The following is a 144,179-nucleotide window of genomic DNA, read 5'->3' as shown; positions in this document are numbered from 1 at the left end:
ATCATCATGGGATCTAGTGTGGATTACGTCGTACCTGAAAGGGTGTTTTATGGTTAATAAAGGAGTGAAAGAGGGTGTTTTTTGTATTTTAATCCAAATAAAGGATTATTTTTGATGTTTGTGTTTATTTACTTACACTTACAGACTAGTGAAAACAAGTAGTCATCATTGACTATTGGAAGAAATAATTGGTTGCAGTCATACAGAGTCAATAGGCTCTGTTTGGGATTCAAACCCACGACCTATCGCAAACCAATTGAGATCTCTAACAACTAGACCAAGTAGAATAACAAGCCTCCAGAACTTCACTTAATCCTATAGGCTTCAGACACCACAGGCAAAAAAGAAAAACAAAAAAGTCACCTGGGCTCCTCTTCCTACTCCAAAGAAAACAGGTATCCATCATAGACAACTGGAATAGACAATTGGCTACAGGTGTAGAGGGTCAATGGGCTCTATTAGGGATTCAAACCCACTACCTCTCGCAGCCCCAAGCGAGAAGCCTAACTACTAGAACAATGAGGGCAAATGGAAAATCTATCCTCCGGAACTTCACTTAATCCTATAGGCTTCAGACACAACAGACAAAAAAGAAAAACAAGAAAACGTTCACCTGGGCTCCTCCTCCAATGAAAACAGGTAGCCATCATAGACAACTGGAATAAAAAATTGGCCTTAGCTAAACAGGGTCGATGGCCTCTATCAGGGATTTGAACCCACTACCTCTCGCAACCCCAAGCAAGATGCCTAGAAAACTAGCACAATGAGGGCAAATGGAAGACCTAGCCTCCGGAACCTCACTTAATACTATTGGCTTTGAACATAACAGTCTAAAAATAAAAAGACATCACCTGGGCTCCTCCTCCTCCAATGAAAAGAAATAGCCATCATTGACGATAGGAAGAAACAATTGGCTACAGCTATAGAGAGTCAATGGGCTCTGTCAGGGATTCAAACCCACGACCTCTCAGACCCCAAACAAAAAGCCTAAGCACTAGACCAATGGGAAAACTAACGCTTTGAAGCTTGACTTAATTCTATAGGCAAAAAAGAAAAACAAAAAGATATCACCTGGGCCCCTCCTCCTCCAATGAAAACAGGTAGCCATCATCGACAACTGGTCACAGGGATACCATGTAAATGGGCTCTGTCCAGGATTCGATCATGACACGACATCTCACATCCCTACCAAGATGCCTAACCACTAGACCAATAACAACAAATGGATCACCAAGCCTCTGGAACTTCACTTAATCCTATAGGCTTCTGACACAACCGGGTAAAAAGAAAAACAACAAGACGTCACCTGGGCTCCTCCTCTAATAAAAACAGGTAGCCATCATAGACAATTGGCCACAGCTATAAAGGGTCAATGAGCTCTATCAGGGTTTTGAACCTACTACCTCTTGCAGTCCCAAGCAAGAAGCCTAACCACTAGAACAATGAGGGTAAATGGACAGCCTACCCTCCAGAACATCTCTTAATACTATAGGTTTTGGACATAACAAGCAAAAAAGAAAAACAAAAAATACATCACCTGGGCTCCTTCTCTAATGAAAAGAGACAGCCATCATAGACGATTGGAAGAAACAATTGGCCACAGTTATAGAGGGTTAACAGGCTCTGTCTGGGATTTGACCCCTCACACCCCAAGTATAAAGCCTAACCACTAGACCAATTAGAGAAAGTGGAATCCCAGGCTTTCAGAACTTCACTTTATACTATACGCTTAGAACATAACAGGCAAAAAAATAAAAGCAAAAAGATGTCACCTGGGCTCCTTCTATGAAAACAGAGAGCAATCATCGACTATTGGAACAAACAATTGACCACAGGCATACAGGTCATGAGTCAACAGGCTCTGTCCAGGATTTGAACCCACAATGTCTCCAATCCCAAGTGAGAAACCTAACCACTAGACCAACGAGAGAAGGTAGAAAAGTTAGCCTCCGGAACTTCACTTAATAATATAGGCTTTGGACATACGCAAAAAATAAAAACAAAAAGACGTCACCTTGGTTGCTCCTCCTCCTGTGAAAACAGAGATACATCATCGACTATTGGAACAAACAGTTAGCCACAGACATGCAGAGTCCATAGGTTCTATGTGGGAATCAAACCCACAACATCTCACACCACAAGCAAGAAGGCTAACCACTAGACCAATGAGGGCAAACAAAAATCCAATCTTCCGGAACTTTACTTAATACTATAGGCTTCGGACACAACAGGCAAAACAGAAAAACAAAAAAGACGTCACCTCCTCCAATGAAAAAAGGTAGCCATTATAGACGATTGGAAGAAACAATTAGCCACAGCTATATATGGTCAATGGACTCTATTAGGGATGCTAACCAACTCCATCTTGCAGCCCCAAATGAGAAGCCAAACCAGTAAAACAATGATGGCAAGTGGAAAACCAATTGGACACAGACATACAGAGTCTATAGGCTCTGTTTTGGATTCAAACCCTCAAACTCACATTCCCAAAGCAAGAAGCCTAACCACTAGACCGACGAGAGAAAATATAAAATCAATCCTCTGGAACTTCACTTAATTCTATAGGCTTTGGACATAAGCAAAAAATAAAAATAAAAAGATGTCACCTGGGTTCCTCATTCAATGAAAACAGGTAGCTACCATAGACAATTGGAAGAAAGAATTGGCCACAGCTATAGAGAGTCAATGGGCTCTGACAGGGATTTAAACCCACGACCTCTCGCACCCTAAGCAAAAAGCCTAACCACTAAACCAATGAGAACAAATGGGAAACAGAGGCTCAGGAACTTGACTTATAGGCTTCAGACACAATATGCAAAAAAGAAAAACAAAAAGATGTCAACTGGGCTCTTCCTCCTTCAATAAAAATAGGTAGCCATCATCGACGTTTGGAAAAAACAATTAGCTGCAGCTATAGAGAGTCAATGGGCTCTGTTTGGGGTTCAACCACGAGCCCTCCCTCTCCCCAAGCAAGAACCCTAACCACTTGACCAATAAGAGAATGTGGAAAACCAAGTCTCTGGAACTTCAATTAATCCTATAGACTTTGCACAGATCAGGCAAAAAAGAAAAATGAAACAACGTCACCTGGGCTTCTCTTCCAGTGAAAACAGGTAGCCATCATCAACGATAGGAAAAAAACAATTGGCCATAGCCATACAAAGTCAAAAGGCTCTGTTTGGGATTTGAACCCATAACCTCTCCTATACCCAAGCAAAAAACCTAAGCACTAGACCAATGAGAGAAAGTGGAAAACTTATCCCCCCGGAACTTCACTTAATACTATAGGGCGGCACGGTGGCTCAGTGGTTAGCACTGCAGTCTTGCAGCGCTGGGGTCCTGGGTTCAAATCCCACCAAGGACACCATCTGCAAAGAGTTTGTATGTTCTCCCCGTATTTGCGTGGGTTTCCTCCAGGTTCTCTGGTTTCCTCCCACACTCCAAAAACATACAGATAGGGACTCTAGATTGTGAGCCCCAATGGGGACAGTATTGCCAATGTATGTAAAGCGCTGTGGAATTAATAGCGCTATATAAATGAATAAAATTATTAAATTATTATTATTAGGCTTCGGACATAGGCAAAAAATAAAAACAAAAATACATCACCTTGGAGCCTGCTCCTTCTCCAATGAGAACAGGAAGCAAGGAAGCCATCATTGACAGTGGGAACAAACAATTGGCCACAGCCATACAGAGTCAATAGGCTCTGTCTGGGATTACGAACCCACATCCTCTCTTACACCAAACTAGAAGCCTACCACTTGACCAATGAGAGAAAATGGAAAGCCAACGCTCCGGAACTTCACTTAATCCTATAGACTTCAAACACAAAAGGAAAAAAGAAAAACAAAAAGATGTCACCTGAACTCGTCCTCCTCCAATGAAAACAGGTAGCCATCATCAACAATTGAAACAAAGAATAGGCTGTAGCCATACAGAGTAAATTGGTCTGTCTGGGATTTAAACCCCTACATCTTGCACCCCAAGCAAGAAGATGGCTAACCACTAGAATGATGAGGGGAAATTGAATACCTAGCCTCCGGAACTTCACTTAATCATATAGGCTTCGGACACAACGGGCAAAAAAGAAAAATAAAAAGATGTCACCTGGGCTCCTACTCCTCCAATAAAAACAGGGAGCCATTACAGACAATTGGAAGAAACAATTAGCCGCAGCTGTGGAGGGTTAATCAGGGATGTAAACCCACTACCTCTTGCAGCCTTAAAGGGAAGGTGTCGTCCAAAAAAAAAATTTCAATAACTGAAAAAATGTAAAGTTTAAATCTTATTATATGTTTTTAATTGAGCAAAATATAAAAAAAATTAAAATGTTTGATATTTTCCACTCAAACACTAGGGAGAGCAGCTGCTGAAATCCTGCTGCAGAGCTACTGTATAACTAGTTCACATTACAGCTGCAGTAAAAGTGGGCAGAATCTGCTCTCCTGTGTGTGATGTCACAGCTCCCGTTCCCAATCTGGGTGTTTCCAAAAGGATAAAGGAAGATGAAGTTTAGGATCACAGTGCGGAGCCATTTTGTTGGTGACCACAAATGTCTAAAGTGTCACCAAGGACAGCTGCATAGTGCTCCCCACATAGCGCTCTGCAAGCCCCGGTCCAGCAATGCTCTGCCGCATGCATGCCCTCCCGCAATGTTCTGCCACATAGACGCCTGCAATGCTCTGCCCCACGCACGCCCGTACGCAATGCTCTGCATGCACGCACGCCTGCACGCAATGCTCTGCCACATACACTCCCGCAATGATCTGCCACACACACGCACGCCTGCAATATTCTGCCACACACACGCACAGACGCCTGCCCGCAATGCTCTGCATGCATGCACACCCATACGTCATGTTCGGCATGCATGCACGCCCGCCCGCATGCAATGTTCTGTATGCATGGACGCCCGCATGCAATGCTCTGCATCCATGCACGCCCGCACGCAATGCTCTGCATGCACACATGCAGCGGCTGCAGCAAGGAGAGCGGGGGGAGGGTAGCGACGGCTCGGGGGAGGGGAGCGGGGGTGTCATCGGAGATGGTAGCGGCGGCGAGGGGAAGGGCACCGGTACTCACACAGGCTGAATGGGTGATAGGGGGAAATGGTGACAGGGAGACGGTACTGCGGCAAGGAGATTGGGGGGAGGGTAGTGGTGGCGCAGGTGGGAGAGCGGGGGGTGTCATTGGACATGGTAGCGGCAGGGGGAGGGGCGCTGGTACTCACACAGGCTAAAAAGCTGACTAGGAGAAAGTGCAACACACAGCATACGCTGTGAGCTGCACAACAATGGCGCCGATCTTCTCCCTCTGCTGTGATTTGGACAGCCCACGGGGTGCATCCAGGTCACAGCAGGGAGCTGTCCTGTATTAAGTATAGGGTCACAGTCCGACTATCAGAATGAATGCACAGAGGACTGCCATAAAGGAGGTGGGTAACTGTTGTTACACACAGCAAATCCAAGATGGCAGCCCCCAGTGCTTCAGTAAAACTAGAATTAAATAAACAGTAAATTTAATTTTGTATTAAAAATACTTGATTTCATAATCACTATTATTAATACAAAAATAAAAAGCACGACACCTTCCCTTTAAGCAAGAAGCCTAACCACTAGAACAATTGGGGTAAGTGGAAAACCAGTTAAATACAGCATCTGTCTGGGATTCAAACCCACAAACTCTCTTTCCCCAATCAAGATGTCTAACCACTAGACCATTGACAGCAAGTAGCCAATTACTCCTCTGGAACTTCTCTTAATCCTATAGACTTCAAACATAACGGACAAAAAAACAAAAAATAAAAAGACGTCTTCTGGGCTCCTCCTCCTCCTCCTATGAAAAGAGAGAGCCATCATAGACGATTGAAAGAAACAATTGGCCACAGATATAGAAAGTCAATGGGCTCTGACAGGGATTCAAACCCACGACCTCTCGCACCCAAAGCGAAAAGCTTAACCACTAGACCAATGAGAACAAAAGTAAAACTGAGGTTCAGGAACTTGACTTAATCCTATAGGCTTTGGATAAAGCAGGCAAAAAAGAAAAACAAAAAGTTTTCACCTAGACTCATCCTTCTCCAATGAAACAAGGCAGCCATCATCGACAATTGGATGTAGCTATAGAGAGTGAATGGGCTCTGTTCAAGATTTGAATCCACAACATCTCACATGCCTAGTGAACAGCTAACCACTAGACCAATGAGGGAAAGTGGAATTTGAAGTCTCTGGGACTTCACTTAATCCTATTGGCTTTGGATACAACAGGCAAGAAAACCAAAAAGACATCTCCTGAGCTCCTCCTCTTAATCCAATGAAAACAGGAAGCCATTGTAGACAATTGGAAGAAACAATTGATCGCAGCTACCCACTACCTCTCATAGCTCCAAGCAAGAAGCCAAACCACTAGAATAATGAAGAAAATAGAAAACCTAGCCTCTGGAATTTCACTTAATACTATATGCTTTGGACATAACAGGCAAAAAATGAAAACAAAAAGATGTCACTTGGGCTCCTCCTTCTGCAATGAAAAGAGAAAGCTATCATAGGTGATTAGAAGAAACACTTGGCCACAAATATAGAGATTCAACGAGCCCTGTCTGGGATTCAAGCCCACAACCTCTTGCACAGAAAGCAAAAAGCCTAATTACTAGACCAATGAGAACAAGTAGAAAGCCAACTCTTGGGAACTTCAATTAATCCTATAGGCTTTGGACACAACCGGCAAAAAGGAAAAACAAAAGACATCACTTGGGCTCGTCCTCCACCAATAGAGAGCTGTCATTGACGATGGGAACAAACAATTGACCACAGCTATACAGAATCACGGACTCTATCAGAGATGCGAACCCACTACCTCTCACAGCCCCAAGCAAGAAGCCTAGACACTAGAACATTAAGAGCAAATGGAAAAACAATTGGACACAGTTATACAGAGTCAATAAGCTCTGTCCAGGATTCAAACCCTCAACCTTTCTTACCTACAGCTAGAAGCCTAACAACTAGACCAGTGAGGGGAAATGGTTAATTATGACTCTGGATCTTCACTTAATCTTATAGGCTTCAGAACACAACAGGCAAAAAAAACAAAACAAAAAGACGTCACCTGAGCTCCTCCTCCAATGAAAACAGGTGGCCATGATCGACAATTGGAACAAATAATTGGCCATAGCCATACAGAGAAAATGGGCTCTGTGTGGGATACAAACCCGTGACCTCTCTCACCTCACATGAGAAGCCTAACCCCAAAACCAATGAGAGACAGTGGAAAGGCAGGCGTCTGGAATTTCACTGAATCCTATAGGCTTCAGACACAACAGGCAAAAAAGAAAAACAAAAATATGTCAACTGGGCTTCAATAACAGCAGGTAGCCATCATCAACATTTGGAACAAACAATTATCCGCAGGCATTGAGAGACAATGGGCTCTGCTTGGGATTCAAACTCTCGACCGCCCACGCCCCAAGCAATAACCCAAACCACTTGACCAATGAGAGAATATGGAAAACTAACTCTCCGGAACCTCAATTAATCCTATAGGCTTCGGACACAGGCAAAAAAGAAAAATGAAACAACGTCACCTGGGCTTCTCCTCCAATGAAAACAGGTAGCCATCATCAACGATTGGAAAAAACAATTGTCCACAACCATATAGAGTCAATGAGCTCTATTTGGGATTCGAACGCACTACCTCTCCCACCCCAAGCAGAAAGCCTAACCACTAAAATGAGGAACTGCATTTAATCCTATAGGCTTTGAACACAACGGGTAAAAAAGAAAAACAAAAAGACGTCACCTGAGCTCCTCCCCTCCTCCTTCAATGAATAAAGGTAGCCAACATCAACATTTTGAACATTGCCATAAAGAATCAAAGTGCTTTGTTCAGGATTCAAACAAACAACCTCTTGTACCACAAATGAGACACCTAACCACTAGACCAATGAGGGAAAACATAAACCATTCTCTCCAGAACTTCAGTTAATCCAATAGACTTCGGACACAACAGGCAAAAAAAAAACCCCAAAAAAAACCATGACACCTGGGCTCCTCCTCCTCCAATGAAAAGAGGTTGCTATCATCAACAATTTGAACAAACTGCTAGCTGCAGCCATACAGAGGGAATTGGCTCTGTTTGGGATTCACACCCACTACCTCCCACAGTCCAAGCAAAAAGCCTAACCACTAGACCAATGAGAGCAAGTGAAGAACCAAGCCTCCGGAACTTCACTTAATTTTATAGGCTTCAAACACAACAGGCAAAAAAGAAACATAAGAACACGTCACCTGGGCTCCTCCTCCAATGAAAACAGATAGCCATCATCGACGTTTGGAACAAATAAGAGGCCAATGATAGCAAGTGGAAAACCAAGCCTCTTGAACTTCACTTAATCCTATAGGAGTTAGATACAACAGGCAAAAAGAAAAACAAAAGGACGTAACCTGAGCTCCTCCTCAATGAAAACAGATAGCTATCATTGACAATTGGAACAAAGAATTGGCTACAGCCATATAAAGTCAAGGAGTTCTATCTGGGATTCAACATCACGACATTTCATACCCCAAGCGAGAAGTCACTAAACCAATGACAGTAAGGGGAAAAGCAAGGCTCGGGAATGTCACTTAATCCTATAGGCTTTGGACACAACAGGCAAAAAAGAAAAACAAGAAGACGTCACCTGGGCTCCTACAATAAAAACAGATAGCCATCATTGACGATTGGAACAAATAATTGGCTACAGCCATACAGAGTCAATGGGCTCTGTCTGTGATTCAAATCCACAACTTGTGGTACTCTAAGTGAGAACCAAACCACAAGAACAATGAGAGCAAGTAGAAGAACAAATCTTCCGGAGCTTCAGTTAATCCTGTAGGCTTTGGACACAACAGACAAAAAAGATAAACTAAAAGATGTCAGTTGGACCCCTCCTCCTCCAATAAAAACAGGTAGCCATCATCAACAATTGGAACAAACAATTTCCCGCAGCCATAGAGATTCAACAGGTCCTGTCCAGAATTTGATTTCACAATGTCTCACAACCCAATCTGGAAGCCAGAAGCCTAACCACTAGACCAATGAGAGAAAGTAGAAAACAAAACCTCCGGAACTTTACTTAATCTTATAGGCTTCGGACACAACAGGGAAATAGAAAAACAAAAAGACATCACCTGGGCTCCTCCTATGAAAACTGATAGCCATCATCGATGATTGGAACAAACAATTGGCCGCAGCCATACAGAGTGAAAGGGCTCTATCCATGACCTCTCACACGCGAAGCAAGAAGCCTAAACACTACAACAATGGGAAAACTATCACTCCAGAACTTCTTCTCGCACCGCAAGCAACAATCATACCACTTGACCTTTGCAAACAAGTGGAGAACCGAGTGACCGACGCTTCACTTAACCCTACAGAGCTCGGCCACAAAAAGAACAAAATACAAAACGATAACACCTGGGCTCCACCTGCAAAGAAGCGCATGTAGGCATCTTACAGCATTGGAACAAAACATTCGTCACTGCCCAACAGCTTGTCAGAGGCTATGAGTTCTGCCTGGGACTGAAACCCAGTACCTCTCGCACCCCACACAAAAAGCATCCCACTTGACTAATGAGGGCAAGAGGAAGATGGGGTGTCTGACGCTTCACTTAACCCTACAGGGCTCGGTCACAAGAAGAATAAAATACAAAAAGATGACACCTGGGCTCTGCCTTCAAAGAAATACAGGTAGGCATCTCCTAGCATTGGATCAAACCATTAGTCTCTGTCCAACCACCTGTCAAAGGTCATGAGCTCTACCTAGAATTTAAGCAGAGGACCTCTCACACCCCAAATAACAATCATACCACTAGACCAAGGAGGGGTAGTGGAAAACAAATGGTTCTGCACTTCACTTAATCGTAGAGGGCTCGGCCAAAGAGGGCATTTCAGGATCATCTGGGATCCGAACTGCACTTGCATTCACGTGAATTTGAGAAACCCCACATATAGACTCCAGAGGTAAGGCAGAATTTTCTTTGACTACACTTAAAGCCCAAAGGGCCTATAGAGCATGGTTTTTGCACCATCAGTTGATTTGACATTGTTTCCATTTTCCATATGAAAGTGCTTAAACAAGTGAATCTTACGTCTAAGCTTTGAAAAGGTTGACTCTAAAATTAGAAAAGTCAAATGTTTCGGGGACACAAAGACTGAGTCCTGTTACGCTCACCGAGGAGCGGCGAACGTCCGGAGGTGGACTCACTGGACCGTGCCTCGGACTCCCCTGAGAAGGCGACCAGCAGCGAACCCCTTTACAGGGACTGTGCCTCCCCAGAAGGATTAGAGACATGGCAGCCAGGAACCGGTGGTAAGAGTCTCTGTACGGCCAGGCGTAGCTCGGGTACGATGTCCGCAGCAGGCAGAACATGGGTGTGGCACCGGAGATGATCACAGCAGGTGGCACGGAGACGTTCACTGCGGGTAAGGCCGGTGACGTCCACTACGGGTATGACCGGTGACGTCCACTGCGGGTATGGCCGGTGACATCCACTGCGGGTATGACCGGTGACGTCCACTGCGGGTATGGCCGGTGACATCCACTGCGGGTATGGCCGGTGACGTCCACAGCCGGAAGGTACAGATGGCACTACGGTGAGATAGAGTATTAGTAAAGCGCAGGAACACACGCATAACAGTAGTACAAAGGGGCCTGAACACTAGCAGGGCTCTAGTAGAAGCGTTGCTCGGGCGCCTGCTGCCGGGGGAGGGGAACCTAAATAGTCTTTAGGTAACAGGTGGCCTCTGAGGTCATTTCCAGAAAATGAGGCACTGCTGCTTTAAGAAAGGGGGTGTGGCCTCGTGTGCAGCCTAGAGTTGCTCACTGCAGAATTGTGTGTGGATGGGAGACAGGAAAAGACTGCAGCAGCTCCAGGAAGAGGACGCCTGATCCGGGAGTGAGCAGAGCCACGGGACTGGTAAGAGGAAGCACGTCGCTGCCAGGGGCTGGGACCGGGAGTGCACGTGAGGGCCATGCTGGGGCTGGGCAGATGTGAGGGAGAGCGCCCCCCTCGGCATCTGGCGGGACCAGGCGCTACAAGTCCTTTAGATAACACCGACTACATATCTTTGTCCAAAACGTGATCTGTTCAATTGACAATGTTGTCAATTGGAGAGACCTCATTTCCTATTGGCACCATGATACTGTACTTGTTTTTGCTTGAACACTAGCAGGGCTCTAGTAGAAGCGTTGCTCGGGCGCCTGCTGCCGGGGGAGGGGAACCTAAATAGTCTTTAGGTAACAGGTGGCCTCTGAGGTCATTTCCAGAAAATGAGGCACTGCTGCTTTAAGAAAGGGGGTGTGGCCTCGTGTGCAGCCTAGAGTTGCTCACTGCAGAATTGTGTGTGGATGGGAGACAGGAAAAGACTGCAGCAGCTCCAGGAAGAGGACGCCTGATCCGGGAGTGAGCAGAGCCACGGGACTGGTAAGAGGAAGCACGTCGCTGCCAGGGGCTGGGACCGGGAGTGCACGTGAGGGCCATGCTGGGGCTGGGCAGATGTGAGGGAGAGCGCCCCCCTCGGCATCTGGCGGGACCAGGCGCTACAAGTCCTTTAGATAACACCGAGTACACATCTTTGTCCAAAACGTGATCTGTTCAATTGACAATGTTGTCAATTGGAGAGACCTCATTTCCTATTGGCACCATGATACTGTACTTGTTTTTGCTTCAACCTTACCATCTGGTTTGTGTTTCCTGCCTCCCCTCCTGATATGCTTTGTAAAGGAGTTGAATAGTCAGATTGTTTAGTCACAGGTTCTAGTCATTTGTTCATAATGAAAGTCTCAAATGCACTAGAGTCTCGTATTTCTATGATGATCTTTTATTTGGATTATAATTTTGATGTGTAGCGCCCCTGACTACATCAGGGTGCTACAGGGAACTACATCCTGTACCGCAGGGTGCAGGACCTATCCCCCATGGTTCCAGGTTCACATCAACAGTGTCACTGACATCCGCACTACAAATCCCAACCACACCTTACACCAGGGCTGGACGGATACACCAGTGGGTTGGTCAAGTTGGAGCACGGCCACTCACCTAGGGGTCTGGCAGACTGGTGGGAGGGGAGACAGACAGAAGAGAGTTAGCCCTCAGAGAGTGAGGAGCAGGGGAGTTGAAGCTCCCAGGGAGGCAACAGGTTGAGTCGCAAACGGTGATCCGGAACAACAGGAGTCGGAGACTGGTATTAGGAACACTGGACAGAAGTGTAACGGACGTAGTCTAGGAGGACTGTTCGCACCAGAAAGCCCAGCCACCTTACCGGCACCGAGCACGGCGGGGTACAGGACCCTAGATTAGGGAAGAGTTATAAGTGCTTTGGTAATTAACCTGTGGAGGATAGTCTCTTTATGAACTTTCCCCAAGAGCTCAGAGATTGGAGGCATCAGCACAACACGGGGGATAGGGTTCTCAAAAATACACAACCCACTACAATCAAAAGTGCCAGCCACCAAGAGCACAGCTGAAATACACACGAGTAGCGGGGCACCGAAAGCTTCAAGCCAAGGGGCCACAACTGTCAATCAATTTGTGCACAGAGGCAGGGCTCCGGACTTACCAAGTGACACTGGTGGGAGTGGGACCCGGACAGGCTTCCCCCGTAGAGACTGCGGTGCCTAGAGACTTTGGCTTACCATCTTACCATCTGTGTGAATGTCTGTGTCAGGTTTCCGGGTTTTCCAGTTCTCTTTTGAAAGAGCTTGCCCTCAGTTAACATGGAGTTTAATGTTCTGTTGCCCTACTTCCTGTCCAGCTGCTTAAAAGGCCGCCTCTAAGCCCAGTCCAGTGCCTGAGTATACTGCTTGCTGTGTGCTCCTGCTTTGCTGCTTCTACTTCCTGATTGCCTTTTGGATCTTCCTGAAAGACTACCGACCGACTCTGGACCATACCCGGTTTCTTCAAGCTGTGCCCGGACTCCGTCTGCCGTCTTTGATCAGCACGTCTGCCCGGTTCCTTCTGGTTCGTAACCACTCTGGACTATCATTCCGTACGGACACTCCTGGACTTTTACCACTTGCCCCTTGTGTCCCGGCTGCTGCGCATTTAGGCCTTCCGGGGTGATTGCCGGACAGTCCCTGTATAGGGGTTCGCTCTGGTGGTCTCCCTGGGGGAGTCCGGTGCGTGGCCCCGGGAATCCCCTTCGCTCCGTTTCGGGAAGGTATTTCGTGTGTGTGTTCTACTGTGTTTGTTCCGTTGTGTATCTACCGTGGTTACATGTTATAAACATCTTGTACCAAGAACTCGTCTCTGGTGGTCATTGCCCTAACGCTATCGAAATCCTCAGAACATACAATAGTATTACAGTCTGCTTACTCCACCTGATCCAGCACCACGACTACCGCAGTGAGTAATCTGACCCCTGCACCCTGCTTCCCAAGGCCAGGCCACCCATTCACCAAATACCAAGTATCCGGGGCCTTCCCTACCTGCGGAGGGACCAGCACCTGGCTGCCCCACACCATCTGCTCCGGTACTCCCATTGGCAGTGGCGGTACTTCCCCTTTATTGCAACCTGCAGGTGACGTCATGAACATTCATCCCCTGTAAATATCCCCTTACATTTGAAGTGGCCACAAGCCCCTGGGTCCGGAGACCCTCGAGCCACAGCAACCCCGGATCCGAGCAGTTTGACTGCTGCTGGGGCGGCACAGATGTGTGTGCATGTTTTTGTGTAGTGCCCCTAAATACATCAGGGTGCTACAGGGAACTGTATGCTGTTCCCTCAGGATGCAGGATCTACCCCCCATGGTTCCAAGTTCCCAGAAGCCGGTGTAACCTCCATCAGCACCACAAATCCCAATCAACATCTCACATCATGACCTGTCAGACACACCAGTGGGTTGGTCCAGCTAGAAAAGGGCCACCCACCTAGGGGTCAGGCAGACTGGTGGGAGGGAAGTAAGGAGACTCTAAGGAGAGTCCTCAGAGAGAGAGGAGCTGGGGAGTGTTAGCTCCCGGGGAGCTAGAAGGACCTGGGTCGCAGATGGTAGTCCGGGGCCGAAGGAGTCAGGGACCGGTGGCAGTGACATTGGAAAAGGGTGCGACAGACATAGTCTAGGAGGACTGTCGGCACCAGCAAGCCCAAAAGAACTGACCGGTACAGAGCACGATGTACAGTATGTTCGAGTACAGGAACCTAGGTCAGGAGTCAATTCAACATCCTGGCAATTATCCTGCAGAGGAAGGGGACCTTTAGGGACCTTCCCAGATAGCTCAGAGACTGCACATCGCGGGGGACAGGGTTTTCCAAAGAAAGCAACCCATTAAAGTCCCAAGTGCCAGCCCTTGGGAGCACATCTTCACCTAAAAACTGAAGAGCGGGACCTAATAGTTTCAGGCTAGAGGGACCCACACGGACACAAAACTGTGCACGGAGTCAGGCTCCGGATTATTATGTGACACCAGTGGGACTGGGTACTTGGACGGGCGTCCCACAGCGGCAGCGGCACACAGAGAACTGCAGAGTGTGTGTCTCTTTTATAATCCTCATCCAGAACCACGACTACCCACAGTGAGTAACCACCAATAAACCCCCTGAGCCCAGGGCCTTCCCTACCTGTGGAGGGACTAACATCAGGCTGCTTAACTCCATCTGCCCCAGTAGTCCTTACAGCAGCGGCGGTACTCCCATCACCGCAACCCACAGGTGGTGTCATGAACTTCTCCCCTGTAAATATCCCCTTTTACGGATCAAAGTGTCCGCCAAGTCGAGTCCGGACGACCCCCCTCGAGCCACAATCCCGGATCCGAGCAGCCCGACCAACACCAGGGCGGCACATTTGCCCTTAAATGTAAAGTTGGATTTTTGTCTACTCCAGTGAAAAATTTGTACCAACTCATAGCCCATTTTGTCCCGAATAACATTTTCCTTTTGTTTCATTTCTGTTTGAATCGGTGTTAATTTCTTGTACTTTTTAGTCAGGAAGGTGCACCACTGATCTGCTAATCGGGATTGGAGCTCTACTTTAGCCTGCGCTAAATCTGTGATTTTTGTCTGATAATCTTTCTTGTTACATTTCACAATTAATTTCAAGAATTGTAGGGAGCAATCCAATTGGATTTGCTCCTATTCATGGCCACATTCCAAATCCTTTTGATAGCAGTTATAGGTATTGTTACTTACTAGTGCCTGGCCTAAAAAAGTTGCTAGTGAAGTATCTAAAAAAGTGATTATTCGCAATTTTAATTGCCTGCTCAAAACTCTTCAAACACAATTATAGGTATTGTTACTTATTAGTCCCTGGCCTAAAAAACATGCTAGGGTGGCATCTAAAAACTGGTTCTTGGCATTTTTAATTGCCTGCTCAAAATTCTGCAAATACAGTTATATTTACTTCACTCAAGTTCGGGTTTTACAATAGGCTCATGTCCGGGGAAATACATTTAATCATGCAGAGCATAACAGGGTGTCTCACTTGGGATCCAGGTTGTTGGAGCCGCATGTGCTATGTGAGCTGGCTGTGTGGAGCAAACACAGGCCAGCACTTAGAAACTGGGACGTTATAAGCGGACTCCTGCACCCAGGATTCCAGAGTGGTACAGGAGTCAATCTGGACATTTATTGGACTGCATTTACATGAACTGGCTGCGTTCCAGGTTTCCAGGTTTGTAACCCTTTGTGGTGTGAATAAAGACTGTTGGTGTGAACAAGAACCTGGGTCACTGCCTCACTTGACTGGTTCTATGAAGTCGCTGCCTCACAGCTTCCTATATTTCGTGACTGCACTCTCTGCGCATGCACCGACGACATCAAGCTGTGTGCTCCACCATGCGTTCCAAGCAGTTAACACGATACCTCCCAGCATACGTGCTGTTCTCCAACCCGGAAGTGCGACCCAGGAGAAGGCGCGCCCACTATACCACCACACGCCCACTGGGGCTGGTTTAAATAATACGCAGGCATCCATCACACGTTGCCCTCCACCTGAGAGCCACCACATGGCATATGCTTTTCCTCATGTTTTATCTCCATGCTCCTTTTTTTCATGCTCTCCCTATGTGGCGCCTGTGCCACATACCCTGGCAAACCTGTCTTTGAATCTCCACATATGAATTCATATGTTTGCACCTGTCTTATCACCTGGTATTTCTTCCAGTTACCAATTGTGGTCATCAATTCTTATTTTATGTTTACTTCACTTTTGACTTCTAGCCTCCTCATTGGAACAGTTTCTATTTGATGTTATTTAAAGGAGTTATCCGACATACAGTCCAAAAAAAATTGTAAGCTAATCTGCGCTGTATTGTCATATAAATCACCCCTACATTGTTATTTCTTGTTTTCTAACTTTTGTTCCTCTTGAATTCACCCTTTATTCTCTGCAGCACCTTGTTTACATTCAGCTCCAACAAACATGACAATTTCCTGTATTCTTGGTTGCCAAACCTCAGTCAGAGCTGGCACCACCCAGCCTCAGTGTCCAGAAACGCCCCCTGCCCGGCCTCAGTGTCCAGAAACGCCCCCTGCCCGGCCTCAGTGTCCAGAAACGCCCCCTGCCCGGCCTCAGTGTCCAGAAACGCCCCCTGCCCGGCCTCAGTGTACAGGAACGCCCCCTGCCCTCCCTCTGCACATTCAATGGCTGTCAGTATTCTGCCCAGCACCTGACCTCTCAGCATGTGACAGAGCAGAGATCCAGCTTCTCTCATCTGTGACACAGCAATCAGCTCACATCCCATCCACAATGGTAACAGAAAGAGTTGTTACATGTTCCTCACCCCTTATAGATAAATGAATACTGTGTAAGGCTATGTGCGCACGTTGGGTACTAGCCCTGCAGACATTTCTGCAGCGATCTGAAGAGCACATGTGCGCTTCAAATCGCTGCAGAAAATGTCCGTAGAGAAAAAAAAAAAAGCCGATTCCATGCGCTCTGCCTGCAGCTCCTGCCATAGACAGAGCAGGGGCTGCCGGCAAAGCGCACGGAAGAAGTGACATGTCACTTCTTAGAACGCAGCGCTTCGGGCAGCAGCCAAAGCACTGCGCTCTAAGACGCCACGTGCGCACGGCCCCTGCACAATCTCCATAGACTGTGCAGGGGACGCAGGATGCATGCAGTTACGCTGCGCTACAAAGCGCAGCGTAACTGCATGTATTTACGCAACGTGCGCACATAGCCTAAGGCAGACTATATACAGCACCCAATGTGAGTCTATAGTAGATATATACGCCATGTATGTATGGTACATGTGTGTGTGTGCGTGGTTTGTGTCATATAGTTATGTGTATACATATATATATATATATATATATATATATATATATGCACATAGATTCTCCAGGCTTATCCCTCTATGTGTCACTATATGAATTGACACATTGGGCTCCGAATGTGGAGTGTGCAGATTGCATACGAGTGGTCACATGACCATTCATTCTGACTGTCGACAACTGTGTCTGCTGCATGTGATGTGAGGATTCACATATCTACACTGTGTAGCAGCAAGCAAGAAATAGTGTGATAATAATAATCATCATCTACAATAAAATATAGTTACTGCAGATTTTTGTGAAAAATCTTGACCACTATTTTTTCCTTGGGCTCCATGATATTTTGGTCATGCTGTCATACATCACAGCATGGCTATGTCACTACTAGCATGATGCAGGTCTGTGAGGTGGCTTTCATTTCCGCACTGTCTCGTTCACCGTCTGTCTCGTTCACCGTCTGTCTCTGTCTGTCTCTAGCTTTCCGTCTCTTTTCTTTCCCTGTCTGTCTCTCTCTATCCGTCTCCCCACTGACATCTTATTACCTCTTATACTAACACTGTCCTTTGTTACTATAGTAACCAATCACAGCTGAGATTAATAAACTGTAGTTCCAGGCTCCATTCACTTTAATGGAGTCATGTTTTTTGGAGAGTAACTGTAAAGCGCAGGGTTAAATTTTCCTGTGAAACCGTAGTCTACGACGTTCCCTGGGTCACATGGGTCATCTGTGCAAAAAAACGTTATTGTAAATGAGATAGTGCAGATTCCTTTAGCGGACATACACACACACACACACACACACACACACACACACTCCGCTTTATATATTAGATATATCTATATATATAATTGCCTTATTCTGTCTGTCTGTCTGTCTGTCTGTCTGTCATGCTCCAAAATTGTGTCCTTACGGTGACACAAAGCTGATTGGCCGCTGGGCTCGCCATGGCCCCGCCCCCCCACACCGATTGGCCGCTCGCCCAGGCTGCGCCCCCACACGGATTGGCCAGCCGCTCGCCCAGGCTCCGCCCCCCCACAGATTGGCCTCTCGCCCCGGCACCCTGCAGGCATTGGCAATTCGGCCACGCCACGCCCCGCCCCCCTCACGCAATGCACGCTAGCTCTGGCCCCGCCCCCTCCCTCCCCCCGCGCATTCCCCGAACTGACACGGCTGTCACGGAGGTGAGTACTGTACTCCCCCCCCCCCCTCGCATTCCCCGAACTGACACGGCTGTCACGGAGGTGAGTACTGTACTGTACTCCCCCCCCACACCCACCCCACCCCCCCGGCCCCCGCTCGCACGGGAGTGGTGTGGATACGTTGGTAACCATGCTCGCATGGTTACAAGCGCATCAAGGTCCTGCTGCGGCGGAAGATCCACACGCACACACATAACAGCACACACACAAACATACACACACATCAGATCACACTCACTCTCACACACACCTCACACACACCTCACACACACCTCACATCGCATCCACACACTCACAGCATCCGCCGATATTGCTTGCTTCTCGGCCTCAATACTGTGCTGTTGTGATCTTCCAGGACCTGACGGAGGATCACATGGCCAGAGGCATGTGATATCTCCGGATGTTGTGAGTATCAGCGCGTATGTGCGATATCGTCAGTGTCTGTGTGTGTGAGTGGATGCGATCGGGTGTGTGTGAGTGGATGCGATCGGGTGTGTGTGAGTGGATGCGATCGGGTGTGTGTGAGTGGATGCGATCGGGTGTGTGTGAGTGGATGCGATCGGGTGTGTGAGTGTCGGCAGAGGAGCATGGCGTGCTGGAGGAGGCTGGGAGCAGAGAGGCTGATCATGGGGAAGGCTGGGAGGAGAGAGGCTGATGCTGGGTGAGGCTGGGAGGGGGAGGCTGATGCTGGGGGAGGCTGGGACGAGGGAGGCTGATGCTGGTGGAGGCTGATGCTTGGGGAGGCTGATGCTGGGGGAGGATGGAAGGAGAGAGGCTAATGCTGGTGGAGGCTGATGTTTGGGGAGGCTGATGCTGGGGGAGACTGGGAGGGGAAGGCTGATGCTGAGGGAGGCTGGGAGGAAGGAGGCTGGGAGGAGAGAGGCTGATCTGGGGAAGGCTGGGAACGGGAGGCTGCTGAGGGAGGCTGGAAGGAGAGAGGCTGATGCTGGGGGAGGCTGGAAGGAGAGAGGCTGATGCTTGGGGAGGCTGATGCTGGGGGAGACTGGGAGCGGAAGGCTGATGCTGAGGGAGGCTGGGAGGGGGAGGCTGGGAGGAAGGAGGCTGGGAGGAGAGAGGCTGATCCTGGGGAAGGCTGGGAAGGGGAGGCTGATTCTGAGGGAGGCTGGAAGGAGAGAGGCTGATGCTAGGGGAGGCTGGAAGGAGAGAGGCTGAGGCTGGGAGGAGAGAGGCTGATGCTGGGGAAGGCTGATGCTGAGGGAGGCTGGGAGGGGAAAGCTGATGCTGGGGAAGGCTGGGAGGACGGAGGCTGGGAGGAGAGAGGCTGATCCTGGGGAAGGCTGGGAGAGGGAGGCTGATGCTGGAGGAGGCTGGAAGGAGAGAGGCTGATGCTGGCGGAGGCTGATGCTGGGGGAGGCTGGAAGGAGAGAGGCTGATGCTGGTGGAGGCTGATGCTTCGGGAGGCTGGGAGAGGGAGGCTGATGCTGAGGGAGGCTGGGAGGAGGGAGGCTGGGAGAGGTAGGCTGAGAGAAGAGAGGCTGATGCACACACACACACACACACACACGCGCGCGCGCGCACTGCACAACACACCACACACACACACTGGGAACCACAAACAACTGCCCTACACAGACACCCACACACACAGACAACGCTGGACACACACAACACCCAACACACAAACACCGCGGCACACACAAATATACGCACATACCGCACAACACACACATTGCACAAAACATACCTCCCCCCAAAACACACCACACACACACAAACCGCGCAACACACACACAACGCTACAGACACACAGCGCTCCACAAACAACGCAACACACGCAACACATGACAACACAAGGCCTACCCATTAAATTAAAGACACCACACTTGAATAAAGTAAATGGCATAAAATGGCCGTGACATTTATTAAGGGTTACATAATAAATAAATTAATTAATAAATAATTAAAACCAATATTTTATTAAAATTCTTCCATAACCATATACCATAAACAACCAGTCCGCCAGTAAAACTGGCGACTTTACCCAATACTTTCAAAAAGAAGTCCATAACCAACCAGTCCACCAGTAAAACTGGCGACTTTCCCACTAACAAATGTCACGACGAGAGCAGTTCATGAAGTAGTCTTTCTCCAGGGGGGGGGAGGGTGGGTGTTCTTCTTGATCTTCAATTCTTCTGACAGCCAGCTGACGGAAGCAGCTACTTTTATAGTTAAAATTACCCGCACTTTCTCCCAACTGATCCAATCAGCTGGCAGCAAAACGGGCGCGCAAAAACCAGACTAAACCTGTCAGAGCCAGAATACCTCAGAGCCACTGACTGAAAATTTGTTAACCCTTTCTGCACCTGAATAAAATGTTAACCAAATTCACAACCAAATAGTGAGGCCTGTGTTATCATGCGGTCGCTACGGCATACGAGATACCGTGCTCTGAACATGACAACACAAGGCCTACCCATTAAATTAAAGACACCACACTTGAATAAAGTAAATGGCATAAAATGGCCGTGACATTTATTAAGGGTTACATAATAAATAAATTAATTAATAAATAATTAAAACCAATATTTTATTAAAATTCTTCCATAACCATATACCATAAACAACCAGTCCGCCAGTAAAACTGGCGACTTTACCCAAACGCCAAGGACTAACAGTCCTTGGCCCACCCCCACTAACAAATATCACAGCCATTTCTCGATACAATTTTGGAGCACTAAATTGAATATGTCCAAACCCACGTCTGACAGATGGACTAAATCATCCCTGTAAAGGCCACTCAGGAAACCCTCCAAATCAAGATGTCTGTAGGTTGACCCATTTATAACTGGTAAAAACCTTTCCATGGCACGGTTTACCCTTTTCCGAATCCGCTCCCGGAACCTCAGCCTGTCACAATGCCACTGCAAACGGGGAACGATTTCGGAAAAAACCAAACCCGCATCAGGAAACCATGACCTAATGATTGAAAGGTCTCTTCGCATGGCAGCAATCAGATCAAGAGTTTTCAATTTTCCAATATCATTCCCGCCCAAGTGCAAAATGATTAAATTTGGAGAAGGCCACAATGTGTATAAACAGCTCATCTCCTTCATCAGTCCGTCCCAGCTCATACCTCTAACGCTGTACCACAAAATGTTAAAATGTTCAATATTAATGGCTAAATTCTCTCCATATGACCTTCCTGATGCTCTTCTCTTGGCCCAAAATATGTAAGAGTGTCCCACTATCCAAATGACAATGGGACCTACAAAAAAGAAAAAGAAATTTTATACTAACAACCTTGGACGGACATAAATTTTGTAACGCTTTGACTCCCATCTCCCAATCCCCATAATTTTACTAGCCGGTAACCCCCTTATGGCTGCTTCCGTAGCTGCCCCTATACGAAAAGAATGGGATGACAGTTTAAGATGCTCTAGATTCAGTTTAATCAAGGATTTTTTAAAAACTGAATTAAACTGAAACACTGTCACCGGACTCCCATCCTGATGGATAAGAAACGCCCCATCAAATGGAGGTCTAATTTGAAGCCAATTGTTAACATTGGAGACAGGACAAATAACTGAATTCTTTATCCGAAATAACCTGACGTTTGATCCCAAACCATCCTGGTCAGACTTAGACCTACCAATACAAATCCTCAACGACTTATCAGTAACAAAAACATCTGAAAACATCAATCCTGACAACCGACTCCTACTAACAGAAACTAACTCACTAATCCCAAAAGCTCCAAAATATGCTAAAACGAATGCCACCCTAAACACCATTGACTCAAAGTCATTAACGCAAATATATGGCAACACATTCCACAATGAGAGCAATAACTTAAGCGAAATAGGTCTACGATTATCCGGCTTCCACGTCCTTTTCCTATAACCTTTCAATGCCTGTTGAACTGGGAAAAAACTCTTCAATGACAACAGACCATGCAATCTCAAGAAAAAAGACACACCTGAAAAAATATTAGAAACTGACCCCACCGCTAAATTCTTTCTCATCAAAAAATCCAGAAATTCAAGCGCTAAACCCACATTACTCTGAAAACAATCCACTTTATGAAAAACACAAAAATTCTGCCATTCTAACCATGCGGCCGAATACCTGGCCCATGTTGAATCAGCAATAGACCTCTTAATAGCCGAAACAACTAAGCCATCACTACATTCCATAAAGCTTCTGGGCACGGGCTCCCGAGAGAAATTGCCATCGGTTCCATACAAAAAAGTTCTTCCCGATCCTGCAGAGACAGAGCATTGTCCAACTTATTAACCCTGTCTGATTCCTGCTATCTGATACCAACAGCATCCTTTGATTTGACCACAACTTACCCCAGACCTCAACCAACCGCAAAACTGGAAATAAAGACATTACCGTACTATTGCCCGTCACAACACTAACCTTCCAATAATTGCGCCAAAACTCAAATAAGAATTCACCTTGACAAAAAACACCAAAACCGTACTCACCCTGACCAAAAAACAACTACAAAACGTAAGAAAGTTCAAAACTCCCGCTGAAAAAGTACCGCCACATAAACTAATCTTCCTTAAGCTGATGTGCCAAACTAATATAAGAACCCGAAGATGATAATCCCTGAGTATCAGCCTTCTGTCTGTCTAGGAAGTGCCTTAACTAACCCAGCATGTTTTGTAACCTCACTAGAGTCGCCGCCTTTAAAAATGGACTCTTTACTGTTGTGTTGCTGCTGGTTACTCTGATTCTGTTTCTTAAAGCATTTGATGACGGCATGATTGCCCCCGCAGAAGGAGCACTCATGCCGAAATCTGCAGTTAGATGCAAACTTACAATTTGATTCATTATAAGCGAAACAAAATCCTTTACTAACAGTAGAATTATTAATACTCTGTCTACCAAACTGGCTTCTCTGAGGAAGCATCAGATTCAGCCAAAGACCGATGTCTTTTTGACCCCACAGCATACTGCGATGGATGGCTAACTTCTGACGAAAACTCTCATCATAAGTCAGCCATGCCTGACCGCCGAAGCTGCGATAAGCTTCCAGTATGCTGTCAAGGTGCTGAAATAACCCCGAACAAACAGAAGGGTTCCTTTCCCCTAAAACAGAGGAAAAGATGCAAAATGCCTGCAGCCAGTTATGAAAAGATCTAAGGGGACCTTTCTTCCTATCATCCAACTCCGTCTTATCCTCTTTATTAACATTTTCTCTGTTAGACGGAAGCAGAGAAAATAAATCAATAAATTCCCCCTTATAAATCTTTTCTTTAACTGGCTGCGGCAGATGAAAACCCAGGGGAGACAAGTCACATGTCAATGCCTCTTTAAATAATTAACCAGGCAATGACATGGACTCCTGACTACCAATAGGGGCTGCACTACCCCCCCTAGGCGTCCCTCCCCCTGCTAACAATTCACCTAACACCTTCCTAACTACAGACTCCATACTAACAGACAGAGGGTCGACACACGAGACAGACAGGGGAACATTGAACATCTCACCCCTCCTTCTGCTCTGCGATCCTCGGCCCTCCTCTGGAATTCCAGCTTCTGCAGCTGAGCCACGCTGACGATCCTGTTCTCTGGCTCCAGCTGGCAGATCATCTTCTTCAGACGGGGAGTCAGACCAGGGGGCCCCCGTCGCTCTTCCGGCCTCCGGCACGCTCACACTTGCTGGTGCAGCCCTGCTCCTGCTAGGATTTTCAAATCCCTGGGTCAGCGCCGCGCTTTTACGACGGCGCTGACTAGATGATCCACTCTTCCTCTTCCTGGACACATGACCGGGTGCAGGAGGATGACGTGCTGAAGTCCCGGCAGACAAGATGGGCGGTGATAACTCCGCTCCGGCATTCCCCTCTTCTCTGGACGATGACACCGGAGGGAGGAAGCTGCTGCGTCTCTGGGACCTCCTCCTTGCTGGGATTTCCTCAGTCAGCGCTGCCATCTCCTCAGGAGCGGTGAGTTGAATCACCGCAGCGTCGCAGTCCATCTCTTCCTCAGCTTCTGCTGGCCGCCTAGGCACCGCCAGGCATTGTTTAAGCCAGGCTTCTCCGCCGACCTCGCTCGCCCTCTTCATGAACTCCTGTAGCAGGCTCTCCATCAGCTGTTCTTCTTGATCTTCAATTCTTCTGACAGCCAGCTGACGGAAGCAGCTACTTTTATAGTTAAAATTACCCGCACTTTCTCCCAGCTGATCCAATCAGCTGGCAGCAAAACGGGCGCGCAAAAACCAGACTAAACCTGTCAGAGCCAGAATACCTCAGAGCCACTGACTGAAAATTTGTTAACCCTTTCTGCACCTGAATAAAATGTTAACCAAATTCACAACCAAATAGTGAGGCCTGTGTTATCATGCGGTCGCTACGGCATACGAGATACCGTGCTCTGAACACATACAACACCGCTCTCACCCCCCGTCACACCCAGACAACACCCAGAACATGTACAGCGCCTACACAAACACTTGGTAACTACACACAACAACATCTCTCTATATATATATATATATATATATATATATATATATATATATATATATATATATATATATAACAAAAATCATACATGAACTACACAATACGTAAATTCTAGAATACCCGATGCGTAGAATCGGGCCACCTTCTAGTATATATATATTTATCTAAAATTGAAAGATATATACAGTTGTGTACCGCTCATGGCGGCAGACCATGTTGCTACTAAGGGACCTGTGAGTCAGGGGGCCCAGTTCCAGGGCTGCACTGGACCCTCCTCCGTCCTGTATTGCACGTTCAACTGAACGATAAATGCCAATATAATTGGAAGCAATGGTCTGACGGCTCCCTCCTCCATTATTCTCCCTGTGCTTATGAGCTTTGATGTCTCAGTGCAGAGGGCACAATGATGTCACTTCAACGCACCCTCTGCAGACCAGTGCCGAACATTCAGGACACCTGCTGCGAAGATTGGAGCAGCGGGAGAATGGGGAGAGATGAGTAATTTTTTTAATCATTAGGTGGAGCAGCCATTATACTGTTTTGATCTGTGTAGGGGCCAAAATATAGTTTGCTGGGCTGTATGAGGGGGACATTATAGTATTTGGATGTCTATGTGAAGCGCATTATACTGTGTGTGAGCCATTATAAAATGTGGTGGGTTGTGTCGGGGCTATCATACTGTGTTGATGAAACTGTACTTTGTGGGTTGTTGAAAATGGAGGTTCACGAAACTTTGCGTCATCTTTTCAAAGTAGCTACTGAAAAAACTCGTTCTATCAGTCAGTGTAGGGGTAAACGTCCCTCTTTTCAGAGTATCAGAGGCTATTGTTGGGCAGAACCAGGCCCTGGAATCCGGATGTGTGATCAGGATCAGGCACTTGTGAAATTAAAAATTAATAGTAAAGTAAAAAAAAAAAAAGAAGAAAGCGCTTCATACTGACCGAGGCTCCGTTGCAGCTGTACACTGCTCCCGTGGCTTCTCCTTCACTTACTGGGCCGTTAATTACTGCTCATTCATATGCACTGCTTTCCCCGTCCTCCGGCTGTCCTGTCTCCTGTGATTGGTTGCAGTCAGACGCACCCTTAGCGTATGTGACAGCATCTGCCTACAACCAATAACGGGCGCCAAGACGGTTGATGAGCGGGAAAGCAATTCAACTCTGCGGATCATTATTGTGGTATAAAACGCATAAAATTTTTCACTGTGTTTTTCTCCCATATTATGACACCAAGAACAGAAAAATCATATGGCTACAGTATGCAGCCCCCAGCCGTGCGCTTATCTTGGCTGTGTATCCAAATAAGAGGAACTGCATGCGGCTTTTTTCTTGATTTACAAAAATAATTTAAAAATAAACGAAATTCAGTCCCCCCGAATTTTGGTACCCAGGCATGATAAACCACAAAAGCTGGGGGCTGGTATTGTCAGGCTGGGGAGACCCCTATGTATTGAGCCGCCCCGTGCCTAAAAATAGCAGCCTGCAGCCACTCAGGATTGTCACATCCATTAGATGTGACAATCCCAGCACTTTGCCACCGCCCCAGAGCAACCAGGAAGAGCCAGGTAATCAGGCTAATATGAAGTTAATCACAGCCCACAGCTGCCTCTAAGTCAGATATTAATCGTCAGGGTCTGAGACACACCCCCCCCCCTTAGTAATCTGTGACAGTAAATAAACACATACACCAAGAAAAAACAGTTTTTTGTAATTAAATACATCACCCTCATAAGCCTCTTGATTAGGCTACATTCACAGGACTGCCCCGTTTTTGCGGTCCGCAAAAAAATAGTCATGTTTTTTCACGGATGCAACTGTGTGGCATCCGTTCCGTTCCGTATATGGTCCGTGTGTCATCTGCATACCTTCCTATTTTTTTCATACTGCAAAAAAACGGAAGCAGCTAGATAGATAGAGGGATAGATAGAGACAGATAGCTAGAGGGATAAATAGAGGGATGGATGAATGAATCAAGGGATAGATAGAGGGATAGATAATAGATGAGAAAGACCAATATAATGTCCTACCCCCCCGCATATTCTAAGCTGGCACCCTTTAGTGCCTTTCATGTGGCACTAAAGGGTGCTTAGCCTTGTATTTAGCCAATAAATAAATAAATAATTAAAAAAAAAACGACGTGAGGTCCCCCCTATCTTTTGTAGCCAGCTAGGGTAAAGCAGACGGCTGCAGCCTGCAGACCACAGCTGGCAGCTTCACCTTGGCTGGTAATCCAAAACAGAGGGCACCCCACGCTGTTATTTAAAATTAAATAAATAATTTAAAATAAAAAACGTGGGGTCCCCCCCAAATTGCATCTCCAGCCAAGGTAAAGCGGACAGCTGTGGTCTGGTATTCTCAGACTAGGGAGGTCCACCGTTATTGGACACTCCCCAGCCTAAAAATAGCAGGCTACAGCTGCCCCAGAAGTGGCGCATCCATTGGATGTGCCAATCCTGGCGCTTTGCCCCAACTCATCCCGTTGCCCTGGTGCGTTGGCAAACGGGGTAATATATGGGGTTGATGTCAGATGTGTAATGTCACCTGGCATCAAGCCCTGGGGTTGGTGAGGTCAGGCGTCTATCAGATACCCGACATCACCAACCCAGTCAGTAAGAAATAAAAAATAGACAACAAAAAAAGTTTTATTTGAAAAAACACTCCCCACATTCCCTCTTTCAACAATTTATTGACAAGAACAATCAAATCCGGGTCCGGCGTAATCCAATAAGGGCGTCGCACGGCGATCCATACCATAGTCAGTGAGACTCCCAGTCAATGAAGAACAAAATGTTCCCCATTGGCTGGGAGAGCCGTGCAGTGACTTGAGCTAACATCAATAGGTCAGCCCAGGTCACTGCAGGGGATGCCGAGCGCTGCCGTCAGGAGGTTAGATGAGATCATTACCTGCAGTAACGATCTCCTGCTCTGCTGACGTCAGCGCTGTCACTGACTTCTATGCCCGCCGCGTTCTACGCAGTATCGCGAGAGCCCGTGACGTCACTGCTAGTGACAGTCTCGGGCCGCCCGCGAGACGGGCAGAGAAGGCAGTGACCGCGGTGACGTCAGGAGGCAGGAGATCGTCACAGCAGGTAATTATCTCATCTAATCTAACCTGCAGCTACATGTGCAGAGAGCAGGGAGCCGCGCACACTGGGCGCTGACTCCCTGCTCTCCTAGCTACAGTACACATCGGGTTAATTACACGATGTGTACTGCAGCTACATGTGCACAGAGCAGGAGCCGGCGCTGGCAGCAAGAGAGCGGCGGAGGCTGGTAACGAAGGTAAATATCAGGTAACCACCTTGGTTACCCGATGTTTACCTTGGTTACAGCTTACCGCAGGCTGCCAGAAGCCGGCTCCTGCTCCCTGCTCGCTTCATTTCGTCGCTCTCTCGCTGTCACACACAGCGATCTGTGCGTCACAGCGGGAGAGCGACGACCAAAAAATGAAGCTGGACATTCAGCAACGAGCGGCGACCTCACAGCAGGGGCCAGCTCGTTGCTGGATGTCACACACAGCGACAGCGACGGGACGTCGCTGCAACGTCACAGAAAATGGTGACGTAGCAGCGACGTCGTTGTCGTTGTCGCTGTGTGTGACACCACCTTTAGCAGTCAGTGTCCCGCTCCCTGCCATCCCCGCGGCGTGAGAAGCTGCTGATACTGCGGGCAGACACTGACATTGCAGTGCGGGCAGCTGCGGGGCTGGCAGGGAGCGGGACACAGACTGCACGGGCAGTGATGACAAGCAGCGCTCGTCATCCCCGCGGATGCACGCACTGCAGGGTGAGAAGCAGCTTATACTGCAGAGGGGGGCAAACACTGACATGCTGCAGTGCGGTCATCCGCGGGGCTGGCGCGGGACACAGAGTGATGCACATACACAGATGACCCATGATGACACAGACAGCGTGCACGGGGGGGAAGGGAGGGGAACAGTTCCCCGGGCGTCAGGCAGTAAACATGATAAAGTGCTGGGGACACAGCGCTGACAGTGTATCTGACAGCAAGTGTTCCTTGCCTTATTGAACTGGACACTGAATCGGCTGGAATTCAGGGCGCACGTAGCTGGGCACAGGAGGCGGGGGAGGGAGACTACGGAGTGTGTGGGAGGTTGCGGTGAGAGTACGGGGTGCGGGGGAATGTGTGGGAGGGTGCAGGGAACGGGGGCGGTTACTCCACGCACTGTACAGCCCAGCAGGGCGGTAACATGCTGTTCCAGATTTGCATGTCAACATGGTCCTGCCCATGTAGACATGAGATGACCGGAAGCAGCAAAATCGCGGCAGGAGCGGTCACATGACCACTCTGAGCCGGGGGAGAGGGGCTGACAGCAGGGCAGGTAAGTGGTCTCTATCTACTTACCTGCCCCAATGTAGCCCAATAGTGTAATAATGAAAAAAAGTCAAAAGAAGCCGGATAACCCCTTTAATGTATGTGCCTCTGTGATATGCCGCTGACTTTTTGCCACTGACTGCATTTTGTATCAGTGACAGCCACTTGATCATGCTATATTCATGACATTGATCATGTGTTTCCTATATAATACTATATTTTATATGTGTATATTGTATATATTGTGATTTATATATATATATATTTTTTTTTTTTTTTGTATCATTTTTTGTCCATTACCATACCAATGCATAAACACTTTTTTTTCTTTTGTGACTATAGCATTGCCTCGACAAGGGCTAAGAGAGCCAAAACGTTGGCAATTTGTGGGTTTCTGACCTTTGCAGAAATAAAAATATCAAAAAAACATATTTTAATATATTTACTAATACACATATCTATGCCCGACTATCAGGAGATCCCACTTTAAGGTTTAAAAATATCCTTAATCAGCTAGTGGAGGAGGGGGTTAATTTGGGCATTTTTCAGGTGAAAGAAAAAAAACCTGTTCTAGTCTTAGACCATCCTATAAACACCTATTTTTTACAGCCTTCCAAAGGTTCACAAAAAACAATTTCCCCCATCGCTACGTCCGATAGTTTCGGACATAAGAAGTGGAAAAAGCCAGCAACCATCTTTGAAAAACGCTGAATCTTTATTGTGAAAAATCCATAAAAAATGTACAATGGATAAAAAGCTCAGCGTGTAGACAAGGGTCTACGCGTTTCAGGCCTAACATAGAACTGGCCCTTAATCATGACAACCTTACAAAACAAACTGAACATCTTAAATACAAAAAAACAAGAAAAAAAGTAATACAATGAACATGCAGGATGATTGGAGGAGACTTGATGCCCATGCGTGGTTAATAGCTGTGGGCTGAACAATCAGGCTTGGAGAAAACATGACGCCTAATGCAAGAAAATATCAAGAGTTATATAAAAAATAAAAATAAGGAATAGGAAAAATAAATATAAATACAGAATTTAAATATGGCTTTAAAGCGTATACATGGGAAAATACAAAAAAATAAAAAATAATTCTTTGCATGATCATACATCAATTACATCAATCAGCTATATTAGTTTACATGGTGAAAATAAACAAGTGAGATGGGAATATATTTGGTTGCCTAATAATTCTGCACAGCAATAGTTACCTGCACAAACAGATATCCTCCTAAGATAGCCAAATCTAAAAAAACCCCACTCCAACTTCCAAAAATATTAAGCTTTGATATTTATGAGTCTTTTGGGTTGATTGAGAACATAGTTATTGATCAATAATAATAAAAAAATCCTCTAAAATACAACTTGCCTAATAATTCTGCACACAGTGTGTGTGTGTGTGTGTGTGTGTGTGTGTGTGTGTGTGTGTGTGTGTGTGTGTGTGCGTGCGTGCGTGCGTGCGTGCGTGTGTGTATATATATATATATATATATATATACACATACACAGTACAGACCAAAAGTTTGGACACACCTTCTCATTCAAAGATTTTTCTTTATTTTCATGACTCTAAAAATTGTAGATTCACATTGAAGACATCAAAACTATGAATGAAAACATGTGGAATTAAATACTTAAAAAAGTGTGAAACAACTGAAAATATGTCTTATATTCTAGGATCTTCAAAGTAGCCACCTTTTGCTTTGATTACTGCTTTGCACACTCTTGGCAGTCTCTTGATGAGCTTCAAGAGGTAGTCACCGGAAATGGTTTTCCAACAGTCTTGAAGGAGTTCCCAGAGATGCTTAGCACATGTTGGCCCTTTTGCCTTCACTCTGCGGTCCAGCTCACCCCAAACAATCTTGATTAGGTTCAGGTCTGGTGACTGTGGAGGCCAGGTCATCTGGCGTAGCACCCCATCACTCTCCTTCTTAGTCAAATAGCCCTTACACAGCCTGGAGGTGTGTTTGGGGTCATTGTCCTGTTGAAAATTAAATGATGGTCCAACTAAACGCAAACCGGATGGAATAGCACGCCGCTGCAAGATGATGTGGTAGCCATGCTGGTTCTGTATGCCTTCAATTTTGAATAAATCCCCAACAGTGTCACCAGCAAAGCACCCCCACACCGTCACACCTCCTCCTACATGCTTCATGGTGGGAACCAGGCATGTAGAGTCCATCCCTTCACCAAATTTTCTCCAAAGACATGGTGGTTGGATCCAAAGATCTCAAATTTGGACTCATCAGACCAAAGCACAGATTTCCACTGGTCTAATGCCCATTCCTCGTGTTCTTTAGCCCAAACAAGTCTCTTCTGCTTGTTGCCTGTCCTTAGCAGTGGTTTCCTAGCAGCTATTTTACCATGAAGGCCTGCTGCACAAAGTCTCCTCTTAATAGTTGTTCTAGAGATGAGAAGGTGTGTCCAAACCTTTGGTCTGTACTATATATATATATATATATATATATATATATATATATATATATATACACACTAGAAGGTGGCCCGATTCTAACGCATCGGGTATTCTAGAATTTACGTATTGTGTAGTTAATGTATGACTTTTGTTATATATATAGATGTTGTTGTGTGTAGTTGCCAAGTGTTTGTGTAGGGCACTGTAAATGTTCTGGGTGTTGTCTGGGTGGGGGGGCTGTGAGAGCGGTGTTGTTTGTGTGTTGCGTTGTGTGTGTTGCGTTGTCTGTGGAGCGCTGTGTGTCTGCAGTGTAGTCTGTGTGTGGTGCTGTGTGTTGCGCGGTTTGTGTGGGTGTGGCTGTGGGGTGCGTGTGTGTGTTTTGGGGGGAGGTATGTTTTGTGCCATGTGTGTGTGTTGCGCGGTATGTGCGTATATTTGTGTATGCCGCGGTGTTTGTGTGTTGGGTGTTGTGTGTGTGTGGCGTTGTCTGTGTGGGTGTGGGTGTCTGTGTAGGGCGGTGTTTGTGGTTCCCAGTGTGTGTGTGTGTGTGTGGTGTGTTGTGCGGTGAGCGTGTGGCGGTGTGTGTGTGTTTTGGGGGAAGGTGTGCACCCCATCGTGCTCCATCTCCCATGCTGCGCACCCCCCATCGTGCTCCATCCCCCATGCTGCGCACCCCCCCATCATGATCCATCCCCCATGCTGTGCACCCCTCATCGTGCTCCATCCCCCATGCTGCGCACCCCCCCATCGTGTTCCATCCCCCATGCTGTGCACCCCCCATCGTGCTCCATCCGCCATGCTGCACACCCCCATCGTGCTCCATCCCCCATGCTGCGCACCCCCATCGTGCTCCATCCCACATGCTGCGCACCCCCTATTGTGCTCCATCCCCCATGCTGCGCACCCCCCATCGTGCTCCATCCCCCATGCTGCGCACCCCCATCGTGCTCCATCCTCCATGCTGCGCACCCCCCATCGTGCTCCATCCTCCATGCTGCGCACCCCCCATCGTACTCCATCCCCCATGCTGCGCACCCCCCATCGTGCTCCATCTCCCATGCTGCGCACCCCCCATCGTGCTCCATCTCCCATGCTACGGACCCCCCATCGTGCTCCATCCTCCATGCTTCATACCCCCCATCGTGCTCCATCCCCCATGCTGCGCACCCCCCATCGTGCTCCATCCCCCATGCTGCGCACCCCCCATCATGCTCCATCCCCCATTGCCTGTTATTATAATGTAATTTTTGGCATCGCAGTTATAGATATAGGTCTCCTCCTGCATGTCCCGGCTCCTATTACCTCACACTGCTTGTGCGCGTGCGTGCTTGCTCCTCTTCCCCCGCCCTCCGTCTTCGGCGTCCTTTGGGCTTCTGCGCATGCGCGGGCGTCATGGCTGTTGCCGTGCCGCCCGCGCGTGCGCATTATGTCCGGACGGCTGGATCCGGTGGATGGGGAGGGGGGGACCTTGTGCGCACGCGCCGCCTCAGCAATGTCTCAGTAATATGCTCAGCTGCCCACTATTATGGTACTCAAAGGAGGGTTTAAAACAGGGCATACCGCACCCTGGGATCACTTTTCTTTCTCACCCTGATGAAGCTGGTGGTTACCTCACTCTTGTGAAACGTACGTAGGTGTTTTCTCTTGGATCCAGGACTTATGGTTTGCTGATCTTTTTTCATGATTTTCTGTGCCTTGTGAGACTGGTTTGGATTATTGAAGTGTGCACCTTATTTGGAGGCGCCGGATATACTATTAGCACTTTAGTTCCGGCACGCACATTCAGTCTATGTTTACATACTCTTAGGCACTTTATATTTATTATATTTGTTATTTATTTCAACGTGTGTCCGTCCTTATTTAATCTTGTACTTGGGCATTGTGCAATTTATTGTATTTATTGTAATCATTGTCCCTGTATTTGCCGGACATACCGTTACCCTTGATTGGCTTTTAAACCATTTTTCCTGGTCCTCTCTCTTTTTTCACTCTCTTTCTCATTTTCCCACCCCGCTTGGGGGGTTTTTAATTGCCACTGTTAACAATAAAATCATTTTTCAAGCATAATACTCGTGTTTCTCCTGTTTTTATTGCATTTGAGTATGCCTTATGCCCCTTGTTTTTAAGGGACGCACTATATGTAATCCCTATGGAATTTGTTATTTATATATATATATATATATATACACACTAGAAGGTGGCCCGATTCTAACGCATCGGGTATTCTAGAATTTACGTATTGTGTAGTTAATGTATGACTTTTGTTATATATATAGATGTTGTTGTGTGTAGTTGCCAAGTGTTTGTGTAGGGCACTGTAAATGTTCTGGGTGTTGTCTGGGTGGGGGGGCTGTGAGAGCGGTGTTGTTTGTGTGTTGCGTTGTGTGTGTTGCGTTGTCTGTGGAGCGCTGTGTGTCTGCAGTGTAGTCTGTGTGAGAGGGGAGCCAGCACGATCTGAAATTGGCATGCATCATATAAAAAGTGAAAATTCACAGATTTATTCCAACTGTACTACAATAAAAAAATGAGATTTTTAGCAAATAATTGATCAATTTTTTGAGCCACCCCTGCCAACGTCACGGCAAATCTCAATAGGGGGGTCCTACTCTACATTCTGTATTTCATGTGCCATGCGGCCTCCTAGATAAAGTTAAAAGCAGAACCATAATAGAGCACACATACCTGTAACCTGTATATAACCGCTTCTATGTTGCAAAAAAGGCACTTGTGGATAGAGACCAGCCCAGGTCCCAGCATGTGGAGCAAGCTCTGCACCATACCAGGACTATATCAGAACTGATCCTCCCAGTGCCAAACAGCAACCATTGATAAAGGCGGACCAGATCCAAGATGGTGCTTAATTAGCATTGCCTGTGGAAAGGGGTGAGGTAACTGAATCTGAACAGCTACCAACAGGAGGAATACAAAGAAAACCAAAATCAGGCGTGCATGGCATGGTGGTGACCGGCCACCAGAATTTGTAGCATAACTACGACCAAACAGAGAGAGAGGGGAGCCAGCACGATCTGAAATTGGCATGCATCATATAAAAAGTGAAAATTCACAGATTTATTCCAACTGTACTACAATAAAAAAATGAGATTTTTAGCAAATAATTGATCAATTTTTTGAGCCACCCCTGCCAACGTCACGGCAAATCTCAATAGGGGGGTCCTACTCTACATTCTGTATTTCATGTGCCATGCGGCCTCCTAGATAAAGTTAAAAGCAGAACCATAATAGAGCACACATACCTGTAACCTGAGGATCAGTTCTGATATAGTCTTGGTATGTGTAGGGCTTGCTCCACATGCTGGGACCTGGGCTGGTCTCTATCCACAAGTGCCTTTTTTGCAACATGGAAGCGGCTATATACAGGTTGCAGGTATGTGTGCTCCATTAGGGTTCTGCTTTTAACTTTATCTAGGAGGCCGCATGGCACATGAAATACAGAATGTAGAGTAGGACCCCCCTATTGAGATTTGCCGTGACGTTGGCAGGGGTGGCTCAAAAAATTGATCAATTATTTGCTAAAAATCTCATTTTTTTATTATAGTACAGTTGGAATAAATGTGTGAATTTTCACTTTTTATATGATGCATGCCAATTTCAGATCGTGCTGGTTCCCCCCTTTTTTCTCTGTTTTGACCGTAGTTATGCTACAAATCTGGTGTCTGACCAACACCATACCATGCACGCCTGATTTTGGTTTGCAATATATTCCTCCTGTTGGTAGCTGTTCAGACTCAGTTACCTCACCCCTTTCCACAGGCAATGCTAATTAAGCACCATTCTTGGATCTGGTCCGCCTTTATCAATGGTTGCTGTTTGACACTGGGAGGATCAGTTCTGATATAGTCTTGGTATGTGTAGGGCTTGCTCCACATGCTGGGACCTGGGCTGGTCTCTATCCACAAGTGCCTTTTTTGCAACATGGAAGCGGCTATATACAGGTTGCAGGTATGTGTGCTCCATTAGGGTTCTGCTTTTAACTTTATCTAGGAGGCCGCATGGCACATGAAATACAGAATGTAGAGTAGGACCCCCCTATTGAGATTTGCCGTGACGTTGGCAGGGGTGGCTCAAAAAATTGATCAATTATTTGCTAAAAATCTCATTTTTTTATTATAGTACAGTTGGAATAAATGTGTGAATTTTCACTTTTTATATGATGCATGCCAATTTCAGATCGTGCTGGTTCCCCCCCTTTTTTCAGTGTAGTCTGTGTGTGGTGCTGTGTGTTGCGCGGTTTGTGTGGGTGTGGCTATGGGGTGCGTGTGTGTGTTTTGGGGGGAGGTATGTTTTGTGCCATGTGTGTGTGTTGCGCGGTATGTGCGTATATTTGTGTATGCCGCGGTGTTTGTGTGTTGGGTGTTGTGTGACTTCCTGGGAGTCTTCGGGGAATGCGTGCGGGGCCTGGTCGAGCGTCCAATGCGTGAGGGGGGCGGTGCCAGGCCGAACGTTTAATTCATGCAGGGGGCGGGGTCTGGCTGAACGGCCAATGCGTGCAGGGGGCGGGTCCTGGCCGAGCGGCTAATCCGTGCGGGGGCGTGGCTCGGGTAACTATGCAAAGCGGTTTCCATAGTTATCCGATGTGTATCATGGTTACCAGCATACGCCGGCTCCGGCACAAGTGTGCTGGGAGCCGGGGTAAGCTAGTAACCATGTTACACATCGGGTAGCTAAGGAAAGCGGTTTCTATAGTTACCCAATGTGTAGTATGGTTACCAGCCTACGCCGGCTCTGGCACACGTGTGCTGGGAGCCGGGGTAAGCTAGTTACATCGGGTAACTAAGGAAAGTGGTTTCTATAGTTGCCCGATGTGTACTATAGTTACCAGCCTACGCCGGCTCTGGCACACGTGTGCTGGGAGCCAGGGTAAGCTAGTGGTTTAACACATCCGGCGCGCTCCCGTACACTGTGTACAGTACACTGGCAGCGCCGCAACTTCCTGGTCACATGACAACACGTGATCGGAGGTTGTTGCGCGGTCACTGTAGTGTACACAGTGCACGGGATTGCGCCGGATCTGACAAAGTGGAGAAAAGGTAAGTATTAAAAGCGACAGTGCTGACGTGTGCCGGGTGAGCTAGTTACATCAGGTATCTAAGGAAAGCGGTTTCTATAGTTACCTGATGTGTATTATAGTTACCAGCCTACGCCGGCTCTGGCACACGTGTGCCGGGAGCCGGGGTAAGCTAGTGGTTTAACACATTCGGCCTTTTTTCCACTTTGTCCTGCCGGTGTGGGCTTCCGGGACTGCAGCAGTCACCTGGGAGTCTGGGCTCTGTGTGGGTTCTAGGAAAGCGTGGGGGGGGCGGGGCCAGGGCGAGCGGCCAATCCGTGGGGGTGGGCGCAGGCCGAGCCCAGTGGCCAATCCGACAGTTGTCACTGTAACGACACTGTCACTGTAACGACACAATTTTGGAGCAAGACAGACAGACAGACAGACAGAACAGACAGACAGAATAAGGCAATTATATATATACTAGAAGGTGGCCCGATTCTAACGCATCGGGTATTCTAGAATTTACGTATTGTGTAGGTAATGTATGATTTTTATATATAGATATTTGTATGATTTATATATATAGATGTTGTGTGTAGTTGCCAAGTGTTTGTGTAGGGCGCTGTAAATGTTCTGGGTGTTGTCTGGGTGTGGGGGGGTGTGAGAGCGGTGTTGTTTGTGTGTTGCGTTGTGTGTGTTGCGTTGTTTGTGGAGCGCTGTGTGTCTGCAGTGTTGTCTGTGTGTTGTGCTGTGTGTGTTGCATGGTTTGTGTGGGTGTGGGTGTGGCTGTGGGGTGCGTGTGTGTGTTTTGGGGGAGGTATGTTTTGTGCAATGTGTGTGTGTTGCGCGGTATGTGCGTATATTTGTGTATGCCGCGGTGTTTGTGTGTTGGGTGTTGTGTGTGTGCGGCATTGTCTGTGTGTGTGTGTCTGTATAGGGCAGTGTTTGTGGTTCCCAGTATGTGTGTGTGTGTGTGTGTGTGGTGTGTTGTGCGGTGCGCGTGTGGCGGTGTGTGTGTTTTTGGGGGATGTGTGCACCCCCATCGTGCTCCATCCCCCATGTTGCACCCCCCCATCGTGCTCTTTCCCCCATGCTGCGCATCTCCATCGTGCTCCATCCCCCATGCTGCGCACCCCCCATCATGCTCCATCCCCCATGCTGCGCACCCCCCATCATGCTCAATACTCCATGCTGCACACCCCCATCGTGCTCCATCCTCCATGCTGCGCACCCCCTATCGTGCTCCATCTTCCATGCTGCACACCCCCCATCGTGCTCCATACTCCATGCTGCACACCCCCCATCGTGCTCCATCCTCCATGCTGCGCACCCCCTATCGTGCTCCATCCTCCATGCTGCACACCCTCCATCGTGCTCCATCTTCCATGCTGCACACCCCCCATCGTGCTCCATACTCCATGCTGCACACCCCCAATCATGCTCCATACTCCATGCTGCACACCGACCATCATGCTCCATCCTCCATGCTGCACACCCCCCATCGTGCTCCATCCTCCATGCTGAACACCCCCCATCGTGCTCCATCCCCCATGCTGCACACCCCTCATCGTGCTCCATCCTCCATGCTGCACACCCCCCATCGTGCTCCATCCTCCATGCTTCGGACCCCCATCGTGCTCCATCCCCCATGCTGCGCACCCCCCATCATGCTCCATCACCCATGCTGCGCCCCCCCATCGTGCTCAATACTCCATGCTGCACACCCCCCATCGTGCTCCATCCTCCATGCTGCGCACCCCCTATCGTGCTCCATCCTCCATGCTGCACACCCTCCATCGTGCTCCATCTTCCATGCTGCACACCCCCCATCGTGCTCCATACTCCATGCTGCACACCCCCCATCATGCTCCATACTCCATGCTGCACACCCCCCATCATGCTCCATCCTCCATGCTGCACACCCCCCATCGTGCTCCATCCTCCATGCTGAACACCCCCCATCGTGCTCCATCCCCCATGCTGCACACCCCTCATCGTGCTCCATCCTCCATGCTGCACACCCCCCATCGTGCTCCATCCTCCATGCTTCGGACCCCCATCGTGCTCCATCCCCCATGCTGCGCACCCCCCATCGTGCTCCATCCCCCATGCTGTGCACCCCCCATCGTGCTCCATCCCTCATGCTGCGCAGCCCCCATCGTGCTCCATCCTCTATGCTGCACACCCCCCTTCGTGCTCCATGCTGCACACCCCCCATCGTGCTCTATCCTCCATGCTGCACACCCCCCATCGTGCTCCATCCTCCATGCTGCACACCCCCCATCGTGCTCCATCCCTCATGCTGCGCACCCCCCATCCTGCTCCATCGTCCATGCTGCACACCCCCATTGTGCTCTATGCTGCACACCTCCCATCGTGCTCCATGCTGCACACCCCCCATCGTGCTCCATCCCCGATGCTGCACACCCCCCATCGTGCTCCATCCTCCATGCTGCACACCCCCCATCGTGCTCCATCCCCGATGCTGCACACCCCCCATCGTGCTCCATCCTCCATGCTGGGGCCGCCGGGGGCGGGGCCGAGCGTGCCAACGTGTGCCGGGGTCGGGGCCGAGTGGGCGAGGTGTCAGCGTATGCCGGCTCCCTCCCTGCACATGTGTACCGGGAGCCGGTGTACGCTGGTAACCATGCTACACATCGGGTAACTAAGGGAAGCACTTCCTATAGTTACGCGATGTGTGTCATGGTTACCAGCGTACACCGGCTCCGTCACGATCCCAGCATCGCAAAGTTATGTCCGCCGGGGGCGGGGCCGAGTGGGCGAGGCGTCAGCGTATGCCGGCTCCCTGCACATGTGTACCGGAAGCCAGTGTATGCTGGAGCGGGCGATGCGTGCGAAGGGCTGTTGCGAGCGGCCAATCCATGCGGGGGGCGGGGCCAGGCCAAGGCGAGCGGGAGTGAGCGATGCGTGCGGAGGGCCGTGGCGAGCGGCCAATCCATGGGGGGGGGCCAGGCCGAGACTAGCAGCCAATCCGCTGGTTGTCACTGTAGGGACACAATTTTGGAGCAAGACAGACAGACAGACAGACAGAATAAGGCAATTTTATATATATATATATATATATATATATATATATATATATAAATATACAGTTAGGTCCAGAAATATTTGGACAGTGACACAATTTTCGCGAGTTGGGCTCTGCATGCCACCACATTGGATTTGAAATGAAACCTCTACAACAGAATTCAAGTGCAGATTGTAACGTTTAATTTGAAGGTTTGAACAAAAATATCTGATAGAAATTGTAGGAATTGTACACATTTCTTTACAAACACTCCACATTTTAGGAGGTCAAAAGTAATTGGACAAATAAACCAAACCCAAAAAAATTTTTTTTATTTTCAATATTTTGTTGCGAATCCTTTGGAGGCAATCACTGCCTTAAGTCTGGAACCCATGGACATCACCAAACGCTGTGTTTCCTCCTTCTTAATGCTTTGCCAGGCCTTTACAGCCGCAGCCTTCAGGTCTTGCTTGTTTGTGGGTCTTTCCGTCTTAAGTCTGGATTTGAGCACGTGAAATGCATGCTCAATTGGGTTAAGATCTGGTGATTGACTTGGCCATTGCAGAATGTTCCACTTTTTTGCACTCATGAACTCCTGGGTAGCTTTGGCTGTATGCTTGGGGTCATTGTCCATCTATACTATGAAGCGCCGTCCGATCAACTTTGCGGCATTTGGCTGAATCTGGGCTGAAAGTATATCCCGGTACACTTCAGAATTCATCCGGCTACTCTTGTCTGCTGTTATGTCATCAATAAACACAAGTGACCCAGTGCCATTGAAAGCCATGCATGCCCATGCCATCACGTTGCCTCCACCATGTTTTACAAAGGATGTGGTGTGCCTTGGATCATGTGCCGTTCCCTTTCTTCTCCAAACTTTTTTCTTCCCATCATTCTGGTACAGGTTGATCTTTGTCTCATCTGTCCATAGAATACTTTTCCAGAACTGAGCTGGCTTCATGAGGTGTTTTTCAGCAAATTTAACTCTGGCCTGTCTATTTTTGGAATTGATGAATGGTTTGCATCTAGATGTGAACCCTTTGTATTTACTTTCATGGAGTCTTCTCTTTTTTTTTTTCTTTCTCTTTTCTTCTCAGATACACCTACTTCACTGAGAGTGTTCTGGACTTCAGTTGATGTTGTGAACGGGTTCTTCTTCACCAAAGAAAGTATGCGGCGATCATCCACCACTGTTGTCATCCGTGGACGCCCAGGCCTTTTTGAGTTCCCAAACTCACCAGTCAATTCCTTTTTTCTCAGAAGGTACCCGACTGTTGATTTTGCTACTCCAAGCATGTCTGCTATCTCTCTGATGGATTTTTTCAGCCTCAGGATGTTCTGCTTTACCTCAATTGAGAGTTCCTTAGACCGCATGTTGTCTGGTCACAGCAACAGCTTCCAAATGCAAAACCACACACCTGTAATCAACCCCAGAACTTTTAACTACTTCATTGATTACAGGTTAACGAGGGAGACGCCTTCAGAGTTAATTGCAGCCCTTAGAGTCCCTTGTCCAATTACTTTTGGTCCCTTTAAAAAGAGGAGGCTATGCATTACAGAGCTATGATTCCTAAACCCTTTCTCCGATTTGGATGTGAAAACTCTCATATTGCAGCTGGGAGTGTGCACTTTCAGCCCATATTATATATATAATTGTATTTCTGAACATGTTTTTGTAAACAGCTAAAATAACAAAACTTGTGTCACTGTCCAAATATTTCTGGACCTAACTGTACATATCCAAGATGTTAGATTAATGGGGATCCACCAGACAGGTCACATCTTAAAATAGAAAGAAGAAGGGAACAAAGAATTAAAATCAATTAAAAACAAAGAACAGAAGGAGTACCGAAGATACTCCCTCCCCAGAGATACAGATGTGAATATCACAGAAATGAAGGAAAACTCATTTTTTCATTTAGGCCAATAGGAGCCATAGTACCAAAGCGCACAATCCATGTGCACTCACGTTGGGAAAGGGTTTTGCCGTAGTCCCACCTCTCGTCCCCAAATGAACAACATCTATACCCCTTACTTTAAAGTTTTTAGGGTCACACCCATGTTCTAACTTGTGATGTCTGGGTAGACTTTTCATTTGGGGATCATCGAGGTCGATGTTTGCCGCCGCCAGAATGCCCCTCACATGTTCCCGTGTACGGAACCTCAATTCACGTGTAGTGAGACCAATATATATTTTGCCACACCCACATGTGGCATAATATATAGCGTTATCTGTGCGGCAGGTAATATGATGTTGTATCCGAAATTCGGATTTTCCATCTGCCGACACAAATGACGTTGCCCTAACCATATTGCGGCACGCAATGCAGGACCCACATGGGAAAAATCCTTTGGCGGGCTCACCCACACCAAAAATACGTGGCATTCTTGCCACGTAATGACTTTGGACCAATTTGTCACGCAAATTAGACGCACGTCGAGACGTCATTAAGGGACTCGGCGGTATTAATGCCCCAATGGATGGATCAGTTTTCAGAACCCCCCAATGATGTTTCAGTATTGAGCACATCTCCTGCCACTGATCATTAAAAGTGGAAATGAAACGAACAGGTGGATAGGATTCCTCTCTTTCTCTTTGTTTGGGTATCAAAAGGTCAGTTCTCACTGTACTCTGAGCATGTCCATACCCACGGCGCACACTCCTTCCACTATAACCCCTCACCAAGAATCTCTCCCGAAGGTCCTTGGCTTGTTGTTCAAAGAGGGTCTCAGTAGAGCATACTCTCCTAGCCCTCAAATATTGGCCAGTCGGGATTGCCGAGATTGTGGAAGGAGTGTGCGCCGATGAGGCGTGCAACAGACTGTTTACGGATGTCTCTTTACGAAAGATTGTTGTTTGGATCGAGCAGTCGGGATGCACCAAAATACGGATATCTAAAAAATCAATCGAACTCTTATCACACTTAAAAGTAAGCTTGATATTGAGATTATTAGAATTTAAATCATGAATAAAAGTAGAAAAATCAGAAAAAGTGCCCTTCCAAAAAATCAAAACACCATCAATAAAACGGAGCCAGCACTGCGCCTGGGACGCGGCGGGCATGCCCTCGCCGAAAACCTCTCTCTCCCAATACCCCAGAAAGAGGTTTGCGTACGAGGGCGCGCACGCCGCGCCCATCGCAGTGCCGCGCTCCTTTGAAAGTCTTTGAATAAATTTGAGTATGTATTTGAGCATATTATGTAATAGTCACATACAGTGGGGTCTATATTTACTTCTCCATCTATTTTTGAATAGGATTATCTTATCATCCTTTCTCACATTAGCAAGATATAATTGTTCATATCGGGCTCAGGTGTATGTGGGGGGGTTTTCCCTTGCAGCCCCCCATGGACGGGATGGTTGGATGGTTTTAGAACATCCTTCCATTAAATCTCTCTCCTTGGAATCTGTTTGGGGGCTTTTTCTGTACTTTTTGTAATTAGGGATATATCTAAAATTTGGACTGCAATTTGACTTTACCCCTTCATGATTCCAGGATCTAATATGTTCACATACTCCTCTATATCTACTTTGAAATCTATGGGTTCATATGTGCAAAATATTGTAATGGGAATCTATACATCTCGAGATATATATATATATATATATATATATATATATATATACATAATTTTTTTTTGACTTATCAAATCACTGTCTCAATCATTGTATGCATTCTTATGCCCCTTGGAGATGGACTATATATGAATTTCTATCCGGTGTGAGTGGTGAATTGATGTTCTGAACGCTTTTTATATTTGCCCATAAACTTACCCACATCCAAGATGGCCGCGCGTGCTCACGCATTCCCAGTGCTGTCCGCGATCTCGCGCGCACTAAGGAGCTCCGTTCCGATGAGAAGTGTAATCCCCCTTGTGGATGTCACTTCCGCCGGGGAGACCCGGAAGTGACACGCGGGCCGCGGACATTGCCACTGCGCATGCGGCGCTTAAACGGCGGTAATTATGAACATTATTTCTGTGACTATATAAAGTGAGGCTCACCATACAGGATCACACGGCCCCCCGAGGAAGCATTGCGAAACTCTCAATCAGCAACTGCATTTGCACCTTATTTATGGGTAAGCGTTGTCCCTTGTGATTCATAGGGTTGGGAAAATGTTCCCTTCTACATATGCCCCTTTGGGCTTCCCTAATGGAGATCTCTGTGCATGATTTTGGCCAATCATCAAATACATGGGGACATTATACATACCCTTATATTGTTACATGCTGCTGAGGTCCTAAGCAGGGAATACTCTGATTCCTTATCTCCATTCACTTTATGTGTGTTTTACTATTCTCCTATGTAATATGATAGTGCCTCTTGTTGTAACTTTGTAATTCTCAATAAATAATTTACATATACTATAGTTGCACCCTCTATTTACTTATTATGTGTGGCGATAAAAAGCTCAGCTCTTTTCCTCCTTTATGTAACCTTATTCTGAGTGGCCCTTTACATACCATTGAATATCCATCTTTTATCCTTTCTTTCTGCCTGTTCAGTAAAGTTGTTGAAGTTTTATCTGGTGGTAGACTCGTCTCTGATGACGCGGTGTGCAAAGCCGAATGTAGTGAATAGGATCCTGAGAAGCAGGATGTAGACCAAGATGTGCAGCTGCAGACAGGTACCACCTCCACACCGCTCTGCTCCCTGTGTCTGTACTGTATCAGGGTGGGTTGAGGACTGCAACCCTCACGCACGACTGCCCCTCCATGGCACTCTACATTTGGCATAGAAGAATCTGAGCCTGTGTGCGGAACACAGCGCCTGAAGCTGACCGGCCTAAAGCGATGCTGCAGGGGAGTGATGTGGAGAAAAGTGACCAAGATAGTCGCTTAAATGGCGGACAACCGCGTAGCTCCTAAGATGGCGGCAACATGTGGCCTGAGGGAAGGTAACCCTGCCCATCGTTGGAGATGACACCGGAGCGCGCAAAAATGTACCTGGCCTGAAGGTGTGTCAGCCATGATGAAGGGAGGCGCTGCAGAGAAGGTCCAGCCTGAGATAGGCGTTCAGTGGAAAATAAAAGTCCTGCCCAGCAGTGGAGGCATCTGCAGGAGGTGGGGTGCAGCAGCTTAAGACATGCTGGCTGGTGAGTACAGCTCAGTGTATGAAACTGTGGGCACGGCCAAAGAGATGGACAAGTGACACAACAGGGCTCTGGCGCCAGAAGAGGCAGGCCCTGGAACGCAGGAAGTTTGCATCATCGGTGCCATGTTGGAGGAAGCATTTGGTGGCATAGGACGTACAGAGTGGAGAACTCAGCAGAGCCGACCAAGTGGAGCAGATGGCGTACGGTGGGAGTGCAGTAGAGCTGGAGGAGATCCTGAAGCTGGGTGACCGCCGAGTGTCAGAGGACAACGAGAGCTCAATTTACCGCACCCAAAGCTGGGCCTCGTCTGCCGGGAGGTCCAAATCCAGACCTGGGACAAGATTAGGGAAAGCACGGCGGAACCAGGTCTGCAATTATGGAGCTTTCACCTGAAGAGGATGGCCTTGGTGAGGTAGACTACTCCAACACGCCACATTTGGAGATGGTGTACCCCGAATAGGAGTTAAGGGCTGCTGCACCTCAGCCGGTCATTCAGAGACGCCAGCCAGCCCCTGAGAGACCCCAGCTGGCTTCTCAGAGACCCTAGCTGGCTCCTGAAAGATACCAGCCCCAACCCCAGTGCGGCTGAAAATCCCTAAGATCGACTGGGTGCAGATGTGCTATGGCCCCCTCCCTGGGCTCCTGGCACTTTTTAAGACGGCAAAGCAGCTGGATGTGGTGGAGGAGAGGATACACGCGGACGCCCTGGTCTGGGATGGATGGCGGGGCCCTGGAGCTTTAGACTTCGATGAGAAGTGCTCCATGGGAACTGTAGTGGACTTAAAACCAAACAAAAGGGTTTGGCTGCAACGCGGAGAATCAGAGGGGATACGAGGTTTATGTGAACCGGGCAATGGTGAAGTGGGACACTTTGCCAGCCCTTCTGCAGACCCTGCAGGAAGGGGAGAGGGTATCCTTTATGAGATTATGGTGATTGACGCGATCAGCTACAGCAGCACAGCTAGAGAGCTGGGAGGAGGAGGCGGAGGAAAAACGGTGTAGCTGGCGATGTGCCGGGGCCCCATCAGCCATCCCTTCAGGAGACCCCCTGTCGAGATTCCCCCATAGAGAACGGGAAACCTGTCATTTCCCCAGGAGCCACAGGTGGTACGAATTCCCCTGAGACCAAAGAGCACCTCTGCCGCCTCTGTGCCCAGTTTAAACATAAGCATGGCAGGGAATCAGAAGACCCAAGACTTCTATACCAGCACCAACCTGCTGAGATATGACCCGGGGCACTGGGAATTCTCCAACAACCCCTGGAATTGGACCAGGCCTCCCTCTCCAAGATCCCGAGAGGCCTGGAAGAAAAAGGCAGCCTGAAAAGCTGGAGAAACCCCTATATTCCACTGTTGGCTGCAAGGCTGTGTTAAAAGGAAGGCTTGTTTAAAAGTCTGCACAGGATGAAGGGGATCCCAGGCTAGTCAGGCCTGATTGGCCCAGTTGGGCTAGAGTATGTTGCCCTGGAGTGTCCGGAAGAGGCTAGAAGTTTGTGTTTTGTTTATTTTGTGACATGGAGGGATAGAAGATGCCCTTTGTAGCCAGAAGAGACCAGAAGTTTGTTTTTATAGTGTGGTGGAGGAATGGGAGATGCCCCTCGTGGTTGGATGAGGCCGGAACCTTGTGTTCAAATTTGTTTTCCCCCTATGTCCAAGTTGCGCTGGTTGTGCTTTCCCCTGCTAGATTTGGGGAATCTTGCAAGCCCCTGGGGCTGGCGGAGGGCTGGACTCGCCCTGCAGCTCTCAGAAACTCTGCCCCGTTGCCCCATGTCCTGTACTTTGTTCCATCCTTTGTTCCATCCTTTGTCAAGCTGCCACCAGGGGGAGCTGGAGCTCTGCAGCAGAAGACACTAAACGGAGCAACGAGAACCAGGAAGTAAATACACAGTGTTCTCGTACACTGCCTCACAGCACAGCTTGGGAGCAGAGCTGCGGGGCGTGCGAGGAATAGTCAGGTGAGTCGAGTCAAGCACAGTACGGGCAGAAGGAGGACTAGAGAAAAGAGCAGAAGCGGAGTCAAGGTCAGGTCGAGGTCAGTACCAGAGGAAGCAACCGAGTGGGGAGGTAGGAGAGGGGACAGAGGACTGGAGGGACGACCAGGGGACGGAACACAGACAAGGGCATGGGGGCACAGGAACAGATAGATCAGGATATCACTCACAGGACCAGCAATCACAGGCAAAGCAGCGTTAAGCTTATAGCCGGCACTGGTTCACTGGAAATGTCAGCTTTTAAGGCATCCAGGCTCCGGAAGTGAGGCCCGGGAGAAGGCTCCGCCCCCTAGCCATGTGGATGGGGAGGCGAACCATGACATCCTTGTTATGGACATTGCCCTTCCCGCTTTGCCCCTGCACTCTCCCTTGTCCCCTTCATGGACTTTGCCCCCAACCCTGTGAGACTATGTCCAGCCAGAAATTAAACCGAATTGGGACATTTTGTTTTTAGCAAGTATTAGACCTCCAAGACTATTTGGAAGGCTTTTCCCCTTTGCTTTTAAGGATAGAACCCCCACCGCTTGGGTCCAGTGGGTGAAATGGACCAAACCACTTTGTGGTCCTCACCATGACTGGTGATGAAGAGACTGTACGTTTTAAGGTTTGTTTGGATAATTGAGTACTGTAATAGGGTGTCCAGAACCCTACCGCCCCTGGATATGTATGGTGGATTGGTTTATTGTAATGTACTGTGTATATACTGTGTGTGTGTGTATATATATATATATATATATATATATATATATATATTGTGTTTGTATATGCTTGTGTGTTACTGTATGGTATTTTCTCCTGTGTAACATGGCCGGCTGCCACCAGGTGTCACTGGGTCCATGGTCCCCTAGAGTGAGGGAGTGCAGAGGGAGTGACGGGATGGCAGGGGTTAAGTGGGGAGAGACAGTCCCCAGGTTAGGGGAGATATAGGACAGAGGTTTTCCAGGTACAGGCAGATAGGGAAAGAGTGAAACAGTGAGTAGGAAAAGAGAAAGGACCTGCAGGGTCGGATGAAGCAGAGTGGAGTGAGTGATGTGGAGGTGACAGACAAAAGACAGAGAATAGGAGAGGAGGATACAGTGGAGGGTGAGCTCATCCATAGCGAGGCGTAATTCCAGTAAAAAGGAGTAAAAGAGGAGGGCGTCCCTTGGCCAGCAGCTGTAAGTACCTCTGAGAACACTAGCAGAGCGGGATCACCATCAGAAGGAGTCCTATCGTTGCTAAAAAGCTGAGCCGTCAGACCAACCATCATGCTGAACGATTGAGTCAGGGAAGAGAACATAAGCGGCCCTTTGGTTGCCGTAACTGTAAAGCTAGGCTCGGTACGAAAAAGAATGCATGTAACTGTCACACCCACCTCTTACACCACTCTGCCCCCAGTGTCTGTACTGTGCCGGGGTGGGTTGAGGACTGCAACCCTCGCCTAGGACTGCTCCTCCCTGACACTTTACAGCATAACTTGCTATACATTTTGGCAGAGAGCTGATTAGGGCTCCTCTACCCGCCAGCACAAGCCTCCAGATCTACATCTTGTAGATGCAGATATATTTGAACCCAGAAAAGGGAAACCAGATGGGATTCTACAGCACCTCAAGTTCCCCAAACCAGCTGTAAATTTAACAACTGGTTCAGGAGAATCAGGGTGAACAGATTGAATCGAACCCAAGTCTAATATGTGAACAATCTACTGAATAGTTTCCCCCCCCCCCCTCTCATGTGGTATAAAGTGTATTTGCAGTATTAATACTTTCTCATGCATAAAAGGATTTTTCTAACTTCAAAAAACATTATGAAAAGGCAGGGTAGACTGTACACTGACCATCTGTAACTCCCGTTACTTCATCATATTCCACTCTGGTGTTCTCCACAGGAAGTGAACACATGGTGTCCTTCGGATGTATGATGTCTGATCACTAAGGTCTGTGATAGGCTGCAGCCGACAGCGACTGGAACAAGACATCATTGGATAAAGCAGCGAATCACAAGCCTCAGCAGTAACTCCTTTACCCTCGAGCCATTTTCGGTTTTTCATTTTAGTTTTTTCTTCTTCCGAGAGCCATATCTTTTTTATTTTTTTGTCAATATGAGGGCTTATTTTTTTGCAGGCCGAGTAGAACTTTTGAATTAAATTATTAATTTTACCATATAGTGTACTGGAAAACGGGAAAAAAATTCCATGTGCAGTGAAATTGCAAAAAAAAAGTGCAATTGCACAATTGTTTTTTTTTTTATTCACAGTGTTCACTATATATTAAAATAATGCGTCAGTATGATGCCTCATGTTGGTACAAGTTCATAGATACCAAACATGTATACTTTTATCTAAGGGGTGAAATTAAATTCAGAAGTATGACCAAAAAAAGAGTAGTGATTTTGTCGCCATTTTCCGAGACCCGAAGAGTTCTTATTTTTCGGGATCTGGGGCTCATTGATTACTTATTTTTTGCGTCTTGAACTGACGGTTTTAATTATACCATTTTTGTGCAGATGTTAAGCATTTATTGCCTGTTATTGCATAAAAAAAAAATAAATTCCATGACACATTGACCGTATCATAGGAATCATGAAATCAGAGAATTATCATGAAATTTTGGAGCTAAATATCCCACCCAGTGTTTAAGAAAACTTGAAGAAACTGCAAAGGAAGAATGAAGAAAATACCAGTGAGAAGTGCAAGAAGCGTATAGATGGCTACAAGAAACGTTTGGAGGCTGTCATCAAGGCCTAAGAGAGTATAACCAAGTATTAATTAGGGGGGCCTTTATTGCTGCACTGCTGTTTATTTTGTTTCTTCTTTGAAATTGCAACATGTAAGATGACAAACATTGTTTTATTGTTGTATTACTTTGGACCACTAAGAAAAAAAAATCATGAGACTATAACTTTGGCACATTTCCATTTATTTCTGAAGGTATTGTAGAATATATGAAAAAATTAAGAGGTGCCAAAAATGGTGAGCAGCACTGTATGCAGTTTAAAGAATGAACTTTTCTGCTGCTTTGTTGCACATGCTAATGGGGGCAATTATACTACTGGACTAGTTCTGGCTGAGATCCTCTAATCAAACCTCCTTTTATATGACTCACGTCCTGGAAAACGTGATTAGAGGGTTGCATACAACACCTTAACACATTAAAGAAATAATCTGCCATACTGCTATAACAGCAGTGGCAGACAACCAGGGAACCTGACAAGATTTTTCAACCAGCAGAAATTACCATACCATATTTTTCGGACTATAAGACGCACTTTTTCCCCCCAAAATGTTGGGGGAAAGTGGGGGGTGCGTCTTATAGTCAGAATGTAGGGCTGCGGGAATGAGGGTGCTGCAGTGGAGCGGGTCATCGGGGGCACGAGCAGGCTGCCGCAGCACCTGCCGTGACCACGTGGGCCCGCTCATTACATATGCACACCTATCCTCCCGCCCATCTCTCAGCGCTGAAGTCGACACTGACAGGTGGGCGGGATGATGAGCGGGGGATGCGCGCTTACTAAACAGCCGGCTGCATGATCACCCCAGGCAACTACAGTCTGGGGTGATCATGTGCGGCTGTATTCACTGCCCCTCATGCATCATCATCAGCGCGGGGCGCAGTGATCAGTATACTGTACTCACCGTTCCCCTGCAGCACCGCGATCTTCTCCAGTCTGTGCCGGCGCGGCTGTGTGGAGACTAGCGGTGCTCACAGCGATGACGTCATCGCTGTGCGCACGTGTCCACACAGCCGCGTCGGCACAGACTGGAGAAGATCGCGGTGCTGCAGGGATCGTGGCTGGCTCTACACAGCGCTGCCGGCACAGACGGGAGGAGGAGCAATTCTGCGTAGAGCGAGGAAAGGTGAGTATAAACGTTTATTTTATTTTTTTTTGTGTGCCACAGGATGCAGGACATATAGCAGGATGGGGGTATATGAGCAGGATGATGGCATATAGCAGGATGATGGCATATAGCAGAATGATGGCATATAGCAGGATGGGGGTATATAGCAGGATGGGGGTATATAGCAGGATGGGAGCATATACCAGGATGGGGGTATATAGCAGGATGCGGCCATATGCCAGGATGGGGTATATAGCAGGACAGGATGCGGCCATATGCCAGGATGAGGTATATAGCATGATGCGGCCATATGCCAGGATGGGGTATATAGCAGGATGCGGCCATATACCAGGATGAGGTATATAGCAGGATGGGAGCAAATACCAGGATGGCAGCATATATAGCAAGATGGGGTTATTCCAGGATGAGGGACATATATATATACACAAGGCAGGAGGATCATTACCAGTCTGGGGTACTGTAGTAGAGAATTTTGGGGACATTACCCCCATAACAGTGTCAGCAGCAGATCCTCGCCCCATAACAGTGTGTCATGACCACATTTTTTGCTTAAAATTTTAATTTTCCTATTTTCCTTCTCTAAAACCAGGGTGCATCTTATGGTACGGTGCGTCTTATAGTCCAAAAAATACGATATATAACGATGCCTCACTGTGTCTTATTTAAATGATGTAGTCCGCTTTGTTTGTATGGGTCTCCAGCCACAGCTTAGACTCCGAAGCTTCTCATAAAAAAGGATAAAGTGGCGAGTCCCATAATTAAAATCTTCATCTTTAGGCCTAAGCCACACAGCGAGAAAATCGGTGCGAGTGGAGTGTGATAAAACATCGCATGCCCCTCGGACCAATTCTAGCCTGTGTGTCAGCACACATTAGCGATTATTTTCTCAGCCCTAATCGGACCGAGAAAACAATTGCAGCATGCTGCGATTGTAAGTAAACTCTTTTCTCTTGCACCCATTCAAGTGAATGGGGCGAGAAAAAAATTGCACTGCTCTCGCGGTACACCGGTGTACTGCGCGTGCAGAGCGAGATTCACAATAGCCGGCTACGGAGGAGAGAGGGAGAGAAATCCCTCCCTCTTCTCCTCCGTGCCGGCCCGCCCCTCCGCAGTGCTGGTCCGGCTCGCAGGGTCGGACCTCAGACGCAGGCACACTCACATGACACTCGGCTCCTGCTGTGCTGCCAGCGTGAGCCGAGTCTCATGCGAGCATCGCAGTAGTGCCCCGTGTGGCCCCAGCCTTATTCAGCAAATTTTTAAAACCTCATGATGGTTGAATTATAGTCTCAACATGTTTCAGGCAAGCATGCCCTTAAAAGGGAACCTGTCATCATAAATTTTGCTTTAAACCTAAAAGTTTCCCCCTCTGCAGCTCCTGGGCTGCATTCTAGCAAGGTTCCTGTACTTTTTGTGGCCCCTTTTAAACCAAATTAAATACTGTATAAACTTGTACCTTTTGCTATGTAAATTTTGTAAATCGTCCATGGGGGTGGGCTCTCTGCTGACAGTTGCTGTTCCTCCAGCAGATTTACGCCGCCCCCCAACGCTGAATTTCATATCTCAGGACGCCGCCCCTGGGCGCTTGTGGTCCCACGCATGCGCTGTGCGACTGTAGCGGGACTGTGCACTGTGTGCACGTGTGACCGCTGGTGACGTTTTGCGCAGGCACGAGGTTATGGGCAGCGCTGTGAGTGTCATCAGCAAGTGCCGCCCATAACCTCGTGACCGCACTTTCCCCTCTTCCTCCAGCGTTCTGCGCAAGCGCTTGCTGGCCAGATGACCCGACGTCACCTCTTTCCCATCTTGCCCTGCTGCAGGGTAAGATGGGAAGGAGGTGACGTCGGGTCATTTGGCCGGCGAGCTATTGCGCAGAACACTGGAGGCAGTGGGGGAAAGTGCGTCCACGAGATTATGGGTGGGCACTTGCGATGCAATCACAGCGCCGCCCATAATCTCGTGCTTGTGACACACGTCACCAGCGATCCTGGCGTGTGCGGTACCTCGGGCACAGTGGGCGGTCTCCTGATGGATGAAATGGAGCGTGGGGGGACGGCGTCAATGTGCTGGAGGAACAGCAACGGTCAGCAGAGAGCCCGCCCCCATAGACGATTTACAAAATTTACATAGCAAAAGGTACAAGTTTATAAAGTATTTCATTTGGTTTAAAAGGGGCCACAAAAAGTACAGGAACCTTGCTAGAATGCAGCCCAGGAGCTGCAGAGGGGGAAACTTTTAGGTTTAAAGCAAAATTTCTGATGACAGGTTCCCTTTAATCACTGAGATACAGAATCACTATAGCCCAAGGTTTAAAAGCATTAATTCAACAACCATAAAATGTAAAGTTATGTAGCTCACCATTATGCTTCTCCACAAAATGTTTACATGCACCTAAATATCCAGAATTTTTATTTTTAATATTGGTAATGTCTATATGATCATTGGTTGTTGAATTAATGCTTTTAAACCTTAGGTTATAGTGATTCTGTATCTCAGTGACTAAGGGCATGCTTGATTGAAACATGTTGAGACTATAATTCAACCATCATGATGTTTTAAAAATGTGCTGAATAAAGATGAAGATTTTAATTATGGGACTCACCACTTTATCCTTTTTCAAAAGATTTTTCAACCTGTCTACATTGTCTCTACTTTGAGCATCTCTTTACACCAATTTGGGGGGACAAACATGTTATCTTCACTCTATGACAACTCTCCCTACAGTAATTTTCTTACATCTGCAAAATTCTACAAATAAAGGCTATACAGTGGAGCCTTGGATTAAGAGTAACTTGGTTTGAGAGCGTTTTGCAAGACAAGCAAAGCTTTCTAAAAATGTGGAACTTGGTTTAAGAGCACTGCTTTCCAAAAGAGCAAATACTCACCGTGCACACTTCCAGTTCCGTCCTTTCACTGCGCTCTGAGGGTAACTTTCTGTACATATGTACTGTATACAGTATACCACTGTACAGTACAGTATATACTATATAGCATGTCTATCAATTTGAATTTGCAGATACAGTACTGTACTTTCTTATTGATAACAGGTGCAGCACATTGTTGTATTGTACCTCTCGCACACCAACAATTTTATTGTATGCTAACGTACAGTTTAATTTGTTTTATATGCTTTTACTGTACAATATTTTGTATTAGTAGTTTGTAATTTTATATGAATACAGTAATTATTTTGTATTACTGTAATAAGTTTGCATAAATACAATAAATATTTTTGGGTTGTGGAACGAAATGTCTGCGTTTCAATTATTTCCTAAGGGAAAATTCGCTTTGATATAAGAGTCACTTGGTTTAAGAGCAGACACCCGGAACCAATTATGCTCGTAATCCAAGGTTCCACTGTATATCCTATACAGGAAGTCACTATACAGCTAAGGAAAGAGTGACATAGCATGGACTGAAACCACTGACGTTCTTAATAAATGATCTTTGGATTCTGAAGCCATCTCCACAAGCACAGGAACATTAAAAAAAAACAAAGCATAAATCAACCACCCTTTTTGTTCTGCCTAATAGGAAGGGAAATTTATAGCCAAGGGATGCATCCTTCGGTCTGCATTAAAAGGTGGATTGCATTTAACTGAAAACTAAATTTTTGTAATAGTTCTCATACAATGTCCAATACAAGGTAATATTGTGGAGAATGAAGTGGCAACTCGACCTCGTAGTTGACAAATTTTTAATCTGTATCTACAAATGACAACATAAATGGGGAGTGAACGGGGAGTGCGGCGACGGCAGAGAGCCGTTTCGCACTGTGGCTAGCGCTTTCACAAGCCCTGGACAAGTTTTGGACTTGTCAAAGTGCTAGCCACTGCGCGAAACGTCTGTCGTACGTCTGCCGTCCCCGCACTCCCCCTCCACTCCCCGTTTATGTTGTCATCTGTAGATACGGATTAAAAATATGTCAACTACCAGGTAGAGTTGCCGCTTCATTCTCCTTTTTGGACTATTTGGATTTGACCATGCTGTCAACAGACTATAGACACGAGTCCTGGAATAGCTGAGCATTGGATTCTGTGAGTACGGCACCGCCACACAGCATAGTGCAGCAGTGCCCAGCATTCCTTATATTGTTTTTCAAGCTAATATTGTGGTACCATGTTAGTATTTCAATTGATTTTTCTGGCTATGTCCCAAGAATGACAAAAGTATTTTAGGAGTGATGCCTGAAGAATGAGCCTTTGTGCTCTGAAAGCTTGCTAATATATTTTTTCTGGTTAGCCTATAAAGGTATCACTCCTTAAATACTTTTGTCATTCTTGGGACATAGTATTTCAATTTAATAGTTTTCCATATCAATGCAAAATGAAAGAAAATAAAAAATAATTGAGATTCTTAAAAAGAGATGGCGTACACACTTGTTGTATATTACAGTATAGGAACTTCATTGTGACCTCCTCAATAAATTCAAGGGAATTATTTCTGTGGGTGAACTTTTCGGTGCATAGCCAGATTTGCTCTCTGTGTAAAATGTTTCCCACATTCTGAACAGGTAAATGGCGTCTCTCCAGTGTGGACTCTTCTATGTCTATTAAGATCTGACTTGTGAGTGAAGCATTTTCTGCACTCCATGCACTGATGGGGCTTGACTCCTGCGTGGATCCTTTGATGATCAACAAGATAGGATTTATAAGCAAAACATTTACCACAATCAGAGCATGAGAATGGCTTCTCCCCTGTGTGGATTCTACGGTGATTGATGAGAATTGATTTATGCGCAAAGCACTTTCCACAGTCAAAACATAGAAAAGGTCTCTCCCCCGTGTGTATTCTCTTGTGGTAAACAAGAGCAGATTTCTGGGTAAAACATTTTCCACAATCAGTACATAAAAATGGCCTCTCGCCCGTGTGAACTCTGGAATGTCGGATGAGATCTGCATTCTGGGTGAATGATTTGTAACATTGAGCGCACTGGTAAGGTTTGCAATTTTTTCTAACCGCACTGGCTTTAGTGACCTCTGTTGTAGCTGAATGTTTCTCATTATTAATATCAGATGTTTGCTGATGGATTGGATGCAGAACCGGAGTGATGGGGCACTCTACTGAATCTGGTACAATATTGTCTTCTATTTTACAGGCCTGAGGTAAATCAAGACATGTGTCCCATGCATTAGTGCCGATGTACTGCCCATCCTTATTAATATAAGGAGTTTCTTCCTCCTTACATGGGTGATTGTTATTTTCATACTCCTCCTCTTCTAGTTTTCTTACTTCAACTTTAATATTAATCAAATCTTCATCCTGCGAGAATATCAATACAACATAATGCCATGTGTTAGGATTAAATAGTATAATTGTATCACTTGTCCAGTGTCAGGCAGCTGCTCCCAAGGCTTCTAATTATAATTATATTACTATGATTATTATTAATGGGCGTTAATAACTATTTGTATTTGGATTATTCGTAACAAATCCCAAAGTACTATTCATGTATTCAACACGAATAACAAACCTAAACAAGTCAGTGGGGAACCCGAGCATTTGTCTTGTCATGACGAATACTGGAATAGTATGCAGTATTTAGTAAGCATTATCCGAACACTAAAATGTATTATTCATCGATTACTAATTATTATATGATCTATATTATGATTATATAATTATATCATCTTATATAACTATTAAGGCTAATAATAACAGGATACATTAAAAAGGCATAGACGCTAATGGCGAGAACATAGTTTTACCTCTATACAAGTCACTAGTATGACCACACTTAGATAATTGTGTACAATTTTGGTCTCCGGTGTATAAGAAGGATATAGTTGAATTAGAGCGGGAGCAGAGAAGAGCAACCAAGGTTATTAAAGGCATGGGTGGCATGCAGTACTAAGATATGTTATTAAACTTGTGGTTATTCAGTTTGGAAAAAAGAAAGCTTAGTGGCCATCTTATTACAATGTAGAAATATATGAGGGGACAGTAGAACGCTCTTTCTAATTATATGTTTAGGCCTCCAACAGGCACAAGGGGGTATCCACTATGTCTAGAGGAAAGAAGGTTTAATCATAAACCCAGATGCAGATTCTCTACTGTAAGAGCAGTGAGGCTATGGAACTCTGCCACATAATTTTGTAATGGTTGATTCTTTACTAAAATTTAAGAAGGGCCTGGATGGCTTTCTGGAAAAATATAATATTACAGGTTACGAGCACTAAATTCGGTGTAATGTGAAAAAAATGTGGAAATAGAACCATAATATTTTCTTCTGTCTGAGAGCAGGAGGCATTGCGGGGGCATTGTTACTCCCCCTGTTCTCAGGATGTAGCTATTACCAGGAGGCTGGCTGTTAACATACCCCCTGTGATGTAAAGTCCCAGAAGGGAGGGGGGATGTTATGCGATGTACGGCTTTGCACACACCTGCTGGCACTCTGTCTTCAGACTTTGTTCACACCACAAAGTCTGACAAGCAACCTGAGGCTTCTGTATTGTTCATCCAGAGCCGGGCGTTGGCTGGTTCAGGTTCACTGGTCTTCAGCTCTGCAAGAGTTAATTCCTGCAGACTGGTGAGCAGGACCTAAGAGCTCAGCAGCAGTCTCCTCCCTAGTTAAAGCACGGCTTCCTTCCTGTAAGTGCTGATGATAGTGTCAGCTTTTGCTCCAGTGATCCCGGTCTCGGTGATTTTCCTGTTTATGGTGATCCGTACTGTGCTTCTGAATGGTGTGAGCATTCCCCTGTTGAGTGTTACTCCCCCCCCTTTTCAGTTGTTTCCCAGTACACATATTGTCTCTCCTGTGTGCTTGAGTGCTGTGTGTGCGAGTTTCAATTCTTCTTTGTCTGTGTCGTTTTGTAGGGTTTTGTCTTTGTGTTCTCTGGCCCGCCCCGAGGGTCTGAGGGGGGGGGGGGGGGGGAGTAAGATCAGGGCTCGAACAGGAGTTAGGGTCTCACTGGGGGCTCGGCCCTGGTTGCCATCAAACCTACCTCTGAGATAAGAGACAGCACAGGGACTCTAGTCTGAGGGCCAGCCTAGGGTCACCTGTGTCATACCCCTTGGCATCCTGTTACAGAAAAGAGCAGCTCCAGGGTCACACTGAATTACAAGTTGTGAGAGGATATGGAACAGCATTGTGCATTTCATCTTTATATTTATGAGGGCAGGGAGCATAGAACAATTTTTTTTTCTCCCTGGAGCACACCTTTAAGTCTACTTTAAACATTAAAAACTATGAAACTTCAGAAAACGTGGAGACCTCAGATTCCTGATGATCCTGTTGGACATGCTGAATATCCTCTGGGCAATCATGGGAATACAGAGGACTGAAACATCTCACTGCTGACGTCATACCGTTGGGTCCATCTGAAATAAGCAAAGTCATTGAAAATATTTCTTTATGTGTGATCACAGTATCAGATGAGATATGAATGTAAAAACATAATTATTGAAAGGCACTTCTAACCTGCTGATATGAGGGGCTGGTGATTCTCCATCATGATGTCTTTGTATGTATCTTTATGACCATCTAAATACTCCCACTCTTCCATGGAGAAATAGACAGTGACGTCCTGACACCTTATAGGAACCTGAGACACACAATGAATGATAGTCATCATTTAGACATGTACTTCTCAACCTCACCAATTCAAGTAACCCGCTAATAAGAAGATTCAACGAAGTACCCTTAAGGAAGCTGTTACAAATATGAACAAAAATGACTTAAAGGGGTTGTCTCGAGTTTTTCAATGGGTAAAATAGCAAAGTGCTTGTAAAAATCCTCTCTATTTTCAAAAGCTGAGTGATTTTTTATTTTATGGAGCTAGTAGTGTCAGAGTGGCTGAATAGAACACATGTCACTTGCAGGCTCTATGTTTTCCAGCCTGCATGTGCAGCTCTGAAATTGGCCGAATTGTTAGATACTAGCAATGCCAGTCCATCAGGGATTTTCCCATGATCCAGAGGGAAATCTGCCTCTACGATCAGCCTTGGAGAGCACTCTGTTTGGACAAGCATTTGACCATACCAGGTCTGAACTGTCATTTTTCCAGTGCACAACGGTCCCTGGCAAAGCAGAAATGGTGAGGCAGAATTGTGTGCACCTGAAGCAACAACATGGGAAAACCCCTTTAAAATCAATAATTACATTATCACTCAAAAAAAAAAAATGACTGGCACATCCAAGAAACACAGGTAAATGTAAACAGGTGCATACTGAAGGAACAAGTCATTACAATTAAAGCGAATATAGCTGCAGACTGAAATACTATACTAGGAAAATATTCAATATAAGAAATTTGAAACTGCATTACTGCTATAGAAACTAGGTACTACAAAGTACCTCATTTTTACCCTAGTTTCTAAGGTAGTAATGCAGTTCCAAATTTCGATCTGTAGGAAGATCGATCTTGTGCAAGCCTAGATAGGTCCACTAAGGTCTTCTCCGCCATTATCCTAATAGTATCAAGCCATCAGGTAGCTGGTCTTCGTCTTCGCCTTGTGCCTTTTCTTTATCCGGCCATGATGTCCTTCTCCTATGATTACTCTCTTCGTATGATATGTCCAAAGTAGGCAAGTCAAAGCTTGATTATCCTTGCTTCGAACGACATGTCTGGCTTGATTTCGAAAATTGCTTTGTTTGCTCTTTTTGCCATCCATGGTATTGATAACATCCTTCTCCAGCACTACATTTCAAAGATGTTACATTTTCTTCTCTCTTGTTTCTTTATCGTCCAGCTTTCACATCCATGTGTGACTACAGAAAAGACCAGACTATGTCCGAGTCATGTCTTCATCACCAGTGAAATGTTCCTTGGTTTGAAGACCTTGCTCAGTAACTTCATTGTTGATTTGCCCATAGATATTCTCCTATTGACTTCAGATGGTGTAGCTGCATGCTGACTGATCATTGATTCGAGTAGGTTGAAATCCTTTGCAACTTCCAGTTCGTCGCCGTCCATCTCAAATGTGTCCCGGGTATACCTGACAGTAGTTAATATCTTTGTCTTCTTTGTATTGAGTAGGAGTCCCTATGTTTGAGCTTTCCATCTTGACACTCCTTTATAGGTCCTTCATTCTAACTACGCTTGTTGCTATCAATGTTGTATTGTCTCTGTATTTACTATTGTTGATGATTTCTCCATCAATTTTGATACCTTATTCTTTTTCACCAATCCAGCCTTCCTGAAAATAGTTTCTGCATATAAATTGAAGAGAAATGGTGACAGGATGCCTATTTTGATAGTACTTTGGCTTTCAACATTCTCTGAATCCTTCTGGGCATATTCTCGATCAGATTCAAGCGTGTCACGACCTAAATCTGATCCCAAGTCTCTTTTACATGTTCCCAATGTTTGTGAATGTCGGTACTAAATTGACTAAATATCTGACTATTGGAGGCAATTGGTCACTCAGTATTTTATTTAGGTGTGTTAGACTACAGGGAGGTTTATACAAATGCACATCATAATTTGCAAAATTATATTACTTAAAATATTTAGAAAACCATGTATAATTTCCTTTATATTTGACAAATACTTGCTACTTTGTGTTGGAATATCACATAAAATCTCAATAAAATACATTTAAGTTTGTGGGTATAACATGAAAAAGTGTGGAAACGTTCACAGAATATAAATAATTTTTCAAGGCATTGTAAATACGCTGACGAGCAAAAGGGTGACAATGTTTTGAACTTTTGACTTTCAGGCTCCGCATTTCACCATCAACTACAGTTTTGAATGTGAGTAGAGATAAGTGAAGCTGAACAGTAAATAAGTTCATTGTTTGTACTGAACATGGACTTTACAAAAATAATCAGTGTATGAGTTTGGTACTTTACCAATGCTGTCCACTTGAACAGTGTGCTCAGGTACTCTCGGTGCTTGGCCCAGTTCGAGCCGCTTGCAGTGGTTGAATGGCTCACACTGGGGTAAAATCAGCGTTATCGGATGTAATGTACACAAAAAAAAAGGAAGATACCCCGCCTTCCCTGGAAGTGAGGTGTGTACGGCTGACAGTATATGGGCGTAGAGCCAAACTGGCCAGTGAGTTCCAATGAGGTTCAGGTCAGGTCTGAGTCCTGAAGTGAACTTTATTTAAAGTCCGGCTGAACCCGCCGAACCCAAACTTCAACGGGTCTAATCATCTCTAAATGTGAGACTACCTTCATTTTATAGACAATCATCTTGGCTATCTCACACATACAGTGCCTTGCGAAAGTATTTTTCAACCTTTTCCCACATTTCAGGCTTCAAACATAAAGATATAAATTTTAATGTTATGGTGAAGAATCAACAACAAGTGGGACACAATTGTGCAGTTGAACGAAATGTATTGCTTATTTTAAACTTTTTTAAAAAAGAATAAACTGAAAAAAGAGAATTTTGTTTACTTACCGTAAATTCTTTTTCTTATAGTTCCGACATGGGAGACCCAGACCATGGGTGTATAGCTTCTGCCTCCGGAGGACACACAAAGTACTACACTAAAAAGTGTAGCTCCTCCCTCCGAGCATATACACCCCCTGGATGACCACATCTAGCCAGTTTAGTGCAAAAGCTGAAGGAGGACATCCACCCACAAGTAGAGATAGAGTAAAACCCGGAATAACCGGAACCTCTGTCTACAACAGCCGGTGAAAACACATGGAACAAGAACTGCCAACAGGCAACAGGGAGGGTGCTGGGTCTCCCATGTCGGAACTATAAGAAAAAGAATTTACGGTAAGTAAACAAAATTCTCTTTTTCTTCATCGTTCCTTATGGGAGACCCAGACCATGGGATGTCTCAAAGCAGTCCATGGGTGGGAAATAAACAGAAAACTGAGAAGTAGGCAAAACCTAACTTCACAAATGGGCGACAGCCGCCTGAAGGATGCGTCTGCCCAAGCTTGCATCTGCCGAAGCATGAGCATGCACTTGGTAGTGCTTCGAAAAGGTGTGCAGACTAGACCAAGTGGCAGCCTGACAGACCTGCTGAGCCGTAGCCTGGTGCCTGAAAGCCCAAGAGGCACCGACAGCTCTGGTCGAGTGCGCCTTAATCCCCGGCGGGGGAGGCACCTGAGAACATTGGTAGGCATCGGATATGGCCGACCTAATCCAACGAGCTAGGGTCGGTTTAGAAGCCGAGAGACCCTTGCGCTGACCTGTGGTCAGCACAAAAAGAGAGGTGCACCGCCTAAGAGCAGCGGTGCGTGACACATAGATCCGGAGCGCCCGCACCAAATCTAAAGTATGCAACGCTTTCTCAAAGCGATGCACAGGGGCCGGACAAAGGGAAGGCAATGAAATGTCCTGATTAAGGTGGAAAGGAGACACCACCTTAGGGAGAAAGTCCGGAGTCGGACGGAGGACCACCTTGTCTTGGTGAAAAACCAAAAAGGGTGACTCCGAAGAGAGCGCAGCCAAATCAGAGACTCTCCTGAGAGAAGTTATGGCCACCAGAAAGACCACTTTCTGTGAAAGTCGAAACAAAGAAACCTCCCTAAGAGGCTCAAAGGGGGGTTTCTGTAAGTCCGTGAGGACCAGATTAAGGTCCCAGGGATCCAGAGGCCGCCGGTAAGGCGGAATGATGTGAGATGCGCCCTGCATGAAGGTGCACACCTGGGCCAGTCGGGCGATACGCCGCTGGAACAACACTGACAGAGCCGAGACCTGTCCCTTGAGGGAATTGAGAGATAGTCCTAGCTGCAGACCGGACTGTAGAAAGGACAGGATGGTCGGCAAGGAAAACGGCCAAGGAGCATGGCCGGAAGAGCGACACCAGGACAGGAAATTCTCCAAGTCCTGTGGTAAATCCTGGCCGAGGAAGACTTCCGAGCCTGAGTCATAGTGGAGATGACCTCGGAAGGAATGCCTGAAGCCATCAGGATCCAGGACTCAAGAGCCACGCCGTCAATCTGAGAGCCGCAGAATTCTGGCGGAAAAACGGACCTTGTGAGAGAAGGTCTGGGCGGTCCGGGAGATGCCACGGCACCTCTACGGACAGACGGAGCAGGTCTGGGTACCAAGCTCGCCTGGGCCAGTCCGGAGCAATGATTATGACCCGACGGCCCTCCATTCTGATCTTGCGCAGGACTCTGGGCAAGAGAGCTAGAGGGGGAAACACGTAGGCCAGACGGAACTGGGACCAATCCTGAACCAGCGCGTCCGCCGCCAAGGCCTGAGGATCGTGGGAGCGAGCCACGTAAACCGGGACCTTGTTGTTGTGCCGGGATGCCATTAGATCCACTTCCGGAGTGCCCCACTTGCGGCAGATTGACCGGAACACTGCCGGATGCAGGGCCCACTCGCCGCTGTCCACGGTTTGACGGCTGAGATAATCTGCCTCCCAGTTTTCTACGCCTGGGATGTGGACTGCGGATATGGTGGACTTGGAGTCCTCCATCCACTGAAGGATACGTTGAACTTCCAACATTGCTAGGCGGCTGCGAGTCCCGCCCTGGTGATTGATGTAGGCAACTGCTGTCACGTTGTCTGACTGGACTCGAATGTGCTTGCCCGCCAACAGGTGGTGAAAGGGTACGAGAGCTAGGAGCACAGCTCTGATTTCCAGCACATTGATCGAGAGGGCTGATTCGGACGGAGTCCAAGTGCCCTGTGCTTGGTGGTGGAGAAACACTGCTCCCCAGCCGGATAGACTGGCATCCGTGGTGAGAATCACCCAGGACGGGGCCAGAAAGGAGCGTCCCTGGGACAGAGAGAGGGGCCGAAGCCACCACTGAAGAGAGCTCCTGGTCTGTGGCGACAGAGCCACTAGCCTGTGCAAGGAAGAGGTCCGCTTGTCCCAACAGCGGAGAATGTCCAGCTGCAGGGGACGCAGATGGAACTGGGCAAAGGGAACCGCTTCCATTGACGCCACCATCTGACCCAGCACCTGCATGAGGTGCCTGATGGAATGACGGCGGGGCTTCAACAGAGAGCGCACCGCCAGATGAAGGGACTGCTGTTTGACTAAGGGCAGCTTCACAAGTGCCGGCAGAGTCTCGAATTGCATCCCTAGGTACGTAAGTTTCTGGGTCGGGGTCAGAGTGGACTTGGGCAGATTGACAAGCCACCCGAATTGAACAAGCGTGGCGAGAGTGAGCGAGACACTCCGCTGACAGTCTGCACTGGATGAAGCCTTGACTAGAAGGTCGTCCAGGTAAGGAATCACTGCCAACCCCTGGAGGTGCAGAACCGCAACCACTGCTGCCATGACCTTGGTGAATACATGAGGGGCCGTGGCTAACCCGAAGGGGAGAGCCACGAATTGGAAATGTTCCTCTCCGATTGCAAAACGTAGCCAACGCTGGTGTGAAACTGCAATTGGCACATGCAGATAGGCATCTCTGATGTCGATGGATGCTAGAAAATCTCCTTGGGTCATTGAGGCAATGACCGATCGCAGAGATTCCATGCGAAAATGCCGCACCTGAACATGCTTGTTGAGAAGCTTGAGATCCAGGATGGGCCGGAAGGAACCGTCCTTCTTGGGGACTAGGAAGAGGTTTGAGTAGAAACCTCTGAGCCGTTCCCGGGCGGGAACCGGTACAATTACTCCGTTGGCCTGCAAGGATGCCACGGCCTGAGAGAAGGCGGCGGCTTTGGAGCAGGGGGGAGTGGACAGAAAAAATCTGTTTGGCGGGCTGGAAGAAAATTCTATCCTGTAGTCGTGGGAGATGATATCCCGCACCCACTGATCGGAGACGTGTTGGAACCACACGTCGCCAAAGTGGGAGAGCCTGCCACCGACCAAGGACGTTGCTGGCGCAGCCAGATAGTCAAGAGGAGGCTGCCTTAGTGGCAGCGGCTCCTCCGCTCTTCTGAGGACGCGGCTTCGTGCGCCAGCTGGGTTTTCGATCCTTGGCTGAGTTAGTGGACGAGGCTGAGGGCTTAGAGGATGACCAGTTAGAGGAACGAAAGGAACGAAACCTCGACTGGTTCCTGCCCAGGACAGGTTTCCTGGTTTTAGTTTGTGGCAAGGAAGTACTCTTCCCGCCAGTAGCTTCCTTAATAATTTCATCCAGTTGTTCACCGAACAGCCGGGACCCAGCAAAGGGGAGCCCAGCAAGGTACTTCTTGGAAGAAGCGTCTGCTTTCCACTCTCGAAGCCACAAGATCCTGCGGATCGCGAGGGAATTAGCGGAAGCCACCACCGTGCGGTGAGAAGCCTCCAGAATGGCAGACATGGCATAGGATGAAAAGGCCGAAGCCTGGGAAGTTAAGGCAACCACTTCGGGCATAGAGTCCCTGGTGAGGGAATGCATCTCCTCCAGAGAAGCAGAGACGGCCTTAAGAGCCCACACTGCTGCAAAGGACGGGGAGAACGAGGCCCCTGCCGCCTCATATACAGATTTGGCCAGAAGGTCAACCTGGCGGTCAGTGGGATCCTTAAGTGAGGTGCCATCGGCCACAGATACAACTGTCCGGGCTGAGATTCTAGACACCGGAGGATCTACCTTTGGTGAATGAGCCCATTCCTTGACCACCTCTGGTGGAAAGGGAAAACGGTCATCAGAACTACGCTTTGGGAAGCGTTTGTCAGGACAGGCCCTGGGCTTGGTCACAGTGGCCTGAAAACTGGAGTGGTTAAAAAACATACTCCTTGCTCTGTTAGGTGAAGTAAACTGGTGTTTTTCTACCAGAGAGGCTTGTTCCTCTGACACTGGTGGATTGAGGTCCAGTACGGAATTAATGGACGCAATCAAGTCACTAACATCCGCATCACCTTCAGATAGATCAATGGGGTACATAGAGGTAGCGTCCGAGCCCACAGTAAAGGCATCCTCCTCGCCCTGCAATTCAGCTCGTGAATCAGAGCCGTGGGACGAGGAAGGAGAAGAGTCCCTGCGTCTCCGTTTAGGAGGACGGGGTCCGGGAACAGATGAAAAATCCTCTGTGAGCTCTGCAGAGCGAGTCGGAGCAGCAGAGGCGCCCTGAGAAGGGGGCTGATGCATGGTCAGCAGAGTCCGGGACAGCTGTCCCATGGAGTCGGCAAAGGACTGGGAGATAGCTTTAGAAAACGATGCTACCCAAGCCGGGGGTTCAGCCACCGGGGCTGGAGCAGCCGGAGGGACCCCTGGGGAGACTCCAGGCTGAGGCACCACCATGTTAGAGCAGGCATCACAATGTGGATATGTGCTCGGTTCAGCAGTATGAGCTTACATGCAGTGCATATAGAGTAAAGCCTTGCAGCCTTGCTCCTAGTGAGAGACATGCTGCTGAGGTGGAGGTTCTGCAGTAAAGAACACACTCCTTCAGAATGACTCCCAGAGAGTGTACAAGAAAGTCCACAACCAGCGGTTGTGGCTTACCAGACCGTTTTGTGTGCCCTCCGGATTCCACAGCTTGGACCCCCAGACAGATGCAGAGCTGCAGCAGCCAGCGCCGATCAGTGTGTAAACGCTGATAAAATGGCGCCGGAGTGAGGAGGGGGGCGGGGTTTAGTCCAAGAGCGGGAACCGGAGGGCCAAGGAGAAATACAGGGGAGGGAAACATCTCCTCAGAGAGGAGTGTCCTCCCCTGAGCTGAACGGCCGGTGGGCGGTGCCGCACTGTCCCCCTGCATGACTGACATGCAGGGGCAGTGAAAACGAAACTAGGCCGCAGCCGAAGCCGGGGCCTAAATTTTTTCATGCGGCCGAAGAGCAGGCACCCTCGGCGCGGTTCTCAGGAGAAAACCAGAGAACCGGCCGGAAATCACAGCACAGTGAAATAACACACTCTCCCCACAATAAATACACAAGGGACCCTTCAATAACGTCTCAATACTTAGCTTATGAGACGCAGGGCCAGGTCCCTGAGGGGTGAGCGCTCCGTCCGGCAGGGTCCTGAAAGGGCTGCGGATGGAGACCGGTCTCCTGCAAAGCAGAGAGAACCGTGATGGCTCCCACTTCAAGCCAGAGCCCGAGGGATGGTGAAGGAGCGCGGCATGTAAGGCTCCAGCCTTGTAAATCAACCTTAACAGCACCGCCGACACAGTGGGGTGAGAAGGGACATGCTGGGAGTCCAGGCTTGGACTCGCTTTTCTTCAAACTCTTTGAAATCAAAAATCAGATGAGAATGCATGTGTGTGTGACCTCCTGAACACAAAGCATTGAACTGGCTAGATGTGGTCATCCAGGGGGTGTATATACTCGGAGGGAGGAGCTACACTTTTTAGTGTAGTACTTTGTTTGTCCTCCGGAGGCAGAAGCTATACACCCATGGTCTGGGTCTCCCATAAGGAACGATGAAGAAATTGGGGCGTGCAATATTATTCGTCCCCTTTACTTTCAGTGCAGCAAACTCACTCCAGAGGTTCATTGAGGATCTCTGAATGATCCAATGTTGTTCTAAATGACTGATAATGATAAATATAAGCCACCTGTGTGTAATCTAGTCCCTGTATAAATGTACCTGCTCTGTGATAGTGTCAGTGTTCTGTTTAAAGCACAGAAAGCATCATGAAGACCAAGGAACACAACAGGCAGGTCCATGATACTGTTGTGGAGAAGTTTAAAGCCGGATTTAGTTGCAAAACGATTTCCACTACTTTAAACATTCCAAGAAGCACTGTGCAAGCGATCATATTGAAATGGAAGGAGTATCATACCACTGCAAATCTACCAAAACCCGGACGTTCATCCAAACTTTCATCTCAAACAAGGAGAAGAGTGATCAGAGATGCAGCCAAGAGGCCCATGATCACTCTGGATGAACTGCAGAGATCAACAGCTGATGTGGGAGTGTCTGTCCATAGGACAACAATTAGTCGTACACTGCACAAATCTGCCTTTATGGAAAAGTGGCAAGAAGAAAGACATTACTCAAAGATATCCATAAAAATGTTGTTTAAAGTTTGCCACAAGCCACCTGGGAGACACACCAAACATGTGGGAGAAAGTGCTCTGGTCAGATGAAACTAAAATCGAACTTTTTGGGTACAATGCCAAATGATATGTTTGGCGTAAAAGCAACACAGCTCATCACCCTGAACACACCATCCCCACTGTCAAACATGGTGGTGGCAGCATCATGGTTTGGGCCTGCTTTTCTTCAGCAGGGAAAGGGAAGATGGTTAAAATTGATGGGAAGATGGATGGAGCCAAATACAGGACCATTCTTGAAGAAAACCTGTTGGAGTCTGCAAAAGACAAGAGACTGGGACGGAGATTTGTCTTTCAACAAGACAATGATCTCAAATATAAAGCAAAATCTACAATGCAATGGCCAAGTCAAAGTCCAGACCTGAACCTAATCGAGAATCTGTGTAAAGAGCTGAAAACTGCTATTCACAAACGCTCTCCATCCAACCTCACTCAGCTCGAGCTATTTGCAAAGGAAGAATGGGCAAGAATTTCAGTCTCTCGATGTGCAAAACTGATAGAGACATACCCCAAGCGACTTGCAGCTGTAATCGCAGCAAAAGGTGGTGCTACAAAGTACTAACTTAAAGGGGATGAATAATATTGCACGCCCCACTTTTCAGTTCATTATTTTTTATAAAAGCTTAAAATAAGCAATAAATTTCATTCAACTTCACAATTGTTTGCCACTTGTAGTTGATTCTTCACCATAAAATTAATTTTTTTATCTTTATATTTGAAGCCTTAAATGTGGGAACAGGTTGAAAAATTCAAAGGGGCCGAATACTTTCGCAAGGCACTGTATTTAGCATATGATTAGTTATGCAGATTCTTGTCATGTCACTACATTGTTACTGTTTTGTTCCTGCTGGTGGAAAAATCTTTTTCTGTATATTACAAATTACAACCTGTTTTCCCATTCCCTAATAGCCCAGTAAGTTAAAGTAAGTTGAAAGGTCACTGGTTCAAATTGAGGAGCAGCCATGAAGAAGATTTCCCAAGAAAAGACAAACAGCAAAATCCAGCTCATCGATAGCGGTCTCTTGGCCAAGAAAATTGACAAACTGCAACATGTGAGTTTCATGACGGTTGGAAGATTGCTGAATGAAGTCTGTCCATCCATTCAAAAGGCAAGAGGAGAATGTCCAGGAAAAAAATTTCAGAGTCAACAAGTCTGCTCATCAAAAGGTCTGTAGCGGGTTTTACACGCTACGATGTTGTTAATGTTTTATCGTCGGGGTCACGGTGTTTGTGACGCACATCCGGCATCATTAACGAGATCGCATTGTGTTACACTTATTTGCGACCTCAAAAGATCGCAAAAGCGGTCAAAATCGTTTGCCGCGGAGAGGTCATCCTGAAACAAAAAATCGTTTTCTGCTTATTAGCGATGTTGTTCCTCGTTCCTGCGGCAGCACACATCCCTGATTGTGACATCACAGGAGCGACGAACATCTCCTTACCTGCCGCCACCGGCTATTCGGAAGGAAGGAGGTGGGCGGGATGTTACGTCCCGCTCATCTCCGCTTCTATTGGACGCCTGCCGTGTGACGTCACTGTGATGCCAAACGAACCGCCCCTGTCACGAACCACCGGGGGGGTCACTCAGAAATCCCCCGCGCTGGCTACCAGTACGTCACAATCGGGGGGTAACAAGTGGGGGTCACCCCTCCTTTATACCTCCCGACCGACAGACAGAGCACGTGACGCGCTCTCTAGCGCCCCTCTTATAGTCAGGCCAATTATGGAATTGCCCGACAATAAGCAAGGAGGCCGCTATACTACTTATGCCGATTATTGAAGGGTCCCCGGTGAGAGTAGGGTATATATTCCCCCGACCTCCGCGGGCGGAATATATAAAACCTCCCCGAATCTCACTGGCCTCCCCACAATAATCCTTGGCACAACTCGCTGCCACCAACCGCTTCACGGTAACTATTAGCCGAACACACAGACGTGGGATTCAAGATCGAGATAACAGAACAGCCCAAGATTAATTATATAATTTAATCAGCCTAAAGCACACTAGAAACTACAATATATACAATAGGGAATCTACAGAATATACATATGTCAGAGTACAGTTACAAGCAAAGCATGGGTTACAAACAGGCATACACAGTTCCAGCAGTTACCTTGTGCGTCTGGCCACAGGGGGGCGCCATAGACCAGGTTTCCAGGAACTCCCTCACAGGTCTTTCCCAACCAGGCCCCCGAGCAGAAGAACACTGGAAAATGGCCGAAGTAGGGTTATCAACCTGGGCAAATCCAGGTCCCCTCCTACCTTAGTGACCTCAGAGGGAGCACTGCTCCACCCCTGGCTGGAGTTATGGACAAAATCCACAACATGGAATATGGCCATAACTTGGCCTGGGAGCGTCGTAGGCGGACGCCGACGCTCTCATTGTGACAGCTATGAATTTAGCTACAGAACGAGAGGACTCATGACTTGTCTACTAGTTCCCCATTGGCTGATATCACGCCTGGGGTATTTCCCCAGGTCCTGCTCCCATAAAAAGGGTGTGCCAGCATCGTCCGCATGCGGAGACACCATTTTTATGGTTGCCATATTTATCGGAAATATGGCTTGCGAGATATGAACCATTTTTTTACTGGAGTCGTCCTGTCTGGATACTTCCAAGCTTGCTAACTAGATAGCAGCCCCTACTACAGGGTCACGGCAGGGAGTCATCCTGTGTCCATTGTTCCCACATCACCTAATCTCCATATCACAGGAGATGGCCATGGGATGTGTTGCTGGGATGTGACACCTTCACAGATGCTGGACATCTGAGAACAAGAAGGGAGGGGGCACTGCCATGGAGTGATGAGAGCGATTATGACTGGAAGTCATAATTCATCTTCATATCCCAGGGTTTGCCTCACACCTCCCCCCTTTTGAGGGCGCTAGGGGGCAGCACACTCCGGTGTTCCCCCGTGCGCCCGTCCGCGACCTCTCCTTGTCGGGACAGCCCGTCTGCGTTACCGTGGTCCCGGCCCCTTTTGTGTCGAATGGTGAAGTTGTATTGCTGGAGCGCAAGGCTCCATCGCAACAACCTGCCATTCGTCCCGGAGACAGTGTGTAACCAGCTGAGGGGATTGTGGTCCGTCTCCACGATGAAGTGGCGCCCGTATAGATAGGGTTGCAGACGCTGCAGAGCCCACACTATGGCTAGGCATTCCTTCTCCATTGTGGAATAGGCTACTTCCCTCGGTAACAGCTTCCTGCTCAGGTACAAGACTGGGTGCTCTTGGCTCGCAGAGTCCACCTGGCTGAGTACCGCACCGAGGCCGAAGTCACTGGCGTCGGTCTGTACTACAAACGGCCGCGTGAAGTCGGCTGCCTGTAGCACGGGCGGGCTGGACAGGGCGTCCTTTAGGGCCCGGAAGGCTGTCTCGCAGTCCACTGTCCAATCGACTGCAGAGGGCAGCTTCTTCTTGGTGAGGTCCGTCAAGGGCTTTGCCAGGCTACTATAGCATGGAACAAACCTCCTATAGTACCCAGCGGTCCCCAAGAAGGACATCACCTGCTTCTTGGTCCTGGGGGTGGGCCAGGATGCGATGGCTTCCACTTTCTCAGGCTCGGGCTTCAGTGTTTTCCCGCCTACCCGGTGACCGAGGTACTGGACCTCGCTCATGGCCAGCTGACACTTTCCCGGCTTGATGGTCAAACCTGCCTGGTGGATCCGCCTGAGCACCTGTGCTAGATGCTCTAGGTGATCTTCCCAGGTGGGACTGAAGACGGCAATGTCATCCAGGTACGCGGCCGCGTACCCTTCAAGTCCCTTGAGCAGGGTGTTGACCATCCGCTGGAAAGTGGCAGGGGCATTCCTCATCCCGAATGGCATCACCGTGGACTCGTACAGTCCAAATGGGGTAATAAAGGCAGAGCGTTCCCTGGCCTTGCGAGTCAGGGGGATCTGCCAATATCCCCGGCTCAGATCCATGATGGTCAGGTACTGAGCCCCGGCCAACTGATCGAGCAGGTCATCGATGCGTGGCATTGGGTACGCATCGGCGACCGTGACAGCATTGAGCCCCCTGTAGTCCACGCAGAACCGAGTGGTTCGGTCCTTCTTAGGGACGAGGACTACAGGCGAGGCCCAAGCGCTGTTGGATGCCTGGATCACCCCCAGCTTCAGCATCTCGTCAATCTCCTGGCGCATGTGTTGCTGCACCTCCAGGGAGACCCGATATGCTGAACGCCGGATCGGGGGATGATCCCCAGTGTCCACGTGATGGACAGCCAAGTTAGTCCTTCCAGGCTGGTTGGTAAACAACCCCCGGAAGGGGTGTAGGGTGGCCCACAGCTGGGACCGTTGGTCCTCCAAGAGCTGGTGGCCAACCTCCACATCCTCAATGGATCCGCCTGCCCTAACCTGGGCTAGCATATCCAAGAGGGTTTCCGCTTCTCCCTCCTCGGGCAGGTTGCACACGGGGAGCGCACATGCCTCCCGCTCATGATGTGCCTTCATCATGTTCACATGGAAGGGCTTCCGCCTTCCACGGGCAGGGTCCAGGGTGACCAGGTACGTCACAGGGTTGAGCTGCTGGTACACGAGGTATGGGCCTTCCCAGGCTGCCTGAAGCTTGTCCTGTGGTACGGGGACCAGTACCCACACCTTTTGACCCACTTGGTAGGTCCTCTCACAAGCGTTCTGGTCGTACCAACGCTTCTGATCGGCCTGGGCTTGAGCCATATTGTCGTGTACCAGTTGCGTCAAGGCCTGCATTTTGTCCCGGAAGCGCATGACATACTCGATAACCGACACTCCAGGGGTGGCCAAATCCCCTTCCCAAGCCTCTTTCACCAGAGCCAGGGGGCCCCGCACACGTCGCCCGTACAGGAGCTCAAACGGTGAGAATCCTGTTGAGGCCTGTGGAACCTCCCGGTAAGCAAATAACAGGTGTGGGAGATACCGCTCCCAGTCACGCCCATGGGAGTCGACCAACATCTTAAGCATCTGCTTTAAGGTGCCATTAAACCGCTCGCACAGGCCATTAGTCTGTGGATGGTACGGGCTGGCCACCAGATGTCGCACCTGGACTTGCTTACAGAGGGCCTCCATCAGCTGGGACATGAATTGGGTCCCCCGGTCAGTGAGCATTTCCTGGGGAAAACCCACTCGGGAGAAAATCTCCAGCAATGCGGTGGCCACCTTGTCAGCCCGAATGGACGACAAGGCCACTGCTTCTGGGTACCGGGTGGCATAGTCCACTACCGTCAGTATGAAGCGTTTCCCGGAGCTGCTGGGGATGGCCAGTGGGCCGACCAGATCCACAGCCACCCTCCTGAAAGGCTCATCGATGATTGGCAGAGATACTAGTGGGGCTTTGGGGTGTGGCCCCGCCTTCCCCACTCTCTGACAGGTTTCACACGAACGGCAGTAGGCAGCCACATCGGCCCCCATTTTTGGCCAGTAGAAATGCTGGTTTAACCTGGCCTTGGTCTTAGCGATCCCTAGGTGTCCGGCCATCGGAATCTCATGTGCGATCCGCAACAACTCCGTCCGGAACGGATAGGGTACCACCAACTGTCGGTCCCTGGGCCACGCCTCCGGTGAACCCTGCTGGACCGTGGCCCGGTACAGCCGTCCTTGGTCCCAGACCACTCGCTCCGGGTCCGAGTCCGAGGGAGGCTGTGCCGCCTGCTCCTTAAGAGCTTTCAGGCTGTCGTCAGCTTCTAACGCTGCCTGAAACCCCTGACTAGATGTGGCCAGAATCGACGAGACTGTCACATCTTCGGTCAGTACCCCGGGACCTGTGTCCTGGCCTCCGCCTGACTCGGCTGCCACTTGGTCAGAAGGGGAAGAGCTATCGGACCTCCGGGAGGCCCCTTGGCTTCCAGCACTCCCACTGCGGGTGACAGCGGCCACAGCCGCTGCGACCGTGGGTCGTGCCTGCTCCTCCTCCGTTCCTGACCAAGTCGCCGGTTCAGGCAGACCTACCTGGCTTCCTGACACCCCGGTTGTGGGGGAACCATGCACCGAGATCTTACCTGGGAGCACTTCCGCTCCTGGACCGGCCCCAATCTCACCTGCCTGTTCCCCTCCTGCAGCAACAGAACCCCGCTGTGAAATCTCTGGGGACCCCACATTTGCTGTGGTAGCCCCCACCCCACACACTGGTCCTCCCCCTGCAGCACCCTGCTCTCTGCTTATCCCTGCAGAGGGCAACAGATCCCAGCTCACTGGCTGGTTACTTGTAGAGGCATTGTCACACCTTTCTCTGACCCCCTCCCCTGTCACAGCTGCAGCTGAGTGTGTGTCTATGGTGTCTATGCAAGCAGAAATATCAGAGTTCACTCCCCCCTCTCTCACATCATTCATAGATAACACATTCACATTGTCCGGAGGCACGTCAGTACTGGCTGAAGGTTCAGCCCTTGGGGGGGGCCCAAACTGGGAGGTTATCTGCCCCAAATCTGTCCCAAGTAGCACGTTTGCAGGGATCCGATCAGTTACCCCCACCTCTCTCACCCCTCGCCCTGCGCCCCAGTCCACATAAATGTCAGCAACAGGCAGCGCCGGGTCAATGCCTCCAATCCCGGAGACAGCGAGGGTTTTTCCCGGGATCAAGTCTTGGGGGGACACCATGTCAGGCCGCACCAGAGTCACCTCCGAGGCGCTGTCTCGCAGTCCTATGGTCACAGACCGGCCGACGGTGACAGGTTGGAAGCTGTCCAGGGACCTACCACCACCCCCACCCACACAATACACCTTGGGCGGCCCTTGGGACGGGGACGGAGCCGGGGCCTTGGGACGCTGAGGGCACATGGCCTTGAAGTGTCCAGGTAGGTTGCACTGGTGGCACCGTCTTGGTTCTGCCACGGGCCTGGAGAGGGGAGTTGAGGGGGACACCCCCTGCAGTCTAGGGGCAGGTGGGCAGTCGTAGAATTCATCTTACCCCCTCTCCAGGTGCTGCTGGTGGCTGCTCTCCTGGCCTCAGGAGCCCGATTGTTGGTGTAGTCATCGGCCAGGGCAGCTGTAGCCGTGGATCCCTTTGGCTTCTGGTCTCGGATGAACTGGCGGAGATCCTCAGGGCAGTTCCACAAGAGTTGCTCCGTGATGAACAAGTCCAGGATCTCCGGTCCGGTGGAAAGCTGCAGGCCTTGGGTCCAGTGGTCGGCAGCTCGGGCAAGTGCCCGCCGGTGGTCAGCCCAGGAGTCCTTTGGTCCCTTCTGCAGGGTCCGGAACTTCTTGCGGTAGGACTCCGGAGTGAGGTTGTACTGTTGGATCAGGGCCCGCTTGATGGTGTCGTAGCCCTGATCTGCCTCAGTAGGCAAGTCCCCAAGGATATCCAGGGCCTTACCCCTTAGACGGGGGGTCAGGTATTTGGCCCACTGATCCTTGTCCAGATGGTGCTGCAAGCAAGTCCGTTCAAAAGCAGTCAGGAAAGAGTCCAAGTCTCCATCCTTCTCCAGCACTGGGAAGTCCTCAACACGGACCTTTGGAAGTTTGGTGTCTTGAAGGTCACGTGTGGCTGATGAGGGCCGGAGCTGAGCTAGCTGCAGCTGGTGGTCACGGTCTGCCTGTTGCCGTCGCTCCGCAGCCTCACGCTCTGCCTGGCGCTCTTCACGCGCTGCCTGCCGCTCTGCCCTGCGCTCTGCCAGGAGTTCCTTGTAGCCCTCCTGGTCTCCAGCCTGGAGAAGGGCCATAGCCATTTGAAGAAGGCTATCCGAGCCTCCCAGGCTCGGTGGAATGGCACGTGGTGATCTGCGGCCCGCTGCGGAGCCTGGTGATTCACTGTCCATTGCAGAGCGGAGGGCTGGCATCTGGCTCGTTGAGGACCCTTGGGTGAGCTGCTCCTCATCTTGTCCATAATTGCCAGGTTGTGCGCTGTCCTCTGCAGAACGGTTTTCTGGCGTCGAGCTCCTGGAGGACTCGTGGGCAACCTCCTCATTACTGTCCACAGCACCGTCCTCCCTCTCTTCGGCTCCTGCTTTAGCATTGGCCAGTTGCATAGCTCTGCTCCTGGTGCCATCAGCCATTCTTGCAGACTTTTGGTCACTGACACAGAACTGACACCTGATGCACCCACACACCTTACAGTATCTGCACTCTGACACTCTAGTGTTGAGCTAGTCTGAAGACCCCAGCAGCCACAGCTGCTGCAGGCAGTCTTTAGCGTCTGGGAGTATGGGTCTCACACTCACACACACTATTATCTCGATCCCACCGCTTGCCACCAATAAGTCACGAACCACCGGGGGGGTCACTCAGAAATCCCCCGCGCTGGCTACCAGTACGTCACAATCGGGGGGTAACAAGTGGGGGTCACCCCTCCTTTATACCTCCCGACCGACAGACAGAGCACGTGACGCGCTCTCTAGCGCCCCTCTTATAGTCAGGCCAATTATGGAATTGCCCGACAATAAGCAAGGAGGCCGCTATACTACTTATGCCGATTATTGAAGGGTCCCCGGTGAGAGTAGGGTATATATTCCCCCGACCTCCGCGGGCGGAATATATAAAACCTCCCCGAATCTCACTGGCCTCCCCACAATAATCCTTGGCACAACTCGCTGCCACCAACCGCTTCACGGTAACTATTAGCCGAACACACAGACGTGGGATTCAAGATCGAGATAACAGAACAGCCCAAGATTAATTATATAATTTAATCAGCCTAAAGCACACTAGAAACTACAATATATACAATAGGGAATCTACAGAATATACATATGTCAGAGTACAGTTACAAGCAAAGCATGGGTTACAAACAGGCATACACAGTTCCAGCAGTTACCTTGTGTGTCTGGCCACAGGGGGGCGCCATAGACCAGGTTTCCAGGAACTCCCTCACAGGTCTTTCCCAACCAGGCCCCCGAGCAGAAGAACACTGGAAAATGGCCGAAGTAGGGTTATCAACCTGGGCAAATCCAGGTCCCCTCCTACCTTAGTGACCTCAGAGGGAGCACTGCTCCACCCCTGGCTGGAGTTATGGACAAAATCCACAACATGGAATATGGCCATAACTTGGCCTGGGAGCGTCGTAGGCGGACGCCGACGCTCTCATTGTGACAGCTATGAATTTAGCTACAGAACGAGAGGACTCATGACTTGTCTACTAGTTCCCCATTGGCTGATATCACGCCTGGGGTATTTCCCCAGGTCCTGCTCCCATAAAAAGGGTGTGCCAGCATCGTCCGCATGCGGAGACACCATTTTTATGGTTGCCATATTTATCGGAAATATGGCTTGCGAGATATGAACCATTTTTTTACTGGAGTCGTCCTGTCTGGATACTTCCAAGCTTGCTAACTAGATAGCAGCCCCTACTACAGGGTCACGGCAGGGAGTCATCCTGTGTCCATTGTTCCCACATCACCTAATCTCCATATCACAGGAGATGGCCATGGGATGTGTTGCTGGGATGTGACACCTTCACAGATGCTGGACATCTGAGAACAAGAAGGGAGGGGGCACTGCCATGGAGTGATGAGAGCGATTATGACTGGAAGTCATAATTCATCTTCATATCCCAGGGTTTGCCTCACAGCCCCCTTAAAAAAAAAGATGGTTCGCCAGCCAGAGCGACGTCGCAGAGCAGGTATGTGCGTGTGATGCTGCCGTAGCGATAATGTTCACTACGGCAGTGATCACCACATATCGGTCGTACGATGGGGGTAGGTGCTATCGCGCTCGACATCGCCAGCAAATGCTAGCGATGTTGCAGCGTGTAAAGCCCTCTTATCAGCGGGACAGATGCTTTGTAATAGTGAGATCACAGACGTCCATGCAAACACCGTGCAACACAAGTTAGAAAAGTCTGTAATAGTGGCCTGAAAAAAGGTGAAGAAGTCTCAACTCCAATATCATCTTAGGAAGTTAGCTCGAGTTTGCAAAAAAATCTGAAAAGTGGACAGTAGAAGTTTGGAAATGGGTAATTTGGAGCAATGAGACAAAAGTCCATAGACAAGGCTCTCATGGCTACAAATGGGTCTGGAAGAAACAAGGGAAAAAGGGGCTAACAGACCGATATATTGAAAGAACTGTCAAATTCGGTGGAGGAAGCCTGATTATATGAGGTTGTTTCACAGCCAAAGTCGGTGGATACTTGACCAGATCGATGGTGGTCTCATTGCTGAGGTATATGTGATTATCCTTCAAGACAAGTTACTTCGTACACTTGAGTACTATGGGTATGAAAAGGACAACACAGTGGTCCAGCAAGACAACGACCCAAAGCATACGTCAAGATTGGAGAGGAAACAGTTCAATCACAATCAATCAATCAATCAATCAGACTTCAACCCAAGTAAACACTTGTGGGTGGAGTTGAAGAAAAAGCTGTATACATACCCAAATGAGCAGACCAGTATGCCCCAACATTGGGAACGTGTAGAAGAGACCTGTGATCAGATTTCAGTCTTTTGAATTTGATCAAGAGCATGCGCAGAACAATTCAGGAAGTGTTGAAAGAAAAATGTGTATTTACAAAATCGTAACAAAATAATAAAAATAAAAATTCTGATTTTTAGGCGCAAAGCATTAACAATGCAGTGACATAAAAAGAATCTGCATAGCTAATCATATGCTAAATAGTTGCAAGTCAAGTTATGTATGAGATAGCCAAGATGATTGTCTATAAAACGAATGCAGTCTCAGTTTTGAAGCTCTTAGGGACGGGAAGATATGGAGCTTGAAATTCAAAAGTTCAAAACATTGTTACCCTTTTGCTCGTCAGCGTAAAATCAGGGGTGGTGCTGATTCTAAATAAGTTGCAATTTTTTTCTTATCCTCGCTCCAAGCAATGAAAAACTGCTGAAAACCAGGACACTGCAAGATTTATTTTATCCTTTTTTAAATCCTGGTGTCAGGCTGTGTACTCCCTGAGGTATATGTATGCAAGGGGAGAAACACTATTTTAGATACCTCACTTGGTGGTATTGTACCAGCAGCGCTCACCTCTCCGGTCAGCAGCTCAATGATCTTCTTGGTGAGTTCTAAGATCTTCTGCTCATGGTCTTTAATGGGGCTCAGTGTCCTCCATCCTTGAAAAACGCAAGGTGTTTTTTTTTCTCTTAATGTCGTCTTCATGGCGGTGTTATCCTAAATTATAATTAAAAAAAAAATGAAATCGGCAAACTTAATAAATTACCTTATATTAGAAAAGAACTCTAGTCTAAACGAATTGTCACTTAATAGACTATCGCTCACCTCTCCGGTAAGAAGGTAGAGGATCTCTAGTGTAATGTTTAATATCCTCTCCGTCATGTGCCATTCGTCATTCTCCATCATGACTGATCAGGGTCAGTTCTTGGCAGTAATAAAAAAGTGGAATATGATCGCTGTAGGGAATAGAATGCATTATATGAGCACCATTATTAACGGGATTATCTACAAAATACCGTAGAACAACAAAAAAAAGCTTAATTTGTTTATGTAAAACATATTTGACAACCAGTTAATTAAAAAAGGAGAAATGGCAGCTTGCAAATATAAACTTCTATAAAGCCATAAAGCACACAGTGGATCTAGAAAAATAATACAAATTGTTGAACAAAACAAAAAACTTTGCACATTTTGTTACAAAAATGTGTTGATGTTTGATAAAGTGGCTAGAGAAAATTGAAAATGAGGACTTCCCGGTAGCCAAACCCTATAGCATCTCGTAGAGATCTGTAAAGGAGCGGTCATTGGTGGTTTCTGGTTCTAGCTCCCGGTAGGAGCGACCCCAGAGTGAGAACACTGCCAGACAGTGAGAAGACAGAGCATGCGGTCACAATGCAGCCAAGGGACGTGACCATGACAGCAGACACATGCTATTAGCAAACATTGACAAGACAAAAGGGATTCTCCAGGTCACAACAATACAGCAATACCATTAGTATGCTATTTTTTTATATTTTTGAGGTTAGAAATACTTTTAATTATATATATGATAATATATTTGTTTTGCCTTGCCATTTTTTGAAACCTATAACAATTTATTTTTTTGCTGATGAAGCTTTATGAGGACTAGTTTTTTGTGCACTGAAGTGTAGTTTTTTTTTATATTAAGGGGTTAAAGATGTGCTCCAGTCTCTGACTTCCTAGGAAGTATATCATAAACCTCTTGGCAAGGCTAATGCGGGCATCACACGGGACGATAAATTGTGCGATCGCATAAGCGATTGCACCTGCCCCCGTCGTTTGTGCGTCACGTAATTAGTTTCCCGTGGCGCACAAAGTCGTTAACCCCCGTCACACGTACTTATCTCCCGGGCGACGTGGGCGGCGAACATCCTCTTTCTGAAGGAGGTGGGACGTTCGGCGTCACAGCGACGTCACACAGCGTCCGCCCAATAGAAGCGGAGGGGCGGAGATGAGCGGGACGTAAACATCCCACCCACCTCCTTCTTCCGTATTGCCGGCGGGATGCAGGTAAGCTGCTGTTCATCGTTCCCAGGGTGTCACACGGAGCGATGTGTGCTGCCTCGGGAGCGACGAACAACCAGAGCACAGAAGGAGGAACGAGATTATGAAAAACACAAAAAGAATATGCAAAAACGGATGCGCCTGATCCTTTTTTTTATGGATCCGGTATACCTGATCCGTCAAACAGATCCGGCGCATCTGTTTTTTTTTTGCATCCATTTCGTCCGTTTTTTTGCTGGATCCGTTTTTTTTCAATAAATTGGAGCATGCTCAGTTTAAAAAAACGGATCCGGCGTCCGCATCCGATTTTTGCCGCATCGCGCCGGATCCGGCGTCCATAGGCTTCCATTGTAAACTACGCCGTATCAGGCCGCATCCGACGCGATACGTTTTTTTTCAGAGACAAAAAAGTTCAATGGAGACGTTCCATCTGGTTGCCACATTGAGTAATTACGCCGGATCCGTCAAAAGCCGGATGCAACGCAAGGCCATCAGGCACAATCCGGCGCTAATACAAATCAATGGGGATAAAACGGATCCGGCACCGGATCCGTTTTTTTCCGGATTGTGCCTGATGGAAAAAATACATACATAAATACATACATCACATAAGCTACACAGACAGCTGCCTATACATCACATAGGGTATACTAAGACTGCTGTATGTACACCACATAGGATACTTTTAGACTGCTGCATATGCATTACGTAGGAGACACCAAGACTGCTGCATATACATCATAGGATACACAGAAACTACTACATATAGAAATAGGGGACACTAAAGGCCCATTTATATCCGTCCCGGTCGTTTGTGCGTCACGGGCAAATCGCTGCCCGTGGCACACAATATCATTAGTCCTCGTCACACATACTTACCTGCCTAGCGACGTTGCTGTGGCCAGCGAACTGCCTCTTTTTTAAGGGGGTGGTTCGTGCGTCGTCACAGCGACGTCACACGGCAGGTAGCCAATAGAAGCGGAGGGGCTGAGCGCAGCCGAAGGAAAGACACGCCCACGTCGTTGCTGGAGGACGCAGGTCCGTTGTTGTTCGTCATTCCTGCGGTGTCACAGGGAGCGATGTGTGCTGCCGCAGGAACGACGAACAACCTGCGTCCAGAACGACCAACGATATTATGAAAATGAACGACGTGTCAACGATCAACGATTAGGTGAGTATTTTTGATCGTTAACACTCACTCGGAGCAGTTACACGCAACGACGTCAATAATGAGGCCGGATGTGCGTCACGAATTCCGTGAACCCAATGACATCTCGTTAGCAATGTCATTGCGTGTAAATGGGCTTTAAGACTGCTGAAGATACATAATATAGGATGAAATGAGACTGCAGTATTTACAACACATTGTGGCTGCTATGTGTAGATCACATAGGATACACTGGGGCTGCTGTATAAACATCCCATAGGATACACATACTGCTGTATATACCTCCCATAGGACATTAAGACTTGCATATGCATCACTCAGAATACACTAAGACTGCTGCATATACATCACATACAAGCAAAAGGGTAACAATGTTTTAAACTTTTAACTTTCAGTCCCCATATCTCTCCTTCAACTATAGCTTTGAATGCGAGACTACCTTCACTTTATAGACAATCATCTTGGCTATCTCATACATAAAATTGACTTGCAACTATTTACATATGATTATTTATGCTGATTATTGTCATGTTAATGCATGGTTACTATTTTGCTTCTTATCTAAATTTGTACTGTTGTGTTAGTATTTTGTAAATCTCCTTTGGCTTTCAACACTGCCTGATTCCTTCTGGGGATGCTCTCCATCAGATTTAAAGGGAATTTGTCACTACTTTGACCTTTTTAAACTGTACTATATGCATACAGGCTTTATGTCGCGTATCAGAAGCTTTGTGGAAAAATCATCTTTTATCACATTATGTAAATGAGCTGTTCCAGGCTATGGGGCGGATGCTGCCTGGAAGATCACAATAAGCTCTGTAGGCGGAGTTAATAAAAGAAGCGTTACCAGTGTGACACAAGTAACTGACACAGAACAGGAAAAGTGAAATTTGTCTTCTTTCAAACACATTTTTTGCAGCTCCCTGAGCTCTGCTGTATGGCAACAATGTTGCAACACCATCAAAGTACAAGCTGGAGGCTGAAGCGGAGAGTCACCTGCAGAAGTGTCACTTATAATCCCATACAGCTATGTAGTGAGAGCAGAGAGCGGCCATCACACTGGTAACGCCCCTCTATTTATAATAATCTCTGAAGGCGGAGTTATCGTCCAGGCAGCACCACCCCATATTTAAACATCAATTGTCCTCATTAAACACGCACTTCAGACTGATCACGAAACAACAACCTAAACACAATAATGGCTAGGTATGAAGTAGAAGCGTATATATACGTTTTTTTTTTTATAAAAGTACAAAACTTTATTAGTGTAAATTCAAAATAGTAAAAACAGGAAGAACCCACATAATGGAGCACAAAATCCCTAGATGTCAACCCTCTTATTAATGTGTGGTCACAATTTACACAAATTGATAAACTCTCAGACAAATATCCTATTATATAGAATCTGACAGCTGATAACAAGGATGATGTATATCTTATTTATGGGGTATATATAGATCAAAATATCCAATTGAAACACCATCCTTGTATCAACAGGCAGATAATGGCAGCTTCAGAACACTGACAAACCATGTTACAATAATCAGGGTCAGCCGTACAAGAAATTACTATATATCTATGATTTATTTTGAAGAAGCGAGGCGAAACGGCGTCAGGGGTGGTGGAGAGCATGGCCAGGTGACCCTCTTCTCAAGGTATTATGTCCTTTACTTTGTGCTATCCTCTTTTGGCATTCTAAAGCTGCAGTATAACCTTAATGTGCATGATTATTGGCTGCTGTGTTAGCTACTAAGCATTTGATTCAGATCTATAGCGTTTCTACACTGACTGACTCCAATTGCTTTATGCATGGATGTCAGCATATGAAGCTGCTACCATCTGCGTGCCAGTGCGGGGATCAATGTCATTATAAATTGATGTTTGTCATATGCCTCAGATAGATCCACATTGGCTCTGCCATTGACTGGTAGATGGTATATATGCTCTTTTTCTGTTATCATTTATTGTGGTTTCAAATCTGCAGCATTATGTTAATTTCTGGTATTATCATGGTATGTTGCACTACGTCTTAAACAGCAAATCATAGATATATAGTAATTTCTTGTACGGCTGACCCTGATTATTGTAACATGGTTTGTCAGTGTTCTGAAGCTGCCATTATCTGCCTGTTGATACAAGGATGGCGTTTCAATTGGATATTTTGATCTATATATACCCCGTAAATAAGATATACATCATCCTTGTTACCAGCTGTCAGATTCTATATAATAGGATATTTGTCTGAGAGTTTATCAATTTGTGTAAATTGTGACCACACATTAATAAGAGTGTTGACATCTATGGATTTTGTGCTCCATTATTTGGGTTCTTCCTGTGTTTTACTATTTTGAATTTACACTAATAAAGTTTTGTACTTTTATAAAAAAAAAACGTATATATATACACGCTTCTACTTCATACCTAGCCATTATTGTGTTTAGGTTGTTGTTTCGTCAGCACCACCCCATAGCCTGGAAGAGCTCATTTACATAAACTGATAAAAGATGATATTTCAACAAGACATCTGATATGAGACATATAGGTATGGAATTTTTCAGCATTCTATAATGCTCTATATGCCCATATTAACAGTTTAAAAAGGTCAAAGTGGTGACAAATTCCCTTTAACCCCATTATGACCGCGGACCGTAATTTTACATCCCTGTGGTTATAGTGTTAATCCACATCTGCTGCAGCGGGCTACAGACGGGATCCGTGCACATGTCAGCTGATTTGTTCAGCTAACATGTGTGCCTTGTACAGTAAGTACAAGTGGAATTGTTATCCACCTGTACCTGTTAACTCCTTAAATGGCACTGTCAAGATGTGACAGCGCCATTTTAACGGCGATCACGATAATCGCATACTGACAGGACACCACCGGAAGTTATGTGATGTGATAACATGGATCCGATGGTTGTCATGGTAGCACAGGGTCATGTGATGACTCCTGTAGCTCACATGACTCAGGTCCTTTAACCAGCAGCCGGTACTGCAGGTTACAAGACATGATCATTTCTCCCGATCTGAGCGATGCTGCTCTGATCGGTAGAAATAAATGAGTGATCAGATTGCTGATCCTAAAAAAAATAAAATAAAAAAAAAAAAAGTTTTGAAAAATTTATAAAAAATAAAAAAAACCTAAAAATTCAAATCACCCCCTTTCGCCCCATGGAAAATTAAAGGGTTAAAAAAATACATTTGGTATCGCCACGTTCAGAAATGCCCGATCTATCAAAATATAAAATCAATTAATGTGATCGGTAAACGGCGTAGTGTGAAAAAAATTCCAAATGCCAAAATTACGGGGTTTTTTTTTTGTCACTGCATATTTGCTTTAATTGCTTTTTCTTCAACTCTACCACAAGTGTTCGATTGGGTTGTAGTCTGGGGACCTCCTGTCATGAAAGAATCCCATCAGTAACATCTGCCGTCTCCTATCTCAGTAATGGAAAAGTCTTCACTGAATACAGACTTAAGCACAGAATTGAGAATTTTGATAAAGACTGATTCATTCTGGCAGAGAAAGAAGCAAATTTGTCTGATAAAATATATTCCAAAAATACTTATTTTCATGTGTACTATTGATTTATAATAGTTAATTTTTGAGTTTTAATTTTTTCCTCTCCTACATACAAGAGCTATAACTTTTCTATTTTTCTGTAGACATATCCATATGAGGACTTGTGTTGTACAGGATAAGTTGCAATTTTAAATTACACCAATGACTTCACCATATAAGGCTGGTTTCACACTACGTTTATTTAACATCCGTCCTGAACGTCTTTTTAACGCAGAAACGGATCCAGTGCAAATGCGTTTTCATTTCAATGCATTTGCAATGGACTCGCGTTAACATGCGTTCACCTGCGTTTGCGTGCGTTATAGTAAGGATCCAGCGACTTGCAGTTTTTTAACATCTTTCAAAAACGCTACTTGTAGCGTTTTTGAGCTGCGTCCAAATACTGCATGTCACCGGATCCTGACTAAACAGCACGCAAACGCAGGTGAACGCTGCATGCTGATAGGCAGGATCCTGCTTGGTCTACTGAGCATGCCCAGAACCAGTCTCGCGTGATCTGTCTCTCTCTCCTCCTTCCCCCCTCACCCTCTCTCTCTATCTCTGTCTTTCCCCCTTCCTCTCCTCCCTCTCTCTCCCACCTGAGAGCTGCGGACACTCGTAACCAAGGTAAATATCGGGTAACCACTTCTCTTAGTTACCCGATGTTTACGTTGGTTACGTGCAGACAGCCCTGCTCCTAGCAGCTGCAGACACTCGTAACCAAGATAAATATCGGGTATCCAAGCCCGATGTTTACCTTGGTTACCAGCGTCTGCAGCTGTCAGAAGCCGGCTCCCAGTCTAGTTCCCCTCACTCCCGATCACATGACTCCAATGCCCGCCCCTAAACATCCAGTGACAGGATCCTGCAAAATAACAGATGCGTTTGCATGCGTTTTTTGCTGTAAAAGCAGGATCCGCTTTTGCAGCAAAAAAACGTTCCTGACGCATGTTAAATAAACGTAGTGTGAAACCAGCCTAAGGCTGCTTTCACATCAGCGTTTTTATAAAAAACGCAAAACGCATATGACCGGATCCTTTACAAATGTGTTGTCATTTCAATGCATTTGCAATGGAATCGCGGCAATATGCGTCCACTTGCGGTTGCGTGCGTCATACACTGAATCCGGTGAGATGCAGTATTTTATCTTTTTTCAAAAATGCTACTTGTAAGCGTTTTTGACCTCTGACAAAATACTGCATGTCACCGGATCCTTCATATCGCGGCGGTACCAGCAATGCTTTTCAATGAGCTGGATCCTCCTCTACCGGAAGTCACCGCATTCTGGTAGGCAGGATCCTGTTTTCAGTACTGAGCATGCCCAGAAAGCAGATCCTCCCCTGTGCTTTCTAGTGCAGTTGCATCAGTTGAAGCAAGACAGAAGAAAGAAGACCATGATCGTGGAGGGGTGAGAGGGAGTAATAAAGATGGAGTCCCTAAGTGTGTCTGTGTATTTATTTCTAATAAAATATTTTTTCTCTGTGTGGTGTCTTTTTTTAACCCTTTATTGGAGATTTTTAATGGCTAGATAAAACTTGGCCTGACATTAAGAATCTCGGGCTTTATGTCAGCTGGGAAAACAAAGCTGGTATTATCCCCTTATTACCCAGCGTGCCACCCAGCACCAGGGCCACTGAAGAGTTGAATACAGCGCCAGAAGATGGTGCTTCTATGAAAGCGCCATTTTCTGGGGTGGCTGTGGACTGCAATTCTCAACTGGGGGGGCCAGAAAGCTTGGGCTACCCTGAGCTGCGGATTCCAATCCCCAGCTGCCTAGTTGTACCTGGCTGAACATAAAAATTGGGCGAAGCCCACTTAATTTTTTTTAATTATTTCATGAAATTCAAATAACTGAAATAATTAAAAAAAGGGCTTCCCTATATTTTTGGTTCCCAGCTGGGTCCATTGCCAGTGAAGGTAACACCAAGTAGTGGGTTTGCCAGCAGCTGCTTGAATTACCCTTAGCAATAGAAAATGCAGCGGGAGCCCACGCATTTTTTTTTACCCCTAACCCTATTTTTAAAAATAGGGTTAAAAAAAACCCAAAACAGACATGGGTTTCGCCCATCGAGTATTTTACTGCTCACTCACCCCTACTCCTGACCACACAGCCAGAAGAACAAGTAATCAGATCAGCTGACTCCAGTGTCAGCCGATTATTTTTTCTGTGTCCCCCTGCATCAATCGCAGCGTGTGCAGGCTGTGAGGTCAGCTGAGTTCGGCTGGCACTGGAGTCAGATGATCTGAACTCAGCTGACCTGAACTCAGTTGACCTCACAACCCGCACACGATGCAATGGATGCAGGGGACACAGAACAAGTAATCGGCCGACACTAGAGTCAGCTGACCTGATTACTTGTTCTGCTGGCTGAGTTCAGCTGAGTTCAGATCAGCTGACTCCAGTGCTGGCCGAACTCAGCTTTCCGCACACGCTGCGATTGATGCAGCGGGACACAGAACAAGTAATCGGTCGACATTGGGGTCCTCAGCTTATCTGAACTCAGTTGAACTCCAGACCAGAAACCCCGCACATGGTCATACGTGATTGGCAGTAGCCAGTGACTGCTGTTAACCTGTATCCATCGCAGCGTGTGTGGGCTGTGAGATCAGGAGTCAGCTGACTCCCGATCAGCTCTCTCTCGGCTGTCAGGTCGAGTTCCACTGACTCACGATCACATGACTCCAATGCCCGCCCATAAACTGCAAGTGAAAGGATCCTGTAAAATAACACTTGCGTTTGCATGCTTCAACACTGATTCAACAGGATCGATCCTGTCATCTGCGCTTTGCATTTTTTTTTGACGTTCGTCAAAAAAACGCTGATGTGAAAGCAGCACTGAAAAAAATGTGGAAAACAAATCCACATTGGGTGAATTGAAAAAAACAGCAATTCCACCATTGTTTCTTGGGGATTGTTTTTAGGGCATTAACTGTATAGTAAAAATGACCTGGGAACAAAAATGTGAATTCAGGTAAGTACGATAACGACGACTCCAAACTTGAATATTTTTTAAAAATTATTTTAGTGGCTTATAAAAATTCATAACATTCTTGGGGAAAAAAATGTGGTTTGTGTTGCCATTTCCCAAGATCCTCAACTTTTTCTATTTTGGGGGTCTCGGAAAACCAAATTTCTTTTTTCCGAATATTATTTTTTTTTAATCCAATAAAATAAGAACAATACATTTTCACATTTGGTTTTCCTATCATCGTACTTACAAATAAACTTTTGAAAATAAACAGTTGAAACCAGAAGTTTACATACTACATCTTAAAAGACATGTTTTTCTCACTATCTGACATGAAATCAGAATACAACTTACCTGTTTCAGGTCAATTAGGAACCAAAATTAATTATATTTGCAAAATGCCAGAATAATGAGAGAGAATGTTTTAAGGCATGTGTTTTAGTTTCTGAAAAGTCAAAAGTTTCCCTCCATGTCATTAGTATTTGGTACCATTTTCCTTAAACTGTATGACTTGGGTGAAGCGTTTTGGATATCCTTCCACAAGCTTTTCACAATAGTTGGTAGGAATTTGGGCCCATTCCTACTGACAGAACTGGTGTAACTGAGCCATGTTTGTAGATTGCTTTGCTCGCAGCGGCCTTTTCAGCTTTGCCAATAAATTTTCAATAGGATTGAGATCAGGGCTTTATGATGGCCACTCCAAAACATTGCTTTTGTTGTCCTTAAACCAGTTTGTAACCAGTTTGACAGTATGCTTCAGTTCATTGTTCATTTGGAACACCCATTTCCGCCCAAGCTTTAAGTTCGTGGCTTATGTCTTGAGATGTTCCTTCAGTATTGCCACATAATCTTTTTTCCTCATGATGCCATCTATTTTGTGAAGTGCACCAGTCCTTCATGCAGCAAAACAACCAAACCACATGCTGCTGCTACCCCCATGTTTTACAGTTGAGCTGGTGTTTTAGGCTTCAAAGCTTCTCCCTTTTTCCTCCAAATGTAACGATGGTCACTATGGCCAAACAGTTCAATTTTAGTTTCTTCAGACCACGGAACATGTCTCCAAAAATTAAGGTCTTTGTCCCGGTGTGCATTTGCAAACATTAATCTGGCTTTTTTATGCTTCTTTTGGAGTAATGACTCTTTCCTGGCAGAGTGGCCTTTCGGCCCATGTTGATACAGCACTCATTTCACTGTGGATAATGACACAATCTTACCAGCTTCTGCCAGCATCTTCACATGGTCTTTTGCTTTTGTTCTTGGGTTATGTACATCACTAGTACACAGAACCCGTCTCCTTCCTGAGTGGTATAATGGCTGGACATTTCCATCTTGTTTGTACTTGAGTATAATTGTTTATACTGATGAACAAGGCACATTTAAGTATCTGGAAATTGTACCCAAGGATGAACCAGACTTGTGGAAGTCCACAATTCTCTTCCTGAGATCTTGGCTGATTTCTTTTGACTTTCCTATGATGCTACACAAAGAAGCAGTGTGTTTCAGGTGTGCATTAAAATACATCCACAGGTGTGTCTCTAAGTAGTCATATGTTGTCAATAAACCTATCAGAAGCTTCCAAAGACATGACATAATCATATGGGCTGTCCCATACTGTAGAAAAGCATGGCACTCTTAGTGTATTTAAATTTTTAACTTTGTAGAAAGCAATAAAAATGCCTTAAAACATTCTCTCTCTCATTATTCTGGCATTTGGCAAATATAAATAATTTTGGTTCCTAATTGACCTAACGGGAAAGATTTATTCTGATTTCATGTCAGATAGTGAGAAAAACATGCAGATGTGTCAATTTAGATAGTGTATGTAAACCTCTGGTTTCAGCTGTATATACCATATATTGCATGTAGTTTTGACAGTTTATTTTTCTTTCTTTACCATAGACTTAAAACATTTTAAAGTTTAATAGATCAGATTTTTACAATCACAATGATACTCAATATTTCACTTTTAATTTGTAAATAGGAGGGAATTTGAGTTTTTATGTGATGTAACTTTCACCCTTTTTTTTCTATATTATTTAGTCCTTTTGTAGGACTTGAACCTGAAATTGTTTGATTGATTATTCCATATACTGCATGTTCAATATAGTGCATTCCTGAGAATTACAGTATAAAGTGAAAATAATGATCATCTGCACCATGTGATCACATCGAAGGTGGAGAGCAAAGGACAGGATCCCACACTTAACCCCATTACCCCCCCGGTGAGTTTCTGCTTTTTTCCTCCCATTCTTCCAAGAAACATAACTTTTTTATTTTTCTGTCAATGTTGCCATATGATGGCTTGTTTTTTTGCGGGATGAGTTGTACTTTTGAATAAAACCATTAGTTTTAACATTTAGTGTACTGGAAAAGGAGAAAAAAAATCAAAGTGCGGTGAAATTGGAAGAAAACGCAATTGCACGATTGTTTTGGGCGTCATTTATTCACCTTGTTCAATATATTGTAAAATTAATATGTCAGTGTGATGCCTCAGGTCGGTAGGAGATCATAGATACCAAACATGTATACTTTCACTTTTATTTAAGAGGTTAAAAAAATTCAGAAGTTTATTCAAGAAAAGAATTGCGCTATTTTCTAAGACTCTTAGCATTCTCATTAATCAGGATCTGCCGCTGAGTGATGGCTTATTTTTTGCAACTTGAGATAACATTTTTAAAGATACCATTTTTGTGCAGATTCTGAGGTGAAGTCTGTATTCAGTGAAGACTTTCCCATTACTGAGATAGGAGATGGCAGCTGTTACTGCTGAGATTCTATGGAGATAGAAGAGGGGGCGGAGCTGTCTCTAACTGCTCCCCCTGTAACTAGCTCCTCCCACTCCCGTCTACATGGAATTATATCCATAGCATCTATCTTAGCAATGGGAAAGTCTGCACTGAATACAGATTTTATCTGACAATTGAAAATTTTGATGACTGAATTATTTCCGGCAGAGAGAAATGCAAATGTGTCTGATAAGTTGTATTACAGAGTTGCTTATTTCATGTGTAGTATTGATTTATGAAATAACAATTAAAACAACGGTTATGCTTTAAGTGACTCCATACATCCACCCCTGCACCATGAAGTACTGCTACAAAATGGTGCCAGAAGTAAAGACTGTGATAGAAGTAAAATAAACATTACCAGAATTGCTATATTTGCTTTTCCCACAAAAAAGATATAAAAAAATGTATATATATATATATATATATATATATATATATATATATATATATATATATATATATATATATATATATATGCATCTCAAAAAAATAAAATATCCTCAAAAAGCAAATTTATTTCAGTAATTTAATACAAAAAGGCTCATATATTATATAGAGTCATTACAGAGTGTTCTATTTCAAGTGTTTATTTCTGTTAATGTTGATGATTATGGCTTACTGCCAATGAAAACCCAGAATTCATTATCTCAGAAAATTAGAACAATTACCACAAAACACCTGCAAAGGCTTCCTAAGCATTTAAAATGGTACCTTAGTCTGGTTCAGTAGGCTACACAATCATGGGGAAAAACTGCTAACTTGACAGATGCCCAGAAGGCAGTTATTGACACACTCCACAAGGAGGGTAAGCCACAAAAGATCATTGCTAAAGAAGCTGGCTGTTCACAGAGTGCTGTATCCAAGCATATTAATGGAAAGTTGAGTGGAAGGAAAAAGTCTGGTAGAAAAAGGTGCACAAGCAACCGGGATAACCGCAGTCTTGAAAGGATTGTTAAGAAAAGGCCATTCAAAAATTTACCTTTACCTTACACCTTTTTTGACCACACTTTTTCTTCCACTCAACTTTCCATTAATATGCTTGGATACAGCGCTCTGTGAACAGACAGCTTCTTTAGCAATGACCTTTTGTAGCTTACCCTCCTTGTGGACTGTATCAATGACTGCCTTCTGGACATCTGTCAAGTCAGCAGTCTTCCCCATGATTGTGTAGCCTAGTAACCCAAACTGTCACGCTTGCCGGGTAAGACAAGCGTGGTGGGGGCATTCAGACCTACGTGAGTATGACACGCATATACGGTAACTAAAAAAGGGGACAACAGTGAACACAAAAAGAGCGTGAGGCCCTGGAACTAGTGAGAGGGAACAGAGCTGACCCTACTCTCCTAGCCAGTCCCTATACAGTCTCCGCAACTGCTACCGAACAGAAACCTGAGACCCTGAGAAGACCCTAAAGGTACCATGACTAGTGGAGGGCAGGTGAGGTAGACTAGACCTCACCGCTGCACTAACAAGACACAGGGTATGGTAAGACAAACAGGGGGGAAAAAGTAACAAAAAGATAACGCCTAAGAGCAGGAATCTTCCTCAGCCAAACCTTCGTCCAAGACGGCCAGAGACCAAATGACTTTGTATATTCAACAGGGATTGCTGGGAAACCCTACCATTTAAATCTGCTGGGTAAACGTAGCTGATCGCTCAGCTAGGAACTGCTTGGAAAAGCTGCAAGAGAAAAACTGACATTTAACCATTTTAGAATCAAAAGAAACAAAACCAATTTAAATGTAGAGATCCAGATGAGAGGCTCCAGTCCAAAGACTGTCACTGGTCTCTAAAAACAGGGAGACGAACGTGACACAGACTATGGGATCATGTTAAATGCTTAGGAAGCCTCTAAAGGTGTTTTGTGGTCATTTTTCTAATTTTCTGAGATAATGACTTTTGGGTTTTCATTGGTTGTAAGCCATAATCATCAACATTAACAGAAATAAACACTAGAAATAGATCCCTCTGTGTGTAATGACTCTATATAATATGTTTCCTTTTTGTACTGAATTACTATAAATAAATTACATTTTTGATATTTTAATTTATTGAGATGCACATGTATACGGTATATATATATATATATGTATGTATAATTGTTATTGTGCAAAATTAGCAAAAACAAATATAAGTCTTATATAATCGGAAGTACCGTATTTTTCGGATTATAAGACGCACTTTTCCTCTAAAAAAATTGGGAGGAAAATGAGGGGTGAGTCTTAAAATCCAAATATAGCTTTACCGGGGGAACCAGTCTTTGCGGCGACCGGGTGCGTTCAGGCGGTTGGGTGCCTGTGGCTGCGTGCGGGCGACAGCCAGGTGCCTGTGTTCGGGCGGCAGCCAGGTGCCTGTGCCTGCGTGCAGCAGCCAGGTGCCTGTGCCTCTGTGCGGCAGCCAAGTGCCTGTGTGTGGGCGGCAGCCAAGTGCCTGTGTGCGGCAGCCAGGTGCCTGTGTGCAGGTGGCAGCCAGGTGCCTGTGCCTGTGTGCGGGCGGCAGCATGTCGGTGCCGGCTGCCACTCTGTGTGTGGGCGGCTGTGCAGCAGGTTTCCCAGTGTGTCCGCGGTCCCAGTTTCAAATGATGGCGCCAGGAGTCAGCGCATGCGCAGATGCAGCTCTTGGACAGGAGCTCCATCTGCGCACGTGCTGCTCCGGGAGTCAGCGTAGGCGCAGATGGAGTCCTTGGATGAGAGCTCCAGCTGCGCATGCGCCACTCCAGGAGCCATCATTTGAACTGGGACCAAGGACAGATTGGGACACTCACTGCACTGGCCTGCTGCACCACTCACCCACCTTGCTGCTGCCGCCACGGACCGCTGCTGCCGCCACGGACCGCCGCGGCTGCCAGCACAACCTATGCCTTCTGTGACCCCGCTTCCCCACCACTGCTGCCCCCCTCTGGTAAGACAACAACGGAGTATAAGACTGATACCATTTTTATTTTTTTTTACCCTTTTTTATTTCTAAATTTGGGGTGCGTCTTATAATCCGGTGCGTCTTATAAAGCAAAAAATACGGTATATAAAAAATAAAGTTTCAAATCTCTAAATGTAAAACAGAGCTGTCTTGATGAAAAAAATCTAAAAAAGTTACACCTGTGTCAAAACTGTGGGATAAAAAAAAATAAAGATTTCTTACAACAACACAGTAGAAATAGTAGAAACAAAAAACAAATAAGGTTATATTTCCACAATGAGTTTTTGGCGAGTTTATGGGACTGTCTATTTTCGCTGCAAAAATCACAGCGTCAATTTCAGAAAAGTGTATGGCATTTAGGCTGAGGCCACACGGAGACTAGTGCGAGTGCTCGCATGACACTCGGCTCAGGCTTCCAGCACAGCGGGAGCTGAGTGTTATGCGACTATGGTCTGATCCTGTGATCAGACCACAGGTGAGGAGGGGCGGGCTGGCGCGGATGAGGGGAGGGCCATCGTTGCGGAGGGGAGGGCCAGCGCCGCGAAGGGAGGGATTTATCTCCCTATATCATCTGTTGCCGGCAGATATGAGAATCGCACTACACTCCGCTGTGATGCGAGAGCAATGCAATGCTTCTCTCGCCCCCATAGACTTGAATAGGTATGAGTGAAACAGGATGGCATTGCACCCGCATTTTCTTGTTCTGATTAGGGCTGAGAAAATAATCGCTCATGGGAGCGGGCACATAGAGTAATATTGGTGCGAGTGGAATGTGATTTTTTATCGCATTCCACTTGCTCTGTATTACTCGCCGTGTGTGCTGACCCTTATAGTAATCTCCTGCCCACTGTGCTTCTCTTTTATTCAGCACAAGCGGACCTGCGGGGCGTGTGTCAAATCCGCTGCATGTCACATTCTCTTTCAGGTACACAGAGTTTTAAAGGGGTTTTCTTACAAACAAATGTAAAAGTTTATTTTAATCAATAAAACGTGGAATAATATCCACAAATGGACGTCATATAAAATGTTTCTGTGCTGAGATAATCTTATAAATGTGCATCTGCTGTGTAATGGCTGTGTCTGACCTTACAGGGACATGATCTGATCACACCACATCTCCTGGGCAGGAGAGGACACAAAAGAAAGTATTCAAAGAGTACAGCATGAGATCGAATCTGATTCTTTTTGTGAGGTTTTGTGTGCCTGTTTTTAAATAAAGAAAAATTTGCAATCCCATGCTGTAATTGCTGGGCAAGGCTGGCCGTATTACATGGGCACTACAATGCAGTCACTAGGGCTACCATGTGGGCAAGGCTGGCTGTATTACATGGACACTACAATGCAATCACTAGGGCTACCATGTGGGCAAGGCTGGCTGTATTACATGGGCACTACAATGCAATTACTAGGGTTACCATGTGGGCAAGGCCGGTTGTATTACATGGGCACTACAATGCAGTCACTAGGGCTACCATGTGGGCAAGGCTGGCAGTATTACATGCAGTCACTAGGGCTACCATGTGGGCAAGGCTGGCAGTATAACATGCAGTCACTAGGGCTACCATGTGGGCAAGGCTGGCAGTATTACATGCAGTCACTAGGGCTACCGTGTGGGCAAGGCTGGCAGTATAACATGCAGTCACTAAGGCTACCGTGTGGGCAAGGCTGGCAGTATAACATGCAGTCACTAGGGCTACCGTGTGGGCAAGGCTGGCAGTATAACATGCAATCACTAGGGCTACCGTGTGGGCAAGGCTGACAGTATTACATGCAATCACTAGGGCTACCGTGTGGGCAAGGCTGGCAGTAGTACATGCAGTCACTAGGGCTACCGTGTGGGCAAGGCTGGCAGTATAACATGCAGTCACTAGGGCTACCGTGTGGGCAAGGCTGGCAGTATTACATGCAATCACTAGGGCTACCGTGTGGGCAAGGCTGGCAGTATTACATGCAGTCACTAGGGCTACCGTGTGGGCAAGGCTGGCAGTATAACATGCAGTCACTAGGGCTACCGTGTGGGCAAGGCTGGCAGTATTACATGCAATCACTAGGGCTACCGTGTGGGCAAGGCTGGCAGTATTACATGCAGTCACTAGGGCTACCGTGTGGGCAAGGCTGGCAGTATTACATGCAGTCACTAAGGCTACCGTGTGGGCAAGGCTGGCAGTATAACATGCAGTCACTAGGGCTACCGTGTGGGCAAGGCTGGCAGTATAACATGCAATCACTAGGGCTACCGTGTGGGCAAGGCTGACAGTATTACATGCAATCACTAGGGCTACCGTGTGGGCAAGGCTGGCAGTAGTACATGCAGTCACTAGGGCTACCGTGTGGGCAAGGCTGGCAGTATAACATGCAGTCACTAGGGCTACCGTGTGGGCAAGGCTGGCAGTATTACATGCAATCACTAGGGCTACCGTGTGGGCAAGGCTGGCAGTATTACATGCAGTCACTAGGGCTACCGTGTGGGCAAGGCTGGCAGTATAACATGCAGTCACTAGGGCTACCGTGTGGGCAAGGCTGGCAGTATTACATGCAATCACTAGGGCTACCGTGTGGGCAAGGCTGGCAGTATTACATGCAGTCACTAGGGCTACCGTGTGGGCAAGGCTGGCAGTATTACATGCAGTCACTAGGGCTACCGTGTGGGCAAGGCTGGCAGTATTACATGCAGTCACTAGGGCTACCGTGTGGGCAAGACTGGCAGTATTACATGCAATCACTAGGGCTACCGTGTGGGCAAGGCTGGCAGTATTACATGCAGTCACTAGGGCTACCGTGTGGGCAAGGCTGGCAGTATTACATGCAATCACTAGGGCTACCGTGTGGGCAAGGCTGGCAGTATTACATGCAATCACTAGGGCTACCGTGTGGGCAAGGCTGGCAGTATTACATGCAATCACTAGGGCTACCGTGTGGGCAAGGCTGGCAGTATTACATGCAGTCACTAGGGCTACCGTGTGGGCAAGGCTGGCAGTATTACATGCAGTCACTAGGGCTACCGTGTGGGCAAGGCTGGCAGTATTACATGCAATCACTAGGGCTACCGTGTGGGCAAGGCTGGCAGTATTACATGCAGTCACTAGGGCTACCGTGTGGGCAAGGCTGGCAGTATTACATGCAGTCACTAGGGCTACCGTGTGGGCAAGGCTGGCAGTATTACATGCAATCACTAGGGCTACCGTGTGGGCAAGGCTGGCAGTATAGCATGCAGTCACTAGGGCTACCGTGTGGGCAAGGCTGGCAGTATAACATGCAGTCACTAGGGCTACCGTGTGGGCAAGGCTGGCAGTATTACATGCAATCACTAGGGCTACCGTGTGGGCAAGGCTGGCAGTATTACATGCAGTCACTAGGGCTACCGTGTGGGCAAGGCTGGCAGTATTACATGCAGTCACTAGGGCTACCGTGTGGGCAAGGCTGGCAGTATTACATGCAGTCACTAGGGCTACCATGTGGGCAAGGCTGGCAGTATTACATGCAATCACTAGGGCTACCGTGTGGGCAAGGCTGGCAGTATTACATGCAGTCACTAGGGCTACCGTGTGGGCAAGGCTGGCAGTATTACATGCAATCACTAGGGCTACCGTGTGGGCAAGGCTGGCAGTATTACATGCAATCACTAGGGCTACCGTGTGGGCAAGGCTGGCAGTATTACATGCAATCACTAGGGCTACCGTGTGGGCAAGGCTGGCAGTATTACATGCAGTCACTAGGGCTACCGTGTGGGCAAGGCTGGCAGTATTACATGCAGTCACTAGGGCTACCGTGTGGGCAAGGCTGGCAGTATTACATGCAGTCACTAGGGCTACCGTGTGGGCAAGGCTGGCAGTATTACATGCAGTCACTAGGGCTACCGTGTGGGCAAGGCTGGCAGTATTACATGCAGTCACTAGGGCTACCATGTGGGCAAGGCTGGCAGTATTACATGCAGTCACTAGGGCTACCGTGTGGGCAAGGCTGGCAGTATTACATGCAGTCACTAGGGCTACCGTGTGGGCAAGGCTGGCAGTATTACATGCAATCACTAGGGCTACCGTGTGGGCAAGGCTGGCAGTATTACATGCAATCACTAGGGCTACCGTGTGGGCAAGGCTGGCAGTATAACATGCAGTCACTAGGGCTACCGTGTGGGCAAGGCTGGCAGTATTACATGCAGTCACTAGGGCTACTGTGTGGGCAAGGCTGGCAGTATAACATGCAGTCACTAGGGCTACCGTGTGGGCAAGGCTGGCAGTATTACATGCAGTCACTAGGGCTACCGTGTGGGCAAGGCTGGCAGTATTACATGCAATCACTAGGGCTACCGTGTGGGCAAGGCTGGCAGTATAACATGCAGTCACTAGGGCTACCGTGTGGGCAAGGCTGGCAGTATTACATGCAATCACTAGGGCTACCGTGTGGGCAAGGCTGGCAGTATTACATGCAGTCACTAGGGCTACCGTGTGGGCAAGGCTGGCAGTATTACATGCAATCACTAGGGCTACCGTGTGGGCAAGGCTGGCAGTATAACATGCAGTCACTAGGGCTACCGTGTGGGCAAGGCTGGCAGTATTACATGCAATCACTAGGGCTACCGTGTGGGCAAGGCTGGCAGTATAACATGCAGTCACTAGGGCTACCGTGTGGGCAAGGCTGGCAGTATAACATGCAGTCACTAGGGCTACCGTGTGGGCAAGGCTGGCAGTATTACATGCAGTCACTAGGGCTACTGTGTGGGCAAGGCTGGCAGTATAACATGCAGTCACTAGGGCTACCGTGTGGGCAAGGCTGGCAGTATTACATGCAGTCACTAGGGCTACCGTGTGGGCAAGGCTGGCAGTATAACATGCAGTCACTAGGGCTACCGTGTGGGCAAGGCTGGCAGTATTACATGCAATCACTAGGGCTACCGTGTGGGCAAGGATGGCAGTATAACATGCAGTCACTAGGGCTACCGTGTGGGCAAGGCTGGCAGTATTACATGCAGTCACTAGGGCTACCGTGTGGGCAAGGCTGGCAGTATTACATGCAATCACTAGGGCTACCGTGTGGGCAAGGCTGGCAGTATTACATGCAGTCACTAGGGCTACCGTGTGGGCAAGGCTGGCAGTATAACATGCAGTCACTAGGGCTACCGTGTGGGCAAGGCTGGCAGTATTACATGCAATCACTAGGGCTACCGTGTGGGCAAGGCTGGCAGTATTACATGCAGTCACTAGGGCTACCGTGTGGGCAAGGCTGGCAGTATAACATGCAGTCACTAGGGCTACCGTGTGGGCAAGGCTGGCAGTATTACATGCAATCACTAGGGCTACCGTGTGGGCAAGGCTGGCAGTATTACATGCAGTCACTAGGGCTACCGTGTGGGCAAGGCTGGCAGTATTACATGCAGTCACTAGGGCTACCGTGTGGGCAAGGCTGGCAGTATTACATGCAGTCACTAGGGCTACCGTGTGGGCAAGACTGGCAGTATTACATGCAATCACTAGGGCTACCGTGTGGGCAAGGCTGGCAGTATTACATGCAGTCACTAGGGCTACCGTGTGGGCAAGGCTGGCAGTATTACATGCAATCACTAGGGCTACCGTGTGGGCAAGGATGGCAGTATAACATGCAGTCACTAGGGCTACCGTGTGGGCAAGGCTGGCAGTATTACATGCAGTCACTAGGGCTACCGTGTGGGCAAGGCTGGCAGTATTACATGCAATCACTAGGGCTACCGTGTGGGCAAGGCTGGCAGTATTACATGCAGTCACTAGGGCTACCGTGTGGGCAAGGCTGGCAGTATAACATGCAGTCACTAGGGCTACCGTGTGGGCAAGGCTGGCAGTATTACATGCAGTCACTAGGGCTACTGTGTGGGCAAGGCTGGCAGTATAACATGCAGTCACTAGGGCTACCGTGTGGGCAAGGCTGGCAGTATTACATGCAGTCACTAGGGCTACCGTGTGGGCAAGGCTGGCAGTATAACATGCAGTCACTAGGGCTACCGTGTGGGCAAGGCTGGCAGTATTACATGCAATCACTAGGGCTACCGTGTGGGCAAGGCTGGCAGTATAACATGCAGTCACTAGGGCTACCGTGTGGGCAAGGCTGGCAGTATTACATGCAATCACTAGGGCTACCGTGTGGGCAAGGCTGGCAGTATAACATGCAGTCACTAGGGCTACCGTGTGGGCAAGGCTGGCAGTATAACATGCAGTCACTAGGGCTACCGTGTGGGCAAGGCTGGCAGTATTACATGCAGTCACTAGGGCTACTGTGTGGGCAAGGCTGGCAGTATAACATGCAGTCACTAGGGCTACCGTGTGGGCAAGGCTGGCAGTATTACATGCAGTCACTAGGGCTACCGTGTGGGCAAGGCTGGCAGTATAACATGCAGTCACTAGGGCTACCGTGTGGGCAAGGCTGGCAGTATTACATGCAATCACTAGGGCTACCGTGTGGGCAAGGATGGCAGTATAACATGCAGTCACTAGGGCTACCGTGTGGGCAAGGCTGGCAGTATTACATGCAGTCACTAGGGCTACCGTGTGGGCAAGGCTGGCAGTATTACATGCAATCACTAGGGCTACCGTGTGGGCAAGGCTGGCAGTATTACATGCAGTCACTAGGGCTACCGTGTGGGCAAGGCTGGCAGTATAACATGCAGTCACTAGGGCTACCGTGTGGGCAAGGCTGGCAGTATTACATGCAATCACTAGGGCTACCGTGTGGGCAAGGCTGGCAGTATTACATGCAGTCACTAGGGCTACCGTGTGGGCAAGGCTGGCAGTATAACATGCAGTCACTAGGGCTACCGTGTGGGCAAGGCTGGCAGTATTACATGCAATCACTAGGGCTACCGTGTAGGCAAGGCTGGCAGTATTACATGCAGTCACTAGGGCTACCGTGTGGGCAAGGCTGGCAGTATTACATGCAGTCACTAGGGCTACCGTGTGGGCAAGGCTGGCAGTATTACATGCAGTCACTAGGGCTACCGTGTGGGCAAGGCTGGCAGTATTACATGCAGTCACTAGGGCTACCGTGTGGGCAAGGCTGGCAGTATTACATGCAATCACTAGGGCTACCGTGTGGGCAAGGCTGGCAGTATTACATGCAATCACTAGGGCTACCGTGTGGGCAAGGCTGGCAGTATTACATGCAATCACTAGGGCTACCGTGTGGGCAAGGATGGCAGTATTACATGCAGTCACTAGGGCTACCGTGTGGGCAAGGCTGGCAGTATTACATGCAGTCACTAGGGCTACCGTGTGGGCAAGGCTGGCAGTATTACATGCAATCACTAGGGCTACCGTGTGGGCAAGGCTGGCAGTATTACATGCAGTCACTAGGGCTACCGTGTGGGCAAGGCTGGCAGTATAACATGCAGTCACTAGGGCTACTTTGAGGGTGTTGCGATTGCGTTGGTTGCTTTCCTGTGGCACTACAATGGGCCCATCACGCGGTGTCTGAGCCGCAGTGGCACAGGCTGGGCACTTGCCTGGGACGCCTATGCCCTGCTTGCCCACAGCCGCTGGCTTACTGCTGCAGGGCCTGCTCTTTCAGTGCTGCCCCCTTAGTGCCAGGCTTTCTCTTACTACATGGCACGTCTCAAGGAGTGACAGTTCTTAAAGTTGTATAGATAAGTGAATGGCGCGGAACATGTCCATTTTATTGCACAGTGCTCCAACACCAACCCGTAACAAAGCCCCTGCGACACAAGACACAGATCATTCACATCATTAATGACTCAGAGTTGTTACATTAGTCAGAAGAATCCCGGTCCACTGACACACAGGCAGCCACTGAGGAGAAGGGAGCACGGACTGCTGCTACTTGTAGTCATGTAGAGGCCTCGGGGAATTCTGGAACTTGTAGTGCTGGGTGGCCGGAGGACGCCTCTCCGCTCAGGACTACACAAACATGGCCGCCGCTGTGCCTCTTCACTCTAGTGTCTGCTCACTGTCCCTTCCCGAAGTTCCAATCACCACCGGCAATAAGCTGAGCTGTACCAGCCGTTTCCGGGAGTGGAGGTGAAGGACCAGGGACTTCCGGTTGCGTGATGACAGGGGAAAGTGGTGGAGGTGAGAACACCTATGCCCCTAATTAGGAACACTGGTCCATAAGCAATGCTAGGACACTAAGGATTGTGGGAAGAGATGTCCTGCTCCTGTCACCATAGTCTGTACACTCCCTAGTACTATGCCTGCTCACATCACCACATACTCTCACATTCCCCTGATTAATGGTGCCATCTGCAGGATATGACCCCAGTAATCACCGCTCCTTTCCTGTCATCAAACCATGTTACTCCTCGCCACCCTCCGGTCGTGTTCTCAGCTCTGGCGCTGTAGTCCGTTACCGCCGTCCGGTCAGTCTGCCTGTGACCCTATCCTTTATCAGGCCCATTATGATCCTCTCCAACATCAGATCACTTGGCTGCCACCTCTTCAGGACGCCCCTCTTCCCTCCCCCTTTCCGCCAGCGTTTCCTCCTCTCTACCCCTCTTCCTCCAGCCCTTTCTCCCCTCTTCCCACCTTCCTCCATTGCCTCCCCCCTTCTCCCTAGTCACTGCTATCAGGAGTGTGTCGCGCCCTGCTTAGACTTAGGGGGGATCTGGGATCAGAAGGTCACACTGTTTAGTTGATTACAGATCCTCTTTAGTACTCGTCTTTTATCCCGAGTAGAGGCTTATTTAATTCCATTCACTGATGAAGAGGTTAAAGTTCCTTTCCATCCAGCTGTGACTGATATGTAGTTATTAATCTTGCCTGCAGCCACTCCTTCTGCTATATAAATCTACCCCTTACTCTCTCCTATGCTGGGTATAGTTCATTCTATGCTGACCTGTGAAGGAGCAATGTATGGAGAAAGCTGGTTTGATCTTTTCAATGGATACTGTGGATTCCCCTTCTGGAAAAGAATTGGAGTTTTTGTCTTCCTTGGTTGTTTCTCCTTCCTCGTATTGTCTACACGTCTATTAATGGAATCAATTTTAGGGGTTCTGGCAGCAATAACCAATTTCCTCACTTTGCCAATCAGAGTTCCAGCATGTCCCTCTTGCAGACCCTTTGATTTCTTTCTTGGTGCCTTTCTCCTCTGATCTGTAGAGGAGGAACTTCACTATTTCTCACGTACATAAAGTGCAGCACATATTTATCTCACCTAAAAGCTTAGATAATTCAATCAGAAATAGAACAGACATTTATAGGAAATTTCATAACTTCCTCAGGTTTTTATGAAAAAAAAATTCAGTACATACTGCATTGAACTACTGTACCCAATTTATTATATGTTTTAGGAGTTGGTCCATTTTATTCCGACTCCACAGCACTGGTACCCGGAAGAAACCCACGCAAACACGGGGAGAACATACAAACTCCCTGCAGAGGATGTCCTTGGTGGGATTTGATCACAGGTTGCCAGGGCTGTAAAGCAACAGTGCTAACTACTGAGCCACTGTGCTGCCCATTAATGAAGCGGGTTCAGCTCCCGAGCCTGCCCCTACACTGAGCATGCAACTTATGAAAATTTACATTAGTTGAGGGAGGATTAGAAATTAAAAATATTTCTAGAATTTTAGATGGTGGTTATTATTATAATAAACTTTTTTATGTATATTATGACAATATATTATTATTTATTTATTTGTCTTATGCCAGTTGACTTCCATCAACCACCCCATAATTGCGGTAATGTAAATCCAAATCGTCTCCATCTCCATGGATAGATCTTAGAGAGTGCCAGTAAGGTTTTGAGCTGCTATCGAGAAAGGTGAGTACTGCTGGTAATACCGGGACATGGGATGAAAAGCCAAGGAATAATGCATCTTAATGATGACTGTATCATTGTGTGTCTCAGGTTCCCGAGGTGTCGGACATCACTGCCTATTTCTCCATGGAGGAGTGGGAGTATTTAGAAAGAGAGAAGGATCTGTAGAAGGACGTCATGATGGCAAAACCACATCCTCTTTCATCATCAGGTAACAAGAGTTCTTCACGGACTGCTAGATAGGAAAAGTTTTTTTTGTGTCTTTATTTTTCATCCTAGAAACTCTGAAGAAAGTCACTCATAAAAATCAAACAGGTTTTCTTGTACGTGAAATAGACATCTTAATGAGCTTTTAAAGCAGAGAGCAGTTTGCAGGCCACCTACATACAGCCATTTGGTTATCACATTCAGATGGTGAATGCATCAATTAATTCAATGTTTGTATTCTTCTAGATGGATCCAGTAATGAAAGTTCACCAGAGAGATGTCCCAGTCCCGAGGATAAAAACGTAGGAGGAAGTACAAACAGTGCTAGCCCTGTTCTGAAGATTGCCGCATGTTCCACTTCTGACCTGCACCGATCAGACATTGATGATCTATCATCACTTTATACCGTGAGTTTATCATTTCCTGTGTCGGCAATTGTCACAAACCACCGGGGGGGTCACTCAGAAATCCCCCGCGCTGGCTACCAGTACGTCACAATCGGGGGGTAACAAGTGGGGGTCACCCCTCCTTTATACCTCCCGACCGACAGACAGAGCACGTGACGCGCTCTCTAGCGCCCCTCTTATAGTCAGGCCAATTATGGAATTGCCCGACAATAAGCAAGGAGGCCGCTATACTACTTATGCCGATTATTGAAGGGTCCCCGGTGAGAGTAGGGTATATATTCCCCCGACCTCCGCGGGCGGAATATATAAAATCTCCCCGAATCTCACTGGCCTCCCCACAATAATCCTTGGCACAACTCGCTGCCACCAACCGCTTCACGGTAACTATTAGCCGAACACACAGACGTGGGATTCAAGATCGAGATAACAGAACAGCCCAAGATTAATTATATAATTTAATCAGCCTAAAGCACACTAGAAACTACAATATATACAATAGGGAATCTACAGAATATACATATGTCAGAGTACAGTTACAATCAAAGCATGGGTTACAAACAGGCATACACAGTTCCAGCAGTTACCTTGTTGCGTCTGGCCACAGGGGGGCGCTGTACCCAGGTTTCTAGGATCCTTCCCACAGATGTTTCCTACACGTGCCCCCAGCGAAAAGAACCCTGGAAAATGGCCGAAGTAGGGTTATCAACCTGGGCAAATCCAGGTCCCCTCCTACCTTAGTGACCTCAGAGGGAGCACTGCTCCACCCCTGGCTGGAGTTATGGACAATCCACAACATGGAATATGGGCCATAACTTTGCCTGGGAGCGTCGTAGGCGGACGCCAATGCTCTCATTGTGATAGTTATGAATTTAGCTACAGAACGAGGGGACTCATGACCTGTCTGCCAGTTCCCCATTGGCTGATATCACGCCTGGGGCATTTCCCAATGTCCTGCTCCCATAAAAAGGGTGTGCCGGCATCGTCCGCATGCGGAGACACCATTTTTATGGTTGCCATATTTATCGGAAATATGGCTTGCGAGATATGAACCATTTTTTACTGGAGTCGTTCTGTCTGGCTATTTCCATAGCCTTGCTAACTAGCTAGCAGCCCCCACTACAGGGTCACGGCAGGGAGTCATCCTGTGTCCATTGTCCCTAAGCCACCTAATTTCCATATCACAGGACATGGCCATGGAGGTGTAAGTGGAACACTGAGAACAAGAAGGGAGGGGGCACTGCCAGGGAGTGATGAGGGATTATGACTGGAGTCATAATTCATCTTCATATCCCGGGATTTGCCTCACACCTCCCCCCTTTTGAGGGCGCTAGGGGGCAGCACACTCCGGTGTTCCCCCGTGCGCCCGTCCGCGACCTCTCCTTGTCGGGACAGCCCGTCTGCGTTACCGTGGTCACGGCCCCTTTTGTGGCGAATGGTGAAGTTGTATTGCTGGAGCGCAAGGCTCCATCGCAACAATCGCCCATTCGTCCCAGAGACGGTGTGCAACCAGCTGAGGGGATTGTGGTCCGTCTCCACGATGAAGTGGCGCCCGTATAGATAGGGTTGCAGACGCTGCAGGGCCCACACTATGGCCAGGCACTCCTTCTCCATCGTGGAATAGGCAACTTCCCTTGGTAACAGCTTCCTGCTCAGGTACAAGACTGGGTGCTCTTGGCTCGCAGAGTCCACCTGGCTGAGCACCGCACCGAGGCCGAAGTCACTGGCGTCGGTCTGTACTACAAACGGCCGCGTGAAGTCGGCTGCCTGTAGCACGGGCGGGCTGGACAGGGCGTCCTTTAGGGCCCGGAAGGCTGTCTCGCAGTCCATTGTCCAATCGACTGCAGAGGGCAGCTTCTTCTTGGTGAGGTCCGTCAAGGGCTTTGCCAGGCTACTATAGCATGGAACAAACCTCCTATAGTACCCAGCGGTCCCCAAGAAGGACATCACCTGCTTCTTGGTCCTGGGGGTGGGCCAGGATGCGATGGCTTCCACTTTCTCAGGCTCGGGCTTCAGTGTTCTCCCACCTACCCGGTGACCGAGGTACTGGACCTCGCTCATGGCCAGCTGACACTTTCCCGGCTTGATGGTCAAACCTGCCCGGTGGATCCGCCTGAGCACCTGTGCTAGATGCTCTAGGTGGTCCTCCCAGGTGGGACTGAAGACGGCAATGTCATCCAGGTACGCGGCCGCGTACCCTTCAAGTCCCTTGAGCAGGGTGTTGACCATCCGCTGGAAAGTGGCAGGGGCATTCCTCATCCCGAATGGCATCACCGTGGACTCGTACAGTCCAAATGGGGTAATAAAGGCAGAGCGTTCCCTGGCCTTGCGAGTCAGGGGGATCTGCCAATATCCCCGGCTCAGATCCATGATGGTCAGGTACTGAGCCCCGGCCAACTGATCGAGCAGGTCATCGATGCGTGGCATTGGGTACGCATCGGCGACCGTGACCGCATTGAGCCCCCTGTAGTCCACGCAGAACCGAGTGGTTCGGTCCTTCTTAGGGACGAGGACTACAGGCGAGGCCCAAGCGCTGTTGGATGCCTGGATCACCCCCAGCTTCAGCATCTCGTCAATCTCCTGGCGCATGTGTTGCTGCACCTCCAGGGAGACCCGATATGCTGAACGCCGGATCGGGGGATGATCCCCAGTGACCACGTGATGGACAGCCAAGTCAGTCCTTCCGGGCTGGTTGGTAAACAACCCCCGGAAGGGGAGGAGGGTGGCCCACAGCTGGGACCGTTGGTCCTCCAAGAGCTGGTGGCCAACCTCCACATCCTCAATGGATCCGCCTGCCCTAACCTGGGCTAGCATATCCAAGAGGGTTTCCGCTTCTCCCTCCTCGGGCAGGTTGCACACGGGGAGCGCACATGCCTCCCGCTCATGATGTGCCTTCATCATGTTCACATGGAAGGGCTTCCGCCTTCCACGGGCAGGGTCCAGGGTGACCAGGTACGTCACAGGGTTGAGCTGCTGGTACACGAGGTATGGGCCTTCCCAGGCTGCCTGAAGCTTGTCCTGTGGTACGAGGACCAGTACCCACACCTCTTGACCCACTTGGTAGGTCCTCTCACAAGCGTTCTGGTCGTACCAACGCTTCTGATCGGCCTGGGCTTGAGCCATATTGTCGTGTACCAGTTGCGTCAAGGCCTGCATTTTGTCCCGGAAGCGCATGACATACTCGATAACCGACACTCCAGGGGTGGCCAAATCCCCTTCCCAAGCCTCTTTCACCAGAGCCAGGGGGCCCCGCACACGTCGCCCGTACAGGAGCTCAAACGGTGAGAATCCTGTTGAGGCCTGTGGAACCTCCCGGTAAGCAAATAACAGGTGTGGGAGATACCGCTCCCAGTCACGCCCATGGGAGTCGACCAACATCTTAAGCATCTGCTTTAAGGTGCCATTGAACCGCTCGCACAGGCCATTAGTCTGTGGATGGTACGGGCTGGCCACCAGATGTCGCACCTGGACTTGCTTACAGAGGGCCTCCATCAGCTGGGACATGAATTGGGTCCCCCGGTCAGTGAGCATTTCCTGGGGAAAACCCACTCGGGAGAAAATCTCCAGCAATGCGGTGGCCACCTTGTCAGCCCGAATGGACGACAAGGCCACTGCTTCTGGGTACCGGGTGGCATAGTCCACTACCGTCAGTAGGAAGCGTTTCCCGGAGCTGCTGGGGATGGCCAGCGGGCCGACCAGATCCACAGCCACCCTCCTGAAAGGCTCATCGATGATTGGCAGAGATACTAGTGGGGCTTTGGGGCGTGGCCCCGCCTTCCCCACTCTCTGACAGGTTTCACACGAACGGCAGTAGGCAGCCACATCGGCCCCCATTTTTGGCCAGTAGAAATGCTGGTTTAACCTGGCCTTGGTCTTAGCGATCCCTAGGTGTCCGGCCATCGGAATCTCATGTGCGATCCGCAACAACTCCGTCCGGAACGGATAGGGTACCACCAACTGTCGGTCCCTGGGCCACGCCTCCGGTGAACCCTGCTGGACCGTGGCCCGGTACAGCCGTCCTTGGTCCCAGACCACTCGCTCCGGGTCCGAGTCCGAGGGAGGCTGTGCCGCCTGCTCCTTAAGAGCTTTCAGGCTGTCGTCAGCTTCTAACGCTGCCTGAAACCCCTGACTAGATGTGGCCAGAATCGACGAGACTGTCACATCTTCAGTCAGTACCCCGGGACCTGTGTCCTGGCCTCCACCTGACTCGGCTGCCACTTGGTCAGAAGGGGAAGAGCTATCGGACCTCCGGGAGGCCCCTTGGCTTCCAGCACTCCCACTGCGGGTGACAGCGGCCACAGCCGCTGCGACCGTGGGTCGTGCCTGCTCCTCCTCCGTTCCTGACCAAGTCGCCGGTTCAGGCAGGCCTACCTGGCTTCCTGACACCCCGGTTGTGGGGGAACCATGCACCGAGATCTTACCTGGGAGCACTTCCGCTCCTGGACCGGCCCCAATCTCACCTGCCTGTTCCCCTCCTGCAGCAACAGAACCCCGCTGTGAAATCTCTGGGGACCCCACATTTGCTGTGGTAGCCCCCACCCCACACACTGGTCCTCCCCCTGCAGCACCCTGCTCTCTGCTTATCCCTGCAGAGGGCAGCAGATCCCAGCTCACAGGCTGATTACTTGTAGAGGCATTGTCACACCTTTCTCTGACCCCCTCCCCTGTCACAGCTGCAGCTGTGTGTGTGTCTTTGGTGTCTGTGCAAGCAGAAATATCAGAGTTCACTCCCTCCTCCCTTACATCATTCATAGATAACACATTAACATTGTCCGGAGGCCTGTCAGTACTGGCTGAAGGTTCAGCCCTTGGTTGGGGCCCAAACTGGGAGGTTATCTGCCCCAAATCTGTCCCAAGTAGCACGTTTGCGGGGATCCGATCAGTTACCCCCACCTCCCTCACCCCTCGCCCTGCGCCCCAGTCCACATAAATGTCAGCAACAGGCAGCGCCGGGTCAATGCCTCCAATCCCGGAGACAGCGAGGGTTTTTCCAGGGATCAAGTCTTGGGGGGACACCATCTCCGGCCGCACCAGAGTCACCTCCGAGGCGCTGTCTCGCAGTCCTATGGTCACAGACCGGCCGACGGTGACAGGTTGGAAGCTGTCCAGGGACCTACCACCACCCCCACCCACACAATACACCTTGGGCGGCCCTTGGGACGGGGACGGAGCCGGGGCCTTGGGACGCTGAGGGCACATGGCCTTGAAGTGTCCAGGTAGGTTGCACTGGTGGCACCGTCTTGGCTCTGCCACGGGCCTGGAGAGGGGAGTTGAGGGGGACACCCCCTGCAGTCTAGGGGCAGGTGGGGCAGTCGCAGAATTCATCTTACCCCCTCTCCAGGTGCTGCTGGTGGCTGCTCTCCTGGCTTCAGGAGCCCGATTGTTGGTGTAGTCATCGGCCAGGGCAGCTGTAGCCGTGGACCCCTTTGGCTTCTGGTCTCGGATGAACTGGCGGAGATCCTCAGGGCAGTTCCACAAGAGTTGCTCCGTGATGAACAAGTCCAGGATCTCCGGTCCGGTGGAAAGCTGCAGGCCTTGGGTCCAGTGGTCGGCAGCTCGGGCAAGTGCCCGCCGGTGGTCAGCCCAGGAGTCCTTTGGTCCCTTCTGTAGGCTCCGGAACTTCTTGCGGTAGGACTCTGGAGTGAGGTTGTACTGTTGGATCAGGGCCCGCTTGATGGTGTCGTAGCCCTGATCTGCCTCAGCAGGCAAGTCCCCAAGGATATCCAGGGCCTTACCCCTTAAACGGGGGGTCAGGTATTTGGCCCACTGGTCCTTGTCCAGATGGTGCTGCAAGCAAGTCCGTTCAAAAGCAGTCAAGAAAGAGTCCAAGTCTCCATCCTTCTCCAGCACTGGGAAGTCCTCAACACGGACCTTTGGAAGTTTGGTGTCTCGAAGGTCACGTGTGGCTGATGAGGGCCGGAGCTGAGCTAGCTGCAGCTGGTAGTCACGGTCTGCCTGTCGCTCTCGCTCTCGCTCTTCACGCGCTGCCTGCCGCTCTCGCTCCGCAGCCTCACGCTCTGCGTGCCGCTCCGCAGCCTCAGCGTCACGCGCTGCCTGCCGCTCTGCCCTGCGCTCTGCCAGGAGTTCCTTGTAGCCCTTCTGGTCTCCAGCCTGGAGAAGGGCCATAGCCATTTGAAGAAGGCTATCCGAGCCTCCCAGGCTCGGTGGAATGGCACGTGGTGATCTGCGGCACGCTGCAGAGCTAGGCGATTCACTGTCCCTTTCAGAGCGGAGGGCTGGCATCTGGCTCGTTGAGGAACCTTGGGTGAGCTCCTCCTCATCTTGTCCAGCAGTGCCAGGTTGCGCAATGTCCTCGGCAGAACGGTTTTCTGGCGTCGAGCTCCTGGAGGACTCGTGGGCAACCTCCTCATTGCTGTCCACAGCACCGTCCTCCCTCTCTTCGGCTCCTGCCTTAGCATTGGCCAGTTGCATAGCTCTGCTCCTGGTGCCATCAGCCATTCTTGCAGACTTTTGGTCACTGACACAGAACTGACACCTGATGCCTCCACACACCTTACAGTATCTGCACTCTGACACTCTAGTGTTGAGCTAGTCTGAAGACCCCAGCAGCCACAGCTGCTGCAGGCAGTCTTTAGTGTCTGGGAGTATGGGTCTCACACTCACACACACTATTATCTCGATCCCACCGCTATGCCACCAATATGTCACAAACCACCGGGGGGGTCACTCAGAAATCCCCCGCGCTGGCTACCAGTACGTCACAATCGGGGGGTAACAAGTGGGGGTCACCCCTCCTTTATACCTCCCGACCGACAGACAGAGCACGTGACGCGCTCTCTAGCGCCCCTCTTATAGTCAGGCCAATTATGGAATTGCCCGACAATAAGCAAGGAGGCCGCTATACTACTTATGCCGATTATTGAAGGGTCCCCGGTGAGAGTAGGGTATATATTCCCCCGACCTCCGCGGGCGGAATATATAAAATCTCCCCGAATCTCACTGGCCTCCCCACAATAATCCTTGGCACAACTCGCTGCCACCAACCGCTTCACGGTAACTATTAGCCGAACACACAGACGTGGGATTCAAGATCGAGATAACAGAACAGCCCAAGATTAATTATATAATTTAATCAGCCTAAAGCACACTAGAAACTACAATATATACAATAGGGAATCTACAGAATATACATATGTCAGAGTACAGTTACAATCAAAGCATGGGTTACAAACAGGCATACACAGTTCCAGCAGTTACCTTGTTGCGTCTGGCCACAGGGGGGCGCTGTACCCAGGTTTCTAGGATCCTTCCCACAGATGTTTCCTACACGTGCCCCCAGCGAAAAGAACCCTGGAAAATGGCCGAAGTAGGGTTATCAACCTGGGCAAATCCAGGTCCCCTCCTACCTTAGTGACCTCAGAGGGAGCACTGCTCCACCCCTGGCTGGAGTTATGGACAATCCACAACATGGAATATGGGCCATAACTTTGCCTGGGAGCGTCGTAGGCGGACGCCAATGCTCTCATTGTGATAGTTATGAATTTAGCTACAGAACGAGGGGACTCATGACCTGTCTGCCAGTTCCCCATTGGCTGATATCACGCCTGGGGCATTTCCCAATGTCCTGCTCCCATAAAAAGGGTGTGCCGGCATCGTCCGCATGCGGAGACACCATTTTTATGGTTGCCATATTTATCGGAAATATGGCTTGCGAGATATGAACCATTTTTTACTGGAGTCGTTCTGTCTGGCTATTTCCATAGCCTTGCTAACTAGCTAGCAGCCCCCACTACAGGGTCACGGCAGGGAGTCATCCTGTGTCCATTGTCCCTAAGCCACCTAATTTCCATATCACAGGACATGGCCATGGAGGTGTAAGTGGAACACTGAGAACAAGAAGGGAGGGGGCACTGCCAGGGAGTGATGAGGGATTATGACTGGAGTCATAATTCATCTTCATATCCCGGGATTTGCCTCACAGCAATGTTTTATTGAAAGCTTCTTTCCAGAAGTAAAAAGTGGATGGTAGCATTAAAGTACTGAAAAGGTATTTTGGAAGGGTCCAATACTATGAGAGTAGACATTTAGTAAGGCATTTAGGTCCTTGTGAGGCCAGATAGTTCACCCTGCAAATAGTTGGACGCTTGTGTCAGTGTACACACACTGGGAAGAGTGTTTATATGAGGAGCTGCTGATAAGTCTTTGGCTTTGTGATCTATTTTTGTTTCTATGGTAACGAATATAATATATGTTTTCAAAATTTTGTGTCTGTTGCTTATGGCAATAGTGTTCTACGCACGCGGGAAAACAAAATGGCGGAGTCCAATGCGATATTCACAGCAACTGAGAGCAGAGGAGGGATAAAATTCTTGTTTCTGCAATGAAAATCCACAGAGAATATTCATGGTGATATGTTGCAGACATTGGGGGATCAATGCCCTTCATATTCCACAGTTAAGAACTGGGTTACAAAATTTAAAACGGGCCACTTCAGCACCAATGATGAGGAACGTCCTGGACGACCGAGAGTGGTTGTTGTTCCAGAGATCGTCAATGCTGTGGACAACCTCATACTGGAGAATCCATGAATTTCAGCTAAAGCAATAGGAGACATCATGGGGATTTCCCGTGAACATGTTTGTGTCATTATCCATGAACATTTGAACATGAGGAAGGTATCTGCAAAGTGGGTCCCCAAATGTTTGACAACAGATCAGAGAAGCATGTGAGTGAAAACATCCGGTCCATATGTCAGCGTTTCCGGACTGATAAGAACTTCCTGGATTGACTGGTTACTATGGATGAGACCTGGATTTACCTGTATGGCCCTGAAAACAAGGAGCAGTTAAAAATGGATGCACAGTGGTTCTCCTCGTCCAAAGAAGTTCAGTTTGCAAAAATCAGCCACTAAAGTGATGGTGTCTGTGTTCTGGGATAAGGAGAGTGTCCTGCTAGTGGACTACCTTCAAATGGGTTCCACAATCAATGCAAGGTATTACATTGAACTTTTAGACCAATTGAAGGCAGCTCTGAAGGCTAAAAAGCATGGCAAGCTGTCCAAAGGAATCTTGTTCCTGCAAGACAAGGCCTTTACTCACACTGCACAAGTGACTATGGCAAAAATTGCAGAGCCGACCTTTTAGCTGGCTGACCACCCACCTTATTGACCAGCTCTAGCTCCCTCCAACTACCATCTCTTTCCAAACATGAAGAAACACCTCAAGGGTACCAAATTTCACACCATTTCTGATGCCATGGCTGCTACGGATGCTTGGTTTGAGGCAAAACCAAAATCCTTCTTTTTGCTAGGCTTACAGAACTTGGAATACCGATGTAAGAAGTTTGTTGACATCAGTGGAGAGTATGTGGAATAAATGTAAAGTTTCATCAACCTGTCTTGTTTCTTTCTGGGTAAGGCCAAAGACTTATCAGCAGCAGCCCCTTGTATCCAAAAATATCATAAAGTCGAAACATTATAAAATCACATAAAATTGTGTTTTTAATTCACACAAATTCCAATTAGTAGCACAAGATAAAGCTGCTCAATTCTCCTTTAGGTCACAAAATAGATATATACCAAGACAGGTAATATACAAAAAATATCAAGAACATGTTCATTCTTAAAGGAGTTGTCCGACATTAGCTTACCAAAAAATGTTGCGTTTATCTGTGCTGTATTGTCATATAAAACACCCCTACATTGTTATTTTTTGTTTTCTAACTTTTGTTCCTCTTGAATTATCCCTTTATTCTCTGCAGCTCTTTGTTTACATTCAGCTCCAGCAAACTGACCACTTCCTGTGCAAAACCTCAGTCAGAGCTGGCACCGCCCGGCCTCACTGTCCAGCCCCGCCCCCTGCACACATTCCCTGTCAGTATTCTGCCCAGCACCTGACCTGTTATCACTCTAGCATTGGAAATAACAGCCCCACATCGGGCTCTGCGCCCCCCCCCCACATACACACACACACATCGAACTCTTCACCCCACATCACATCAGGCTCTGCAACCCTCCCCCCACCCACGCACACAAACACACACGGACCATGTTGTCCTGCCTATGTTGACATGAAATGACCGGAAGCAGCCAAATCGCGGCAGGAGCGGTCACATGACCCCTCTGAGCCGGGGGAGAGGGGCTGACAGTGGAGCAGGTAAGTGGTCTCTATCTACTTACCTGCCCCAATGTAGCCCAATAGGGTAATAATGAAAAAAAGTCAAAATAAGCCGGATAACCCCTTTTAAGTCACAGAAATAATCATACAATCAGTAAACGCACAGTATGCCCAAATCGAAACATGGTTGTAGTCAGTAAATCAAATCATAAAATAAGAATATGATTGAATAAAGTAATTGCAACATCAAGTAATGGTGAAATTATAAGGATTTTTCAAATGGTATACATAAACGCCCGTTCACAACCAAGAAGACAAAGAGAGAAGTAGGTTTCCATGCGTTTCCCTGGTAAACTATCTTCCTCAGGGACTTACTGCTTTTCTTATGGTTATTTCTGTGACTATGCAGTATGATCTTGAAGTGTAGAGACAGAAATAAAGCATATCAAATGAAAATAACATTTATTTCAATGCCATCAATAGGTAAATCTGGGTAAGGCAGTGGGCCAACGTGTCGGTCACATGACCTTGATCATGACAATATGGGAATACAGATTAAGGCCCCTTTCAGACGTCCGTGTTTAAACAGGTGCAAGCCACACATACCGGTATGGTCGTCCCATGTGACATCCGTGTGACTGGTACCGGTAAAAAATGCATGATACTGAAATGAATGTTTTTTTAATGTGGAAAAGATATGCAAAGCCTGAAAAATTATACATAGATATAGATACTGTAGATAGCACAGATTAGATAGATAGAACATATAAGATAGATAGGGATATAAAGAAAGAACATATAAAATAGACAGAACAGAATAACAATATAGAGATAGCTAGCTTGGCCAGCTGTTTTACAACATTTTTATTTTTTAATTTAAAAAAAATAAATAAAATAAAAATAAATGATGTGGGGTCCCCTCCAATTTTCATAGCCAGGACAGGAACAGCAGAAACTGCAGGCTGAAACACTCAGCTCTCTGCTGTACCTTGGCTGGTTATTTCAAATAGAGGGGGTCCTGTTGTGAATACATTTGAATTAAATTCCAGTTTGGGGCTCCCTCTTGTGGTCAGTGCTGATAATGCAGCTGACTTGCTGAGTGGGAACTGGACAGCTGAGTAGAATTTGCAATCAGGCCATTTTGGTTTGGGCCTATATAACTATATAGTCTCCTTTTTGTTCCTTGCCGGTGCTCAATTGTATTTCCTGTGTTCTAAGGACTTCCTGAAACAAGCCCTGTTCTCTGTGTCTACCAGAACTCCTCTCAGAACTTCCCTGGTGGAATTGGATTATTCCCTGCTGGGAGTATCTGTGTACCTTGCTCCATGTTCTGTTATGTATTGTGTTTTGTCATGCTAGGTACAATATTCAGTCCCCTCTCTATATCAATGTTTTTCTTGGATCCTAGTAATACCAGAGTACTGATATAGCGGGGGAGAGCCTGTTCAGGCTCAGTATTTTTCCATGTTAGACGTGCTGGTATTTATTAGGGTTTTTACGGCTGCAGTCAGTGGTCTTTCCTATGCAGATAGTTTTGAGCCTCATCTTTGCTGACTCTGTTCTCTAGCTACGTATTGTTTTTTCCTATATCACCATAATCCTTACATGTGGGGGGCTATCTATGTCTTTGCTGACTATTCCGAGGCAGATTATCTTTTTTACATTTCTCTCTGTTAGAGTATTTAGTTCTCCGGCTGTGTCGAGACGTCTAGGTCATCATAGGCTCGTCCCACGGCTACTTCTAGTTGTGTGTCAGTATTTGGATTTTAGATTAAAAAAAATGACGTGGGTCCCCTCCATTTTACTAAAGCCAACCATGGTACAGCAGACAACTGGGGGCTGATATTAGGGTGAGAAGGGCCATGGTTATTTGGCCCTTTTCAACCTAACAATAGCAGCACACAGCCGCCCCAGAAATGGCGCATCCATTAGATGCAGCAATTCTGGTGGTGGACCCAGCTCTTCCCGTTGCCCTGGTGCGGTGGCAAACGGGGTAATATTTGTCGGGTTGATGCCAGCTCCAGCTGGAATCAAGCCCTGTTATTAGTAATGGGTGTCGTCTAGCAGACACCACCATTACTAATCCAGTAGATGAAAGGAGAATAACAAAGCTTATTTGAACAAAAAAATCCCCCGATTCCAGCCCTCGTTCAAATAAATTGATGATTTTGTATAAATAAAAAAAAAGGTCCGCCATAAACCATGGTGAGGTCCTACGATGTTCCCCAAGAGAAAACTTGAAAAGAAATAAAAAGAGAACATTATTCAATAAATAAAGACAAGAGACACCCTCTTTTCCAATTTATATCCCTATCAAAGCTCTAATCCTGGTCCGCCGTAATCCAGTTAGGGGGCCCACGTTGATCCCATACTGCTGTCACATTGAATGGAGAACCGAACCTTCCCCATTGATTGTGAGAGCAGACCCTGCAGGTGCGCACGCGCTCAAACACACACACACACACACACACACACACACACACACACACACACACACACACACACACACACACACATTCTGCTGTTCCCTGTGGTGACCTGGACCTGGCCTGAAAAATACAATAGCTACATGGAAAAATGACTATGGAATCTGCATTACTGCCATGAAATATGAATAAAGAGAAATTTAGCTATTGAATTGAGCAATGCAACAGAGCCCCAAAACCTCTTCACGGTATTCTCTTATTATTGGGGTCCCTAACTAGTGTGTGTCCTCTCATGCAGTTAAAAAACTTACCAGGTATGGGAAGCTGAGACCCAGGTTATATACAGTATGTATAATGTGGACCGGCAAGGTATAAGTGGGGTCGGGTTCACAAACTAAAGACTACTATCAAATAAAGAAATAACGTCTGGAACTCCATTCTGAGTCTGAACTGGGTGCAAAAAACAAAAAAAAAAATCACTATATGGAGAGAAGGTATGCACACCAGTGCATGAGAGGACACACACTAGCTAGGGACCCCAATAATAAGAGAATACCGTGAAGAGGTTTTGGGGCTGTGTTGCATTGATCAATTCAATAGCTAAATTTCTCTTTATTCATATTTCATGGCAGTAATGCAGATTCCATAGTCATTTTTCCATGTAGCTATTGTATTTTTGAGGCCAGTATTCACACAGCAGTTACTGCTATTACATGTATTCCCCTTACATAGTCACTGGTGTGCATACCTTCTCTCCATATAGGTCACCACAGAGGCGCCCTCAGCAGTGTGTGGCCTGGTCAGGAGGTCATCACTGCTGTGTGTGCTTCCCTGCAGGGACCTGGTCCTCATAAGTTATACCCGGTCACCGCAGAGGCGCCATCAGCAGTGTGTGTGTGTGGGCCCGATAGTGAAGTCAAAGATTAATTGGAGTTCCCAATGAACTCAGATGACATCCTGACGACACCCCCGTGACATCCGCGCTACAGCGGGTGTCGCGGCAGTAATGTCACGGGTTCATTGGAGTTCACAATGAACTCTGATGAACCCATGAAGTGACAGCCGCTAAACCCACGGTAGTGCGGGTGTCAAGGGGGTGTCGTCAGGATGTCATCTGAAACAGCGCTGGATACAGGTGAATATAGAAAATCTTTTTATTACAAAGACCTGTGTTTTCTCCGGTACGTGTTACACTGATGTCTCACGGATCACATCAGTGTGCGGTACGTGTGACACCCCTGCTGCCGGAGAAAAAAACGGACATGTCTCCGTGTTTACGTGCGGGGTCACACGGTTCGTGTGAAAACACGGACGTGTCAGGAACACCATAGACTGACATGGGTACGTGTTGCATCTGTGTTAAAAACAGGTGTCACACGTACCTGAAGCATGGATGTCTGAAACCGGCATAAGATAGGTTGATTCAGTATGATCATGTTTTTGGGCTAAGTATTAACTGCCTAGCTATATATGTATTTGGTGACTTATTCAATAATTTAGTGGCTACTAATTGGAGTTTGTGCTTTAACAATGTGGTTTTGTCATGTTTCCCCTGTATAATATTTTTGGATACTTATAACATTTGTCACAGTCAGGATTACAATAAATGGTGTCCCCTAAATGTAGACAACAAAAGGATCTACCATTCACAATAAGTAACAGCTCTCCTCCTCCCTCTCTAATATCTGCACAAATCACATAACATGCCCACAGCTGTCTCCCATGGCCCCACTATTGTAGTTTATGGTCACGGTCATTGCTGCCCTATTATCATGTACAGTGGTTTTATGTTATTAAAATAGTACAGTTAATACATTTCCTTTAGATTTGTTGCTACTGCAGAATAATTTGGAATAATCTCGTTTTCTTAGGATGTAGGCGTGATTGTTGTTAAAATGGAAGAGACTGATGAAGAGGAAGAATATGAGAGGGATGATCCGCTCTATAAAGACGAAGATACGCCTATAGATTTAAGTAGACGTAAGTAACCATCAAATATAAGAAGTCACATTTTACTTGTACAAATTCTTTACTTTTAGTACAGACAAATATCAACCTCAGTAGAGGAGTGACAAGCCAATAGTATAAGTCATAAGGAAACAAGGAGTTTGATCCCACATTTATAACCACAGTAATTGCTGGGCTAAGTGTCTGCTGTTCCTTAAAAGTGGGTGAAATAAGTATATATATTTCTAAATGTGTTATTAACATACATTTCTCACCAGATGTCGATAACAACCCATCCTATCCACACAGGCAAAGAAATGAAATCATAGATGTCCATACATTTTGTGATGTGTAATAATGAGGAATGACACAGATAAGAAGTATTGAATATACTTACTGAAATTTATTTAATACTTTGTACAAAAACCTTTGTTGGTGATGACAGCTCCAAAATACCTTCTGTAAGGATAAACTAGTTGCATGCATTGCTCGGGTATGATTTTGGCACATTCTTCCACACAAACACTCTTCAAATATTGAAGGTTCCGTGAGCTCTTTCTATGAACTCCAAGCCTTAGTTCCTTCCATACATTTTCTGTTGGATTCAGGACAGGTGATTGGCTAGCACCTTTTATTTTCTTTCTCTGAAACCAATTGATAGTTTCCTTGTCTGTGCATTTGGGACCATTGTCTTGATGAAATGTCCACCATCGCTTCATCTTCATCATCCTTGTAGATGGCCACAGGTTGAACGACCAGACAACCTGGTCAACCCTCAGACCCCAGGTTGTCTGGTTGTTCACCCTGTATCTTATCCCTTTTGGGATTTTTCGACTTAGGCCTCTTTTTTGCCTCTTGGTGTCTTACTAATTCTCTGCAGCTATTTTTCTGCACACTAACTACTGCTCTCTTCATGTATCTTTGACTTGTTTATATGGGATCCTTTCTGCAAAGACCACTTCTCACTTTTTTGATAAGTGTTTATAATTTTCTTTATTCCCTCAGTCTTTGACTTGCTGTCACTCTTTATGAAATTATATTTTTCGAGTATGTGATCATGCAGATATGTATATATGTGTGTACGTATATGTAGATATGTGTGTATGTATGCGTATGTATATATATATATGTATATATATGTGTATATATATATATACAGTTAGGTCCAGAAATATTTGGACAGTGACACAAGTTTTGTTATTTTACCTGTTTACAAAAACATGTTCAGAAATACAATTATATATATAATATGGGCTGAAAGTGCACTCTCCCAGCTGCAATATGAGAGTTTTCACATCCAAATCGGAGAAAGGGTTTAGGAATCATAGCTCTGTAATGCATAGCCTCCTCTTTTTCAAGGGACCAAAAGTAATTGGACAAGGGACTCTAAGGGCTGCAATTAACTCTGAAGGCGTCTCCCTCGTTAACCTGTAATCAATGAAGTAGTTAGAAGGTCTGGGGTTGATTACAGGTGTGTGGTTTTGCATTTGGAAGCTGTTGCTGTGACCAGACAACATGCGGTCTAAGGAACTCTCAATTGAGGTGAAGCAGAACATCCTGAGGCTGAAAAAAAAGAAAAAATCCATCAGAGAGATAGCAGACATGCTTGGAGTAGCAAAATCAACAGTCGGGTACATTCTGAGAAAAAAGGAATTGACTGGTGAGCTTGGGAACTCAAAAAGGCCTGGGCGTCCACGGATGACAACAGTGGTGGATGATCGCCACATACTTTCTTTGGTGAAGAAGAACCCGTTCACAACATCAACTGAAGTCCAGAACACTCTCAGTGAAGTAGGTGTATCTGTCTCTAAGTCAACAGTAAAGAGAAGACTCCATGAAAGTAAATACAAAGGGTTCACATCTAGATACAAACCATTCATCAATTCCAAAAATAGACAGGCCAGAGTTAAATTTGCTGAAAAACACCTCATGAAGCCAGCTCAGTTCTGGAAAAGTATTCTATGGACAGATGAGACAAAGATCAACCTGTACCAGAATGATGGGAAGAAAAAAGTTTGGAGAAGAAAGGGAACGGCACATGATCCAAGGCACACCACATCCTCTGTAAAACATGGTGGAGGCAACGTGATGGCATGGGCATGCATGGCTTTCAATGGCACTGGGTCACTTGTGTTTATTGATGACATAACAGCAGACAAGAGTAGCCGGATGAATTCTGAAGTGTACCGGGATATACTTTCAGCCCAGATTCAGCCAAATGCTGCAAAGTTGATCGGACGGCGCTTCATAGTACAGATGGACAATGACCCCAAGCATACAGCCAAAGCTACCCAGGAGTTCATGAGTGCAAAAAAGTGGAACCTTCTGCAATGGCCAAGTCAATCACCAGATCTTAACCCAATTGAGCATGCATTTCACTTGCTCAAATCCAGACTTAAGACGGAAAGACCCACAAACAAGCAAGACCTGAAGGCTGCGGCTGTAAAGGCCTGGCAAAGCATTAAGAAGGAGGAAACCCAGCGTTTGGTGATGTCCATGGGTTCCAGACTTAAGGCAGTGATTGCCTCCAAAGGATTCGCAACAAAATATTGAAAATAAAAATATTTTGTTTGGGCTTGGTTTATTTGTCCAATTACTTTTGACCTCCTAAAATGTGGAGTGTTTGTAAAGAAATGTGTACAATTCCTACAATTTCTATCAGATATTTTTGTTCCAACCTTCAAATTAAACGTTACAATCTGCACTTGAATTCTGTTGTAGAGGTTTCATTTCAAATCCAATGTGGTGGCATGCAGAGCCCAACTCGCGAAAATTGTGTCACTGTCCAAATATTTCTGGACCTAACTGTGTATGTATATGTATGTATGTATATGTGTATATGTATATGTATATATATATATATATATATATATATATATATATATATATATATATATATATATATATATATATATATATATATATATATATATATATATATAATATACAATATACAGCTCTGGCAAAAATTAAGAGACCACTTGCAAATTGTCAGTTTTTTTTGATTTTTCTGTTCATATGTATATTTTTGAGTAAAATGTAAATTGTTCTTTTATTCTATAAACTACTGACATCATGTCTCCGAATTTCCAAGCAAAAAAAATTGTATTTATTTTCTGAAAATGAGAAATAATCAAAATAACAAAAAATGCCTTGCTTTCAGACCTCACATAATGCAAAGAAAACAAGTTCATAATCATTTAGAAACAACAATACTAACAATATTTTTACCTCAGGAAGAGTTCAGAAATCAATATATTGTGGAATAACCATGATTGTTAATCCCAGCTTTCATGCATCTTGGTATACTTTCCACCAGCCTGTCACACTGCTTTTGGGTGACCTCATGCCACTCCTTGTGCAATCATTTAAGCAGTTAATCTGTGTTTGTTGGCTTGCGACTCTCCATCTTTCTCTTGAGATATATATATATATATATAATATATATATATGGAAAAAAAGGGACCAGTCGCACGCTGTGAGAAACCAAAACAAATTCTACCTAAAAAATAATAATGGAGGTGTTTAAAATATTATTATGGCCATTGTAACACTAGCTCAGCACCCCTTCACGGCACCCTCCTTTGCTGGGTCCTACTCTAAATGGTATCTTTTCTGGGTTTTAAAAAACTACAAGATCAGCAGGTGAACACAAAGAAGGCTAATTAAGCTGCCAGGAGCTAGAGTGCAAATCCAGCAAACATTTAATAATAATATTTTTTAGGTAGAATTTATTTTGGTTTTTCACAGTGTGCGACTGTTCCTTTTTTCCTCATATATTTCACATCACACAGAGATACGCACCTGTCCACATTTGTAACGGTGCTGCCAGTCCAGTTTGCAGTCAGGTTAGTACCAGCGTAAGAAACCAGCAAGTGTATATATATATATATATATATATATATATATATATATATATATATATATATATATATATATATATATATATATATATATATATATATATATATATATATATATATATACACATATACACATACACACTTGCTGGTTTCTTACGCTGGTACTAACCTGACTGCAAACTGGACTGGCAGCACCGTTACAGGTTTATAATATTATAAAATACACACACACACACAGCCTTGCGAAAGTATTCGGCTCCCTTGAATTTTTCAACCTTTTCCCACATTTCAGGCTTTAAACAAAGATAAAAAATGTAATATTATGGTAAAAAAAAACAACAAGTGGGACACAATTGTGAAGTTGAACGAAATGTATTGCTTATTTTAAACTTTTTTAAAAAAATAAATAACTGGGGCGTGCAATATTATTCGGCCCCTTTAAGTTAATACTTTGTAGCGCCACCTTTTGCTACAATTACAGCTGCAGTCGCTTGGGGTATGTGTATCAGTTTTGCACATCGAGAGACTGAAATTCTTGCCCATTCTTCCTTTGCAAACAGCTGGAGCTGAGTGAGGTTGGATGGTGAGCGTTTGTGAACAGCAGTTTTCAGCTCTTTCCACAGATTCTCGATTGGGTTCAGGTCTGGACTTTGACTTTGCCATTCTAACACCTGGATACGTTTATTTGTGAACCATTCCATTGTAGATTATGCTTTATGTTTTGGATCATTGTCTTGTTGGAAGACAAATCTCCATCCCAGTCTCAGGTCTTTTGCAGACTGCAACAGGTTTTCTTCAAGAATGGTCCTGTATTTGGCTCCAAACAAATAAAGAATAACGTTTGGAAAACCATTCTAAGTGTAAACAGGGTGCAAAAACCTAACAAAATATCACTATATGGAGAGAAGGTATGTTTTTTTTAGGTTTTTGCACCCAGTTCAGACCTAGAATGGTGTTCTAAACGTTATTCTTTATTTGTTTGTAGTTTTTCGTTTGTGAACCCTCCCCACCCACACCTATTGCCAGTCCACATTATATATATATATATATAGGCTGGGTCTCAGCTTCCCATACACGGTAAGTTTTTTAACTGCATGAGAGGACACACATTAGCTAGGGACCCCAAAGTAAGAGAATACCGTGAAGAGGTTTGGGGCTCTGTTGCATTGATCAATTCAATAGCTACATTTCTCTTTATTCATATTTCATGGCAGTAAGCTCCATCCTTCTCCCATCAATTTTAACCATCTTCCCTGTCGATGAAAAGTTTGACAATGGGGATGGTGTGTTCAGGGTGATGAGCTGTGTTGCTTTTACGCCAAACATATCGTTGGCATTGTGTCCAAAAAGTTTGATTTTGATTTCATCTGTCCAGAGCACCTTCTTCCACATATTTGGTGTGTCTCCCAGGTGGCTTGTGGCAAACTTTAAACAACACTTTTTATGCATATCTTTGAGAAATGGCTTTTTCCGTGCCACTCTTCCATAAAGGCCAGATTTATTCAGTGTATGACTGTCACGCGTAAGGCTGCTACCCAGGGACAGGGGACTACTCTTACCCTGTACGCTAGGGTTCCCTGACTTGCCCTCAAGCCACGGGTACGCTTAGAGGTAGCGAGGCGTGACCCTCCGACCTTACCTTGGCTCCTACCCGGACCCTGGACTAGAGACCCCCTAACCTGTTCTGCAGGACACCTCCAGGGGACAACACCAAAAATAAAATAACAAAACTACAATCGCTTCTACAGACTACTCCTTGTCTACAGAAGGCTTACAAGAACTGGATATAGCAGGACCCAACACACAGGCTGTCTCTATCACTGTGAAGAGAAAATAAACAGCACTGTGAGAAGGATGCTGGGACTTTTTAAAGGCCCAGCCTAATAGGTATCTTAGAGCACCTGAGGGAATGCCTCCAAGCAAACTTGCAAAAGAAGCATTAACCCCTCAGATGCTAAAAGGAAAAAACGTCCATTTAAATGAGGACGAGTCTCGCTGGAAAAAGACCAGCGTGACAGTACCCCCTCGTTAACGAGCGGTCATCGGACGCTCAAGATCAGGCACAACCACCCGACTGAGAAGGGGAGGACTAACGCGGACCGGAAAAAAACGGAAACCCCGAAGAGGCAACAACTCTCCGGAGTCGGAAGACCCGAAAAAACGCATGGGCACCAAGCAAGGGGTGCAACTCCAACCGGACCGTTGAGGGGCACAACACCTCAGCCACATGATATGGACCCAGAAACCCCGAGTCAACCACCCCAGCCTGACCCCGCCACTGGATGGCACTAGCAGGCAGCCAAACGCATTCACCCACAACCAGGTCTGGACCTGTCCGTTTATTAGTTCGGCCCCGCTGTCTGCGACGGCACATGCGACCCACAGACACGGTACTCACAGGCATCCCCACAAACTCACTACCCGGAAGTGCAGGAACACCAAAGGAGACAGGTACACTCAGGCAACCCTCCTCCCTGGGACCTGAGGGAGATGATTCCACGGGAGACACCCAAGGAACAAGGCGAACTAGGGAAACTCACCATAGGGACCTTGCACTCAGGCAGGCGGACAGAAGCCTGAGGAGTGGGGAGCTTTCCCCCTCTGCGTCCCGGAGGGGAAGCAGACGGGAGAGAGGTAAAGGTGGAGGACACACACACACACACACACACACACACACACACACACACACACACACACACACACACCTTGGACGCAATCCTCCACACGACCAGGAGAGGGCGGTCTGCCAGCAAGGGGAACGCTGTGCAAAACCGGCCTGGGAACCACACTTTCGGGGAGGCGGACCTTAGCCCGAGAAGTGGGACCACTAACCCGACTCTGCCCTGGTGAGGAAGGAACTGGGAGAGAGGAGAGCATGGAGGACAAATGGGCGCATTGGTGACTACCTCCCACACGACCAGGGGGACACGGCTCTCTAGATGGTAACAGGGCGGTGATGGCAGGACAGAACCCAATGTAATACCCACTGCTCCCACAGAAGAAACAAACTCCCGACCCATGCTGGACTGCAGGTGGAGTACGACGAGAGGACATTCCCCCCCAACTGCATGGGTTCATCCTCCTCCACCTGTGGGGCCTCCTCCATAGGGAGTATGGGAAACCGGGAACGGGTCCGACGCTCCCTAAAGCACCTGTCGATCGATGGCAAGCGACATGGCAACTTCCAATGACTTTGGGACGGAGTACTGCACCATGGATTCTTGAAACCTACCAGACAACCCACGGCAGAAATGACTCCTCAATGCCGGGTCATTCCAGTGGGTGTCTGTGGCCCATCTCTGGAACTCCGAGCAGTATTCCTCCGCTGGTCACGTGCCTTGGTGGAGTTGGCGGAGCTTGGACTCTGCTAAAGAGACGCCATCCAGATTGCCATAAACCAACTCCAGAGCCGGGAAAAATTCCTCTACTGACTGCAAAGTCGGGGAATCGGCTGGCAGAGAGAGAGCCCAGGCTTGGGGATCCCCTTGCAACAGGGAGATTATCACCCCAATCTGCTGGGCTTCACTCCCTGATGATCGGGGACAGAGTCTAAAATACAATTTACAAGACTCCCAGAACACAAAAAATTTGTCCCGACCCCACGAAAACCTGTCAGGGAGTGCCATCTGGGGCTAGACTACTAAGAGCCCCGAGATATGCTGCATTTGCTTCACTTGCTGCATGAATGCCATGCGCAGGGAGTTCACCACCCGCACAAGCTCAGCAAAAGCAGGTGCAGCAGGATCCATAATGGAACTGAAAAAAAATGGTGGGCTGTTTTTATTATGTCACGCATAAGGCTGCTACGCAGGGACAGGGGATTACTTTTACCCTGTACGCTAGGGTTCCCTGACTTGCCCTCAAACCACGGGTATGCTTAGAGGTAGCGAGGCGTGAACCTCCAACCTTACCTTGGCTCCCACCCGGACCTTGGTCTAGAGACCCACTACCTGTTCTGCAGGACACCTCCAGGGGACAACACCAAAAATAAATAAAAATAACAAAACAACATTCGCTTCTACAGACTACTCCTTGTCTACAGAAGGCTTACAAGAACTGGATATAGCACGACCCAACACACAGGCTGTCTCTATCACTGTGAAGAGAAAATAAACAGCACTGTGAGAAGGATGCTGGGACTTTTTAAAGGCCTAGCCTAATAGGTATCTTAGAGCACCTGAGGGAATGCCTCCAAGCAAACTTGCAAAAGAAGCATTAACCCCTCAGATGCTAAAAGGAAAAAACGTCCATTTAAATGAGGACGAGTCTTGCTGGAAAAAGACCAGCGTGACAATGACTGATTGGACTGATTGTTGTCCTATGGACAGACTCTCCCACCTCAGCTGTAAATCTCTGCAGTTCATCCAGAGTGATCATGGCCTCTTTGCTGCATCTGATCAGTCTTCTCCTTGTTTGAGATGAAAGTTTGGATGGATGGACGGCCGGGTCTTGGTAGATTTACAGTGGTATGATACTCCTTCCATTTCAATATGATCGCTTGAATAATTTTGGTTAATTAAGTTTGGTTAATTAAAGGGAAAAAGAATGAGCCTATGACAAAAAATGGTCTCAAGAATGAGCCTAATTTTTCTTTAAATTTCTTGACCACTTACAGTAGGGATAGTGTGGCCATAAAAAATGTCATTCAAAGACATTGGAACATCCTTCTTAATGATCCCTTTTTGAGGGATGTTCTCCCAAAAAAACCTGGGATTACGTTTAGGAGGGCTTCCAGTCTAAAAAACCAGTTAGCCCCCAGTAGATTGAGGACCTTTTTACCTGCACCTTTAAATAATAAACCTGTTGGAGTTTTTAAATGTGGTATAAAAAACTGTCTTTGTTGTAGATCCATACAGCACAGAAGGGAGTTCTTTGGTTCGTCTCCAGGAGGTACTGAGTTCACTATTAAGAGTCATCTCACTTGTCAATCTGAATTTGTTGTCTACCTTATTGAGTGTGACTGTGATATGCGTTATGTGGGCAGGACCACGCAAGCCCTGCATAATCGAATCAACTCGCATAGGCACAATGTAAAAATTGGATTTATGCTCCATGGCCTATCCAGGCATATGACCATGGTTCATGATAAAAAATTTTGTCTTAAAGTTACTCCTATTGAGCAAATACCCCTACATACCCCTAATCGGAATGAATTATTAAACAAAAAGGAAACGTATTGGATTTACAAGTTAAATAACCTTAAACCGTTGGGGTTGAATGAGGTAACTGACCTTTTTCATTAGGGGTTTTGCGTTTTTGGTTTTATCAATTTTTAAATTTTCACATATATTTATATATTTTTATATATATATATATATATATATATATATATATATATATATATATATATATATATATATATATATATATATATATATATATATATATAAATATATATATATATATATAAATATATGTTTTTCATCTCTTTTATTCTTGTGTTATATATACATATATACCCATACACGTATAAATAAATTTATATATAATTATTAGGTTTATACGTCAGGGTATTAATTATAAATTTGGATTAACGTGTAATTGCATTGTCGGTTTTAAGTGGTTTTACTTGTGTCTTTTATAGCTCATATTCAGGTCTCACCTCATATTTTAATATTATATCAATTTTATCATTATTTTTAGTCTTATGTTTTTGCTAGTATCCATGTTAGTTGTGTAATTTTAATGATTACAAAAATTGTTTAACATATATTAATATTTATACATTTTTGCATTTATTGTCTTTTTTACTCCTTGTAATTAGATGTGAATTCTGTTTTCTGATATATGTTCACTGTTTTCTTCACTTCCACACTGGTTTTCTGTGTGTATTAACATTTCCCGTGCATATCCAGCACGGTAAATCTTTTCATTTTTCTCCGCATGCGCATTAGTGTTTTTCCCACGCTTTGAACTTTCTCGACCCTACACATCTATCTTGCTTCTTACCTTTTCTCCCGCATGCGTATAAGTTTCTTTCTCACGGTCTGAACTTTCACGACCTCACTTGTTCTGAGAAGTGCAGTTTTCAGCTCCCTGTATTTTATACAGTGGGTTTATAGCACCCACATTTGATTTTTTGTTGATGCAGGAGCGGGTTTTTATATGTACCGCTGCCTGCCTTGTATGGTCTAATGGTCTAATCCCCTATCACATTCTTTACACATATCAATCTGATGTCTTGTAGGTTCTATTCTGATTCACTGCTTGGCCTATTTTCACACAACTACTATTCCTTCATACATATATAATTTTTCTATTTTCACAAACACACCGGACTCCAACAATTTTTTTTCTTTTTCTTTTTATTAAACTGGAAGTTTTATGATAATTTTAATAGACATGTTTATGATAAGGAAAAGCGGTTTTTGCACTGAAATCATGTTACTGTGTTATTCAATGAATGTATGGAATTCCCGCCGATTTTTTTCTTTTTTTTCTGGTTCAAGTGGGCGTATCAATGACGTCACACCGGAAGGTATATAGTTTTCGGCTCATTCTTTGACTACTGATTTTGATGTTGCTTGTGCCTGTATTGTCCTGAGGAAGGGAGCGGATGCTCCTGAAACGCGTAGACCTGAACATGGAATAAAGTCACGTTAAATTCATCTCCTGCATTAGTGGTCTTTGGCGCGGTATTCAAACATCCATCTCCTTACCAAAATTATTCATCATAGGGATGACTGCTGCCGCTGACCCAGTTTATATGCCTGCATAGTGGTTGTGACTTTCACAACTACACTTGGTGAGTAACCTCTGTGAATCATACCCTATTTGTTTGTGGGGTAAGACCCTATTGCGCTCTCTTTCCACAGTGTTTTTCAAATATGATCGCTTGCACAGTCCTTCTTGGGATGTTTAATGTTGTGGAAATCTTTATGTAACCAAATTCAGCTTTAAACTTCTCCACAACAGTATCACGGACCTGCCTGTTGTGTTCCTTGGTCTTCATGATGCTATCTGCGCTTTAAACAGAACACTGAGACTATCACAGAGCAGGTGCTTTTATACGGAGACTTGATTACACACAGGGGGATTATATTTATCATCATCAGTTATTTAGGACAACATTGGATCATTCAGAGATCCTCAATGAACTTCTGGAGTGAGTTTGATGCACTGAAAGTAAAAGGGGCCGAATAATATTGCACGGCCCAATTTTCAGTTTTTTTATTTTTTACAAAAGTTTAAAATAAGCAATAAATTTCGTTCAATTTCACAAATGTGTTCCAATTGTTGTTGATTCTTCACCATAACGTTAAATATTTTATCTTTATGTTTGAAGCCTGAAATGTGGGAAAAGGTTGAAAAATTCAAGGGGGCCGAATACTTTCGCAAGGCCCTGTGTGTGTGTGTGTGTGTGTGTGTGTGTGTGTATGTATGTATGTATATATATATATATATATATATATATATATATATATATATATATATATATATATATATATATAATACACCTTTTCATTCAAAGAGTTTTCTTTATTTTCATGACTGAAAATTGTAGATTCACATTGAAGGTATCAAAACTATGAATTAACACATGTGGAATGAAATACTTAAAAAAGTGTGAAACAACTGAAAATATGTCTTATACTCTGGGTTCTTCAAAGTAGCCACCTTTTGCTTTGATTGCTGCTTTGCACACGCTTGGCATTCTCTTGATGAGCTTGAAGAGGTAGTCACCGGGAATGGTTTTCCAACAGTCTTGAAGGAGTGCCCAGAGATGCTTAGCACTTGTTAGCCCTTTTGCCTTCACTCTGCGGTCCAGCTCACCCCAAACCATCTCAATTGGGTTCAGGTCTGGTGACTGTGGAGGCTAGGTCATCTGGCATAGCACCCCATCACTCTCCTTCTTAGTCAAATAGCCCTTACACAGCCTGGAGGTGTGTTTGGGGTCATTGTCCTGTTGAAAAATAAATGATGGTCCAACTAAACGCAAACCGGATGGAATAGCATGCCGTTGCAAGATGCTGTGGTAGCAATGCTGGTTCAGTATGCCTTCAATTCTGAATAAATCCCCAACAGTGTCACCAGCAAAGCACCCATACACCGTCACACCTCCTCCTCCTCCATGCTTCACGGTGGAAACCAGGCATTTAGAGTCCATCCATTCACCTTTTCTGCGTCGCACAAAGACATGGTGGTTGGATCCAAAGATCTCAAATTTGGACTCATCAGACCAAAGCACAGATTTCCACTGGTGTAATGTCCATCCCTTGTTCTTTAGCCCAAACAAGTCTCTTCTGCTTGTTGCCTGTCCTTGGCAGTGGTTTCTTAGCAGCTATTTTACCATGAAGGCCTGCTGCACAAAGTCTCCTCTTAACAGTTGTTCTAGAGATGTGTCTGCTGCTAGAACTGTGTGGCATTGACCTGGTCTCTAATCTGAGCTGCTGTTAACCTTCGATTTCTGAGGCTGTTGACTCGGATAAACTTATCCTCCGCAGCAGAGGTGACTCTTGGTCTTCTTTTCCTGGGGCGGTCCTCATGTGAGCCAGTTTCTTTGTAGCGTTTGATGGTTTTTGACACTGCACTTGGGGACACTTTTTCAAAGTTTTCCCAATTTTTCAGACTTACTGATCTTCATTTCTTAACATAATGATGGCTACTCGTTTTTCTTTACTTAGCTGCTTTTTTCTTGCCATAATGAAAATTCTAACAGTCTATTCAATAGGACTATCAGCTGTGTATCCACCAGACTTCTGCACAACACAACCCCATTTATAAGGCAAGAAATACCACTTATTAAACCTGACAGGGCACACCTGTGAAGTGAAAACCATTTCTGGTGACTACCTCCTGAAGCTCATCAAGAGAATGCCAAGAGTGTGCAAAGCAGTAATCAAAGCAAAAGGTGGCTATTTTTTTTTTCCAATTTAAATTTTTATTGAGTTTTCATAAGCATACAATAAAGAGCATGGGACCATGTAATGATAGACAGATTTCATCAAACATCTGAACAATGTTAAACTGTCATAGGAGTCATAATGGATTATAAGTCATTGTGGTGACACATAGGTCCTCATTTTAAACCGTAGAAACCATAGAAACCAGTAACACAGAGAGGAAAGACAGAGGAGAGTAGCAGTCATGGTATGTAGGAAAGATAGCGTAGGTCAGAGAGAAAGGAGGAAAAATAGAAAGTAGAGCGCGGTGACCGGGGCTGATACACTGTCCGCTGGACCAAGACCATTCGAAAAGATGGTGTATGTCATCTGAAGAAGGGAGGGAGCCGGGGGTTCCTGCTCCTCAGGAGTCACACAGATCCAAGAATTTTTTACTAGACAGAAAAGATTCCCACTGAAGCCATTTGGTGGCTGTCACCACCGACCGCCCGCGTGACTGAGCCATCACCACCTCCATACGGTGAATCACATTTACCTCCATGACCCATTCTTCCAACGAAGGGGGAGCAGAGTCCTTCCATCGTCGTGGGATCACTGTCTTAGCTGCCTGGAGAAGATGGCCCAGGATAGAATTTTTATAGACCTTTTCGGATACATTAAAGATGTACAATAATACCGCCTCTGGGCGACTCGGAACCACAACCCCGGTGACCTCATGAATGGCCGCCAGTATTTTTTTCCAAAAGGCCGACAAGCTCGGGCAGTACCACCAGATATGCGACATAGTGCCCCCCTGCGCTCCACATCGCCAACACGTGTCAGGGATGTCGGGATACCATGCATGAAGAGATGCTGGGACCCTATACCATCTAGACAGTATTTTATAGCTGGTTTCTTGCATCCTGGTGGCCACCACGGACCTGTGGGTCAAACGGAAACAACGTTTCCACTGATTCTCAGGGAAAGTCTGGCCGAGCTCCTCTTCCCATGCCGCACAGAATCGGGGGGAAGACGTCTCCGCCGCGTTCGTCATACATTTGTACACCTTTGAGATTGCATGGCGTGCACCAGAGGGCCCACTACAAAGGTTTTCAAAAGGCGTTTGGGGCAGGTGGTGGGCTATGTCAATGTCCTGGGAGGTTATGAAGTGCTTGAGCTGGGTATATTCAAAGTGGAACCGCAATTTGAAGTTGCGGTTCTCTACAATCTCCCGGAGTGGAAGGAGGGACCCCCCCGAAACTACCTGGTTTAATCTCAGGGGGTTTAGTTTCGTGCAACCCAGAAAGTTGTTGGACGATGCTCCCGGTAGAAACTCCGGGTTGTCAGTTAGTGGCATGAGGGGTCCCCTAGGCTGGATCATGAGGTTGCGTGATGATATAGAGTGTATCGTTCGTAGTGTTTGTTTGGTACTATAGGACATCTCAATTTTATGTTTGATGAGGAGGGGCCAGGTCCACGGCAAGGTCGATGTCGATAAAGGGCACAGATCCTGTGCCAGGCAAACCCAGAGCTTAGACTTAGAGCAGTGCAAAAGGTCCAAGACCCTGGCATGAGCGGCTGCCATATAATATCGCCTACAATCGGGCAGACCTGTTCCCCCCGCGTTCTTGGTCCTGGTTAAAACGCTGCATCTCAAGCGAGCACGTTTTTTGGACCAGACAAATTGATTAAATATGCGTTGTATCTTGGCCCAATATGCTGCCGGGATATATACCGGGACCGTCTGGACCAGGTACAATAATCGCGGCAGGGCGGTCATCCTGAGAGCGCCAATCCTGCCAAACCACGAAAGAGTGCCTTTTTGCCATGAGGCTAGGTCTCCCTCGAGTCTTGACAGAAAGGTTTGATAGTTTAATTGAAAGAGCCTAGTCAGATCGGAGGGAATCTTTATGCCCAGGTATTCAATGCTACCATGGGATGGCCATTTAAAGGGAAAACTTGGTTTTAGGGCGTTTACCATTGTGTGGGGCAGAGAGATATTCAGCGCCTCCGACTTGTCAAAATTAATTTTGAAATTGGACCATTTACTAAAGCGGTTTAGCTCCACTAGCAGGGACGGAAGGGAGGTGAGAGGATTACATAAATAAATAAGGAGATCATCGGCAAATGCGGCACATTTATGTTCCCGGTTTGCAACCCGAATGCCTTGAATATCTGGGTTAGCCCTAATGGCCGACAGTAAGTGTTCCATTACCAACACGTATAATAAAGGTGATAGGGGGCATCCCTGCCGGGTCCCATTCCGGATGGGGAAGGGCCTCGACAGAGTGCCATTAATCTTAATGTATGCAGTCGGAGAGTGATATAAAGCCATAATCTTAGAGGAGCAAATGGGTCCCAGGCCCATATGCTCCAATGTCTGTGAAAGTGACTGCCATGAGACTCTGTCGAAGGCCTTCTCAGCATCCAAAGATAACAGCATCAAAGAGAGTTTTTTAGTGTGTGCGCGTTGGATTAAGTCCAAGGTCTTTATAGTATTGTCCCTAGCTTCTCTGCCCTGGACAAACCCGACCTGTTCTGGATGGATCAGGTCAGGAAGCAAAGGGCCCAGTCTATTTGCCAAAAGCTTGGCATAGATTTTTAAATCTACATTAAGGAGTGATATCGGTCTGAAACTGCTACATATTGTGGGGTCCTTTCCAGCCTTACGAATCAGAGAAATATGGGCAGTGGTTGAATGGGGCGGGAAAGGGACCGAGTCCGAGATTGAGTTGAAAGAGAGGAGCATTAAGGGAGCTAACTGTTCCGAGAAGGCTTTATAAAATTTAGCGGGGAATCCGTCAGGTCCAGGACTCTTATTACCCGGTGTGTCACGAATCACCATCAACAATTCATTCAATAAAAATGGACTTTCCAGGTCCTCAATTGTGGAGCTACTAAGGCGCGTAAAGGGTGAGGGCATTGAGGGGCATTCGGCACTCAACTCAGAGGGTTCGACAGGTAAATTATATAGCTTGGAATAGTAGTCGTGAAACGTGTTGGAGATGTCGGGGGTGGCATAGAGTAGCTCGTCACGTGTGTTCTTGATACAAGGTATAAGGGTGTGGGCTCTTCCCTCTCTCAATGCGTTGGCCAGCAATCTGCCCGGTTTATCTCCAAACTCATAAAACCTCCCTTTCCCTACCTGTATCAGGCGCTTATACGAGGAGTCCAACAACTTTTTGACTTCCATCCTGGCCTGTAGAAGGGCCTGCAGGTTCGTGGCCGATAGTGCTCGTTTGTGTATAAGCTCACGTTCAGAGACCCTACGAAGGGCTGTTACTATATCTTGGGCCCGTTCTTTTTTGATTCGGGACCCATGCTTAATAAAAATACCCCGTATGACACATTTCAATGCTTCCCACTTATAAGTGGGGGCTGTGTCATCGGTCAAGTGGTCTGCTACGAACCCCGTGATAGAGGTCTGAACGTCGGAAACACAAAGCTCATCCAGCAACAGCGACTCATTTAGCCGCCACGAACCCCTGGGGGTCGGGAGGGAGGGTATCTCAACTGTACAATAGACCGGGGCATGATCCGACCATAGAATGTTGTCCATCCCAGTGCATCGAATCCAGGGGAGAGCGTTGTGTTGTAAAAGTATATAGTCTATGCGACTGTATGAGTCTTGAGTATGGGAATAGAAACTATAGTCCCTGTCGGACGGGTGTTTCAGTCTCCAGGTGTCGAACAGTTGAATACGCAATAGAGCTTTTTTGATACGTTTGATCGTGCTGTAGGCAATGTTAGATTTCCCCCTGGAGTTGTCCAATGTGGGGTCGAGGGTGACATTGAGGTCGCCACACAGAACCACTGTACCCTGAATCAGAGGGACCGCAACGTCTATCAGGCGGGTGACAAAGCTGTCTTGTTTTTGGTTTGGGGCATATACGTTAATGACTGTGAGTGTTTGATCCCCTACCTTTAGCGAGAGGATGATATACCGTCCAAGACTATCAGTCGTACATTTTAGGATTTGATGTGGGAGGGATTTATGGATGGCTATCGCTACCCCTTTAGATCGGGAATCCGGGTTGTCTGAGGATACCCATGTCTGATAATACTTATTTTTGAAAATGGGGGCATGCCCTTGTTTGAAGTGGGTCTCCTGGAAACATACCATGCTCACCTTCTGTTTATGGAAGTGGTACAGGATCTGTGTTCGTTTCTCCGGAACATTAAGGCCCCTGGCATTAAAAGAGGCAATAGTCAGGTCCGCCATCTAAAAGAGAGTGTGACATTAAAGATAAATGAGAGAGGGAATCGAACACGATCAGCCCGGTCGCCAAGAGAGGAAGGAGGAAGAGAGTTGAAAGAGGTAGAGTATAGCGAAGAAGAAAACAAAGAGAACAACAAAGCACAAAACCTTGTATGATAAACTAGATTCGAACAAACGTTCCTAGGGAACATGTCTGCCTTTGAATGGCAGGACAGGGGATCCCAACCTATTTGGGGAAAAAAGATGTCAGACATAGCAAAGCAAAACAGAACTCCGGATATACTAGAAACATTAAGGATGACCACAAGCACCGGCTAAGGAATTGATGACTAATGTAATACGGGCAATGGATAGGTTTAAACTCAGCAGATGAGAGTCACTTAGCTGTAAATAACTGTAAATAACTGTGTAGAATATGTCATGAAGGCACACACGGCCTCAGGGCTTCTCTATGTCGGGTATCGAAAGCGTCCTGCCCCTCGGCCCCGTTCTCCTCTCGGAGGCAGGCCCCTCTTGGGCCCCGGGAATGAGGTTGGTCTGGTGGGTGTGATCCTTTCCCTGGGGGTCCAGGTCTGAAGCAGGGTAGTTGGCCAGGCTGCTATAGAAGTTGTGGGTAGGCCCAGGCTCCTGATGAATGCCGGGAGGTCCTCTGGGGAGCGCAGGACCCGCCATTGAGAGTCTTTTTGCACCGCCAAGGAGAATGGAAACCCCCACCGGAACGGAAGTCCCTTTTCTTTCAGAACATCCAGAAGGGGCTTCAAAGTAGCGCGTTGGGCTAGAGTGTGTCTTGAGAGATCTGGCATTATGCGGATGGCAGAACCATTGTATGACAAGTTTGGCTTCTTCCTGGCTGCCTGTAGAATAGCCTCCTTTTGCTACAAAGAAATGCACCCTACAGACCACATCTCTTGGGCGGGGATCATCCGGATCTGGGGGACGCAGAGCCCTATGTGCTCTATCGAGCTCTAGGGGGGCACCAGGCGGTTTCTTTAGCAAATTATTAAAAATGGAACGAAGGACGCCAGGGATGTCGGGAGCAGCTATAGATTCAGGTAGGCCTCTAATTCTTAAATTGTTCCTTCTATTTCTGTTCTCTTGATCATCAACGTGTTGTTGAAGGGCAAATAGCTGCTTAGACTGGTTTTGTACTGTCTCTTGGATAGATTGTATAGAGACTTGTGAATGTGATTGCTGCTCAGTGAGGGTATCAACCCTATGGGTGAGTGAGGAAAGATCAGATCGCAGTTGGATAAATTCTTGCTTACATTCCGCCACCACTTGATTAGCCAGTGCTGCGATGTCATTCTTGGTGGGGATCGCTTGCAGCAGTGATCGCAGGTCTGCCAAGGACGCCGGGCGGTCCTCCCTTGTCGAGGCGGCAGCGTAGGATAAATTGGGGTATGCACAGAAAGAGTCCTGTACAGCTGGACCGTATATCATTTGCTGTGCACTTTGGGGATTATTTATGCCGCTCCATGATGGTGATACGGTTACAAGACGAAGTGGGGCTACCCCTGACACCATGGGCCCCTTATTCATGGGCATCAGTGCACCCCCTTCCGGAACCCCGTCTGTGTCCCCCAGGCTCTCAGCCCAGGAGGATCCTGTGCACCAACTATTGGGTGAGGTGGGGGGCATTTCCATCTGGGGCGTCCCCCAGAACTCAGTGGCCGTCTCCCTGGATTCATGCGGTCCCCCTCCAGTCACTGGGTCCCCCAGGGGTTGTGTGTCCCTCGGCGAGGAAGTGTGGCTTATGTTGTTATTGCCGTTACTAATATGGGCCCTCGGCAGCAAGTCCCCCCTCCAGCCCCGCACCGGGGGCCTGGGATCAGGCAGTCTGTTAGGGGTATCCGCTGCTCCCGTCTGGGCCTCAGCTGCTCTGCGTGGAGCCTGTTCTCCCTGAGTCCGGGGCTGGGGCGGTGACTCATCCTCCAGGCCCGATCTCGCGTGCAATCCACGGCTGCACGCCGAGATCTCCCTGATCCCGCCGACACCAGCCGCGGGTGGACTGCGGGGACTCACCGCTCCCATCCGCGATGCAGCAGGGCATGAGGCAGGCAAGGTCGCGGCTGCGAGTGTCCCGTCTTCCAGCTCAGGCCTCCGGGGCCGCGGTTCAGGTAGGTGGGCGCCATCTTGGAATGGCGTCTGCAGCTTCACTAAGTCCCCCGCCGCAGGGCTTTGTTTCTTGCTCACCGCTGCTGTGGATCTCCCGGTGGGTCCTTTCGCATCATGGGGGGTCTCAGCTGCTTCACCCCTCTTTTGGGTCTCCGGGGTTGCTGTGTCCTCAGGCATCCGGACAGGGGCAGGACTCATTTCGGATTCTGCAGGCCGCAATTCTTGCTCCGGCTGCGAGGTTGCCCCCGATTCCTTGGAGCGGGTAAAGTAGGCTCCAATATTATTCAGGGGTGCAGGTGGCCGTCCTGGGGTGTTGAGCTTGCCCTTTTTGGCCGATGATTTGCCCATTTTATGTATATAATAGCCGGCTTTATGGAGGATTATGAGGAGCTCCAGAGAAGCACGTCTTTACCCTGCCATGTCCAGCTCCGCCCCCCAAAAGGTGGCTATTTTGAAGAACTTAGAATATAAGACATATTTTCAGTTGTTTCACACTTTTTTGTTAATTATTTCATTCCACATGTGTTAATTCATAGTTTTGATGCCTTCAATGTGAATCTACAATTTTCAGACACATGAAAATAAAGAAAACTCTTTGAATTAGGTGTGTCCAAACTTTTGGTCTGTACTGTAAAATATATATATATATATATATATATATATATATATATATATATATATATATATATATATATATATATAAATATAATTTTACAGTACAGACCAAAAGTTTGGACACACCTTATCATCTCTAGAACAACTATTAAGAGGAGACTTTGTGCAGCAGGCCTTCATGGGAAAATAGCTGCTAGGAAACCACTGCTAAGGACAGGCAACAAGCTGAAGAGACTTGTTTGGGCTAAAGAACACAAGGAATGGACATTAGACCAGTGGAAGTCTGTGCTTTGGTCTGATGAGTCAAAATTTGAGATCTTTGGATCCAACCACTGTGTCTTTGTAGAAAAGGTGTACGGATGGACTCTACATGGCTGGTTCCCACCGTGAAGCATGGAGGAGGAGGTGTGACGGTGTGGGGGTGCTTTGCTGGTGACACTGTTGGGGATTTATTCAAAATTGAAGGCATACTAAACCAGCATGGCTACCACAGCAACTTGCAGCGGCATGCTATTCCATCCGGTTTGCTTTTAGTTGGACCATCATTTATTTTTCAACAGGACAATGACCCCAAACACACCTCCAGGCTATGTAAGGGCTATTTGACTAAGAAGGAGAGTAATGGGGTGCTCCGCCTGATGACCTGGCCTCCACAGTCACCAGACCTGAACCCAATCGAGATGGTTTGGGGTGAGCTGGACCGCAGACTGAAGGCAAAAGGGCCAACAAGTGCTAAGCATCTCTGGGAACTCCTTCAATACTGTTAGAAAACCATTTCCGGTCTTGAAGCTCAAGAGAATGCCAAGAGTGTGCAAAGCAGTAATCAAAGCAAAAGGTGGCTACTTTGAAGAACTTAGAATATAAAGACATATTTTCAGTTGTTTCACACTTTTTTAAGTATTTCATTCCACATGTTTTCATTCATAGTTTTGATGTCTTCAATGTGAATCTACAATTTTTAGAGTCATGAAAATAAAGAAAACTGAATAAGAAGGTGTGTCCAAAAGTACTGTACTGTGTGTGTATGTGTATATATATGTGTGTGTGTGTGTGTGTGTATATATGTATGCGTATACATATATATATATATATATATATATATATATATATATATAATGTTTTCCTATTCTTATTTTTTTTGAATTGGTAGTCTTTTTCAATTTTCTAAATCATATCGCCATCTAGTAGACGCTGAGTGGCATTAATACCTTGTTACAACATCTTATTAGTATTAATACGGTGAAATTCAAAAGTAGTTTAAAGGAGTTATCTGGGATTACAAAAAGGCTTATTTTTTCCATAAACAAGTGCTAGCAGAATCTTGTTAATACCTTCTCTATTTTGTTTCTTTGAGGTTCATGAGAATATACACCTATGCATGAGTGTACATGGGGATAATGTGAATTAGTGATTTCACTATTGTGATTGAGGCTAAGCAATAATATCTGTTACAGATGGTAAAAGCTGCCATGTTGGGTCCTGAATAAAGATTGTAGAATTGATTTGCAGAATTCCATCGTCCAGTTCAGTACTCCGTAACTGGTGGACCAGTGGCCTGCGAATCTCCTTACCTCTTGGTATTCACAGCTCATATCTTTTGATTACCCGGGTTGGCACAATGTCACATAATGTGCACACAATGTCATGCAAGCCCTGCTAATCTAAAGAATAGTTGAGAATGCCGGAAGGGAAAGAGATTCACAGGTCTCCTATCTAGCGGTCACAAATTACTGACTTGGCTGATGGACCAGGGTCATGTGACTTGATTCTCCCATTCTTGTCGTTAACAGCCCTTTTTGACTTCTTGGGTGGGTGTATCCTTGCATTTAAAGCTTTTATTTTATTTTCAGTAGCTGGACAAGATGCAGGGGACAACTCGGAGGAAAGTATCAATGCTCCTGAAGAATGTGAAGAATGTAAAATGGAAGATTATAACATTGTCCAAACCAGCCTAGATGATGGACTGGGGGATCAATCATCTGAGCCTTCTAATATTGAGGAACCTTTTGGTGACAATTCATACTTTGTAGAACAGGATGGCTCTTACCAAGTTCGTAAAGTATTTCCCTGTCCTGAATGTGGTAAATGTTTTGCTCATAATTCAAATCTAATAACACATCAAAGAACTCACACCGGGGAAAAGCCGTTCCCATGTTTAGAGTGTGGAAAGCGGTTTAAACAGAAATCAGATCTTGTTCGTCATGAGAGACTTCACACTGGACAAAAACCCTTCCCATGTTCTCATTGTGGCAAGTGCTTTACTCAGAAGTCAGACCTTATTAAGCATGAGATAAATCACACGGGACAAAAGCCCTTTCCATGTTCTGAATGCGATAAAAGTTTTACTCGGAAATCTGTGCTTTTAAGACACCAGAGAATCCATACTGTGGAGACCCCATTCTTGTGTTCAGAATGTGGTAAATATTTTGTACAGAAGTCTGATCTCATTTACCATTTGCGAATCCATATGGGAGAAAAGCCTTTTTCATGCTCTGATTGTAGTAAAAGTTTCACTCAGAAGTCAGATCTTGTCATACATCAGAGAATTCACACAGGAGAGAAACCATTTTCTTGTTCTGACTGTGGGAAATGTTTTACCCATAAGACCATGCTTATCAATCATCAGAAAATTCACACAGGTGAGAAACCCTTTCCATGTTCAGAGTGTGGGAAATGTTTTGTGCAAAAGGCGAATCTGGTGTACCATGAAAGGATCCATACAGGAGAGAAGCCATTTCCATGTCCCGATTGTGGCCGATGTTTCACACAGAAATCCGATCTCGTTCGGCATCAAAGAATTCATGTGGAACAAAAGTAACTGACCCATTCTGATATGTTAAAGGGTTATTACACAATCCATTGTGTACAAGCAATTTTCCTCAAGCCAAAAGAAACAAGTCCAACAAAGAACTGATCATCATTCTTTTGATCCATAATTTATTGGAAGTTTCCTACAATAGATTTATCTAATATGTTTGGAATGTTTCTTTAAATGTCTTGACCCAAATATCTAGAATGGCTACCCATGCAAGTTTATCTTCATGGACAATAAGTACCTGAACCCACCTAGGAACCCTTTGAGGGTACCAGCTTCCATTCTTCAATGCAACCTTGATAAAACCACCTTTTAACTAGATTGCAAATGGGTAAATTTTGTTGAGTGTTGCAGTATTATTTAGCTGATATAAATATAAACAAATTTATTTGCCTGTAAAATATGGATGGTCTATATATTTTATGATGAGTGAAGGTAAATCATACTAGACAAATATTTATAACACTACGAAAACCATAAAGGGGTACTCCGAGGAGATAAAAAAAAAATATCCAGCCATTTTCTCATAAGCTCTAAAGATGAGATCCATAGTGCTGTTTGTCATCCTCACACTACCTGCAATTTAGTGTGATGCTGGAGCTGCCACTTGTAACTTCCCCTCCCTTCTATCACACACCAGGAGGTATGGCCTGCTCCCATGCTTCCAGATCTAGGATTGCAGGGAAGTAATTAAGGCTCGCAGGTGAGCAGGCCATACCCACTATTCTCAGACTGCAGGGAAGCAGATATTGTCAGGGGTTTGGCAGCTACAGGCTGAATAGATGCAGATATTGTGGCTCTCAGCTACTACCAGCAGGGAGCAGGCCACGCCACCCTGATCTCAGATTTAATGGAAGCAGATATCAGAAGGCTGGCAGCTTCAAGCAGAGGGAGGAGGCCACGCCCCATGATCTGGATAGATCAGATATTAGGGCTGGCAGCTGCTAGCAGGGAGGAGGCCATGCTCCCTGTCCTCAGGCTGCAGGAAAGCAAATATCAGTGGGCTGGAAGCTGAAAACAGAGGGAGGAGGCCACGCTCCATGATCTCAGACTGGATACAAGCAGATATTAGGGCTGGCAGGTTCTAGCAGGGAAGAGGCCACACCCCCTGATCGCAGAGTCGATAGAAGCAGATATTGGGGCTGGCAGCTACTAGCAGGGAGGAGGGGATGCCCCCCAATCGCAGGCTGGATAGAAGCAGATATTGGGGCTGGCAGGTTCTAGCAGGGAGGAGGCCATGCCTCCTGATCGCTGAGTAACTAAAAGCAGATATTGGGGCTGGCAGCTACTAGTAGGGAGGAGGTGACGCCCCCCGATCGCAGACTGGATAAAAGCAGATATTGGGGCTGGCAGGTTCTATCAGAGTGAAGGCCACGCCCCTTGATCGCAGAGTGGATGGAAGCAGATATTGGGGCTGGCAGGTGCTAGCAGGGAGGAGGCCACACTCCCTGATCGCAGAGTGACTAGAAGCAGATATTGGGGCTGGCAGCTACTAGCAGGGAGGAGGCTACCCCCCAAGATCAGATTGAATAGGAGCAGATATCGGGGCGGGCAGCTACTAATAGGGAGCAGGCCACGCCGCCTGACCACCAACTGCAGGGAAGCAGATATTGTCAGGGGGCTGGCAGCTACTTATAGGGAGCAGGCCACGCCGCCTGATCGCTAACTGCAGGGAAGCAGATATTGTCAGGGGGCTGGCAGCTACTAGTAGCAGGAAGCAGGCCACGCCGCCTGATCGCCAACTGCAGGGAAGCAGATATTGTCAGGGGGCTGGTAGCTACTAGTGGCAGGAAGCAGGCCACGCCGCCTGATCGCCAACTGCAGGGAAGCAGATATTGTTAGGGGGCTGGCAGCTACTAGTAGCAGGAAGCAGGCCACGCCGCCTGATCGCCTACTGCAGGGAAGCAGATATTGTCAGGGGGCTGGCAGCTACTAGTAGCAGGAAGCAGGCCACGCTGCCTGATCGCCAACTGCAGGGAAGCAGATATTGTCAGGGGGCTGGTAGCTACTAGTAGCAGGAAGCAGACCACGTCCTCTGATGTGTGATGTAAAGTCTGAGAGTGGAGGTGGAGCAATAAAGAGCATCTCCAGGGTCACACTGAACTGCAGGTACTGTGAGGAGGATGGGAGACCCCACTATGAATATCATAATTATAATTTGAAAGCATGGGCATTAGAATACATTTTTATCTTGCCGGAGTACTTCTTTAAGGCATGTGTGGAAAAAATGCTGCAAAGTAACAATACTTTCAAACCTAGAGGTGTTAATAGTTTAGTTTATTTTTATCAATTAACAAAATGCGACGTGAATGGGCCAAAAATAAATCTAAATCAAATAATTTTTAGTGGCTTGGCACAGCTCAGTATTTGATCGAGCATGAGGTTCTCGAGACTCTCGATACTCGATAAAGTACCCCTAGTACTGAGGCGCCATGCTCGAGTCCCCGCACCACATGATTTGCAGCTCTTTTTCAACCACTAAACATGTGGGGATTGCCTACCAATCATGGTAATGCTGTAGCCATGTTGGCTTCTTGCATTACTGTGGTTCGCTGGCTGCATCATGTCATCGGATCTATATAAGACCCGGTGCTGCTATGCTAGGCGCACTGTAGGTGGAAATGCTGTAGGGAGATTTTCTGCTGGAGAAGGGGCAGTATGCTAGTGTCCCAGTACCTGCTGGGACAAGATTAAACCAACCGTCCTTTTCAGGGCTGATTTGTATAATAGCATAGCTCTTAGCTGCATTTAGTATAGGGCAAGCTTCTTGAGAAGTGATAGTGTATTAGTAGCATGTAGGCAGGATTCTAGCCTTACAGACCTTATTGCTGCTATGTAAAAAACTATTAACAAAATATAATAAGCCATGAACTTTATACCATTTTTGGTTTGGGAAGGGGTGCATGGGAATGCTTTGGGACAAAAAGGAACACCTAACCCTTGCCCTGGGAACTTGCCATGTGTGGGTGTTCTGGGGATCAGTTGTCTTCCTTCTCTTTTTCATGCGTCTGGATTTGAACCCCTGAGTTTGTGCTCTGTGGTCAGCTTCTCTGTCCGCTGGAACACAGTGGATTCACAATTTTTTTTTTTTTTAAATCAGATAAATTTTTATTGCATTTTAAAACTTTCATAAACATAACAAATTGTGAGGGTAGTCTTCACACATACCCCCTCCCCTCCCTCCCCTTCCCCCCTTCCTCTTCCGGTCGACAATCTCACCCCTCCACTCTCTGCATCCCTCTTTATTCACATAATGACCTGCCCTCCTTATTTCTTAGCAACTGCGATCTTTCCTTTCTTACCTATAGTCTAAATATCCTATCTTTCAGTAGATCAGATGACGCTAATCCTGGAAAGTCCAGCCACTTGCTCCAGATATTCTCATATTGAGTTCTCCTTCCCCTTTTAATATAAACATTTTTCTCCATATAAATAATAGAATTCACTTTTTCAACAAATTCCTTACGTGTCGGTGCTTTTTTTTAGATAGCCAATACAAGGCAATTAGTTTCCTTGCTGCATACAACAATCGTGCCACTGACAGTTTCTCTTGTTCATCCGCCCCCACTTCATCCACATAGCCCAGCACACACACCAGCGGGTTTCTGGGTAGGTCCACTTGCATCACTGATTGAATTAAATTTAACACTGTGATCCAGAACCCTTGTAAACGCGGGCATTCCCACAACATGTGCATGATCCCTGCTTCTTCCACAGTACATTTTGGACACTTGGAATCTGTTCTCACTCCCACTTTCTTCATCCACACGGGGGTTCTATATACT

The 144,179-nt window shown here is 46.9% G+C and overlaps 2 protein-coding genes across 3 annotated transcripts; one reads left to right on the top strand and one right to left on the bottom strand.

Moving 5' to 3' along the window:
• Positions 1–54,507: 54,507 nt before the first annotated feature.
• Positions 54,508–101,061, bottom strand: LOC142311084 (uncharacterized). The gene is made up of 6 exons (XM_075349159.1): positions 100,878–101,061; positions 78,547–78,677; positions 78,295–78,438; positions 58,023–58,146; positions 57,816–57,922; positions 54,508–55,864 (listed from the first exon to the last, which is right to left on the bottom strand). The coding sequence occupies exons 2-6, from the start codon at positions 78,625–78,627 to the stop codon at positions 55,040–55,042; spliced, it is 1,281 nt and encodes a 426-aa protein (XP_075205274.1). The 5' UTR covers positions 78,628–78,677; positions 100,878–101,061; the 3' UTR covers positions 54,508–55,039.
• A 75-nt stretch (positions 101,062–101,136) lies between these two features.
• LOC142311085 (uncharacterized) lies at positions 101,137–140,795 on the top strand. 2 transcript variants are annotated; one of them, XM_075349161.1, is made up of 6 exons: positions 101,137–101,198; positions 102,777–102,888; positions 102,976–103,096; positions 103,339–103,499; positions 117,870–117,978; positions 139,433–140,795. In XM_075349161.1, exons 3-6 carry the CDS (start codon positions 103,063–103,065, stop codon positions 140,395–140,397), a joined length of 1,269 nt encoding a protein of 422 aa, XP_075205276.1. In that variant the 5' UTR covers positions 101,137–101,198; positions 102,777–102,888; positions 102,976–103,062; the 3' UTR covers positions 140,398–140,795. The 2 variants fall into 2 exon arrangements, with proteins under 2 accessions (XP_075205276.1, XP_075205275.1); XM_075349160.1 differs by having other exon boundaries at positions 139,430–140,795.
• Positions 140,796–144,179: the final 3,384 nt, after the last annotated feature.

This window comes from Anomaloglossus baeobatrachus, chromosome 5 (assembly GCF_048569485.1).
Source record: "Anomaloglossus baeobatrachus isolate aAnoBae1 chromosome 5, aAnoBae1.hap1, whole genome shotgun sequence".
In the NCBI taxonomy this organism is placed as follows: domain Eukaryota; kingdom Metazoa; phylum Chordata; class Amphibia; order Anura; family Aromobatidae; genus Anomaloglossus; species Anomaloglossus baeobatrachus.
The sequence above is the reverse complement of the archived record's forward strand: the minus strand, read 5'-3'. Positions and strand labels throughout refer to the sequence as shown.

Bases quoted from the DNA above. Each gene is read 5' to 3' on its own strand.
- LOC142311084 (XM_075349159.1), bottom strand. From the start codon at position 78,627: ATGATGGAGAATGACGAATGGCACATGACGGAGAGGATATTAAACATT. The intron at 78,439-78,546 runs GTGAGCGATAGT...ATTATAATTTAG, and splicing joins TCTACCTTCTTACCGGAGAG to GATAACACCGCCATGAAGAC. The intron at 58,147-78,294 runs GTGAGCGCTGCT...TGTGTGTCTCAG, and splicing joins TTGAGCTGCTGACCGGAGAG to GTTCCTATAAGGTGTCAGGA.
- LOC142311085 (XM_075349160.1), top strand. From the start codon at position 103,063: ATGATGGCAAAACCACATCCTCTTTCATCATCAG. The intron at 103,097-103,338 runs GTAACAAGAGTT...GTATTCTTCTAG, and splicing joins ACATCCTCTTTCATCATCAG to ATGGATCCAGTAATGAAAGT. The intron at 117,979-139,429 runs GTAAGTAACCAT...TTTTATTTTCAG, and splicing joins GCCTATAGATTTAAGTAGAC to TAGCTGGACAAGATGCAGGG.